We start from the raw sequence: 120,908 nt of genomic DNA, 5'->3' as shown, positions 1-120,908 counted from the left end.
CACGATGTTCTTGAACAAGGAACAATTTTTATAATATATTAAATGATGTGTGGCTTTGCTCAAAGCTAAAGATCTAAAAAACAATAAACAAGGAATGTGCACATTACTGAATCAGGAATTCTGTATGGATGTTGGACATATAATTGGCCCCTCTGTGTAAATCGAGGCCCCTAAATGGCCCCAGATTTAGAAAATTCCTAGATCTGTTACTGAGATATTCTAATGTGTTGTTAATGTAGCCTGGATGGCCTTTAGCCAGATGAGGGAACTAAAGAGGTCTGGTAAATGCTCATTGTTAAATTATTGTTACTGTTAATGCTTTCAGGACTCATCCTCAGGGGACCATGAATACCCAGTTACATTAATGTCCCATCATATCTCAGCCGAAGGAAAGGTACTCCAGACTAAATGAGGAAATAGATTGTCATTGCATTCCACAAATGACAATTAAAAAAGTATTTGTATGACTGTGAAAGATTGATCCTGGAGTAAAGCAACACTGTGGCCATGGATGGTAAAAAAAAAAACAATGGTGTCCTTGCTCTTGGAAAGAATGTCTTTACGCGCTTGTGGTTTACATGCATTTCATTAGAGCGAAGCAGACGCTTGAACAGCCCAGAATGCACAGTAGACTAACACAGTGCATTTAGCCCCAGGAGCTTGATGAAGTGGACTATGGAGAGCATGTCACATCCTAGAAAACATCTGCTGGTTGAGCAATTAATATGGTTCACTTGCTGAATTTACAGCATCCACAATATACTTCTGTAAACAGCTACTCCCTGATCATTTTGTTTTCAACTTCCTCCAGGACTCAGTGGGAGGTTTTTGATGGAGTCATGAAGGGCGGTAATGATGTTCTAATCCCTCAGAGGCTGGCTCCAAACATGTGAGCAGGCAGCGATAATGCCGTGTTTCTGTACAAGTCTCATCAGTTGCAGCAGTCGTTTTTCAAATTGCACCTACAGACTTTTTTGTGTGTCTGGTCAAGATACAACTGTGTATCGATTTTTGTGAAGATCGGTCAATGTGAACATGTTCCGGGGGTCTCGTGGGGCACCGTTGAGCCATTTTGCCGTGCCCCTTGAAAATTCCTCCAGAATACGTACATTTTCACCACTTTTTAATTTTCTGCAAATTTTGGTAAGAATGTTATCATGTTAAAGCCCTCAAAAAGCCAATTCATTTGCCAGAGAAATAATTATAATAATAATAATAACTACTTTGACGAACTTTTCCCAGGGCTTTCATCAGATCAACTTCAAATTGAGGTGAGTGTCATCACAACAGGATGGAGATAAAAACGACCTCGAAGGTTCATCCTTCGCCAAAGGACACGATGTTGTAATAACCTCACTCAGGGGCTGTTCTGGCTAATTGGAGGCCCTGGGCAAAGAACAATTTTGAGCCCCCCCCCAAAAATCCCACCCAACCCCACACCCATACAGACACACACACACTTTATGAGCCATGTTATGTGAAACTGACATTTATTGTTAATAGAAACAACTAAACAATTATTTACTTCATAATGATTAACTTTACAGCAAAACGGCTGACTTTAACATCTATTTTGACTAGGGATGCACCGATCGGTATCGGAAATTCTTGGCCGATACCGATATTTAAAATAACAATCTGGCCGATAGCCGATACCGATACCGATATTTGTTTATCTTCTTTTTGTTGTTATTCATTCACCCTTTTGTGCCAGAAAAATAATTAAATCATTATTTAGAAAGCACTATTTAAAAAAATTTCAGCCCTTCATCACTCTTATCTTTTAATGAGCACAGATTGAATCAGATTTATGAAACAATCTTTGATTTAACTAAACTTTATTTAACAGAGACATATTATGCCCATTTTGCCGCAAGTTGAAATGGTTCCTTGGGATCTTAATGAAATGTCTGTAACATATTTTGGTCAAAATACCACAAGGATAATTTAAAACAGTACCTTTTTACCCTGTCTAAAACAGCCCTGTTAAAGTATCATTATAGAGAGTTTATTAGATGTGTTACGGCTTCTGTGTGTATGACGTATGTTGTCAATTCCCTTGTTACCTGTGCATGAGACGGATGAATAGAGCCGGTGCACATGAGAATAAAGTACTTAAACAGACGCTACGCTCATACTTTTTACACCAAGTTACACTGCGTGAGTCAAGATAACTTAACAAGCCCTCCTCAGATTTACCTGTTTTGAGTGTCGGGCAGAAATCACATCGCGTCAACACCCACCGTGGCCCTTCGCGATGCTTGTTTTAATTAAACAGTCGGATTCCCCTGGTCCGCACCAGTTCTCAGTCAGCTGCTAGGCGCCAGCCGGAGGGTTCCCCCAGCAGTCGCCGTAGCTGAGGTGATCCGCGAGAAGGGCCCGACACGCGTCCAGAGTGGCCGCCGCTGACCGCGTACCCGGTCCCCTCCAACCGCCTGCCGCGCCGGCGATGGACACCGCCCCGGGGTACAAGAGAAAGAAAGCCCCCCCACCAGTGACGCCGTGAGGCCCCACCGGATGAGGACCTCCCGGTGCCGCACACTGAGCCTCCGGCGGCGCGGAGAGGAGGGCGACGGAGCGACTGCTCCACCAGCCGCGGCACGTGCCCAGCGGTTTTACAACAAATATGAACATCGGCCAATGATATTGGTGAAAGTCAAGTTTATTACCGATAAGCCGATATCAGTAAACGAGGCGAATATCGGCCGCTACCGATGTTCGGCCGATAAATCGGTGCATCCCTAATTTTGACTATGTGTGTGTGTGTGTGTGAGAGAGAGAGAGAGAGAGAGAGAGAGAGAGAGAGAGAGAGAGAGAGAGAGAGAGAGAGAGAGAGAGAGAGAGAGAAAGTGAGTAAATTAGTGTTTCCCATTCAAATACACTCCACCGAACGACAAATTCAGACCCGGCGCTATGGGCAGGCCCAACCGAGTCCCAGGGCGGGCCCGGCACCCCAAGGCCCGCCCTTGACGAACGAGCCCGTCGTACATAATGCACGTAAAAAAAAAAAAATTCAAATAATCGCAGATTATCACAATTGACCGTTCGTGAAACTCCTCCCTAGAACGGCCCTCGTCCAATCCTACCTTAGCAACTGCTACTAAGAGAAAAGGGTCCAACAACTTTGAGGTCTGAGCAGCATGGTGAAACAGTGTTTCTACGGGCAGTGGCGGTTTTGGGCACGGGCGAATCGGGCAGCGGCACTTCGTGGGGGGCGGCACGAGCACTTAAAAAAATTAAAAAACATCTGGCCCACGAAGCGGTTTTCTATTATCTATCATATCACTGTGTGGTGAATTGGCAACTGCAGGCGCCCCTGCTTGATGAACCCGCGGCTCTGCAGCGGCTCTCTGTAGAGTGTTGTAAGGGCGAGTGTGTGTGTGTGTGTCCCCAGACAGCACACACACACAGGCCCCGGGGCTCCGCCCTCCCTCATTCGCTCAGAGACACACAGTGAGATCAGAGCTCGTTCCTGTGAAGCAGCCAGTGTCGTCGCCAGGCACTAAACTTGACCTCGCCTCCAGCGATTGGACAAACGTGTTTGTTGATCCAGGATTTGAGAAGGAATAATTAGACACTTATACATGAAGCCGGACACGTCACCAGGTTCACTGGATCATGTCGAGAAGAAGCGCACACTCATCCTAATCAGTGTTGCCAACTCCTCAGTAAGGAAAGTAGCTATTGGCTGTCATAAAAGTCGCTAGATGTCGCTAAATGACGTCATCGCATAATTTTCATAATGTAATGGATGTACAGAAAGTGAGAAAAAAAAAACTAAATATGTTAAGAACTTAAAATAAGCTTTCTTGTACAGAAGCGTATTACATTCACTTCACAGAAAAATTATTATGTTTTTCTTGGATGATTGAAATTCCGAGACAAATGCCCCAAAAAATAAAAAATAAAAATGAATGCAATACGCTTCCGTATTCTACTGTTGATTTTTTTTTATCTTGCCATTGAAATAGGCCATCACTGTATCTAGACCCACATACATAAATCGATTTTGTCCTGTATTGTTAAATGTTAGAATATCAAATTTAATCAAAAGGCTGTTATGTGGGGTGGAACTTCTAGCTCTAGGTCCAACCCTCCTCCTTTGATGTGCGCCGCAGGATGATGTGCGCCGCTGGATGAAGTGCGCTGCAGGATGATGTGAGGTTATGATGTGCGCCGCAGGATGATGTGCGCCGCACGATGATGTCCGCCGCAGGATGATGTGCGCCGCAAGACGATGTGCGCTGCAGGACGATGTGCCCCGCATGATGCTGTGCGTTGATGATGTGCGGCGCAGGATGATGTGCGCCGCACGATGATGTGTGCCGCAGGATGATGTGCGCCGCAAGACGATGTGCGCTGCAGGACGATGTGCGCTGCAGGACGATGTGCCCCGCATGATGCTGTGCGTTGATGATGTGCGCCGCAGGACGATGTGCACCGCACGTTGATGTGCTCTGCAGGACTATGTGCGCCGCAGGACGATGTGCGCCGCAGGATGATGGGCGCTGATGTGCACTGCAGGATGATGTGCGCCGCAGGACGATGTGCGCAGCAGGATGATGTGCGCAGCCGGATGAAGTGCGCTGCAGGATGAAGTGCGCCGCAGGATGATGTGCACGCAGGATGTGCCGATGTGCACTGAAGGATGCACATCGGTGTGCGGTGATGATGTGCGCCGCAGGATGATGTGCGCTGCAGGATGATATGCACCGCAGGATGATGTGCGCTGCAGGATGATGTGCGACGCAGGATGATGTGCGCCGCAGGACGATGTGCACCGAAGGACGATGTGCGCCGATGTGCGCCCCAGGATGATGTGAGCCACAGGATGATGTGCGCCACAGGACGATGTGCACCAATGTGCGCTGCAGGATGAGGTGCGCCACAGGATGATGTGAGCCGTAGGATGATGTGCGCCGCAGGACGATGTGCGCCGCAAGACGATGTGCACTGATGTGCGCCCCAGGATGATGTGCGCCGCAGGATGATATGAGCCACAGGACGATGTGCACCAATGTGCGCTGCAGGATGATGTGCGCCGCAGGACGAAGGGCGCCGCAGGATGAAGTGCGGTGATATGATGTGCGCCGCAGGATGATGTGCACCGCAGGATGATGTGCGCCGCAGGATTTTGTGCGCAGGATGATGTGGGCTGCAGGATAATGTGCACCACACAATGATGTGTACATCATTGTGTGGTGCACAAACCGCCATAGTTTGGACACCCCTGTTGTAGACTCACTAGTTTTCATCTCTAGTGTCACAAATAAAAACTAACTTGTCATGCTATTGTAAAATCTCTATTTACAGTCCACATGGTTCCATGTGTACAGCTGAGTGCAGGGGTGGCTCCGACTTGTATTTACAACTTTGAATCTCGCATGCCACACGTTTGGGCCCAATGTGGGCCCTCTTTATGGATACCATGAGGTGGTCTAGGCAAGTGTAGCGCCGTCAGACCCAGAAAGGGGTGGAGGATGCTATCTGGGACTGAAAACTGGAAAAAAAAATAGATGAAAGTAGATGAAAAAAAATTACTTTTATCAACAAAAAGGTTCTACAACAGAAAGACAAAAATGTCTCTGGGAAATGCAGAAAAAATCTCAATCATACTAGAGAAAGAAAAAGAGCACAAAACTAGAAAACTGCAGCCTCATCTCAAGCTGACCCCATGCACATATCTGGAAAAACATCAAACAGAGCAACATCTCAAACATCACAGAATGAACTGTCAACACATACGGGAAGTAAAATAACACAACCAACAACTCTAAACCAGAGTATCTACAGAATCTAATTGATCATCTACATTTAATAATAATCAAATGACCAAATGTTTTACTATAGGGAGACAGGTCCGAGTGGAAAAGGGGGAGAAAGCACCTTTTCACAGCAAGGGTTAATATCTACACAAGTCGGAGGCTGATCAACGTGGATCGCCTGTCTGAGATTGTCTGATGTCGAAAGACCCAAAACACCCAATGACCCCAGGTAACATCAAAGTTCTGTGTGGAGTTTTCATGTTCTCCTTGTGCCTGCGTGGGTGTTCTCCAGGTCTTCTTTTGAAGTGACATATGTGACATTACTGTCGACTTATGAGATCATAAGTTATTATAATATATATATTACAATATAATTTGCTCTCTTCCCCTGTGGTCCCAGAGGGACAGAGGATTCATTCTCAGCTCTGTTCCTCTGCCGGTGACATTTGCTTCTCATTTCCATAACAATATGCAGCTCTTGCAGAGAGACGGCCAGAACTGCACACTCAGCTGTTTCAGTTTGAGCTGAAGTACCCGAGTAGCCTTCTCTCCTCTCTCTGCTGTGTGCGAGCTATTGCTGTAGTAGCAGAGAGAGAAGTGTTCCTCTTGATGTTTTGTTTTCCTACCCAGCTGTGCAGATCAGACTGAAATCCAAATGCAGAGCGCCGCTGCAGAATTATGGCAGCGCTTCAAATTACTCATTACCTCGCCTCAATGGGGGATAATTCGTCAGCCTGTCTCGCCAAGCACAACACACACAGCAGTCACACACACCACGCCAACATTTAGCCACACAAATAAAAGCGCTGCGTGAGCATACTCGTTCCTTTATAGATAATTAATTTTACATACGTTGAATTTTGTGTTTATACGACAGGAATCTGAGTGATCGTGAAAAGAATGAGAATTTGATAAACCTTTTTTTCTGACGAGGGTAAGAGCTGGTTTCTCTCGAAATGCAATGATGAAATCATGAGAGCTTTGTGTTGGGAGTGTTTAACAACATTCAAAATCCCAAAATGTAACATTTAAATAGTTAAAGAGGGCATTTTTCTTTACTTAAAAAGTATCTGTTTTATGGTGAGACATCTTTCTGTGTCTATTTGGTTATATTGAGAGTATTTAGATGAGAAGGTGCAGGGTAATCTGTTTGGATTTGTGTGAATGTGTAAACGTGAATGTGTGTGCAAATGTGCTATAGCAAATGTGCTATAGAAACCTGCCATGCTGTGGGAGTGATTTCGAGAGTGCCTGAAATAACAGGGTAGCAAAAGAAAGAAGACAGAACGTAAGGAACGAAGAAAGAAAACTAATGATAAGACCTCTTTTATATAATTATCTTTCTCAAGAAAAGGAAAAGACCTTGACCTTGAGAGATTCAGCTGCTCCCAGAGCCTGTGGAGGACGAGGGAGAGTGAACAGCGCCTGGGTGCAGCATAATCTACAAAAATGTCCTTTCTAGGGGACAGCGCTTGGGAACCTTTGGGGTGGGGCTTGCCACAATGAACATTTTGTCCGATTCGTCAAATTCTGCAGCATTTTATTTCACCCATCTTTTTTTTTATTTCTCTTATTCCAGGCTGGTGAAAAACTAAAAATGTGCAAAATCCCCCTGATATTGCTAATAATACAACAACAACAACAACAACAATAATAATAATATTTATATAGAAGCTTTCAAGACAAAGTTACAAAGTGGTTTACAAGTGACAAATTGAAGGCAAACAATAGGAAGCAATTCAAAATCAATTTATAGATTACAAAGCCATAAAGATGAAACAGAAATACAAAATATTCAGAAGAGTAAAAAACAAGATAAAAGAAAACATAGCAAGGTTAATATATAAGTATATATACTATGAGAAAGCACACCTATTCAAATGTGTCTCTAAGAGAGATTTGAAAGAGAATAAGGAGTTTGACAGACAAATCTCCTCCGGGAGATGCTTCCAAAGAGCTGGAGCCCTGACAGAAAAGACCCTGTCACCATTGGTCCTCGGCCAGGACAGTGGAATGTGAGAAGGGCCCTTGCTGAGGACCTAATTTTTTAATCGGGAACATACAGTGTAGCTTGGGTATAAAAGACACAATAAAATCTTAACATTAATACTAAAATGTACTGGAAGCTAATGAAGAGAAGCTAAAATCATATGTTACTTTTTAGCGGATTTGGTGAAGAGGCTGGCCTGCTGCATTTTAGCTGAAGTAGATTTTGTGGGCTGTTGAGGTGAAGAGAGAATTGCAATAATCCAAACGAGAGGGAATGAAGGCATGGACAACAAACTGCAGGTTTCTACAGGAATAGAAACATTTTTTAAAGTGTCCTGAGCTGCAGAAAACACAACTGGACCACTGTGCTGACAAGCTTACATAGTGTCAGAGGGTGACACCAAGATGACGACACAAATGGTCAACAACCTCTGGACAGAGCTGCATCTGCCATAAAGAACTCAAGTAAACCTAATAGAGCTTGAACACCCAGCAGAATCAGCAGCAGCTCCTGGAGATGTTGGGAGTCACTACTACCGAACTTCAAACATTAGTGAAGCTTTCCTGTGTCGTACATTTGAACTAAGAACAGTACATCAAAATTGTACTTGAGTATAAAGCTGATTTCAGACATAATCTGTTGAGGCTTTCCAGAGAATTTGGGTCCAGACCTTTCTCTGCAGTTTTCCTTTCACACATGCAAAACACAGCGGAAGGTTTTCTGCTCAGACGCGTTCACAGGAGCAACAAATCCTCCGCAGGACTCAGGTGAGGTGTGGAGCAGCAGACAGAGGCAGGATGAATGGCTTCAGCTCTTATCACCACAAACTCTCTCGACATCTTTATCGGTGTCTTCTACGTGTTTGGCACCGCTATTTAACCAGGAGATAATTGTTTTCTTTTTGTTTTTCATATTTTCATTTAGTTGACATTAATACGCACATTGTGCTTCTATCAGTCATGCATCTCAGTCACATGCAAGGAATCAAACCACTAACGCTCTTATTAGTGGACGACCCACTCTTCATACTAGACCACAACCCTGTGTCAAACACTCAATAAGCGTGTTGTTTCCAGTGATGCCGGTAACGCGCTACTTAGTAACGCGTTACTCTAATCTGACCGCTTTTTTCAGTAACGAGTAATCTAACGCGTTACTATTTCCAAACCAGTAATCAGATTAAAGTTACTTGTCCAAGTCACCTTGCGTTACTATTTCGGTATTTGTGGTTAGCCCGCTGGGCACGTCCTGCGGCTGGGGGAGCAGTCGCCCCGTCGCCCTCCTCACCACGCCGCCGGAGGCTCGGTGTGCGGCACTCCTCGACGTTTTTTTAGGGGGGGAGGTGCTGGTCCGCGGTGCGGGGGCTTTCCTTATAGTATGCAGCGGGGCGGTGTCCGTCGGCGCTGCGGAAGGCGGGGACCGGTTGGAGGGGACCGGGTACGACGGTCGGCGACAGCGACTCTGGACGTGTGTCGGGCTCTTCTCTCGGATCACCTCAGCTACAGCGCCCGTTAGGGGAACCCTCCGTTCGCGCGGGGGGGGGGGACCTCCGGCGGTGTCTAATAAAGTTAGTGTTGGCCAAACCGGTTGTCATTTTTATGTTGAGACGGCGGGGGTGTTGTCGGCAGCTGCTGAATGTAACTAATAAAGTAACTTGTAATCTAACTTAGTTACTTTTAAAATCAAGTAACTTGTAATCTAACTTAGTTACTTTTAAAATCAAGTAACTTGTAAAGTAACTAAGTTACTTTTTCAAAGTAACTATGGCAACACTGGTTGTTTCCACTCATTAGAAGTGTTGAGAATTCTACTTATTATACACGGTGTTCACAGGGCTGTGGCTGTTTACAGCTGAGTAAGCTGTTTGCATGAAAAGAAAACGATTCATTAATAGCTTCCCACCCTCTGCTTCCCTTTCCCCTGCAAGCCCCACCTTGTCTACAACCGCTGCCATCAAAGCAACACACAGATTATCACTATGGCAACTAGTCGCGTAGGGCGGCTGTGGCTGAAGGGTACAGTGGTCGTCCTCCAACCTGAATGTCAGCAGTTCGATCCCCAGTCTGACCCATCTGAATGCCGAAGTGTCTTTGGGCAAGATGCTGAACCCTGAATGGTGTGTGTGAATAGGTAAATGTAAAACTGTACTGTAAAGCGCTTTGAGTGGACTAGAAAAGCGCTATATAAATACGAGGGGATAACCTGCCTTATTCCTACACTGCTGTCTCCGTCTCTCTCTCTCTCTCTCTCTCTCACACACACACACACACACACACACACACACACACACACACACACACACACACACACACACACACACACACACACACACACACACACACACACACACACACACACACACACACACACACACACACACACACACACACACACACACACACACACACACACACACAGGAATTAATCAGAGAGAAAAGTGGGTTGCCTGCTAAACTGCCCAGTATGACAGTGACCTCTGGCCTGTGGTCCCTCTCCAGGCCAGTACATTTTCTCACATGTAATTTTTTCACATGTCATGTGAGAGCTTTGTAGTGGGGTGAACTGAGCAGGTTTGTGGACTCTCCCCTTTAACATTACCTCTCAGTGTTTGAGGTCAGGGGCTCTCCAGGAGTCCCCAGGGGTCCTGCAGGGCCTCACAGCATATCTGTTATTTTAGATAAAAGTGTTAAACGTGTTTCGCCATTTCCAACAAATCCCAGAACAAGATCAGATCAAAGACCACGCCCATTTTTTCCTACCTAAGATGTAACTCTTTTAAAATGGCTCACAAGTATCTCCATTGTAATTTTACTGCATGTAGTTCATAGTGTCCTAAATCAGCTGTTTCCTGTAGTAATTAGCAAATGTTAAGTGTGTTTGGGGCGTTTTTAGCTGTGGGTTAAAACAAGTTTTTCAACAACAGCACTACAGGACCTAAATCTATAGGAATTTATCAAGTTTAGGATTAGGGCTGTGAGTCACACTTACATTATTTCATTCAGGCTAATGGTGACGCCCTTCTAGTATAGACAATATACGTTACAATATACTTACAACATATAATACAATGTAGACAATACACATTCCAATATATTGATAAGATATGGTATAATGTAAAGACAATATATAATAGAATAGAATAATAATATAATAGAATATATAGAAAATCCACATTACACTGTATTGACAATACAGTATTTTAAAACATATAATGCAATAAAGACAACATACACTATAATATATTGACAATATACTATACAATATGTTTACAAGATACAATACAATATATAGAAAATATTAAATACAATATATAAACTGTAATGAATGCAATACATTGACAATAACCATAACACAGTACAGGCAATATTCAGACAACGTACACATTACCTACAGGACACACAACAATGTGCAGAATGCAATGTGTTTTATGTGTATATGTGAATTATGTGAAGCTTGGCGTTTACCTTAATGGTTTGTTCCTTTCCTGATGGGGATGGTTCCAACTCTCTAATCTTCTTATTGAATATCACCTCCTCCCTTTGAGTCCAGGTAATGCATTCTAATCAATTCATTTAAAGTAGCTGAATGACTTGACTGCTTGTCATTCAAAAACACACTGGGCCCACTGAAGTAGAAGTAATGTAATGGCATCCTACATCCTTTTATACTTATTGATTTTTAAAAACGAAATTACAAACTGATACATCCAACTCGATCACTCTAGTTTTTTATGCATAATATGATTTGACATATTTAAAACAAGCAAAAGACAAAAGATTTTCATCCATTTTGCCTTTTTTCTAGCACTCCTTTGATTGACAATGCATTCAGGTGTTTCCATTGCACCAGTGTGAGTAAAACACGTTGCATGATATAAAAGTCTCTGAGACAACTGTAATCTGTCGATGACCTCTGTTGGTGACAAGTGAGAAATGCAGCACCACTGATGGAGCGCACTTCTGTCTCCAAGACTCATCACTGATAATGAGTCTCTGGAAAGAGAAGGAAACATCTTATATATTGTACAGAAAATATCAGGAGGAGCTGTTGTTCTCAAAAGACCTTGAAATGAAGGCTACTGACTACTGCTGCTGGTTTGTAATCACATCCATTCACATTGGAAGAGCTGCTGCCAAGAGGGAGCATTCACAGAGAGAGAGGGGGGGAGAGAGAGAGAGAGAGAGAGAGAGAGAGAGAGAGAGAGAGAGAGAGAGAGAGAGAGAGAGCGAGCTTGTGTGGGATGTGCATTTTTGGTTGCAGCAGAACAGGGGGTCGTGGACCGCCATTGACATGCTGACTCATCATTTTCCATTCTGCCCAAAACTGCGGTTTTCTCCACAGAGTGAATTATATGTCTACATGTATTCTTCCCCAAAAATATTACCCTGATAATTAGAGCAAACCACAGGATACTGGGCTGGACCACATTTGACCACAGTGAACTACACTCTACCACACTGGACCACACAGGACCACAAGGGACCACACAGGACCACAGTAGACCACACACAGGACCAAATGGACCACAGTGGAATACACAGGACCAGAGTGGACCTGAGTAGACCACACAGGACCACAGTAGAACACACGGGACCACAAAGGACCACAGTGGAACACACACGACTGGAGTGGACTACACCAGGGCCGGGTCTAGGCAGGGGCAAGAGGGGGCCTGGCCCCTTCAAATAAATGTTGTGCCCCCTCAAACTAAATCCCCCAAAATATATTAAATTTCATATATTTTTTATTATCTCATGCTTCTCTCCTCCGCTCCACTTCTTAATGTCTTAATGTCTTGCTTGCCCCCTCAAATATAAAATATATCAAGTTGTTTCTCATGTCATGTTTCTCACCTCCGCTCCATCTCCCCTTTTCGCTCTGCTCAGTGTATCGGCCTGCTGCCGGTTCACTGTGAGGGATAGCTGTCTGCCCAACTTCCAATCACCCTTTAGTATGCAAATGAGCTAGTGTCAGGTTTCTAATAGCAGCTTGCAGCAGTAAACTGCGAAGCAAAGGAGCTCTGTTAAATTCGGTCATAGTGTTTTGTGTAGTGACATACTTAATTGCTAATAACATAATAAAAACAAGAGTTAATATTTTTCTTGAAAATCTTTATTTGCTCAGTCAACAACAACAACCAAAACCACATAACCAAATTCTTGTAGTAGCTAAGCTGTAGCCTATTCTCCTAGATCAGGGTGTGTGGGCCCACAGTCCCTGTCATGTGTCACAGCACGGGGAGAGAGCACTGTCCGCTCCCTGCCACAGACTGAGCACAAATGATCTGTGCGTGCAGACCCCTAAAGAAAGCCCCGCCCCCACCCAACTTCTGCAATCTGGCTGCTATTTTACAATCCCATCTTCACTTTTCCACTCCTGTAAAACTTTCAGCAGACTTGTCCCAACCTTGTGTATCTCATTCTCCTCAGGGACTCAGCCTTGTAAACAAGTGACATACAACACTAGTGTAGAGATTGCTTGCATTCCATTCTGCTGATCATTCTGAGGTTACATATACAATGCATCAGTTTTTCAGAGCTTTTAAAAAACATACTCTTCCTGCCCCTACCAATGGAGATCATGGTGGCAATGCTCTAGCTAGCACCTCAGCAGCTAGCGCTGCACCTACCCCTACAAGTGTTGTAGCTAGCAGCGCATCAGCTAATGTTAGTAGTGGTTCTGCTGCCTGCATCACTCCAGCAGTAGCTAGCATAACACCAGCAAGCACTACTTCTACTCTACCTCCTCCTTTCCCAGCTGTTCTTACAGTTAACCCCAAACTTCCCATTTTACCCAGTGACTTAACCACCATTGCACCATCTCAGCTATTATTAAGTAGCTACCCAAAACGTGCATTTAGCAAAAAACTGAGGTCGTTCAATCCTGCCTGGTACCGCACACGACCATGGCTTGAATACTCTGCTGAACGGGATGCATGTTTCTGCTTTCCCTGTCGCAAATACAGTACTGTGAATGAGAGGGATGTTGTGTTCACTCTGACTGGTTTCAACAACTGGAAAGTTGCACTGGAAAGTGACAAAGGGCTGCAGAGGCATGTGTCCTCCCACAACCATGTGCATGCTTCTACTCTCTGGGCTGAGCACCAGAAGAGAGAGGCTACTGGGGGAAATGTTGACACATTATTGGTTGGCAAGACACAGGTAGAGAAAAACCGGTACTATGTTAAGAGTGTGGGCAACGCTGTGAAGTTCCTCTGTGTCAATGAGTTGAGTCTACGTGGAACAACGGAACACAGGCGTGATGCTGCTGGTCATGATGATGATGATATTGCTTCTGGGCTTTTTCTTCAGTTAATGGAATATACCCTTGAGAAAGATGAAAAACTAGCCAGCATCGCCAAGGGTATCCCAAGGAATGCATCATATACATCAAATCACATACAAAATGAAATTATTGACACACTGGCAAACATGGTGCTCGGAGAGATAAAAAAAAAAAAAATGAAAATGCTGATGCTGTGGGTTTTTGCCTCAAGAGTGATGGGAGCAGGGACAGGTGTAATGTCGAAAACCTGTCAGTTATGATTAGGTTTGTCAGTGCTTCCCTACCCGAGGAGCATCTCATTGGGTTGCTTGACCTCGACCAACTAGATGCACAGTACATAACCTCTGAGATCCTGAAGTGCCTCTCTGATGCTGGTTACAGTGCTGACAACATTCTGAGCCAGTGTTATGATGGAGCTTCAGTGATGAGTGGGGTGAGAGGAGGGGTTCAAGCTCTGCTCCAACAGAAGCTGGGAAAGTATATACCCTACATTCACTGCTACAACCACCAACTGCACCTGGTAGTTGTGCATGCCATGCAGAGCGAACAATGTACTAAAAGATTTTTTGATCTGTCTTCTTCCTTGTACAACTTTTTTCAGCACCACTACATCACTAGAAAATATGATGCTCCTAATCTTAGGAGGCTAATTCAAATCCGATGGACTAGCCACTATGAGGTGACACGTTGCATTACTGAGAATGAAGATCAAATAATCACTGTTCTGTCTGAGGTGGCAACGGATGATGATGCTGCAGTGGATCTGTGCACTGAAGCATCAGGCCTGCTCTGCCAGATTAAGAGGCAGCACTTCTTTAAAATTGGCAAGTTTCTGGTGCAAGTGCTTGGTCTACTGAAACCAGCAAATGCCATACTACAGTCTCAGTCTGTGGATATGTGCAGAGCCTCAAACGAGGTTGGTACAGCACTGGATTCTTTGAGGGCCATGAGGGATCACAGCGATGAGTGGGGATAGGGAGATCACACAGCAGCTGGGGATGACATTCCAGCAAAGAGAAGGAGAACAATGAATAGGCACCTCAGTGACAGTGTTGTAATTACAACAGTGGGCCACACAGACACAGATGACAGTGTTCCCCCCCATAAGACACTTAAAAGACCTCTACTAAACATTCTGGACCGGGCAATTACCGAGTTGGAGACAAGATTCTGCCAGAAGAATTTGGAGCTGATGAAGGCCACGTCCAGCCTTGTGCCTACATCTGGCACATTCCTCCATGGAGCTCTGTTGCATCCTTTGGTTGAGCTGGCTGGCACTGATGCAGGATGTCTGAATAATGAAATCCTGGTGGCAAAGCCCATGTTGCTTAAGGAATGCCCCAATGAACCAGATCTGTCTACAGTGTGCAAAACCCTACAGCACTACAAGGCAGCATTTCCCTTGTTGTACAAGTTATACATTACAGCACTGGTCATTGGGGTTTCTTCAGCTGCATGTGAGAGCTCTTTCTCCACACTCTCCCGTGTCTTAACCCCCTTTCGCAGAACTATGCTGCATCACAGAAAGAGGAACCTGGTTATCTTGGCCCATGAAAAGTCAATTACATACAAGCTGGACATGGACGAATTTGTGAGGGAGTTTGCCAAGGGAAACAGGAGGCTGACGTTGACCTAGAGACCTAGGAGAACTTACTAAAATTAGTGACCAGCAAAAATGCTGTAGTTAGCCAACGTTGTTTGTTTTTTCTAGGCTAATAGCCTTTGTTTTATTTCTTTAATTTTTATTTAAAAAACTAAACAAAAACATCCTCCTAAGGGTGTTATAAAAATAAAAAAATACAAAAAAATACAAAAACATCCTCCTGAGGGTATTATAAAAATAAAAAAATACAAAAAAATACAAAAAAAATACAAAAACATCCTCCTGAGGGATTGCCACCTTATCGTGGTCAGGAGGTTTGAGTGCCTCAGTGACCCTAAGAGCTATACCAACAGAAGCTAATCTTCATAGGGACACCCAAGTTGGGCAGGTCTTAGGGTAGAGGCCTGACAAAGTGCAGTCAGTTTAGGTTGAGGGTAGGACATACAACTAACAACCCAAGTTCATATATGGTTAGTCTAACAACAATAACTACAATGAAATAAGTGTGCCAAGCATTTGAGACCACAGTACTTTACAAGGCACTTGTTCAGTGTACCCACATCCTAGTGAGTGAATTTGTCAATTAGACATGGTAAAAGGTGCTGGAGCACAATGCCCCCTCAAGATTTGTGGCTGCCCCCTCATACATGCCTGTCTAGACCCGGCCCTGGACTACACTGGACCAGAGTGGACCTGAGTTGACCACACATGACCACAGTAGACCGCACAGGACTACAAAGGACCACATTGGGACAAACAGGACCAGAGTGGACCACACAGGACCACAGTGGACCGGAGTGGACCACACAGTACTACAGAGGACAACAGTGAACTACACTCTACCACAGTAGACCGCACAGGACTACAAAGGACCACAGTGGGACAAACAGGACCACAGTGGACCAAACCCGACCGCACTGGACCGCATAGAACCCCAGTTGACCACACAGGACCACAGTGGACCGGAGTGGACCACACAGGACTACAGTGGACAACAGTGAACTACACTCTACCACACTGGACCACATGGAACTTCACTCTACTAAACTGGACCAAACAGGACCACAGTTGACCACATGGGACCAGAGTGGACATAGTAGCACAGAAAAAAATTATGGAAATTGATACAAATAAGACATGAACAATGACAGTAAAAAAATATATATATATATATTTATTTAAAAGGTAAGTGAGAAAAATATTGATTCAGCTACAAATACAATGGATGATACTCGTGGATCATAAAATGAAATGTTTCCTTCAGTTACATCAGATATTATTGTTTGTTCCCCATACACCAGAGCAGCTCGAAGATACGTTTGATAGGCCTGTTACAGGAGAGTATGATTCAATGGTAAACTATGAAGTCCTATTGAATGGATTCCTTTTGTTGCTTTTAAATTTTGAACAAGCTTCAAGTCCTTCACTCAGCATATAAATAATAATTAAAAAGACAAAACAAAAGGGGCTCCACCACTCGGCTCTGTTCAAATGACAAAGAACAGAACCCCTTTTCATGAATTGAGACTTCAGGACTGACTAACTGATTAATTGTAATTCTATTTTAGAGTTGAGTGTTTTTTACAGACACAAAGCTGTGGTCTATATGAATTCTCACTGATGACACTGTTGTATGCTCATCTTTACAGTGTGGCATTACTGATGTGAGGGACAGAAGCACACCCTCCAGTGGCGACTTTTTCTAACTGCAACAAACCCACTGTTAACCAAGTGATCCCAGCAGGTCCCACATAGGCAGACTGACACGACAAGATGGGGGAATTAACTGTAATAATATATCTGCAGTTGTATATTATGTACTTATTATTTATTCTGACTGTATGCTGCTGTAACAAGTGAATTTCCCTAGTGTGATATCAATATAGTCGTATCTTATCTGTTTCTTATGCAGTCCAGTCTGAGGTTTCCAACCTCCAGACACGGCCATAAGGAAATTGGCAAGAATGAATAAATAATTGAAGCTGAATGACAATTATAGAGCTCGATTGCTCCATATTATTAATTGATGAGACAGACCCATCACAGCCTGTAACATGACAAATGGTTTTGTATTTATATAGCGTTTTTCTAGTCTTGATGACCACTCAAAGCGCTTTACAGTACAGTTCTACATTCACCCATTCACACACACATTCATACAGTGCATCTATTCGCAGCACTTTGTTATTCTATGGGGGGCCATTCGGGGTTCAGCATCTTGCCCAAGGAAACTTCGGCATGCAGATGGGTCAGACTAGGGATCGAACTGCCGACCTTCAGGTTGGAGGACGACCACTCTACCCCTCAGCCACAGCCGCCACAGTGTTTTGGAACAATGCAATCATTTGAAGTCTGGTGATGTAGAAATGTATTAAATACAGGGATAACACGTATCCAATTCCAAATACACTACATCGATGCATCTATTGTTGTTAAGTATTTAAATAGTTTGTTGTGGTCCATGTGTGAGAGCTGGACACTTAGAGTACACTGTTCAGACCCTTTAATGAATAAACCAAACACAAGGCACAAAAGTTAGATGTTAAGAGTTAAGATGCTCCATCACTTTGATGTTAACTGCTGTGAATGTTAAATTGTGGCTTTGAGGTAATGCTGTGCAAACAGGTGCTTCTCTCGAACTGAGTTTTCATAGAGTGACAGAGTTGAATGAATGAATAAAACTAATACTGTCTGAGATGTATTACACAACAGAAGGATTACAGTTCGCTTATTGATTTACATTCTGTCCCGAAATGTTTTTAACTGCATTGATAGCTTATCCAAACAATGAAAAATGATAAGGTAGAGAGTGCATCTAAATATGATAAGCAAAACATGTAAAGTGCAGATGGGGCATAATCACAGCTTTACATCTGCTTCTATTTTGACAGCACACGACTCGTGAAACAATCCATCATTTAAAAAATAATATGAATTTAATGTGTGTTAATGTATTATCTTCAGCTTACTTTACGGTAATGTTGCAGAGAGACTTCCGGCCTGCTCTCCTCAGCTTGCGGACAGATGTTGCAACAGCAGCAGGAGTAGCATGCCAACATCCATACATCAACGTCAATCTCAAGGAGCCGGGCAAGCTATTCTTAGACTGAGGAGGAAAATAAAGTACAGCTCCGTGCTTCACAGGCGACTTACCTAAGACCATATCCCCTCCCTCCCGCAGATAAAGTGTTGCAGTGAAGTGCAGATGGAATAGAAGCTTCATCAGAGGAGAAGTGGAGAAGCAATGGAGCTGCAGGAGGAGGATTCCAAGTGTCAGAGTGCTTATCAGACATTTGTCAATGATTTATGGCCGCTGCTGCAGCCTGCGCCCTATGAGGAGAACTGGGAATGGTTAGCATTACTGAAGGGTAATGAAGAGGGGGAATGCCAAAATCACACGATAATATTTCCCACAAATACATACGTACATGTGCTTGGACACAGAGGTGTGCTGCTACATGTTTTTTACCAATACACAGAGCGCTTGTGAAGACACCTGCTGCACCAGTTTTTCCTCTCCCCTGGGAAATCTTTCCAGTCTCTGACAACACCCTGCCCAGATGATTTGACTCCACTTGGAACCCCCCTCAGGACGTCCTGTAGTAGAGGCATTCTTAGTCTATATCCTAACAAGTGCTGCTTCTGCAGTCCAGAGCTTAATGGCTCCGAGATTGCACATGGCACCACAGCACTGCAGTGTGTGGGGGTGCTGCAGCCACAGCTCGCTTAATGATTCATTGCATCGATTTCCCCATTTTGCTGTTGACCTCTCGTTCCCGCTGCTTGCTCCGGGCCTCGACTGTGAAACAGCGAGGAGAGGAGGGAAGACAAGTGTTTTAAGCTTTAAATGGAGAGGAAGAGGAGGAGAAGATCTGCTGATGCACTCTGATCCTGCTGCCCTGCTGCTTTTTAAGATTTAGTACAGATAAGACAATAACTACTGAAATAAGACAACAATGTAAGTAGCAGCATTGATTCTGGGAATATAAAAAGTCAGAGGTTTTGAGTTTAGAGCAGCACTTATTTGATTTGAAGTAAGTAAAGAGGATCATGCAATAATAGCATCACATCTTCACCTTGAAATTAACTAGTTTCTTTTACCCTTTAATCAGAATTTTCAACTGTAAAAAAAAAAATCTTTATAAACTATATTTTTCATTAACTTTAAAGGAATCCTGTCAGTCACAAGAATCAACGACACTGGGAATCATTTATTACTGCACTGGAATTCCACCCTGAGTTCTACTGAATGTTCAATTATGGATATAAATATGAATGATCTGTTGCCTGGTCCATTGAGAAACTTGATTCCACACAGCATATTTACATTCCATGCACTTTCCTCATGTCAGCCAACCCTCAGACTGGCCTGTGTCCACTTGCCAGTCTATCTCTCACTACTTGCTCTGTCTTTGGCTCTCAGCCCATCGCTTCCTACTCAAAGATGTAAATCTTTAAAAACAACTCCAAAATATAAGGTTTTTTTTTTTAAAAAAGGCTCAGGCATTTTCTGAAACAGATGCTTCTGTATTGTTTTTCAAACACTGCTCTGAGGGAACAGTGCATATTTTCAGCAGCAGATTAATACACATCTGAAGGCTAGAGAGATAAAAATACACCTTCTCATCAAACACTGTGACTATTGTCACCCCTTAGCATTCCAAAGAGGTATGTTTTACCAGTGCTCTTTTTGTCTTTACATTTTGATTTGTTCACCCTTGTTTCCAAATGGACGTTTTTTAATTTGTGACTTTTTGTGATTTTTATATGAGCCACAATTTAATGTGTTCCCTCAAAATGCCAGCTTAATGAATTTGTGAAAATCTAAATTCTTTGAAATGAAAAGTTAACTCAAGTCAAAGAAGATCCTGGATATGTCGATTTGTCTCACCCCAACCTTTAGTTGGCTCATGTTCCATCCCCTCACCAAGTTCCATGGAAATGCTGTAGTTTTTGCATAATCCCTATAAGGACCTAGGATGGAACCCAGGGACACACCATTGGAGAGTGCAACACATTCATACATGAAGGGGCCAATGAGTCACAGTGTTGCTCATGAGAGTGTATATGTACTGCTCCATACACACTGGGGCCATTTCATGTGATTAATTCACACGGAAATACATTTTGTCAAAGTGTTGTTTTTGCCATAACAACTTTCAAAGGTGAAAATTAGGCTGCACAACATCTAACCTTATAGTCAGACTTCCAGAAGCTGCTGTGGGTCAGTAAAACCATAGGATAAAATTCTAACTTTACGGATAAAGAACCAACATCCCCAGCACGTCTTCAACTACCCCAATGACACCCTGCATTAGGCAGAGCAGCTCTCCTTAAATTCGTCTACATTGTAAAATGGAATTTACCCTAAACCTAATCCTTTTGTCAAGTGAGGAGGATAAGATCCTAAGCCCAGGATGATGTTGAATCCCTTCTTTTCCCTGAAGAATGTGCTGATGCAAATCTATTAAAAACCTTTTAATCAGTGTTGGACCTGTCACGGATTCACACTCTGCTGGTGTGAATAGTTTTGATGTGAAATACTCACAAGGGAACATTTATCATTTATGTAGTTTGATAGTCACTCTGTAAGATTACCGAGTACTTTCTCTTTTACCAGTGCAGGGTTGAAAACACAGGGTCATTCGCCTTTAGATGTCAGTTCACAGTTATAAAAACACATGTCCTCACTTAACTCCTACGAGGTATCAAGTTTTACATTACATTATCTTGTTAGTCAAGGATTTCAGATGCCTGTTTTAGATTTCCGTCAACCACTTTAAACACATCATTAGTCATTGTAGTATAAAAGTATAAAAATGCTTTAAACACAAGGGAGTGTTAAATTAATGGGTATTATTAAGCTGGAGGCCTGGAATGTTGCCAATTAGGAATTAAAACGCAATATTAAAAGACACAGACTGTATAAAGAAATATATATAAGAAATTATGACTTAAAACACGACGCCACCCAGACGAGGGAACAGCACACGAGAAGCAAGTGTGAGTAATACACTGGTAAAACAAAACTATCATGGAAAACTATTGGATCAGTTTCTAACACTAATAACCTGGTCCAGTCACAGGGAAGATAGTGTGAAGTTCACAAACATCTCAAACATTACAAACTCAAAACCAGCTAACTAGATTAGATGTTGAGGAGTTAAGACACGAGAGGCATGTCGAGCGAGCCGAGGGCAGCCGCCAGGATTGGCAAGTTGTCCCGGCTTATTATATTTTTCGTGTTCCTGGCGCCTCAAAGATTGGTGGAGCCGGCACACAGACAGGTGTCTGTTGAATTAGTCGGTCGATAATAATTTGATAAAGTAGATTTTTAAATGAATGGGACCCCTGATGGGCGGCACCTAGTCAACGGTAAAACTGCACAATGTCGAGGTCCAGTGGAAGCAGAGGATGTACAGGCGGCGCAGGAGTGTCGAATGAAAGAGAAATAAGGTCAGATTAGTGGGTTTGATACTTAACAAAACAATAAGGTGCATTTCGATTGCACTCTAGGTGATGAGAGAAAAAAAGAGAAAGGAAGATGTACAGGAATAGCAACAGAGAGTTAAAAAAAACGAGTAAAAATAGAGCAAGAGAAAAGACGAGGATAAAACTACAAGCGGTTTGAGTGTGTTCTTTTCAAAAGATGGACGTAATGTGTGCGTGTGTCACTTGCACTCCCTCGTTTGGTAGCTTGTCTTCTGGCTGCACTTCAATCACACGCATCAGTACAATCAGTGGAGGTGATGGATCAAAATGAGCCTGGATGATGCTCCACACGCTCAGTCATCATCAGAGAAGCCTGCAGTCGATTCCTCTTACAAATGAGGTACCGGCCTCAGGTCGGTCAGAGTCAAAGGAATCAATACTGGGATTAAGTTCCAGTTCTAAAGCATCCTTATCATAATAAACATGCCCAGGCTGGGATGTCTCATCAGGTGAATGTGTGGCAACTTCTCCACTGCGGTGGCAGAGATATGAGCATGTCGGTGGATTCACTCACTGATCACTCCCTGTGCTCCCGTCTGCTGCTCAACTGGTGTCCATAAGCTTTACATTTTAATATGAAAGTTCTCTGAGAGAAATGAGACAAAGCCTGTAACACATCCAACTGCTGTGCTCTTTCACAGGGAGATTCATCCTCCTCATCAAAACCTGTCCCTGACAGATCTCCTTACACGTGTTCATCGGCTGCGGCGGAGGACTCCTGTCACTCCATTGGCTGCATGGGTGCACGTTTCTCTGTTCATCCCCCACTAGCAGGCTCCTTCCCTACATTACAAATAGGGGGATTTGTATTGATTACTCTCACCGCTCCCATCTGCTGCTCAGCACGCTACACAGGGAGTGACACTGAAGTGGGTCAATACAGTGGATTTACCTGTTTTCAATAAAAAATAGATACTGTATCTTGCAAGAGCTGCTTTCAGACATGCACTGAACTCCAGAGATCTTCCGCAGTTTGATGTTTGATGCCGCCTCTAACACGTGACTATAAAAAAAATTTAAAAAGGATACAAATATGGCGGAGAGAGTTTTTGGTGATAAGAGCAGACACCGTGTTAATGTGATGTAAACAAAATCACATGATCTCTGCAGAAGAATGATGACGGTACGTCCAACCTCTGCCGCGTGTTCCAGCCATTCCCCGAATTCTACGGAAAATAGGTGGCTACTGTCAAAGCGCCTGCAGCTGTGTTGTTCATGTGTGGAAGGAAAATCCAGGAGAAAGTCCAGACCCAATTCTCCAGGTTTCCTCCTCAGGTCATGTTTGAAAATGACATAAATGTATATGTGGTTTGCACCGTTTCAAATGTCATGTATTGTGGTGTTTTAAAACCATAACTGTGGATGTCAGTCAAATTGCGAAGAAATTACAAGGTATGTACTGTATTTAATGTAGACAAAGAGTCTTCTAACGAATCTCGTCTTACTCTATTGTATGGCTTGGTATGAAAATGTAAACTTGAAGGACAAAAAACTGCTGAACCATATATATTTTTGTACTGTTATGTTTTGTTGGGATATTATACGAATGCCTGATGTAGCTGATGAACGCTCCTAGAATCTAAACTATAGGAGCCAAAGCTGAGAAGAGATGCAGAGTTGAATGAGATGTATACCTAACACCAACAAATCATACTCAAATAATAATGGGATCATGTTAGGAAATAAAAATAAAATACATGTCACCCCTGTCAAAAGACATGCAGATTGGGGTTAGGTTGATTGGAGACTCTAAAGGGACTATGGGTGTGTATGTGATTGTGAATGGTTGTTAGTGGCCTGGGGAGTTGTTTGCTAGCGGTGCCAAGGGTCAAATCGAAACATGGAGAAGCAGCTTTTAGTCACTATTCAGTACAGCGCTGGAAGCAACCGCCTGATCCATTGCAATTATAAAACTCTGTTTGAGAACTTTTTTTCATTCAGAAGTGCCTTCAACTGAGCTGTTTTACAAGGTGATATGGTATTTTCAATATCATCCGACAGTTTGGTCTATTTCATTTCTATAATTCTTCCCTTTCACCTTATTTCTACATTTTGATACAGATTTTATACTTCTCTTCTTAATCCTTTATTTTGCTCAAAATTTTGCTTTCAATTTTTCCTTGTATGTCAGTACAGCACTTTGAATCTACCTCTGAGTATGAAGGGTGCTTACAAACTAAGGGTAAGAATGATCTGGATTATGGTACATGGCTAACATAATTTCAGTCTGGATTAGTTAAACCATGTTTGAAGATCAGAGTCTCAATAATACAGAGATCCAGTTCCATGATTTCTGTTCTGTGAAGGATTCATCATGAGGTTTGTTGCTGAACCAATAAATGAGGACAAAACTTGTAGTGAAACTTTGTTTCTTTATTCACACCATTTTCTATTCCAGCTATGTTAGAAGTTAACATAAGTGTCAATCCTCTAGTTCCTATGCTGATCTCTCATTCATCTGTACATACTATATAAAAAAAGTCAAGATTATAATATGTTTAGAAATCCAAGAGGATTGTGGGGCGAGGAGTGTGACCGTTGTCGAGGGGTATACAGTCCTTCCCCTAACTTCCAGCCTCCACCACCTCAACTGACTCCACTGACTCTTCTATTTCATTTTTTTTTTTTTTCCGTTAAACAAAAGAATATATTGAACAAGGCATTTTTTTTTTTTAAACCAGAGCTCAGAAGGGGGCTTGGACATTTGTAAAGCGCTTTGACTGTACAGCTCACGCAGAACACAACCAACAGGTCATATACAGAGCATGGTAAAAGAGGAATAGTATACTGCTTGGGCACAACACAAACACAATACAATGCCATTTGACAAAAAAGTACAATTGAAAAGAAACAAATGTTCTTCTTCAACTTTTTTAAGCATTTCATAGAAACAAAAGAGAAAGATAAATTGCAAACTTGGAGTAAACAAATCAAGAATATATATTTACAGTGAGGTAAAACACATTGGTCTTTAAAAGGAGGTATTTTCTTTTCAATTAAGTGACCTTTTCAAAATGTTAATTATGCTTTTTTAAGATCTCAGTTTTTGGATGATATCTATAAAGCAGATAATGCAGACATCAATGCAGACACTATCACATGCAGTCTTGTCATTCAAAGTGGAAGGTAAAAAATAAGTCTTGTCAAACTTAGGCACCAAATAAAACATGATAAAGCTTTCTGCCAACCTTGTTGCCACAAAGGCCTCACAGCAGCATCGAAATGGAGAAGCAAACTTTGTGACTGAGCAGAGCCTGAGCCCTTTAGTGACCCAAACCCCTCTTCACATCGACCTATAACATTTCCCTGGCTTTTGAGCACTGCACTGAGGTGTTCAGACCTTCGCCGAGACGATAGAGGGAAACCACGAAAGGTGAGCGGTTCCATCTTTTGACCCTAACACGGACCTCTTCACAGTGTGTGGATCATACGAGCATAGTTAGGTCATTCATCCTGGTGACCCAGGGGGACTGAGTGGGCAAACATGTTTTGCCCAGACTTTGCATAACGAGAGGCAGAGACGTAGAAACAGACCCGTGCGTGTGGCGGATATTTGCAATGCTCACTACGTTGCTGCCACGACCTTTGGGTTGAGCTATGCAGGTTGTGCTCAGATCGGTTGTTTGCTCTGAGAGGTCTGATACATTCACAGCTGTGGGAATTTCTCAGTGCGTGGTTTGAAGCGGTAGAGCTGCTGGCATAGTTCATGATAACCTCTTCGTCATGGTCCCTCCATCCATGTTCACAGAGCGGAAGAATACTCTTTGTTTTCTACCTTTCTCAGTCACAAAGTGATGCACGAGCAGGCTGCATATTTGTCTGGGTTTGAGTCACTAAACTGCTCAGCCATGGCACTTCTCCCCCTCATGACCTTTGCTTGTGTTGTTCAGGGAACTGAGGTTTGAAATTATATGGACACTGCATATCAGCAGTGTACAGTGACCCCCCCCCCCCCTTAATCTGAGCTACAGAAAGATGGGGTGAGATTCACAAACAGGAGGTACAGTGGGTTTTCTTTGTAAATTTTCTAACGGTTCAGTGATTGAAATAAACAAGCAAAACGGTAAAATCCAAATAACCTAATTGTGGACCGTTTGAACTGTTTTACAGTTTTAACCCAAATGACAAAAGGACCCCGAAGGTCAATGCATGCTCGAAACAAGCTTGAAAAAACTGATCAGCCATGTCTACACAAGTTTCCAGACATTTCCTGCAGCATTTAAACTCTGCTTTCACATATAAATTAAGAAGCACACTTAAGAAAAACTCTTCTGGAAGACATTCATGTTGTTGGTCAAACTGACGTGATCAGAAACCTACAAACTACATTGTGTTGGATGCAGCCCTTCTTCGATCAACCTGAAAGATAATTGAGTTTACCAGACCTCCTTACTTCCTCGTCATCCCTGCTTGAAGCTAAATGATAGATTATCTGCTTCTAGGACGACACGCTCAAATTTCTGATCAAACTGTTCCTGGTTGAGTTGCATTGTGGTCAATGTAGGCACCAGATTTTGTAGAAAAAGTAGAAAATTGTGTGGGATTAAAAAGATAATACCTTTGGTTCTTTAGCATCAATTATGTATTCACCTTGTTTTTTCCTCCTAACAATCTCATAATGCTAACGCCATATTGATTTACTACTAAAAGCAGGATGGTAATCTGGGCTGTGTCTGTGGGTTTCTGAACTTTCGAAACATAACAAGCTGAGGAATATGCAGCCTGGAGGTGAGACGGTTTCAGGTGACTCCTCTGTCTCTTGTCTTGTGTAGAACTGAGGGCAACACCATGAATGCCTTAAAGGAGAAATTGCCTGGAAATCTGTGCAGTTCATTGAGTCATATAAACTGGTTAGTTTCAAGCACGCCCCGAGTTCAGAGGGACAAGGGAGTCAAATTTGGTAGGGATGGATGCGAGTTGCTTCAGCCATCGTGGAGCTGTGAGGCAAGAGAAGTGACTGCAATCAAGTGTGTCCCTTGTAGCAATGAGACATCTGTCTGTAAGACAACACGGAATGACAAGAGAGAAAGGCAAGATAGAATCAAGGAGAGAACGACTGCTGTAGAAAGACCACAAGAGGAACAACAATTGGCTGCAAACATCTTTTTACAGTTAAGTCATCTTGGGTTTTGAAAAAGAAAAAGTACAAGGCTGCTGGTGACTTTAAGACAGAATGAAGGTTGTCCGAGTAGAGGCATACCAGAGGTGCTGTTGAGTTGAGCTATTGTTGTTTCTAACGTCCCAGAGAATGACATTGAAATGGAATACGCATAATGTACAGGTTCAATCTCACACAGAGGCCCAGTAGGACAAGCCAGGGCTTTCTTAAAGGGAAGGTAGAGATTTCAAATGTAGGGTTTCCTGTACCACCACCAATCCCTCCCCCTGCCACCCGCACGGATTAGAAAGAAGAATTGGCCCTGGTTTCGCCTGGCAAGGCCCAGTTGACCCACTAGTTTACACATTGAACATTTATTTCAGCATAGTTTGTCACCCTTTTTGTATTTAATATAGCAGCAATATCCACTTTACTTTCTTCAAATATTAGGATAGCTTTCTTCTGTTGTCTACTCCACAAGGTATTTACAAGGATTTCTAAGTCCCTTCTGCCACTGCTGAACTTTTTTAGATATTTAGGAATTCACAGCGACTCAAAGCAGTGGTACACAGGTGGGTATGTCGCACCTGCACTGCTATTTGTCAAACTGAGTTTTCACCGATTTTTTCAAGGATAACAAAGGAGTTACTGAATAAAACCTGTAGCAACTGAAGACGTAATTTTTACAACAGCTATTGGATATTTTAGTCAATTTTAGTTTTTTCTTTAGAAATGACTAGCAATATAAACCTTCACTAAAAAACTACTTTTTCACTTCTACTACACAGTCTTCCTTAGCAGATAAAGCTCACTGAATTTTGGCAACTTCAAAACTGAGAAGAACTCTGAATCCACGGTCATTAAGTTAATTATCTATTATAGTTCCAAATTCATAGATTTTATGAAACTGGATCAGTAAATCGGCCACATTTTGCATATCTTTGAATGGTGGTGCCCCGGGGGGACTTTATTATCAATTCAATTTATTATTTAACATTAAATATTTTCTGATGGCCAAATTTATTGTGAACATATGGTTGCCCAAAGGCACATGACAAATTATTTAGGGTATCAGAACACTTCCTTTTTTATGTTATATTTCTACCACATTCCTTTCCTTGGGGGAGGTATGTGTTGGATTGAGAGTCATACTAGTTGTTTTCATTGGACTTGGAGTTGCAGTAACCGGTTTAAAAACTAAGTCTACTTAGACTGGAGCTGTCCATTTGAGATTTTTATTAAAACTATTTCTAAATTTAGACAAATTCTTGTATTATGTTTGTTATTACATGATCAGTTGCTACAAAAGCCACTAATATGGGTTTTAAAAAGTAAAAGTACTTGATTCTGAAAAAAAGGTTTTCTTGCTTTTGCATGGGATCGTACAAACTTAGACTTAGGAAAACTGTCTCTAGATCTTTTTTCAACTGTTCGGGCCTCAAAGTGTAGAGAAAAAGCTCCTGTGAACCCCATTGAAAGATTGGCACGGTGGTTTTCAGCCATGGTCAATGGAGGCTGCAGCGTTTCGCCATACAGCAGCTGATTGAACTGATGTGCACTTTGAGAGAGCTCATCAGTGGAATGAGCTGCTGCAGTGAGAGGTGGACTCTCCGCTATTCCAGAAATCGCGACAGCAAACACTGCGTCGACACACATCGGCAAATCTTTAAGAGGACTGCCTAACAAATGACAAATGTGCTGGATGTGCGTCCGAGCAACATGGCACAGAATGAGCAGATTTAGGCAATCTGAGGATATTTACATCCAACGGCAGCTCTCACCTCGACTTGGAAAAAGCGAGGTGGACAACTTATTAGCAGCACATCAATAGGTTATGTATCCATACTGTCAGAAAAACAATGAAGACAAGACAAACTTACCAACATCCAAACTGCCACACAGGTAAACCCCCAAGTGGTTCAGAAGTGCACTTATTGCTGAACAATCAAGGGACTGTGGGATTTCTTTGAAAATGGCAGGTCTCATGCACTGGATGTATTCATTTTTGACCTTTTAATACTTTATGTATCTAAACTGTAATGATGATAACAAAGTATGCTTCAGATGTAACACAAGTTAATCTGTAAATTAAGAGAATGGGTTTAGATGTATGGCAATTTTGGCAACAGGACAAAACAAACTAAACTATGAAATCAGATGCTACATTATATTTTTTTTATCCTTTAGATAGAATCATGACACTATCTTTATCATAGGGAGCAATGATCATGTATCATTGCTCCCTATGATTGGTATTTATCTCAAAAGAGAAAACAAAACAAAAACAAGGAGAAAAGAATAAGAGCAGATCCTGAATCCTCTGCGTTGGTCCCTTAAGGCTTGCTAAACTGAAATGACATAATTGTCCAGTTTTTTTTCATCTTTTGTTTTTCGTAAATGTACATTCTAGTAGAAAAACAACTTGCCACAAAAAAAAAAAACATACACCTGGAAAACCTATGGCTTAGTAATTATCCATTTGCTATATTTAAATGAATGTACCTCACTGATTTTTTTTGTTGTGGATTATCCTACAGACAAGAAACCACTTAAAAGGTTGATTCGTGCTACTGCGCGGTCAGCGGCGCACACACGTGAAAACAAATCTGAAATCCAAGAGTTTACATTTATAGGGCGACAACAGTAATGCTTACAAGTCTTTGTGTCTCTTTTTGAAAATCGCCGTGAGCTTTTTGTGGCGAAGTTTTCCCAACTTAATACAGTTTGAGGTGCTGGAGCTTAGTTTCCAGACTCAGTCCGCTGAGAAGAGAAGCTGTAAAATGAGTTGTTGCTGAGGTGTTCAGGTGTCAGAGGGTGGGGGAGATGTGGGTTTGACGAAATGGCACCAGGGTGTCGGCTGGGCCGTGGGAGCGTGCAGCGTTTCCCTTCTTGCTGTTCCATCCCTATTCTTCGGTGTGCATAGTACGAGCTTGCAGTGCTCGGCAGGTCTTCTCTGACACACACTCGCAAAGAGCTGCATACACTCCAGCACACCGACTCCACGGCAGCCGACATGAGAGGAGTTGGGTTTTTAAAGCACTGCAGTTTCCGGTAACAGCTGGCTTGGCAGGCATGGTGGCAGCTGATTATTGTTGTTGGTGTGTGTGGTTTAGCAGAGTATAGAAAATAGACTGATTTATCTACTGTAAATTGCATATGTTGCAGCATGTTCGCCAAAAATGAATGAGGTCATCATGTCCTGTTAAGTTTTGCAAAAGATCCCCTGCCACCAAAAAGAAAATAAAAAAGAAATACAATAAATTAAACTGACCTATCCGAATCCCTGACAACATGATGGGAGACGGGGAAACACAATAACAGAAGTAAAAACAGGTGAAAATTCTTGCAGAGATGAGAGATTCTGCTTTTACAACTCAACTAGAAGAAGGCGACGCGTGTTTGTGTGGACCCCACAGAGCAGCGCACACACAGTACCATGATTCCTTGCTTCAGTCCCCAGTGCTACTGTAACATGACTCAAGAGTAGGGCTGCAAACAACTTCACATGACAAACTGCCGAATCTTGATGATCTACATTGATCATGGCCGAGGCACTGTTTGCAGCGAGAGGAATCCTGATCAACCTCTGTTTATTTTAATAGCATAAAAATGAGTAGTATAACTCATTAAATTGGGAAATGTTTCTCCAAAGTAGAGTCTTTAGCTTAAATGTCAAGACACTATTATAAAAAGATTAAGCTGTAGTCACTATTGACGTAGATCTGATATTGGTCATAACTACACCTGATTAGACAGAGTCCCAGTTGATGCCATCCCTGCTGTTTTTTAAAGTTCAGAAGTTAAAACTGAGATTTACATTCGACGATCTGTCAAATTAAAATTAATTAAACTGTCTATTAAGATTGTTGTTTCCCATTGTTAAAATGTTCACCACTTTAATTCAGGGGTATTATAATTTAAACAATAATTATTTAGCGCTGGCTTAACTACTGAATATGGTTTTCGGTTGCTTACATTTAAAAAAAATTTTTAGAATTTGTTTGAATTGAAATGTGTTGATTAAATAGATATTCACTGATTTTCTTTTGTTAAATCACTACACTCAGGATATTTGAATATTTCATCATTATCCAAAGATGTAAATGAGTTACCTGCAGCCCCACTGAAGAGTAGCTTAATGTCGAAGTAAAGAGTTTAATGCAAAAGTACAAATTGGGAGACAGAAATGGAGATATGAGGAGATGAAAGTGGAGCCCCGGCAGCTAAGAGGCCTCTCCGGCTGATATCCAGCTCCCTGTCTGGGCTTGAGCTTAGCTGAGGAGGTGTGAGCTCTAATTGGCTGGGGGTGTATGAGCGGTGGAGGCTGGAGTTGAGCGGGACACCAGTTGCCTTTATGGGGTCTTTGAAAGACTTCTTGTGATGAATGTAGTGAATTAACATGGAGGAGAATGAGTTGAGGGTTCCTTTGACTCCTTTATCCGCTTCAGAAACAACCCTCTGATCTGTCCATCATCCATCCATCCATCCATTCGTGTGTGCATGTCAGCCCAGTGCAGCACAGACACACACAAATGGTTCCTGAGTTTCAGATGCAGGATCTATCGGGTTATCAATGAATGAAATGGGTTTTCGAAAAATAAAAGCACAAGCTGGAAAATATTCTTCACTTCCCTTCAAACAAAAGTAGAGGAAGAATCGATGAATAATATTAAAGATAATAATGCTGTTGCGCTAAAGATATGAATGCCAGTCAGTGACGTGTATGTATATGTATGTTTGGTGGCTGCGTCTACATCTTGATCCCCTCCTGTTGGCTGAGCTGGGACAGGGTTTTCTTGATCCGGAGCGCGGTGAGTCGGGCTGCACCGTTGGCATACCAACACTCCCTCATTATCTTTGCCATCACCCGCAGGGCCTGTAGAGGAGAGAGAGGACAAACGTTAATATGAGACATAATTACAGCATCATTCTGGAGCGTTCTGATGTCTTGGGAAAGGCACTAATCTCTTGCAGTATAAATAGAGACAGATTTGATGATGATGAAAGGTCTTTAGAGTGAGATGATGAAGAGAAACACAGAATGTGTTGGACAGTTCTTTAAGAAACAAGAAATATGCAGCCAACTGTGGCACAGCTGTCATAATGTAAGTTAGTGTGAAAATGAGCCGTCGCCATGACAACATCCACGTAACCTCCAACCACTGATGAAGAATGAGAGGCTGTTGAAAGCTCTTAAGGTAAATGGCCTGGTTTGAAGAAAATAATATTTTCCAGTTCGAGACTAAACTTCCACAGTCTACATTTTAACTGTTCTCACATCTGCAGCTATACGCAATGATCCTGTTTGAGGAGATGAACATTCAAAGTTAGTTTCAGTTGTTTAGAAAAACTTCACCGCGTATTCACAATTTGATGTAGTTTGTCCCTGCTCTTACATAAACCATTTTCTTGCTAAATCTTTATTGGTTCGATCTTGCCTATTCTGGAAAAAACGACTCAAGTGAAGACTTTGTAAATAGACTGGACCGATAGAGGGCCGGAGCCTGCGAAGTTTACACTAATGTCTTCACATCTCTGTTGGTTGGGGCTGGAAACAGCATCTGGTACGTATGAGTCAATGTTTGTTTGTGTCTCACTCTCTGTCAGTGTCTCACTGTGTCCGTCTGTTGAGACGCTTGTGCATCATCTGTGAAACTTTCATCAAGGCGCCGGACACATTCCAGTCCTGCCCTCAACAGGTGGACCAATGCCAAGTCCCCGCACGCACGCACGCACGCACGCACGCACGCACGCACGCACGCACGCACGCACGCACGCACGCACGCACGCACTGCTAGCTGAAGCTCAATTCTTCAGGTTAAAATGCTTTTCAACACAACTACATTTATTTTAATCTGCAGTTCTGATTTGCAGCTTTATGGAGATAAGGCAAACTGAGTGAGCCCCCACTGTTCAAATAAACATCTTCAGCAGCAACACAGAGGTAAAACTGTACAAGACTTGACTCTGACCAAGCACTTCATACACTTGGGGATTTTGATAGGGTTGAGTGATATGCAAACATTTTCAAATAGGCGACTGTCAACACAACAACCTCTGATTGACGATATGTTGTTGCGAAGCTGTATCCTCTTGTGGTCGGATCTCATTTCACAGCTGTGTGCAAATAAACAATATTTATGTTCATGAAGACAAAATGGTGTTTTTACTCAGTCCGATGTGTCTGATGACACTGCGTTTATGTGTGTGTCGGTGTGAGAGAAAGGAGAAAAGTGAGAAAGACAGAGTCAGGAAGGACTGGATCAAAGTATTTAAGTTAAGGACATATAAAAAGTGCCAGTTCTTAGGCAGCTTTCTACAGTTGAATTCATTTCAGAGGCGGACCATTATACAGCAAAATAAAAATACAAAAAAAGATAAATGGCTAAGCCAAATGCTGTCACACAATATATCCGTTCAATTGTCTCTCGTAGATCCCCGCTTATTGTCTGTTGGGAAAAAAATCATCATCAAAATCAGGTTTCGTATTTCGGCATTCTATATGAATGATCATTTGACTGTTTTCAGCAACTGACACCCTGAGGGTTAGCTCAGTCCAAGCCATCCCTCGATCGATCAGAGCGTCTGCAAAAGCTTGAATTTACAATTTCCCCAAAGTCAAATTTACGAAAAAGTAATGTTCAGCAGTGGAAGGTAGTTAGTCATTGGCTGCACACATGAAGAAACAATAGCAGAGGGTGAAATATACATTTATCCAGGGCATGTAACCAGCCTTCGATCATGTTCTCCAATTGTGCTCATTTTTCTTGTATACATGCTTTCTGTAAAAAATGTATCACTGGATTCATTAGAAACTAGAATATCATTCAGTCGAACTCAAGCTCCACAAAGGCACAACTGTTTTATATTAATCTATCAATATATGTCTGTCTCAGTGTCTAGCGTCTCCTCATGTAGTCTCAGAGCGACTGGATGTTGAGATCAGTGCTCTATGGGAGCCACACCATCTGTTGCACTTGTTAATAGTCACTGAAGCTAATTGCTTACATCTCTGGCTGTGTCTGGGCTCGTTGTCATGACTGAATTTGGGACCTATCAGATGGTCTCTGATGGTATTCTGTGGTGGATAAGAAACTAAACATCTTAAGTGCACACTACAGTATACGCTATTTATTGGCAGTAATGTGCCGCTCATGATTATAATAAAATAAGAAAGTCTAATTAGCCAATAAACTCAAACCCTGCAGTGCAGTGTTACCTGAAAGTAATCTGCACATATTATGTGGCGTTGGTGTAATTGGACCTTTGCACAATTCTTTCTTGTTAAAAGGCATCAGAATGAAGTGCATGCTATTCTTAGAATCCCATTAGTCAACATGACATGCCCTGGTGATTGGTGGCTTATCGTTATAAATTTGCCCTTCCTTTTTTTAGCAACAAAAAATAAACTAAACTGCAACTGATACATTCCAGGTTCTCCTACATATTAAGTAGGAGGTAGATTCCAAGCCCAGAAATGTAAATCACAAATCATTGCTACTAATGTGTTAAAATCAGTCTCTGCGTCTGAATGTGCAGTTTGATTTACTGAACCGGTTTGTCAGTCTAGATGTGTGGGAGTCATTATTATAGTCTGTGGATCATTGTGACTCATTGTTGTGTAAAATGAGTGTTTGGTTGTGTGCGTGCAGCGTGTGTGTGTGTGTGTACGCGCGAGTTGATCTCAGTTATGTCCGTGTCTGGGTATAGACAAAACACTGAACATGGCCCTAATTGTAAAAAGTGAATAAACAGTTTTATTGGACACATATAATGAAAGTTGTGTTACAATTAAAGTGGTATTTAATGGTGGGAAAATGGAAAATCAGAATTGCAATGGGTCGCATTTGACTTGACTTATATAATTGAAGGAAGTCCAGTTGGTTGGTATGAAGTACCCTGGCACTAAGATGAGCAAGATACATCCAGGAATCATTTTTAGGAAATAAATTAAAATGTTGAAAAATAGGGCATACTCACAAAGTTTAGGAATGTGAAATATATATACAAACAATATATCCATCTCAAAGAAAAGGTCTACCAAATCTGCAGAGAAGCAAAGGAAAGGCTGTTTACTCCGAATCACACAAAAGCTTAAGGTGTTTTCAGGTTGATGGTAAAGAGTCTTGACCTGTGTAACGTCTACACAGGCTTGTTCTGAAATTGGAACCTGTCTGTGAGCTTCCTTTTCATTGAGAATAATAGAGCAACAGACCATTTCCTCTGTGTCACAGTGTTTGTCTTCAAACCCTGAATAATGTCCCTTGGAAATACCCACACTGAATGAATATACATTGGACTGTAACTGTTTTATTCTGATGATCTCAACTCAGCACATTTTAATACAAAAGGGTCTGTAGACCCACTGCAAAACTTACAATCATGTGTGAGCCGCCAAACAGTAATGTCGCTTACATGTAGCACCATCAACTCAAATTAAATCATAATGACCCTCAACAAAGTCAACAAATCAATAATGAAAATGTGTGTGCCTATAGTACAGTGTATTAATCCGAAACTCGTGTGTGTGTGTGTATGTGTGTGTGTGTGTGTGTGTGTGTGTGTGTGTGTGTGTGTGCCATATAAATGAGTGATGGTATTGAGAAGGATTCTTGGGCTTATAGCCAAATACAACTTTCGAACATGTTGAACACAACATCTTAAATGACACCTTGGCAACATTTTTATATCTCAGTTTTCAACGTTAGACATGGAACTGCATTTTTTTAACTGTACATAAAAATCCAGCAGAGAGGTTCACTCTTACATTTAGTTCGGTCCGGGTTTTAAAAGTCTGATGTTGTCGATCTGCAAACAGGCAGATACAAAACAACTGCCCACTCTAATCCCCCTTCTTCAATATGGGGAATAATCGTGCTCCACATTTTGCAGATCAAGTTCACATACTATGATTTTTTGGGGAATGTAAAACAATAAAAAAAAGGATCAGTGATTTGAACTGTGGGTGACTTGAGCTTAACTTTTTTTAAAGTCTGTATTTGTTAAGATTTTGTAAAAAAAAAATGGTACAAATAGAAGTATGGTGAATTAGTAACTCAGCGTTCCAGTTTGCTGTGCATGGATGTAAGGAAAACTATCACTGGACTGCTGAAAAAGACCTGGTATTAACAGAGACAACCAATCACAGGAGGACAGCCTTAGGTTTGTCTGTTCACACCTTGTATTCAAATCCATACTGAATGTGTCTCCTGTCACCACATGGGATTGGATTTCACTTTCCCGCTCTACACCCAATTTAAAACATCTCATCTCTGTTCACAATGAGAAAATTATGGTATTTTAGCCGAGTTTACAAATGTGTCTGATGACAAAGTTTGTGCCTCCAACAACTTCTGCTACAACCTGTTCGTTGCGAGAGAAATCAATTCAATGGACAAGTCTACAAAACCTTCTTCGTATTGTCTTCAGAACACCAGCATGGATCTGTCCCTTTCACCTGACCTCAACTCTATCTCCAAGACCCCCTTCTTCTCTCCCAGGCCACTCTGTGATGTATAATATATATATATATATATATATATATGCAGATGCAAAACTGGAATGTCTCATACATTCCATTATGGAAATAAAAAAATGAGGAAAAAATTGAACTCTTCCCTAAAACCCTACAAATTAAAGGCTCATCCAGTGACACAAGTCGTACCTCACAGCTCTGCCAGCGGTTAGGAATGTTGGGCCGAAGCTTCTGCTCACAAACCACCTTCCTCATCTCCTCCACTGATGGATCTGACTGAACCAGGTCGTAGTAGGGCAGTTGGTAGTCCTCATGGATGCCTGCAAGAAAAACAAAAACTGTGTTTAATATTCTGGTTTAACATTCTGGTGGTTCCATGATAGCGTTTTCAGACGAGCTCATCCCTACAACTAGGCTGATAATGGTGCATCAATATTTCCATAATTAACTCTGTTCCACTCTTGCTCCATTAATCTGTCAACCGCCCATTCATTCACTCAATGATTCACCCTCCCCTCTCTCCTCCCCCTCTCATTTGATCCTCACCTCCCATGGAGCAGCGGCTGGCGATCTCCCAGAAGACCAGTCCCATGGCGTAGATGTCGGCCCGCTTGAAAGACTCAAAGTGTTTCATGTTTATTGAGTCGTCCAGGACCTCTGGAGCCATATACCTGAGCAGAGAGATAATGGACTGTTACCCGTCTATTCAGACATTTAAGCACCCATTGCTAAAAGGATGAACTGAGACACACTTGGAGATTATTGGAGAAACAGTACGGAGCTGGAGAGTAACATTGGTTGCAACAACAGCCAAAACCGTTTATTTATATTAAGACACATTTCATACAAAAATAATTCAAAGTATAAAATATTTCTGTGCTGATGAACCCATTAATGCTCTATTTTAATTTCTTAACTACGAGGAAAAGTGATAATGGAAAAATAGAAAGTTGTGTGTGGAGAAGTACTGTATTTTCAGAAGAGCATAGTCTCTTCTGTGTTCTCTCGTTTATTGTTGGGTTACTTTCTGTTGCTTCAGCTCAACAGGGAAACATGTCCGGGTACACAAACAGAGCAAAGTCCTTCAGAAAAACACCCAGAGACCGACTTTGGAAAATATTCACTCGATTTGTCTCAAACAGACCACAGATGCAACATAATAGCTTCATATAAAGTTCACAAGAAGACTTAAAGCAGATGATGGGTATAAGAATAAAGGAGAAGGAATGATAACTGCAGACAAAAACTACTTTAGTGTATAAATGAGAGCCTGACTTATGAACCAATCTCTTAATTCTTCCAAAAACACGAAAGCAAATTTTTGGCAATTGAGCAGGACTTGTGGAATAACGCTGATTGGTGCAAATTTAAAACACGATTAACCAGTAGACACGTTTAAATTGGGGACATTAAAATACTAGATATCAATCTATAAATTAGTGTGTCATTTTTAGATGTATCTGTCAGAATTAAAGTCTTCAGTTCATTAAATCAATGCAGCCATGTGAAGGAAGCAGAGCAGATGTGAGTGAAGATACAGCTTCCTATTTGAAAAGTGCCACATCGTGGTTAAGAGCCATTATATCCACCGTGCTGCCATTATTTAATTAGCGCAGTGGAGGGATGAGGAAAAACATTGAATAACTGACCATATCATGGTGTCTGAGGGCGTCAGTCTCTGTACAGACTTAAATCTGATTAATCAGTTAGAGCTAAACCTGCGAGAATGGATGTGCACAGTGCTGATGATCTCTAATGAGAGGGATTCAGCGGTGTAATCAAATAACTTTTACTCTGGGCATAAGAGACCGAGTCAAAATCTAATTCTTTAACTGATTCGTGTACAAATGATGAATGGGTGGCCTCCCTCAGCAACTGCTGCTGCTTCAGATAAATAAGGAAAACATCAAACTGTGAACATTAGACCTTAATCTATAGTTTTGTAGAAAGTAAGAAGAGCTTAGAGAAGGCTTAATTATGCGGATGACATTGCAATAAGGTAAATTGAAGACATTAACATTTACATATATATATGCATAGAAATGACATGCTATGTAGCTACAGAAGAAAACTCAGCCCTCAGGAAATGGCTGTATGTAGCTTTAAAGACACCGATCAGCACAACACGTCATTGAGATATTCTTCAGTCAGATAACTGTAGGACCCAAGCAGCCAAAAGCTGGACAGAAAAAAAATGTGATGCTGAGAACAGATTCCTGCACCTATTTGAATAAAAGCAATATGCATTTACTTTTCACACAAAACTATTGTTTTTTTTAAGCAAATCTGATACTTTGCTCAAAGCTTGGCACCGCCGAAGACACGTTTAAAAGAAAAGAATAGGAACTGTGGAGATCAGATCATCAGTATGTAACATGGATTTCATCCAAAGCCAGAGCTTCTGTCTCCAATGACCCAAGGCTTCCTGAATCATTTAGTGGCAATGAAATACACCCGCAGCATCATACCAGCACACAGAGGAGGAGGATGGGGCAAGACATACACAAGACCACCAAAACAAGAGGGGGTGTGTGGTGAAAATCATTCCAAGACAAAAGCTATGCTGCTATCACTGCTGGAGGGAGAAGAGTGTAGGAAACAGTGCTCTGCTGCCTTTCCAACCCTGCATTATACAAAGGAGATGTATGGATGCAGAGAGACGAAAAACTGGAGAAGCTGAGTGGAAATGGAAATAGCAAGGGGACGTATTTGAGTGGGTGTTTTGATTGTAACATTTAATAAGCTTGGACAATTTTTAAAGTCAGTCATTTGACTTGTATTTAAAAAAATCCGTCGGATTTATGTAGGGCTGCGCCAGACAATTAGTGTTAAATTACAGTTTGGCATAAAAAAAAAACGGGTACTTAAACTATATTAATCGAACTTTGTTGGAGCTGCAAAAAAGAAAAAGAAAAAAGGATTGGATTAAAAGGGAACAGGGTTGGTTGTTCATGACATGTGATGAGTAGTAACACATGTATATAATGTAACACAACTGTCAAAGTGTTACATTATATACATGTCATTGACTTTAAGATTTTTTTTTTTTTTTTTTATTTAAATAGCCCTAGTCTCTCACCACTATATGATAAAACGTGTATGCCCGCACATTCCTGGTTTCTTCTGCATCACAGACTGATCCTTTCACATATTCCTTATAAATCTCTGTGTTGGTCCTGATGGCTTCTATACTTTTTTCATAGCGTCCTTGAGCTTCACATTTCGAAGGAAAGACTCAAGGCTACATGGTGGTGGCCCTTGTGACTTAGCAGGGGATTCATTTCAAGGTCTGTGATGTCCAGGGGTTCCAAGTGCCTGTTTCAACCCTCTGGAATAGTATGCAAGCAAAAAATGACATAATGATTCATATGAACCACAGATAAAATCCGTAGAACCTTGAGAGTTGAAATAGAGTTGCCTGTTGAAGATTGTATATTTGGTGGCAGTAATGGGATGACTTCTTTACTTACTCTCGCCATTCCCTGCATTGACTTGTTTTGAAGGTCAGACCTGCTGTGAAACACCGCAACCCTAACACCTGCCCACACGGCGAACTAAAGGTGAGTTTGTCCACAAAGGATTATCATGTCACCACGAAAGATAGAGCACAGCTTTATGACCAATAACCTCCTGGTACAGTGTGCGCAGAACAAGATGGGGAGAAGTCTTTTCAAACATAAGTCCACTGCTCTAATAAACCTGATAACAACCTGTTTACATCAGGAAATGGGGTCAGGTTACCTTTTGGTTCCCACTCTGTGGTTTGGAGCAATGTCAATGGTGTCAGTGGCTGAGTCATGGCGGACAGCGAGACCCAGGTCAGCGATGCAGCAGGTACCATTCTTCTTCACTAGAATGTTCTTTGACTTCAGGTCTCTGTGGGCTATCGCTGGTTTACCTGAACAGAGACAAAGATTCACAAGTTCAACAAAGATCCTGCGCTGACACCAAATATTTCAGACTGGAGATTCTATTTATCAAAATAAGGCTTATTTGAAATAAGGCTGGGCCAAGAGTGTCACTGATATTGCAACAAAGCTTTTCTTTAATGGGTGACAAAAACAAAATAGGTAAGTGTAAATCTGTGTACATGTTAATCTTTACATTAAGAAATTACAAAGTAATTCAATAAAAACTGGATTAAAAAAATTATGTAAAAATGTAATATTAATGCATCATCAAATCGTTTAAATCAAAGAACAGCCAAAAATATTAATCATTTAAAAATACTTTGCTAAAACAATGCAGTTAATTATTTATCTTTCAAGCTGGATTTTCAATTAGATTTTTGGATATAAATGCATTTAATTTTGAATTAATTGATGTATTTTTAATTATCAATTGGTCCTTTTAGGATTTGTCTTTTTATTGCCCATTAAAACAATACATTATGATTCATATTGGAATACTAAATATCAATAGTGTTAAAAGGTGTATAAATGGATTCTGTGACTAATTGATTAATGCATATTGATATTGCATATTGAATGTTTTTTACTTATTCCCTTGACACTGATTCCATTGGACGTGTCCTCAAATGTCTCCCACCACATACGTTTGTTCAGTAAGAGCGGGTATCAATGAGGAGAGAAGCTCTTTCCAAAGGACTTTTTCAGACATAGTTACACTTGGGTGAAGAAAAGATTACATATGCATCTAAGGGGAAAGAAGGCTTGTGCACCATTTCAATATATGACAGGAATGTGTTTGGAATTTCAATTCTTCGCCAATGGTTATTGGCTGCAATCACACTTGGTTTTTGTACAACAGACAACTTTTACTGTCTGGACTATTGCAATGCACTTTATACATGCCACAGTCAAACCATATTAACTTCTTTGGAACTTGCTTAAAATGCTGCTGGTCGTAATTTAACTAAAACAACTGTAGGTCTCACATATAACGTCAATGCTTCACTGGTTCCCAGTTAAATTCATGATGGATTATTTTAATAACGTTCAAAGCTCAACGCAAGCAGGCCCCTAATCACATTTCGGAGCTCTTGACTCCCTACATTCCCAGTCGCAACCTGAGATTGGCCCGTCTGTCCTTGTTAGCTGTACCTAGGACAATGCTGGCTACTCAGGGTGACCAGGCTTTCTCCATCAGGGCTCCCAGGCTCTAGAACTCCCTTTCTGGCAGATTAGGCTCACTCACTACCTGTGTCAGTATCACTGCTCAAAACCTGCGTTTATAGACAGGCATTTTTAACGTGATTTGTAACAGTGGTGCTACTGAGTTGTTTTAATTATTTCTATCTCCTTTATCTTACTTTGCTGCTGTCTCTAATCGATGTTGTATTTTGTTGATGTGTTCAGCTAAACACGACAACTATTGCAATTCTGTCCGTCCTGGGAGAGGGATCCCTCACATGTGCCTCCCTCTGAGGTTTTTTTTTTTTTTTTTTGCTAAAAGTTGTTTTTTGGTAGTTACATATTCTTGTTTAGGATTAAGGGCAGAGGATGTCACACCTTCGTAAGCCATAGGAGACAAACTGTGATGTGTGAATATGGGTGAAACAGATCAAATTTGATTGATTGATCTAATGACCAGGCCACATGGCTCTCGTAGGACTGCCACACAAGCAAGTAGCCAGTCAGATCTACCTTTAGCCTCCACTTACCCCAGGTATTGGGATTAAAAGGTTAAACAACCTAATGACACCAAGGTACAACTGAAGATTATTATAAGCTTTGAATTGCTATGGGTGAATGGAGTCTTTACTGCTTGTGGCCAAAACCCAATCATAAAAACCTCTAAGAAATCAAAGGGTGAGCACTCAGACTGACATTATTTTTAATGTGACAGCGAACACTGCCTGTGTGCATCAGCTCATACTCAAGCCTACCCTTGAGGAACCCTTTATTTTCCTCCAGACGTTATCCTTTCTGTACATTCATACAAAACTGAAAAACACAATGTCACTCAAGCTGATAGATTTCCAACTACAACTACAGAGGACCTTTTTTCATCTCATATTTGCAGAAAACAGACCATAAAATGGAAATACAAATGAACAGCAAATCGTCTTTAGAAAATAAGTGAGTCACATCAGGCAGTTTATTTTGATAAATTTAATTAAATTCTGGTATTTCTTTCCTTAATCCTACTGAACATTGATAAGGCCTTTTCACACCTGAGAGTCCAGACCATGGTCCGAGCCAAGGTCCATGTCTTTGTTAGATTGTTCACACATTGATATTTAAAAAGCAAACTAAAGATTTTTGTATGACTTAAGACAGGCGTGTGTCGGGTGTCAGTGTATCGTCGATTTGGTTATTGTACCCCAATTTCTTTTAAGAAAGGGCATAGAACAAAAGTAGCATATACTCTTTTATTCTCTAGTTTAGCTTTATGGAGGTCTGTTTGTTAAACAATGTGATTCACATATTAAAAAATAATCCATGATTCAAATCCAATCCATGAAACTAGTAGATGTCAAAATACAAACATAGTTTTGCACATGTATATTGGTATCCACAGGATGAAACACGTGAGCCTGGGACAAAGAGTGCGTGTCTCACCTTGTGTTCCCACGATCTCCATGTGGAGATGAGCGAGGCCGCTGGCTGTGGACAGAGAGAGTTTGATCATGCCCTCCACAGTGACGGTGTAGCGGTTCAGGTAGTCAAACAGGGAGCCGTGTTCATGGTAGTCCGACACCAGCCACAGCTGAGTCCAAGTCCCGTTATCTGCACATTACCAGGAAGACAAGCAGGGAGATAAAGGAAATTAATGTAGTTATGTCCTTGAGCTTTTCCAGAAAGAAGTTATCTCCGCTACAGTCTGACTGATCTAATCATATTGTGCAGTCACTACATGTCCTTCTGTGTGAGTGAATACTTAGGTTTTAAAACGGTCTCTGTGCCAATATAAAAGTTCAGAACATTTTAAACACGTCTTTTAACTGCTTTCCACAAGTTTAAACACAGATGGGAGATACAAGAACCATGATAATGGGTTTTCTATGGTTTACCACTAACAAATAATGGATTCAGGGCATAAAGAAATCATTAAAATCAACTAACATGTATATTGATATTTTAATGAACATTGTTGCTCTTTTTGTTGGGAGATATATTTTGAGATTGTCCAGGTCCCATTGTTGTTTGTGATATATAAGAAAGAAACATGAATACAAATCCTGAGCTGTTTTTCTTTAAAACACCCATACCTTGTCTGTGCGAGTGTGTTTGAACATTTTGGGAGCTGTTAAACTCTGTGAACTGCTACCCCTCAATGCTGTCTACCGACCTGTAAGGTCAGTGAACAGTTGCCTGCACCTCCTTCGCCTTTAGCAGATCTGCTTTTCTTCTCTGACGGCTCAAGTTCACATAAGCCCACACTTTAATTTGCAGATGATAAACTCAGAATGATGAGGGCCTAATTTGCAGGGTTTAGAACCGACATTCATTTTATTTAGCCTCACAACTGTGTGATCTGCTTTCTCAAATCTCAGTCAGTTATTTGAGTCAAATCATTTTTTACTTTTGGCAGGCTCAAGTCTGATTTATATTTCCAATCTTCCTTAGTGTGTGCTAACCCCAACTCTTCCCCTATGGCCTCTCAGGGTTCTCCCTCACCTTTGTTGTCAGCAGCAATGAAGCCCAGAATGTTCTCATGTCTTAGCATCACGGTCTGGTAGATCTCAGCCTCACGGAACCAGGAGCGCTCCTCCCGGGAGGAGAAAATCTTCACGGCCACCTCCTCGCCACGCCACTTGCCCCTCCACACCTCTCCAAAACGCCCTTTACCAATGCTCTCCTGCAGGATAATGGTTCTGGCGATGGTCCTCTGGACCAGCAGTGGCAGACCTGGAAAGGAAAAGTTACTAAATGAAAACAGTCACAGTGGAAAACATGTGGAAAAATATAAAAGCATTTAGAAGGACGATGTCCATGGACAGTTTCCAAGGCTTGAGCTCATGGACAACACGTTCTTTCTGGCCTGATAAAGATACTACAGGGGAGAACTGAAGACGGAGCAACAGAGCATTGTCTGTCCCTTGTCACTCGCTCAGCTAGTATGGTTACAGGGATGGTCTGAGACCTTCTCATGCTTCACAATAAGATGTTTTTTGGTTGATACAGTTTCAAAATAACGAAATGTTTTTGTGATGACAACATCCTTTTATTACATTACAGCCAACATACACAATGATACCATGTATTTGAAATAAGCCAATATTGGCCGATCTATTAGTCTGGCTGATTTATCAGTCTCTAGCAGATCCTGTAACTGATCAATACTGTATACTTTGTTACTCATACTACTAATAATTAATCACACACATAATTTACAAATTACCACTCAAAAGTTGAGATTGGCCTCATAAAGTGACTGTACATTGTGTCATGTCATATACTCGCCAAGAAAATCAGAGAGACTTACATTAGTTTGGTGGAGACTTTCAGCTTAAATATAACTACTACCTTCCTAAGCCTAAAACTCATCCTACACTTAAAACATGCCTTCACCTAATAATCTAATGATTTATGTAATGGGAACCTGCTTTTTATCCATGCAACTTAAGGAACACAAGCCCCCCTTAATGTGACTGTATGAAGAGTTAAGTTCCCGAGCACGAGTAATACCTGGACCACACACAAACACACCCACATCCACACAAATGGTGCAATATGGTGTGAACTGGTAGGAAGACTGAATCCAAGCCGTTCCTTGGCAGTGTGTTGAGGTGCCAGTCCCCACAAAGAGGTGCTAGTCTTCAGCTCACAAAAACTTCTGCCAGTTAGTGCAGCCAAAATATGCGTATGTGTGTGTGTTTGAAGACACACATTAACAGAAACAGAATCACACAAGCTTTTAGTATTTTACTTGTAAAGGGCACCTCTGCAAACCCAGAGTTACAACTATTGTGAAAATACTAGAGGGGCACTCAATAGAGCGCATACCTCTGACGGCAGAACAAGCCTACAAATTATCATCTAATTCCTCTAGTTCAAGTATAAAGTATATGGAAAGTGGTCTCATAACCTAGATGATTTGCCATAAAACATGGTAAAACAAAGAGAAAAAAAAACTTATTTTGCATCTGCACCAAAAATGTGTTGCTCTTTCCAGGTCCAGTACCCATCTCTTCAACACGTTTAGTGAAAATTGGATTGGTTGTTTTTACGCTATGTTGTAATGCGCTTATCTGTTCAGGCCTCCCTGGATCTAAACAGATATTAGACATACAAACAGACAGACCTAAGGCTGGTAGAACTGTGAACACAAATAGTCCAGCAAATAACTGACTGTAAAACAAACCAGTATACTTTGGTTCTCTGTCTCGATTATACAAATGAGAATTATAACAAACTAACTATTCAACTATTCAGAGGAGATTTACCAGTGGACTCTGTTAATTCTAGAAAAAAACGTGCCAATTGTTTCCACAGCGACCTATTTATCAAAGAGAGGAAGAAGTTTTGTCACTAAACTCTCAGAGAAAGCCGTTTAGCATAGTTCCCAAAACATTTGCAGTCTCACACTCAGATATGCACCCCGGCAACAAACATTGTACAAAAGTACTATCTGCAATTAACAGGTGCATCAAATAATCTGCTGCTGTCTTTTAGATTAGAAAAGACGTGGTATCAGTACAAAAATGTGAGATTTAAAGCCAAAATATGAGCTCATGGCTGCACTTGGACATGACTACAGATTTATGTTGATGTTCGCGTCTATTAAATCTAGTGTTCCTTTTTTCACCCTCTGAATCAACTGAAGGTTTTTGTTTTTTCTTTTAACAGTTTCAGGTCAACGGAACTGCTCTCTGAGAACAGTTCAGAATGAGTCACAGGTGAAACACTTTCGGACAAACTTTTCACTTTATTAAACCTGTTTGGTCATCATTGATTTTCAAAGTTATGAGTACGGACATAAACCTCAAAGCTTCCTTACATGTGCTGAGATACATCATCAGCCCTCGCCATATTGTTAGCTTCACTGTAACACACAAACACCCCAAAGTACCCATCTGTGCCCACCTGATCCAGATCCAGAGGTGGTCATGTCGTAGATGAGGTCCTTCAGTGTCGTTCCAACAGTGATGAAGGGATGATCCATGGAGGGATCTTCTTCATTAGGGACACGGTGGTGGTGGTGATGGTGGGCCGCGCCCCCGGCTCCCAGTCCCCTGTGGCTGTGGCAAACATAAAATGCCACAACAAGCAGCAGGCAGAGAACACACACTGGGCCTGCGATCACCGCTGCAAGGGCCACAGGGCCCAGGGGAGGAGGCGATTCTGTAGGGACTGCAGGACAGAGAGGAGACAGACACAAAGATCAGATAAGAAAACACAGTACAACAGCTCAAATGTTTCTATGTGACCTGTGAATGCGTATTTGAGAAACTGAGTTAAACATGCCAGTTAAACCATTTTCAAAACATGAGATACCAAATGAGGCCACACACTGTTGGAAAGGAGCATACGGAGGGCTGGCAACTGGCAAGTGGCAGATCTTAAGTGGTAGCCATGGGCCAGGAAGCTGACAGGCCAAGTGGCGCGGGGCACATTCTATCTCCTGGGATAATGGCAGGTTTGGCCGAAGTGTGACACACACACACACACACACACACACAATTGATTTTCTATAGTTGTGAAGAGATTGATCTTCATAATGAATCAAATTAGCTGCTTATCCTAACGTCACCCATCACAACGGTGGTTTCAAACTAGATATTTGTCCACATGTGTGTGAGATGAGATCACCATTTTAATACGATTAATTGTGTAGCCTTTGTCCACAAAACAAAGAAAGACACATGGAAGGTGGGCTTCTCACTCTTAGCCATTGGCTTACTTCTCCATGTACAGGCTGAATGTTACAGGGAGAGAATGGAGAAATGTGTCAGTGCTGATAATGTGACCGCTTCATGTGCACTAAACTATCTCCAAGATCAAGTGTCCTTGTCCCCATACAACTTCTAATTATAATAATGTAAATGCATGGTGACTTCTTCTGGAATTTGTATACTAATCCTTAGATATAATAATATTACAATTATTTATTTTTTTAGACACACAAATAGCATTTGAATACTAATTTGGTGCTTTGTGCCAATTCACAACCGTTATAACTCACTGATTGCCCTTTGGATATAGATCTTTGTAACTGTGTGTACTGCTGTACCTTGCATGCTGAAGATGGTCACAATTTAATCTTATGTTAAATTGACATAAGAACTTTATTTTCAATTTCTCTTATTAAAAAAGCTAATGCATGTGGTCTTAAGACGCATTAGAAGAGAAGTCAGTGTCAGGAAGGTGTTGACTGGCGGTGGTAGTGTGGGCAACAATGGCTTAGGAGATAAAGCTGCTCTTCTGGTGGTTCAAACTCAAGATCCTTTGTATCGTGTGCCAAACAGTTCTTGGAAGAAACAAAACAGATTGCCCCTGAAGGTTGTGCTGACAGTGTGTGAATGAGGCTTGATAAGTGTTGCACATAGATTTACTGGATGAATGTGTGCGAATGGCAAAACTGTACTGTGAAGTAGTCATCACAAATAGAAAATAGCTTTATATAAATAGACTTTTCCCATATAGTTCTGCAGCCTGCATTTCTGTATTACATAACAATTAAACGTATTTGCATCAGTATTTTTAGACAGTAGTATTTTTCTACGGAGTATGTTATGTATAGTACCATTAATATTGTGTTGCACCATTACCTTCAGCTTCAAGGCTCTGATACACATAGGATAATCAGTGATTTTTATGGGAGAGTAATGAACACACCCAGACTGCTATATATTATGCTGAATTATGCTGATTTGAGAAGTTTTATTAGTGTTCTTTTTTCTATGGCTCATTGGACATTAAAAGCCGCTGGAACTGCTGTGAATTCATGAAGAAACAGCTTCTACTATCCTCTGGCACTCTCTGAAATCTTTAAATTGATAAAGCAGCATTAAAAGTGTGCAGCAGTTTAAAACTATTGTTGTAGCACCACAAATCTCACTCCTAATTCAAGAAAGCGACTGATGCAAACTGTTAAATTACCTGCAGAGACAGACAGTAAAGAGCAGGGCCCCTACTATTTTGCAGAACATTTCCCAGGAATTGTCGCAGACAATGAGGACAGCAATTGCTGGAAATCAACCATATCATTTCAGGTAGACCTAGTATTGAAACATTTAATGCAATATTAAGTCTCCTTTCTAAATGATGCAAGGTTCAAATAATGGCTACATCCATCACTAACAACTGTCCAATAAGGTCATCTGACCTCTTTTATGAGTTGTAAACAGGTTTTTCTTACTTGAATAACTTGAACATTTCATTAAATTGTGGCAGTCACTCCAAACATATCTAATGCAGCTCTAATGAACTTCAGTTTTCAGGTTGGCCTCTGATGCTTCTCTGAGGGGGATATCAGAGGACATTTAGGCTAAAAACATGTGCAAATGATGGTATCGAGTTGAATTTGAATGTTGGGGCTTGTGGACACTTGGTTGACACCACAGCAGCAGTATGGAGGCGTGCAATGTTATTTTTATACTTCTGAAGAATTGGGTGCAACAGTGTTTACCCCTGAAACTCCAAAAGTATTTTGTGGACTCAAACATTTCACCCACCCCTCGATTGGCATAGTGGCGAGTAGAAAATGAGGACATCCTTTTCAGTTAACTATTCCCTTAAAGTTGTACAGTGCACCAGTGCACATAAAGCTTTGTAAAATACATGACGATGGATGACTGTTACACACAGACAGAAGTAAACAATATCCAGTTGGCATCATTTTACTGAACAAAACAAAGCATTCAAGGACACACAACAGGCTTCTATAGTGCAGAAAAAGGAATCAGTGTTGAAAGTTACATCCAGATAAACCCCTACAAAGATCTCTGAGATGTCTCTGAGCTACACAGAAGGTTACAAAAATGAAATGGAAAAACTACACTGTGTGTAAAGCCTGAAATGGGAACTAGAATCAAACCTTTAACAGACGAAGATGGATTTGTAAGACAAGTGTAGAGTGAAACAAACCTCTACTAGCTTCACAAGAGGGTCGGAATACGGATGACAGCATTTAATCAGCTTTTTTTATTCCACCACACACAAAAAATAAACAATTGGGTGAAGAGCAGCAGTACTTGAGACAATGTGAGCAGAAACCCAATCGCTCACATATTGTCTGGTCATGTATAAACTACACTCTGTGACGGGGTTATGCCCCCAGATTGTGTAACCGGGATTTGATGCCCCGGGGACATCATTTAAAGGAATCTCTTCTATATCCCGATGCCCGCATTTAAAAAGGCCAGAACATGGAGTTGGTTAAAACTAGACCCTCCCCACCAGCAACTGGCAGGTCATTGTATAGTAAATATATTCCATGGAAAAACTGACCTGTTACCTCAGGACTACAGCAGATTAATAGCTGTAGCGAATAGATTGAATACAAGAGAATGGATGGGATTTGTTCTCTTCTAGTCTAAAAAGAATGGATAAGACATTGTGGAAAAAATGTCCATGTTATGTTTCTCATATATATATATATATATATATATATATATATATATATATATATATATATATATATATATATCTATCTTGATATTCAATATTTTTTTTATCTTCGTAATAAATGCCATTCTGGATTTTTTCTCCCAAGTAATGAGTTATGAAAGAAGAAAAATTAAAAAAAAAATTGTTGTATGTCATTATATTTGGATTACAGTGCATTATATTTGATATTAATTTTAATCCGATCTGTACTGGATCATGAATAATGGACAACTGTCTGAGAGTATGTCAGGCCCCACCTAAAAGAATCCTGTTATATCAATAAAATATTTTTTGTATAGCGCTGAATCATAACGTTCATTATCTCAAGACACTTAACATAGTAAGGTCGAGACCATATGATATTGTAGAGAAACCCAACGTTGCCCACAATGACCAGCACTGACAACTATGGAGAGGACAAAACTCTTTAAAAAGAAAGAAATGCTTCTTATAAATAAATAGTGCACAATCCAAGCTTTAAGGAAACTACTTACTACAATATTAAAGATCTCTACATTTGTGTTGGATGCTTTTACATGCCGTTACATCCAGAATGTTTTTACTGTCCTTCTAACCTGCAATTGTCTGCTCTGTGCAGCAGTAGTCACATTATAGATCAGTGGATGCTTCTCCCATAATGAGGGGAGAGTTTAAAGATGAGTGTTTATAACTGTAGGTCGTGATAACTAGTATTTTACAGGTGAGCTTGAGATGATATTAGATGTTATATTTGATGAATGTGGGGACTACCACTGATAAACAAAAATGTATACATTTTATATTGAAAATATGAAAGAGGCGGTGTGGCCGATGAGTCAGTTTTGTGTCTGAACAACATGTTACCCCACTAACACCAACAACTGCAGTGACCCTACTGTGTGCGTTTTTTCTTACCAGGGAACAATTTAAAGTTAGGGTCTTTGTTGCAGTAGTCCGTGGTACAGCATATTGGGTAAATACCCGTGTCATGTTTAACGGACGGGGCACAGATGAAGGGCCGGTCTCGCGGGAACAGTTCATTTTCTTGTACACACTGGCGCTGCTCAGTGGTAAATCGGCTGCCGGACTGGCGCATGGCGGCGAAGCAGACGCCATCTGTCGTGCAGCTGGAATTTGCGCTGCAGCGGTCACAGTAACACCGGAGGACTGGAGGAGGAAGAAAGCAGAGAAGAAAGAGTTACTACAACATGATCCAATACAAGGTCAACAACTTTTAAAACATGCATCTCTCCAGCACTTCTGCATTTCTTCACCAAAAATATCTTAGTTTTCAAAGCTGCAGCTAGACCCAAGTTGACAGTTGATCAAAAGAGGGTTAGGGTTAGGGTTGACTCCCAAGAGTCATGTCAATCATTTAAAATATTACAAAATTACTTAACATTAAGGCCATGACTGCGCTGTACACACAGTAACACTCTTCTCATACATGCATGGTAACATTTCTTGGATAAATAAGATTCAACACTCATTTTTCATTTCTGTTACGTGTCTCAAGTCAAAGCATTCCCTCTATTATGGCATGTTCTCTCCTTTTTTCAATCCACTGTATAACATCCCATGGGGAAATTAATTTCTCCATGTCTGAGCCAGGAAACTGCTTTCCTGCTATTTTACACCTCAGTTGATCTGCTGTGTTGTCTAAATCTATTTTTTCATAAAATGTCCCTATTAAAAAAAGTTTTTGAAAAAGTGCACTTTTTCACAATGTGTGTCATTGTCTGTGCGTGTCTCAGTGTCTGTTATGTTTGTGATTGGGAAGAAACTCTCATGGAGGCAATGTGAGAGGTTAAATCTCTCCAGTCAAACACACTTAATGATTTAATTTCCTATAAACGTTTGCTCTTACTGCAACTCTCTGTGAAAGAGGAAGAAGAAAATGCAGGGGCGCACAAACACACATTCACAGCTGCAGTGCAGCTGGAGAGCACATGACTGACGTCACAAAAAGGCGAAGAATCTGATTGTCTTAAAGCGTGTTTGGTTTCCAGTCCTCCACATCTGACAGGAACTGAAACTCAGAGCCGTGTGATCCTTTCCAGTAGAATGCTGTGACACAAACGTCACAGCTTAATATATATTTACTTGCTAGTAACAAGCAGACAAAAATATACAAGTACTGTGGGCTCCAAATGGCGGAGACTATTTTGGGGAAGTTGTGTAAGGCATTCGGAAGCAATGGGGGTTTTAAAAGTGCATTTAGTCAAGCGTTACTACCTTACACCAACAGTAAAATAGCCGGAGTGGCGATGTAAATAAACAGTCGACGAAGAAGAAGAAGACGTCTCTTCTTTGTGTGTTTTGTCTTTGACAAAAAACTTTACTCCGTCTAGTGTTCTTGCGGTGAATTGCGTTGCAACACGCGCAACACGTTAGTGAAGCATAAACCAAAACGAGTCCGTCAATGCAACTGCGTGGCCTTCCGCGGTTGCAGTCGCAGGACTATAATTCGGCCTTTACATGGCTGAATATTAGCTACTACTACTAGCTATATTATGACATACGGACTTTTGGGAATTACAAGTTCTTAACTTCCTTTCATAAACTTATGATGTGGAAAAGTTGTCTGAGAGGAAATTCTAGGTCATACTTGAATCTAATAAGCAGTGTCAGGCCCCAGGCTATTGATTAAATGCACTGCTGTATATTTTGTATTGCTAATTAGAGCTAATCATTAATTAGAGTCCAAGTGCTGCTAACAAAAAAAACAGATGCATGATGTAGATATGTTATGTTTTGACAGGCTTTCAGTTGTTTCAGGGAGTTCAAAGGTAAAATGTTTCAACTGAGCTGATTTTTTTTTTTTTTTATTAAAGATGCTGGAACCACAGCCAGGGGCATCTTTAATCACCTCTAAACACTGGGAAATCACAAGCCAGACAACAACAGAGTAAGGAAGTCTGTTTAGCATGACATTAGCAGTGGTGTTCTAGAGTTATATGAATAAACCAGGTCACTCTCTCTCTCTCTCTGTGTCCTTGCCTTCAGCACAGAGTAGACAGGGAGCTCATAGCCTGGTATCATTATGCAGCTCAGAAACACTTCATGCATGCCTGGCCACCCAAAGGCAACACAACACACCTTCTAAGAGGAGACCTTTGAATAATTAACAGGTCAGGCACATAGCGTGTTAGGTAAAACCGTTTGACATCAGCAGACACAGAAGGTTTTAAAAATGTGAAGGGTGGTAAAACAGCTTCACAGTGATGGTGTTAATAATTAGATTAAAATCGTTAGATTAAAATTACATAACCGAAAAGGGTTTTTTATATTACTTGAAAGATCATCAGTCTGAGAATGATGCAAATTTATCAAAGTTTCACTGTAACAGGATTTCCTAGTCCTGGAATTCGTGGAATTGTCTGGAGGTAAATTCCAGACAGGAAAAGTGAGGGAGGTGAGGAAATCGAAACAGCAATGCTCTGTGTGTGTGTGTGTGTGTGTGTGTGTGTGTGTGTGTGTGTGTGTGTGTGTGTGTGTGTGTGTGTGTGAGGTTTCTCAAGAAGAGAAAGAAGGGACGGCAGATCATACTGTGGACCCCAGAAAACTAAATAAGAGCCAGCTGACACTGGTCTCCTCTGACTCAATAATTATTCACATAACTGAAGTTTAATTTGTGAATGTTTGATTCGCTCTAGAGTTTGAGGCACGCATGTAAACACTTTGAGAAAAAAAAGTCCATAATTTCTTCGTACTCAGTTCATGTGCCACACAACATTAGACGCCAACGGCCAGGACATCAGTGTTACGCTGACCGGAAGGATCCAGATGTTCACAACAATGTGTGCTGCACTTAAATGTGTTCTTGATGAGATTTTTATTAAAAAACAAAATGTTTAGGAAATGTTTGTGTTCATCAAAATTCTATGAAATTTTAATAAAATCTGGTTTAGGTCAAATGTTTGTATGGGATTTATTGTTTATTGATATTTTTAAACTATAGGAGGTTTTCATATCATTTGGAGCATCCACTCAACATGTGGTGAGACCAATAATACCGAGACCGGTATTAAATTTAAAGTAAAATATAAAATGTCTATGGCTGGAATATGTATGCTGAAAGAGTATGCTTAAAGAAATGGTATTTTTTTTTTGCATTTTTATCAAATTTATGCACTTTACTGGAAAAATAAGTCTGTTAACTACATTTAATAGGGGGACACCTTCTAAGAGGAGACAATTATATTGAATAATTGAGATATTGAGAAATTGTACAAAACAATATAAGCATATTAAGGAAATTAATTCATTTTTTTCAAATGACTTGAAATCTGTATATGATTTGTGTGTACACAACATACCTAATGTTTGAATAATTATAAAAGATACTTTTTTTTGTATTTTAAAATTGGCCTGTTGAAAATCCTTATACGTCATTGACCCATATATTAGACTCGAGTGTGGTTCTTAATCCAAATCATGAATCAGTCAGCATGTAAATCAAGAGAAAGCGCTAACCAGGTCTCTTGATGTGAACAGCGGTTGTTGTTTTTTTAAGTCAACAACACTGATGAGTCAGAAAGATGTGGTGAGGAAATCAAAACCAAAACGTACACACCCATTTCTTCTGTTATTAAAGAGGGCAACAGTGTCTGAGCCAGTTAATACAGCTTTAAACTTTTATCATGTGTTTTTGTTCCAACATTAAGTTAGCAGGAGAGTTGTAGGAAGATTTTATTAAAAAGCAGTCACCTGCAGAGATTCACATTTCAGTGCACAGCTGTAGTCTCCAGACAAACAACTGAATGCTTTTATGAAACAAAATAATCCAAATAACACGCCTTCTATGCGGCTCCCCGCGGCTCTTCCTTCTTACCAGGATCAATCCTCCCTTTCTCTCATTGGCACAGCTCATCTCTGAGTGAACAACAACTTGAAGCATCTACCGACAACAACTCAGAGATCCTCCTAACTACAAAGAAAGCGGGTGATATAATAGCTGACGTAAATTGAACAAATGGTTTACAATCAACGCTCAGGGAAAAAATGTATTGAATACACTGCAGATATAGATGTAAGATTGATGAGAATGTTAATAGATGGTCAGATTAAGCTGAGAAATGCTTAGATCACAGAGGGGGGAAAAGGGTTTAGTTAATTTTTTTTGCACTAGCGCCTGAAGCAACATGCAGCTTACAGTGGCTCCCTGATGTGAGGATTGGTTTCAGATATTTGTCTCTGAGACTTTTGTCATTTTGTTGGTGTTGCTCACATCATTGAAAAGGCATAGAAGCAAAGAAACAAAATGACACCATCAACAGTTTTCCTGGAAAGAGATGAAGCTAATGAAATAGTATTATAGAACTCCTAATGTTAAGCACAAACAGGGGCTGGTACGGTCTTTTAAAATCAAAATTCTAAATTCAGTTTGAGATTTGCCAACATAAACGTAATGCTTTTTTGTCATGTTGTAGCATAGAATATATTGTCAATATATTTTATAACCAAAATGTCAAGTTTTCTGTAAGTTTAAACTTAATACATTTCCGTTGCGGACACATCTGATTATGATGAAAACTCCACAAGATTTTGACATTTCTAATCAGATTTAGAAGAGAAAGTTCAAATATGATATCTTTGGAGGGGAAGACTTTGCTATCTTGCGAGCATCTTCCTCTTCTCCTATTTTTTAACAATGTCTAAACTTCCTGCAATTTAAAGACTGAATTATCCAACAAATTTCAAATTTTCATTTCAAACTATCTGAACCATGTATTTCATTCAAAGAAACTCCAAAGACAATCCTGTGTTACGCAGCACACCCTCAGTCTTGAGGACACTGAGCTAAATAAATCGTAAAATCCATAAGTCGTTTACACTTGTGTGGGCTGTAGTGTGAAGTGTGGGACTGGTAATGAAGACAACTGGGACGGACATTCACACAGTGTGTCTGATGTGATAGAGGAAGTATGAGAGAGGAAGACAAACACAAGGCCAGTCTCTTACAATGTGGTCAGACAGAATGTGGCTGACTAATCTGAGATTCTGCTTAGAATGACGCCAGGCCGACAGTCAGACTAAACACACACACACGACACGGACCAAAAGCCTGTCTCGCTGTTCCCAAGACGGTTCGGGCATATTTTAATATGAGTAAGTGTGTGTGTGTCTGTCTGTGTACAGTGAGGTATATGTGGTTGCATGGAATTTGAACTGCTGTCTTGTCATTGGTCCGTGTTCTTATTCTGGATGTTTGATTCTCGATCTGTCCATTCTCACCCACTTATATCTTATAAATTATTTTCCAAAAGCAACACATATTTAACAAACACACAAACAGACTTTGTTATGGTATAAAACAGAGTAAATCCTGCTTCATACTACAACCAGAGAATGTTTAGACAATTTCATCCTTTCAAGTAGGTAACTATTAATTGATTCTCAACATTTGTATAAAAATTTATTTTACAAACTAAATGTTTCTGGACTAATCCCCAATACCAGACCTTGTGTTTGAATTGTCAGGTTTTTGTTTGTGGCCCACATTTTCTTTGTATTCTCGTTTTGGACTCGACATTGAAGAAAATGCAAATGAACGGCAGTGCCATCTGGAGGTTCAGCATGTCATTCCCTTCACACTGATCCCTGAAATGACTTTTTTATATCTACGTAACATATTGTGTATTGTTCGCTGTGTAACAGCCAGGCAACAAAGGAACAATAAATTACAACGCTGCCTGTCGGGCATTTAGAGGCTGAACATGCATCTCTGCATCCACCCCTCCTCTCTCTTCCTTGCCTATAGTGCGCTCACCGTAATTAAACCCCCGTCAAATTCGCCCTCCCTCATCCCCCTTTTCTTTTCACATAATCCCCTCCCCTCTTCTGACCCTTTCCCTCCCACCCTTTTAGTCTTACAACAATAAAGGGGGGAACGCTGAGATGAGTGTGAAGAACAGATCAAATAAAGGAATCAGACAAAGTCAATATGTCGGGATACAAGCATGAAATAAATTCTGTGTAATCTGCCTTGCGTTGGATTGGTTTGCATGTGAGCCTGGTGTGTGATTGAAAAAGTGTTTGAATACAGTGAAAGGGAAAATACATTATTCTGTAGGCTGTGTCAGCACCTCCAAAGTTCATGCAAATCACTGGGGTGAATAAAGCTTTGGCTAAGTGTTGTAGAGTAGTAGACAGATGGGATATTATGTTTTCTTTACACTGGTGACACTAATGAACTGTGGGGATATAACAGCATTGGTAAGTTCTGCAAAATTGTATTCTAGTGTGTGTCTGTTAAAACTGCATTTGTGTGAAAATGCTCTCTAGTAAACATGCTCTTGAATAAGATATATAAAATTGCAATGTACGCTTTATAACTGCTTTATTTAATCTTGTATAAATCTTAATGTCTTAGAAATAATTGTTTACAAATTTCTCTGTAATGAAGCATTATGTTTTCCTGATTAGTGCAATTGTTGATTTAGTCAATACTCTTTTGTCCATTAGAAGAGTAATGCTTCATGCTGGTGCAGATGGTCAGGTACCAAATGAGACAAATATACCTGTCACAAAAACTACCATATGGTTGGGCAAACACTTATTGCCGACTTGAGTCGTGGCAGTCTTGTATACAAAGGTGTCTCAATGTACATAATGCTGAAATGAATGTAACTGAAGACAGCTCATCCCTGAAGTCAGTGTGCTAATGTCCACTAGGTGTGTGAACAGAGCTCAGAGAAGGTATTTTCTGTCCTATCTATACCACTCAGTGCCATCTAAAAATAACTTGTGTTGGGTTATTGACAACCTATTTACAAAACGATTTAGAAGAATTTATGACATCTTGACTATGACGAGTTCGAATTCAAGTGTAGACATCTGAAACTGGAATATAGTCATATTTAAATTGCAGATGTGTGTAATACATATAGAAACAGCGTTGTATTAAAGGACTAAGTTAATTTCAAATAAATAGTTGGACAGGGTCAGAATTTTACTATTGTGTTTTTTTAATCGAGTTGCAGCCCTACTCTCCAGAATTTGCTGTGTGGGAAATATGAGATGCATATAAAAGCTTACGTCAGAGCTTCTTGACACTGAGTTGTGTGTTGTCACACCCCAACTAGTGATGTCACAGCAGGTATTTCGTCTGCCACAGCTGATGGGAATTACTTGCTGTGACATTAGTGCACCATGGCTGAATGCAGCTCAGACAGCTGTGCAGTATCAAAGCTCTGCTCTGTGGGATTTAGCTTGAAGCCAAAGAAAGACTGCAAACTGTTAAATTAACCAGTGTTTCCCCTTAATTACCAAGACTGTGGCAGTGTGCCATAGTGTGATTTGTCTCACCATAGTTTCATAATTACCGTAAATTTTGACATGAGACAACACATGAGATCTCTAACAGTGTTTTGTACCCTTGCTTCATTGTAGAGCTCATGCCCTGATTTCTCTCTCTCATACACAAACACATTGACCTTTCTTTCATATCTGACTGACCATTAGCAATAACAAGAGAGATCAAGCCACGTCAGCGGGCCATCAAAGCAGCTTTTAATAGTCCTTGCAGGGAGCCAGCACTCATCCTCACTGAATAAGCTGATAACTGTTAACTTTTCTGTTGGCATTTTAATAGTGGTTACAATTGCTTTGTAACGCAGTGCCTGAGGGGACCAGGGCACACTTTGTTGATCTGTACCAAGGTAAGGTATGAAATGCTCACACTAATCAAACAATCATGATGCTGGGGTCAAGTGACCTCAAATCTACCAGCGGCTGGCTGTTGCAGAAATCCTGTGATCCCACATTTTATGGCCACTTTTCCCAAACAGGTTCAACGCTTTGCCTCAATCACGTTAATAGGCTCTCCAATCTCATCTCTGGTTAACTGTCGGTTTCTCTCTGTGTAAGTGTGGGAGGGGCCAGCCAAGGACCTCCGTGGCCCTTGAACATGCATCGTTGTGTTTTCTGTGATCTGAACATAAGTGGACAACTATGATTGCAGGCAGGCACCCACACCTGGCAATAAAATGTAGCCCCACATGCGTCTCATGATCACATCTCAGATCAGATCTCTCCTCCCTGCTTTAGAAAAAACAAACACTTCAGTACAGTAGTTTTTACCCAGTCTGAGTACACATGTGTGTCCAATGTCACATGTATGTCCGTGTGTCGGCACGAGCGAGTAAAATAGAGAGATGAGGCGTGATCAAATCTTTAGCCGATATGAATGCGTTCACACCTGCAAACGCATGTCAAATTGGCAATTTATCATGGTCAGCACATTCTTCCCGGAAAGTTAACAGAGAACTCTTTTTTTAAAACCTTGGTCCTTGACTGCAGCGAACAAAACTGTTTGATATTACAGACCTTATGGACTGAGCTTGTTAGAAAATCTATCAATATATGTTGCATAATACTGATTAAATGATTATGTGGACAATAACCTTCCCATTCATTCAAGTGGAAGCAATGGTAAGGCCATTTTAAAATGCAGGCTGCTAGTTTTCTTTGCAAGGTCACCATGTAAAGATAAATACATGACACAAGCCGACGATGTACCCAATGTGCCTATGTTTGTTTACTTGCCTTGGTGCTTGTCATTCAATGTTCAAATTGCATTTAGAGGCAACGAGGCAGGAGCTAAAGACCTTAAAAGCCTTCATGAAAAGACATATTTAATAAAATTCTCAGTCTGTCTGTGTGCTCCGTATGAAAAAGCAGCCAATCAAAAAGATGCTCTAAGATTAATGACATATCTACTGAAACTTGTGATGTTGGAACTTTGAACTGTTAAATTACACCGTTGAAACCTTGAGTTTCTCAGCACGTAATGTGTTTTGAGGGTGTGAATACTGCATTTCAGGTGGTGTAAGGAGAATTTAGGGTTGGAGTTTGTAAGCTTAGGCTTTAGACAGGGAATAGAAGCAATTTTTTAAGTAGATGACACATGTTTGGATGCACTTCCTTTGTAAAACTATAGCAGTTAAATCTATATTTTATTTGATGAACATTGATTATTACAGCATTGCGGTGTAACATTTATTTGCCAATATTTTGGGGGAAACTATTTCAACTGCAACATCCAAATAGGGCTGGGCGATTTTTCGATCTCGATTCGGGATCGCGATAAAATGTTGATCGATTTCGATTATCTCCTTGTGACATGTATTCGATCTCACGTGGCAAAAGTAAGCGCAACAACAGTGTCGGAGTCTGCCGGCTGCCGTCTGCAGGTAGGACACGACACGCCCACTTCCCAGCGTGAAAGTAGCTGCAGTTGCGAGAGAGAGAAAAAGAGAGAACGAAGTTGGAAAAATGAGAAAAAAGGAGTGAAACTTAAGTCGGGGACAGCGAAAATAATGCCGAATGTGAAAGCGACATCACTACATCACCCGAAACCGAAGACATTGTCGAAAAAAAGGGTAACGCGACGTCAGGTGTGTGTACGTGGTTTGGATACGGCAAAAATGACGAGGAGCAGACGAAGCCGGTCTGCAAAATATGCCGGCGGTCGGTACCAGCCAGGACGGGAAACGCCACAAACCTTTTCAATCACCTGAGACGGCACCATCCTAGTGATTACACAGAGAGTTTGACTCTGCGGGCTCAAGTTTTCACGACACCAAACAAAGAGACAGGCAAGACCACTACGTCTCCCGTTAGCATCGCTAACGGGAGCGATTCTGTTCTGTTAGCAACACAACAGTCCATCCAGTCGTGTTTTGCAGCCATTGCCCCATATTAAAAACAATCGAAGCGGGGCAAAAATATAACGAGCGCTAATACTTATTGCTTAGCTAAAGATATGATGCCCCTGAGCACAGTGGAGAGGGACGGCTTCAGGAAACTGATCAAAGTGTTAGACCCCAGGTACGAGCTCACAGTTTAGCACTTGAATGTGTCAGAGGGTCTAACCCACATGTTTACTTGTTTTTTAAAAGTTGTTTACAAAATCAAAAAATGCTAAATATAGTGAAAAGGGACCAGTCACTTAGTTTGCACTAAGCATATACGACTGTATGAGCTAAGAGCGCTGCTCTGAATTTTCTTTTGCTAGTTATGGTCCCTGATGCTCTCTTGATCAATGGAAGCATGAAGACCTTCACAAAAACATTTTGTGCTCATTATTGGAAGGCATTCATTTTTTTTTATGTTAATAAACTTTGTTGTAAAGTTTCAGTGAATCTCTTGTTTCTTCAAGCTTCAGGATGCCCCTCACACTGGCAGCATCTGCAAAAACTACATATCGTGATAAGGATCGAGATCGATCAATATGGAAAAACATATCGTGATAACATTTTTTTCCATATCGCCCAGCCCTACATCCAAAGATCGCAAATGTTTTTTTCTTTATCGGTTATTTTTGCAGCAGCTTAAAAGAATAATTCACCCAAAAAATGATAATTCACTCATTTTCAAGGGTAAACAGTGTGGCAGCCAGGGAAGCGGCCAAATCCAATAGAGCTGAGGAAATTAGGGGCTTATCTTCAGACATAAAACAAAACTGCAGCCCTGTTTGTGCTACTGAAAACCTATAGTATTGTTTGACGTTCTTACTAATCCCTATTGCTAGTTTGCCATGCTTTGGGTCATTAATCCACTGATTGAAAAATTAAGCAGTCTGCAGTGAAGCAGCAGTGGGCCACAGCTTTGTTCTGCTGCTTAAAGAATTTAAAGCAATTCTCATTAATGATGGATAATTTCATTACCCACTACACATCCGTTATTAATCATATTTAATTTTTATGACCAAATCAACCCAATCTGCAGATAAATTGTGGTTCCCCAAGAACAAGCGGTTTGGTAAATGTTAGGCTGAGGTGATAGGAATAAGGACCACAATGATAGATGTAATCATCTAAACCCAGCCAGGGTAGTGCCGGAAATTTTAGCAAAAAAGTCATGATAGCAAGTAGGGCTGCTCGATTAATCAAAATTTAATCGTGATTACGATTATGGGGTCAAACCATCTCCAAACTACTATGATCGAGTTGAAACAATTATTTGGCATTTCTTTCGAAAGAGACGCGCATGCGCAATTCATTCCTTCCCCAAAAGCATTCAGCGGCCCAGCTGACTGGCTCTCACTCTCAAGCAGCTGTAAAGTGAAGGAGCGAGTTGTGTGTGTGTGTGGTGATCGGCGGTGAAAAAAACAGCGCGAGTCGAAAAGCAGGGAGGGCAGCAGCACACCATGTAGCGGCTGCGCCGCGCACCGCTATTCTCAAGCGCACTCCTGCCTGGCTGTTCAGACCGGTCAGACCGGTCAGACCGGACCCGCATTTCTCCGCGCCGGTCAGTCGGTCAGAGAGTGTTAGGGTTGCCATCATTAAGGGTTTGAATAACCGGGCACCGATATCCTGGTTTCACGGAGGAATAAGACACGCAGCCGTCATCGGTGTTTACTGGAACCGGAAGTGGTTAAAAAAATAAAGCATAGACTTCAGAATAAGGGCACATATTAATAATCGTTTAAATAATCGTGATTTTGATATTGTGCAAAGTAATCGTGATTATGATTTTTTCCATAATCGAGCAGCCCTAATAGCAAGTAGGGATGGGCATAATCAATCGACGACCGATGAATTGATCATTAAGAATTTCGTCAGTGACATAATTTTTTCATTGATGAAAACTATTGCATGTTCGCTATGTGGCAGGAGGTCGAGATATCCGAGTTGCCCTGAACGCAGCACAGCGATGATGTTAGCAGCTGAACGAAGCAGCCCGAAGCTAAGCCTCCGCTGCTCGCTCAGCTTCATGTCCGCACACGGACCGTCAGCCCACGCAGAGGGGACCCCGGACAGACCCGGGTCTGGGTGAGGGGTACTGGGAGTGAGGGCGTGACAACAACCGGACTGAGACGTCGAGAACCGTCAAATCGAGCTAGCTCTCAGCGGCTAGATGTTTTTTCTAATTTCACTGCATTTTAATATAGCCTATAAATAGTTTAATATATTAAACTGGAAACCTGAATGCACAAGTAGGGCTGGGTAGTAAAACGAAATCGATAATTATTGCGATTTAACTTTTCACGACAGAAATTTAAGCCTGTAACGTCGATAGAATTCATCCAGAGCGGAGGAGGAGCAGCACGTGTTAATGTTTGCACTCCTGTTGAGAGGACGACTCTGCATCGATGCAGTGACTGAACATCATCGTGTTTTCCACTACGTTCATTAATTGTCCGGTCGTCTTGTGTCAGCGTTTCTATTGGAGCTTCCTCCTCACTCCTCTGACCTGCAATCTCTATTACATTTTAATACTAAACACCAGCACTGATCACAAGTTATTGGGACACGTACAGGACTGACATTTTCTTTGTGTTTGTTTGATCGCTCTAGAGTTTAAACGACACATGTTTAAATCTGCTTCACACAGAGTCAGGACATCAGGGTTAAGTGACAGGAACGATCCAGAGTCATGAGCCGACAACATCGATTAATAACAATTTTAAAATATAGGACTAGATGGTGAATATCCCATGTGATTATCAGTGTGTGTATGAAGAGGGACACTCTCACACACTCCTAACACCTCCCGTCACCTCCAGTGCACATGGTGCGCTTGATGGCTCATTGTCATGTTCTGACAATGAATTGGATCAATAATCTGGCTTCAGTTCACCACTTTGCGTCTGCATGGTCATTTTCCCGTCTCCAAAACGTCTGTACGCATGGGTCAGAAAAAGCGTACAAGTGCGCACATTCTCCCGTCAAGTTTGTTTTTATAGATCCCAAATGTTTGCATTTGTGTATGCAATGGTTATAAATGAGGCCCCAGTGGTCACTCTGTTTTCTTTATCCAGATAGTGTGAAGCGACCGCAGATTTCTGCAACAGAATATTTCAAGTTCTGTGCTGACTGCTGATAGTAACTATAGTAAGAGCAGGAGAAGATTCACTACATGGTAGTCAGGAAGCCAGCACTTTGTTCAGTTTGCCATTTCCTAAGTGGTAGTTAAAATAAATTCTAAATTGTTTGCAAACAAGGGAAGAATGCATCTCAACACAGAATTTCTATTGTCCCCAAGGCGACAGGACAGTAATTATTCTGCAGCCCTGCACAGGCAACACGGTCTGTGGACTAAGTGAGTGCACCCCCTGTTAGATCACGCTGCAGCAGACCAGGGGGTAAAAGAAGGATTGCAAAAAGCAGATGACACATAAGCTCCATTGAACATGATGACATTAATGATAAAACATCAGTGGTTTGAGTTATTAACGTCAGGATCCACTGAACACACAAGAGCTTTACTGTAGAGCAAATCAATGCAGCAAAAAGAGCCTGTACATTATGTACACACACAAAGTTAGGGTTGCATTGACCGGTAGAGACATCACAAGAAACGTTGATGCCTGGATGAGAGAGGTCTCGTTACAATGAAGCAAAAGCTGTACATTTTTAAGCACTCGGAAAAACACATCTCCCTGGAGCAAGGTGAGATGTCTGTGCCAGCTTGGAACAAAGACTTGCTTTCAGGCTCCACAAACATGAAAGTTTCCAAGTCTGATTCAAAATGTTCAACACTTTTGCTATCCCTAGGCTCTAAAAAGAGATGCCGTTAGACATTTCAAACACCCGTCCTGAATTAAACATTAGTCTCAGATAAGCCTGCACCCAGCTGACATCACAGCCTCACTTCATCCACAAACTGGAGGCCTCTGAACTTGACAACTCTTTGAGAGCACATCTCCCCTGTAGATGAAGCTCCTGTCAAGTATGCGTTTGCCAATTTGGGCAAATACCACAAACACAAAATCATAAAATACAGGCAGGTAAGAGAAACTTTAAACCAAACACAGATATAAATCAGAGGGGTAAATTATCTTGAATGAATGGGAAGGTTATGGTCAACATAATCATTTAATCAGGTTTATACAACATATATTGATAGATTTTCTAACAAGCTCAGTCTCATACTGTCTGTTATATTAAACCGTTTTGTTCGCTGCAGTCAAGGACCAAGGTTTTTAAAAAAAGAGGCCTCTGGAGTTTTTGACCACTAGTCCTTAATATTTAAGTGCATCCCTCTTTTGTAAGATCTTTTGCAAGCAGAAAAGCAGGACAATCAACACAGACAAGCAAGAGAGGGACACAATACACATTCTCGCTAAAGGTTTCACTGTATTCCACTGATCTACACAAGCGGCAGTAATGTGCCAAGAAATTTTGCCTGTTGGAACAAATGTCAGTGACTGTCTGAGTGACATTACTGTACTATTCTCATTCAATATATTTGTAGCAAACTGTTATTATTCAGTTATCAGGGATTGTAAATTGTTTGCGTTGTCCAATTCAATGACCGGTGTTTGCAGAGTTCTGCCTGAGACCAGACCATTTGATTGATAATGTTTTGTGTTCTAATGCCAATTATAAGGAGATGATAAGTATCAGTCCCCCACCAGTAGTGCTTGGGCAACTCGTCGACGTAATCCACGTCATCGATTACGTAAATGTGTTGACTCACAGAACTTGCGCCAACATGTCATAAGGAAGGTGGCTGCGCACAGTCAAGGCACCTAGTCATCTGAGGAGCAAGTTGCAGCAGGAAAACAAAAACGGACACATGCTGTTATTAGATCGTAACGGAGCGTTTCTATTTAAACCTGCACACTTTTTCTAGCACTTACAGCAGTCTTAGTTTAACCAGCGCAGATTTTTCAGTCTTTACGGTAGAGTTTACTTCACTAAACCAGAGAAGTTTGGAACAAAGAGGAAAGTTAAAGCTGTTCAGTTGTTAATGTTTGTTAAGATTGTTTATGTGAAATGTAGTTATATATGAAGGAAGAGAAGAAATGGGCAAACCCAAAACCTATAAATTTTTTCTAAAGTTAAGCAATCAATTTTAAGATGCCTTTTTCAAAAGACAGTTATGTATTTTTTCAAAGCAAACTATATAAATTGAAATGAGAAATGAATATTTGTTGTATTATTACAGTACACTTCAGCTCTTTCTGAAAATGTATAATAAACAGTGTGGAAATAATATTGAATTATACTGTATTCATCTTCAGAATGTTTATGTAATATGTATAGTCAGATTTTAACTTCATGCAGACATTGATACAACAAGTAGGATAGTTCAAGATTTTTTTTTTACTTTTGAACTTGAATTTACACAGTGTTGATATTCCTCCAGAAAGTTACTTGAGTTTTACTTTGGTTTTCATTTATTTTTCTGTTGGACGGCTTAATGCAGATGATATATTTAGTTTATTTTAATGGACCAAGCTCTTTCAGAAATTAATATTTGGAGGGATATAGGACTTTAAAAAGCAGATTAGCAGTTCAGACTGGGCTATTTTTTATTGTGGAAAAATACCTTGCAGTGCATACTTAGTTATTGGCAGATACGTTTGTATTTAAGAGAAGAATGTTAAATAAATAAAAATGACAAGTTTTTCAATCAATATTTGAATAATTTATTATTTTACTATTCAAGTAATCGTTAAATGAATCTATCGCAAAGATGCTGTCACACATGTTGCCCTGCCCCCACTCTCTTCATTAGATCATTCTGTGTCGGTTCCCCATTTTCAGTGGGGCCTTTCAGCTTGGAGAGTCATTTCCATAGGTCACGGCCCCAACCACCCTACCCCCAGCCAGAGGGCCAGATTCATTATGGCCAGTCCTTTGTCCACACCAGATGTGCCCTCTGAATGTGTGTGTTGAGCAAGAGGGCCCACTGCCCTGACTCAGATTAACCTCCCCCCTCACAAAAACACAGAGCACACCAGAAAGGCTGCTATCTTCCCTGCTGAATGGTTTGACCTTGCAGGTTGGGACGGGAGCTAAAGCTCAGCAACATACCTGAAACCAAACAGTGGCTGATACTATAACAGAAACAACACACTGTCCTTGACACTGAAGAAACAGGGGATCGATTATCAGTTTTGCACAAATAGCTAAGAGATTTCAGAGGTGGCCAGGAAAAAAACCCTAACAGGGAAGTAAAATGGCATGTTACGCAGTCAATCCTCATTCACTTGAGAATTTCAGGAAGACAGGAGAGAATAGCAGTACCACTCATCTGTAGAGCTTTATATTGGTGTGTCCCAAAACATAAGTGTAGTGTTCTTTGACACCCTGATTATGATCAGGGGATTATGAGCTGCCAATGATGGAAACATCTTTACACTGACAATGAAGACATTACTTGAAGCTCAGTTGGTCAAAGCCGTTTCTCTCATGTTGCATTTGCAGAGCATTTGGGCCTAAGCACCCTTCGCTCACAGCTATCATAACCACAAGACAAATACCACGACAACCCTGATAACAACCCAACAGCATGTCTCCTGTGATGCAACCTGCCTGTTTCTTCACTGAAGAACACATAATGCTGAGGAAGCTTTCTGTTCCTACACAACAAAGAGGATGGATGTATAGCTAAACATATTGAGAATGGTGAGGGGGTGGGGTGGGTACATCTGTCTACGCTGCTAGTATTATAAATATGCAGGACCTCGATCTAAAGGTTAGACAGCCAGTGCCTTGGCAGCTGCTCAAACCCAGTCACAGCACCCCCCAACACACACACACACAAGATCTATTATAACAAACACATCTGAAGTTGAAGCCCCTAACCAAGGAGTCCAATAAAATAATCACCATCATTATCATCTGTCCTTCTCACTGTTTCCTAACCGAGACACCTTCACTAAACAGCATTTCTCAAGTAAATATCCTGCAAGCCCAACAGGCTGCATAGCAAGGCCGTCTCTTGTTGATGCAGCAAGGACCTGTTTCAATGCCAGCCAAGTCTAGTTTGAAGAGAGGATTCTAAAACACCCAAAAGAGATGGTTTCTACTTATACCTGTATGGCGATAAATTGATATAGGCTTGCAAAACTAAAAGTGCAATAACTCAATTTGTGTCGAAAAGCGGTTGTTATAAGACAATTTGAAGGCTTCTTCCTCCCTGCCAACTTCCTTTTCCTGTTTTCAGTTTGTTTCACAACACCAACCAAAACAAAGCTTACAGCCACACACTTTTCAGGTTTCAGGTTCAAAAAGGCCTAAGTGATTCCAGTGAAAACCCAATGTGAGAAATGTGGTTAATTGATATAAAATGGAAGTCATTTTGGTTCATTAAATATTATTTATATTAACCCCAAAAAAAAACTTTTTACCTCAACTTAATGAGCCAGTATTCACACTTCCTTTTACACAATATTGGCTATGCTGGGCAGTCCAACAGCAGATAAAGCCACAGATAAATGACTACGTCACTTCCAAAATAGACATGTGGACATACAAACACAGGGAGGCTGGGATAGTGGAAGAGGCAGAGTGGGACGCACCAGTGGAAGTTAATGGAGGCCAGAGAGGGTGCTGTTTAAAGCAGCTGACTCACAGCTCAGACTGAACTGGCTAACTGTCTGATTGGCTGCTGCCGAGACTGGCGCCCCTCTCATTTGTGATATACCACAAGCTCTGAATCTGCAACTCGAGGGAGAACAGTACCGCAATTATTGTTCAGTTTTTGTTTCCTATAGTCTTTCTCACAGTCCATCGATGCACTTAGATTAGGGCTGCAACAACTAATCGAATTAACGATTGAAATAATCAGGGTTCATAAACATTTTGACCAATGGATTTCCATGACTTTTCAATAACTTTAAACCAAATTTCCATGACCCAACATTTTGTGAAATCTCGGTGTATACTCGAAAAAGTGAAGGAATTTTTTTAATTCAAACTAACGATGAGAATTCCAAGGCATTTTGGGCGTATTTCTTTAAAAGCATATGAATTATTTAAAACTCAGCGTAAATGAACTAGGGATGGGCATTCGATTAAATTCTTTTAATCGATCGTCGGGAGAATTAACGATCGACTTTCGATTAATCATTAATATTTTTATATTAAAATTCACTATTTATAGGCTATATTAAAAAGCAGTGAAAATAGAAAAACACACCGTGTTTCTTCATTGAGGTCTTTATTACAAGATGAACAACTCTTGTGGCAGTTAAACGGGATCAGTTCAATGATTACACTTGAAAATATGCGCTGCTGTACTCTTAAGCCCCGATGAGAGAGCAGCAGCTAGCTACTGAGAGCTAGCTCGTTTTGACGGTTCTCGACCTCTCAGTCCGGTTGTTGTCACGTCCTCACTCCCGGAACCCCTCACCCAGACCCGGGTCTGTCCGGGTTACCCTCCGCTTGGACTGAGGGTCCGTGTGCGGACATGAACCCGAGCAGCGGAGCTAGCTCCGCGCTGCTTCCTCCAGCTGCTAACATCTTCGCTGTGCTGCGTTCAGGGCAACTCTGATATTCCGAACTCCTCCAACCAACATGCAATAGTTTTCATGATGAAAAAATTATGTCAGACGAAATTCTTAATGATCAATTAATCGATCGTCGATTGATTATGCACATTCCTAAAATGAACGACATGAAAATATGAATATAACTAATTTCCATGACTTTTCCAAAACCTGTGGGAGATAAATTTTTCCATGACTTTTCCTGGCTTGGAAAAACAAATTTTAAAATTTCATGACTTTTCCAGGTTTTCCATGACCGTACGAACCCTGAATAATAAGTTTGCAATTAATTTGGTCAACGATTAGTCTAAATTTCAGTTAACCTGCTCCAAGGCGAGTTACAAGTTGCTGTGACAACACCACTACAATTTTCATATTTAATAAAAACACAGACAACAGCAGTCCAAGCAGGTTTTTTTGCATGGACGTCGACATTTTGTTTTAATATGGAGCTGATCTAAGGCACATGTGTAGAATGTGTACTGTAAACAGAGACAATACAAACATGACTCTGGTGTCCACAGCCATCCATGTATCAGAGTATAACTGGGGCCTAACTTGCTCCTCACACAAACACAGAATCAGGAGTATAGCTTGTGATTCCCTAACCTCCACATGAGGGGAGAGAGCGCGCGGGGGCATTGGTGCCTTTGAATCCAATGGGCACTGGCACGGCTACAACCTCTCAAATTAGTCGTGGTTCCTTGGTCCAGGACAAGGGGCGTCCAGGGTCACCCACATGCCTGGCATTCCTCCATTGCTAGTACTGACAGCACGGCACACAGCACCCAGAAAAACAACGCTCCACAGGCGTTTCATTGAAACACTCAAAACACACGCACACACACACCTGACAAAAAGGCCTCAGCAGCTAGAGAGGGGGGCTTAGAATGTGGTGAAGATTAAAGTTAGTCGAAAATACTCTCCAGTCTACAGGGAATATTTACACTTACACAAGATGAAAAACGCAAAATATCTAGCAAACCCTATGGACAGCTGGAAGCAGAGCTCCAACTATCGTTATTAGGAAATATATAATGACTATTGTTGTTTTTGTAAACGGGCCGATAACTCATACAGCCAAATGCATTACTCTCTCAAGTCTCCCTTTAGAAGGGCTCCTTATTAAGAATCGTGGATTTTTTTTGCTGGGTAAGCTAAAAAGTGTTTTCACAGTATAGGTCATTGAGGTCTGGAATAGGGATGCACGATATTAGGAAAACATGCGATATGCAATAACATTGTTGAATTTTGCAACGACAATAAGAATTTCGATAAAGAAACAAATGCTTAAGTATGCTGAGGACAGCCTGGCCACAGCGCCACCAAGTCCGGGGCAGACACCCAGAGAGCCATGCACAGCTCCACCAAGTCTGCGCACAGTGTTAATTTGGGATCTTTCATACATGTTTGGAGCGTTTAAAGTCGGGTTTTGCCCTTTTTACCGGCTCAGTCAGTAATGAACTGATAAACCTTTATCTCTATCACAGAGAGGAGCTGTGCACTAACAACCGAATCGAGGCCAAACAGCGTTGATATTTGGGCATCATTTCAAACTAATTGTAGAGACGTCAGATGAGTCTTCGAGAGTTAGTGAGAGAGAGAGAAGCGGAGTCAGTGTGTGTGCACGACGTTATCTTTCCCTAAGGTTCTGGGGACTTGGTTTTTCCCCCCCAAGTTTTACTTAGGGACATATTTTAATTCCATTACCTCTTGCACAACGAAGAATACAGATTTGTTTATCCAATCACTAGCGTCATTGTTTGAGTGTTCAAGTGGGTTGAGTGAATGAACCTGTCACCAGTGTTTCCCCTAGGTTTACAGCTTTTGGGGGGGCGGATATTTGTATCTGCTTTTCAGGTGGTTGATGCGACATGTCTTCCGATGGATACTCTCAAAAACATGTAATGGTAGGGGAAACACTGTCACCATTGTAAAATCTTTACATAACACTATGGTTCCGTGATTATGTCAATGAAACTGGAACAGCTGAATCTGCCGAAACATGACACAGGTAGTGGTAACTCAGGAACTAATGGACTGCTTGTAGTTCAAAGTCTTTCATCCCAGGACATCATCTGACCATACCATCTGTGTACTCGCACTACTTTCAAAAGAGGTTGTCCATCATGCTGCCGGATTGTTTTAGAATAAACCAACTAGCTATCTAACAAAAATGCCATCCACCCAATATCCGTCTGGTAAACTTTCAACAAGATATAATGCTTTTTTCCATTTAATGTAGCGGAATAAGATGTACGTTAAAAAACGTCAATCCTCATATTTTCACTACAAGATCATCCTAACCTGCGTAGTCGGATGACTAAGCCGTTGCTTTTGAATGTTTCATATATAAACATCTTCAAAAAACAGATTATAATAGCACGGGAGTGTAACATTAGCATATCAACTGACCCTGCATTTACACTCACCAGGAAACAGACAAAAATCTAAAAACTGGCTCAGAGTGAAGAGATCAAGACTGAAATTTAAAGAAAGGGTGATGAAGACGAGAAAGGAAGAACCACTACACTGCAAAAAGGATAAGGTACGGAAGATTTAATGTCCCAAATAGGGATGGCATTCGATTAAATTGTCCTAATCGATCGTCTGGAGATTTAACATTCGATTTTCGATTAATCCTTAATATTTTTATATTAAAATTCACTATTTATAGGCTATATTAAAATGCAGTGAAAATAGAAAAAAAAAGCGTGTTTCTTCATTGAGGTCTTTATTACAAGATGAACAACTCTTGTGGCAGTTAAACGGGATCTGTTCAATGGTTACACTTGAAAATATGAGCTGCTGTACTCTTAAGCCCCGCTGAGAGAGCAGCAGCTAGCCGCTGAGAGCTAGCTCGATTTGACAGTTCTCGACCTCTCAGTCCGGTTGTTGTCACGCCCTCAGTCCCGGAAACTCTCACCCAGACCCGGGTCTGTCTGGGTTCCCCTCCGCGTGGTCTGAGGGTCCGTGTTCGGACATGAAGCCAATCAGCGCAGGCTAGCTCCGGGCTGCTTCCTCTAGCTGCTAACATCCTTGCTGTGCTGCGTTCAGGGCAACTCGGATATTCTGACCTCCTGCCACATAGCGAACATGCAATAGTTTTATCGACGAAAAAATTATGTCAGACGAAATTCTTAATTATCAATTAATCGATGGTCGATTTATTATGCCCACCCATAGTCCCAAATCAAAGCAGTATATGCTATTTTCCTGACAACATATTTCTTGTTTCTTTATATGTCAGAAAATGTCCCTTGTTTCGAGCATTCCCGAGCATTGCCCTCCCCCCCTCCCACATGTTTTAAGTAATTTAAGTAGTAGAAGTAAGAAGTAATTTGAGTTTCGGCTGTAGCCAGGGTAGGATCAGCGTTATGTTTGTGTGCTGTCAAACACACACAAAAAAACGTCATTATTCTATTCAGAAAATGAAGGTCTGATTACCACAGATAATTATGTTCCCTGGTTATTACATCGGAACTGATAGGCTCATTTAAACGCCAACACAAACCGAACAAAATGATAGTGTCTACATTTTGCTTTAGGGACACTTTTCATAATAGCATTAAACAGTGTTTTGTGCCATTTCTTCATTGTAGAGCGCTGTGCAGAACTCGATTACCCAATGCTCTCTCTCACATACAAACACAGTGACTCATCTTTCATAGTCAGAATGGCCATCAACAGGACCAAGAAATTTGCTCCTTCGCTGGACTTACAATAAATATTTTTTTACCATCCTTGGCGAAATTTGTTTATGCCTACGCTGTACAAGTTCCCACATTATTAAATGCAGTTCTGAGCATGCTGCCTGTGTGTATATCGCATATGCTTTGCAATATGTTGTATGAAAGTGGGACACAGGTTTTGTAAATTGTATCTCTCTAAATCACCAGATGCTTCATTACTAGCAATAACCCTGGAGCAAAAACTGTGATGACATGCTAAACTAATCACATCCTTTGTGTTCTGGGACCAACAGGATTGATTTGGAGTCTCTCTTGGCTGTCGACTGCATTTGAGTCAGAGTGCTGACACAGCACTTGATTGTACCAGCCACTCCAGCTAAATGTGGCCCGTTTACTTACTATGCCTAAAGGGGGGCACATAGGGGGAGAAACACAAGACTCAGAGCAGTCAACTGAAATTGGAGGGTGGGAGGGCTGGAGCAAAGGAGAGGGAGAAACAAGTGACAGAGCGTGAGCACAGAGCCGATTAGGCGGGAGGATGACTGAGGCTGGTAGGATGAGGTGAGTAGTAGTGACACCACCTAATTTAGACTGCTGCCGGGACTCGGATGTGTGTGGATGCTTTTGTGTGTGCACTACACGGTTGTACATAAGACAAGTGCACGTGAGCTGCAGGGGTGTGGTGCTTAACACACCACAGCGGCTCATAGTAAAAGGTGTCATTTAAGGTGTTCTCTGGCAAACTGATATTGATTCCTTTGTGGAGACACATATATACATACATGCATGCATGCTGTAGACGCTGGATATTCAGGTTAGTCACATTACTGCTGAAATGAGCATTGGAAGACTGATTATCTGCATCTACAATATTGGATTCTATTCTGATGTAAATGACGCAGCCCTGAGCGTGGACTCCAGCCATGACAATCCTATTGCTGGACAAAGACGCGGAATGCTCTCTCGTCTCGCGTGTCCCTGAGCCAGCATATCAATTTGATAACCAGCCTGCAACTGAAGCAGTGGCGGGGGGCACATGCGAACACGACCATGCGTTTCGGCACGAGGAGGCTCCGATGAGATCTTAATGCACGCTGCCCGAAAAGCATGCCCCTCCATTCATTATGAGGCTGGTGCTCTCTCTCCCTCTCCGTCAACACAAAGGAATGTGACACAAAGGAAACTCTGCGAGTCAATAGGAAAGCACACACGCTACCAGCTATTTTCACATATGAGGAAAATAGCCCTCACCTTTTGCAGTCGCATGCTGGCTAATGCAAACAAAGGAGATGGCCAGTTTTGCGGCAATAACAACAACGCATGAATGGAAGCATCGGTGCTTGCTGGTGGACCAGAGCCATTCCCTAATGAGCAGCGACAAACGCTTCAGCCCAATTCACAAATCAGCACGCCGATTCCCCCGAGTGTGTTTAAGAGACGTGCATCTCTTGGCATGCAGAAAGGATGTCAGGTAGCACAAAGCAGCAGGGTTCCCTTCACCGCTTCAGCCGCAGTCTGCTTCCGCCGCGTTCACATGAGGTGAACTCAAACTATCCTTGCAGAGCGGTGTGCAAAGGGGATTCGAAAAAAATGATGTGCACATTAGAAATGCATCAGAAGGCTCCCAGGAGGGGTCAAAGACATTAAATCGGCATTTTCTGAACAGAGACTGTCGCACACGAATTCGTTATGCTGTTAGATTTAGATAAGTATGCAAGATATCGACAGCCTTGTGTCTTCACAGTAAGCTGCATACATGTGGTGCACGTGAGGACAGCGACCCGCGCTAAGAGAAACTGTTAAACTTGCAGCTAAAACACGGGCACATGTCAGAGTCTGTGTTTTAGTGAATCACTGCGGCTAAATGCTAACGGGCTAACTACCGCGGGGGAGAGTAGATGTGGACGGGAAGTCAAACTAGCAGCTAACAGTTTATAAACTAAATAGTCAAGAGGACATACAAGGTAGAGACAAACCTACCGATGGAATAGACGCAAAAACAACTGCGAGGAAAAAATCTAGAAATATAGCTTAAGGGCTTAACTCGCATTTAATAGCTTAACCCTCAAGAGCGACGACTTGACACGGGGACAGTTCAGTGAGGTGTCAACAATCGCACGCAGATAAGTAACGGGGATCCGGACACTCCGCCCAGAGGCACCGTGAACTTCTGCTGTTCAACTGTGTGCTCAGGAGGAAAAAAAACCTCGGGATGGGACAACCAGCAGGTAAATGAACAACCACTGTCCGACTCAAAACGGCAAACATCCACCCAGGGATGCTGCCAACTTTGTGTTTGTGAAACTGGCTGTTCCGTCCGCCGGACGACACTCCGGAGCCCTTTGTTGGCGCTAAATCCGCAAAAAGCCGGGTAAACACCCTCTCCGGTTCCGGGCGGTGGCCGTGGGCTCTCCTCTACATCCAGCGTGACTTTTAGCTCCGCTGCTCCATTTTTTCCCCCCCAGACAATAAACATTCCTCAGGCAGGCAGCGGCAGGCTGGCCGCCGACCCTGCGCCATCTTAGTTAGACACACTCCGCTTCTTCATGCCTCTTGAACAAAGAGCTTTTCTAACGGAGCCCGCCTGAGCCGCGGGAGAAACTTCGCAGAAAAACGCCAATTGAACGTTGTCCGTTAAAAGCCACTTACCGCTGTTTACTTCAATCCCTGTCCCGAGCAGGAGGACGAGCAAGAGGCATGGTGTTGCATCCATCGTGGCTACGGACCAGACTGGCAGCCCAGTGCTAACTTCTCCCAGTGCTCAGGAAGGTAGCCTATGATTGGCTGACAGCACCGTAAGTCCTGCCTCTCCAGCGTTTGTTGGGGGGAAGAGCGGCCCTGATTGGCGGTGGGACCTGCCCCACCCCGCCCCACTGGAGCAACTCTCCCACTGCTGTAAACAAACACTGTTGCCATTCACTGTAATGACAAAGTGTACATTAACAGGCTTCATTCATTTTTATTCACATTAACCAATGTTTTACAAAATAACAGTTTCGAAAAAACAAACATCTTATAATATAGCAATTATTCCTGTATACCCAATAACTCTTAAAACTTAGTATTATAACATGTAATCTTGTTATTTCAAATTTTCTCTGAGGCATACTGCATTCTAGCCTCCAAAAAAATCCAGTTTAGTCAAAGATTAAAACATGTATGACTTCTCTAAACATGTCTCACACAACCTGGCTTTAAATAGAACAGAAAAGTGTGTCTTGGTGATGGAAAAATCTATTTAGTCCTGGAGGAAGACAGACAGGAAGGTGACACTCATGTGATTTTTGCCAGACATAAAGATTTTGTCTCCGTGACTCTGACTGAAGGAACTTATCATGGCCACAGCACCATATGCCCAAAGACAGCCCTCGCACATTGTCCTAAAGCTGATGGTCCTTCCTTTGTCTCTGCCACGTTAACTTCATCACTTGAGTAGACACACACACACACACACACACACACACAGTTGTCCGGGCCTCCATTCCCTCCCCCTCCCTCTGGTGTGTGCACGCAGTAACACACCCTCCCTAGTCCCTGGAGAGTGTGACAGAGATTGATGATGGCCTATTATTTGATGTCCAACTGAGCCCTGCATGGTCCTGCATACACACACACAGGTACACTCTCGCTCATGCATATTTATCATAATGATCCCAGCAAGGGGGAGAATAAGAATCATGCTGCTGGTCCAATGAGTAGAGCAACAGACAGTGTTTACTGTAAACTGAAGATGAGTCAGAAACACAATATATGTAGGATTTTTTATAAAGTTCTAAATGTGATGTTTACTCAAACAGATGTTGTTTAATGGAGAGGCCCTCTGACAACTCATGCCCACCCCCCACACACACACAAAGGCACCACCTGCTCTTACCTCATGCTGGTCAGACTTGTACTTTTCTCTTTTGCATTTATAATTTTGGCATTTACCTGACACATTCATTCAGAATGACATACAGTGTGTATAGAGTGCTCAGAATGCTCCGACCTTTAATCAGAAAATTACACGCGACCAATAGTAAGTAGTATTAAGGTCGGTGAGGTTGTTGCTGTGGAAAATGAATGACGTTGAATAAGAAGGAAATGCCTGTTTTTTTTTCAGGAAAAAATCAATAATTGGTGATTGATGTGTTAGTGGTAAATATGCCTCTAGTTAATATATATTTTCATCCCTTCTCTCGTTGTGTTTGGAGCAAGAAGGTCAAAGAGCAACTGGGAGGGACAAGCGATAGCACAGACAAACAAAGCTTTATGTCATTAGTCATTTGTTTGTCCTTCTGTCCCTTCCCCTCGGCATTTCCACTCAGATGAATCTCTGCTGCCTTCTTGAAAACAATTCCATTACTTTGATAACTCCACTTGACTTTCTGACACCCAGCCTTCCGAGTGTGTGAGTCAATCCAATGTCGCTGTGAGCCATGAAACCTGCCCAGAATGTATTCACACACCACTCATCCAAATGTTCTATATATATAACTATTTTTTGTGGAACAAATTTAAGTGTCTGTCTGAGATGGAAGAGAAGTTAAATGAGTTATGACCCAGGTCTTACTGTGATTAGAAAATGATAGACATGCAGAAAAGATGGAGACAACAGTTGAATACTGAGACTGAAGTGAGGGTATTTACAGCTGCAGTTCTTCTAGATGCTGGCTCCAAGAAAACTGTGATTGTTCTCCAACAAATTATACATTCTCAGATATTCACAGCATGTACTGTCTCTATTGACGTTCAAATATTTAATCGTGTATCATACATGTTTAAAGATGTATTACATGTCAATAACAATGAATAGAACAACAAAAGATAGTAAAATGCTTAATTAACGGCGCCGTAGCAGAGAAGGCATGTGACCCTCTGCACTAACCTCACAAACATCACCAACCAAAAACATTGGATTGGAATTTTTCAAGACAATATGATATTTGGGGATTAAAAATACAGTTAATAGTATTGTGTATTATTATGTTTATTTAATGCACGTTAATCAACATGTGTACTTAAGTCCAGCATGTAAATGTGCCAGATTTATCCAGGCAACTGTTTTTTTCATCTGCAATCCCTTGCAGGTTGTTGGCAAAAAACATATAACATAAAGTAACTTGAAAGAACTCAGAAGTACTTACAAAGTCACTTTGCATAAATTACTAAAGCAATGACATAACTCTATGACATATGAAAACACGAACAAAGGCACATAGCAGATGGAAGGCACTACAGATAAGAAGTAAAACCATTTAAAGACTCAACCAAAAGCATATACAGGCTACAATAAGACACACTTACACACAAACAATTGGGGAGGGACATTATATGTTCCATAGTTCCGTGGGTATGATGTTTCAGGTAGGAAAAGGCTGAATGGTACTATTAATATGATAAGACATTTCAACATCTGGCAGCACTGATGTGTTGTCTTGTATTCAGCAGGTGATTGTTGAGGAGGCAACAAAGCTGTGTTTTGATCAGAAAAATGACGATATCTTTCACACATCTAAATTTAAAAATGGGTCTGTTTTGATCCCAACAGGATATGAGGGTAAAGTAATGCACCTGACCTCTGTCTGAATCCTCGAGATTTCTATACTTGATGAGATGTCGCTGCTCATTCAGTCAAGCCCCTCTCCTTTCCCTTTTGTATTTTAGGCACTGTTCCTGTTACACATGTAGTGCAATATTTAATTCACTATGTTCTTAGGCTGGAAACATGGACATAACCAGTGAAAAACCAATACATACAAACAATACTTACATGTTTAATGGATGAAGAGAGCTGGTGAAAATCTTTAAAAAGAAGGCAGATGATTTGATTCATTTATGCATGAGGTCCATCAAATCTTAAAACCAATGCTGCTTCAGCTGTGGCAAACAAATAACCATTACGTGACCTATGTAGTTTATTTCAATAATTTAAAGTCAATATTGGGCTTAAAAACGGTACTCATTTATAATGCTTTATATTATTTACAAAAAGGAGTTTCAATTCATATTTGCAACACAATGATGTGAAATCAAAAAGTTCCAAACATAAGTGCTAAATAATTTATATGAATTGGATTTGGAAAGCAAACTGTGCACCACATATTGCTGTGATAAATTTAATGTTGGCTGATTTATGTTGATGGAGAAAGCTTCCATGCAGCTGGATTTAATAAATGCTATTTTATCTAATTAAAAAGAAAAATTTGAACAGGAGAAATAAACATCACCTTTGCGGAATGTAAATCTGTCTTAGGAGGTGGTCTTATAAATGGCTTTAGGTTGTTCCAACTCCAGAGCACATGATAAATAGTAATGAAAATACATTTCAATTATCATGACGCAGTCAGATGAAAAGATCATTCTTGGTAACAAATATTTAAGAATATTCTCGGAAAACTCATAAATATTTTGCCCTGGCATAATTATGTTCCAGGAACTGCACACACACACTCACACACACCCACACACACAATGTGGTTGTCATGTTTAATTAAAGGGAACGGACCGTGCCCTGTCTGGGACTCTAGGTCTCCACCCTGATATCTGGTGCTGTGGATGGAGCTCTGCCACTCACAAAGGACCTAATCGCTGCTAGAACTCAATGTTCTTTTACTGACAAAGAATTTCAGCATCCATCCATCCATCAATCCATCAGTCCATCCATCTTTCCATTTTCTGTTGCCTAACCGGGGCTGGGATGGCAGTAGGTCAAGCAAAGTATCGCCCAGACGTCCATCTTCCCAGGCGTTTTCCAGCTCCTCCTGGAGGATCTCAAGGCAGTCCTAGACAAGACAAGATGTAGGATTTCTCCAGTGTGTTCTGGGCTTCTTAAAAGCTGGACGCACAGAGAAGACTTTCATTGGAATTAACTCGCAACACATCCAACTCAGATGCCCGAACGACCTCAATTGACTCCTTTTGGTGACAGAGGGTAGCGGCTCTTCTCTGAGCTCTCCCTCAGATATCAGAGCTCTTTGCTCTATCTCTAAGGCTGAGTTCAGCCACACTGCAGAGGAAATCTATTCAGCTCTCTCTGTCTTGTATCCATTGTCTTGTTCCTTCAGTCTCTACCCAAAGCTTAGGAACGTATATATAGGGGAGAGTCAGACGGGAGAGCTTTGCCTTCTGCATCAGCTGCCTCTTCACTACGACAGTCTGGTACAGCGTGTGCTTTACTGCAGACGCTGCCTCAGTCTGCATGTCAGTCTCCTGCACCATCCTACACTCACTCATGATACTTACACTCATTCACTCGGCACATAGACCCATAAATCCTTTCCTGGAGTATGAAACCTCCGCCACAGGTAAGGAGGGGAAGCTTGACTCATATTTTGCTAACGTCGGTCTCGCTGTAGATAACAGCAGGATAGTTTCTGTTTTTCCTTTGTCCTGAGAAGAGCATGATGCCTTTTCTTAACATGTCTCCTGTTTTTGTAGGTTTGGACTCTAAATTGTTTTCACTCAAACACCTGACTGTTGATAAAGAGATCATTAGACTATCAATTCATATCTTTGTTCCTTCACAAGTACTTCATGTAATAAAGCAAAGGCACAAAATAAATATTTTTTAGGCAGGAATGCAATATATGTTTATACATATACAACATATATGTATACAGTACATGCATGAATTGGTCAAATATAACATGACTGGAGGGGATTTGCTGTAGGATTTGAGACGTACAATCATTTAAAATGACATTTTGAGTTTTACTGTGCTGTCTCTGTGAATATTTTCTTGTCATGTCTCCTTCTCACAGTGTTGTTACTGAAGCCCTGTCTGTCTAAGATATGGCATATAGAAATGTAATCACTAGCTGACACAAAAAGCTGAAAGCCAACATTTTTCTTATCCAAAAAATTGGGTTTATCCCTACACAGTACCTATGAGGAGGTGATGCATTAATTTGTTGTGGCTCACACCAAATTGCTAAGCTTCCGCTATAGATGTTTTCAGGAAACCCTTCCCATTTATTCCAATTAATTTGAAGGTATTGAAGAGTCTTTACGGTGTACTACATCTCTTTGTCTCATCAGTCTTCATTCGTGCCACATTGCGCGCACACTCACCAGCTCACTCCGTACAGCCCTTTGTCATCATGGCAGTAAAGCTGTGTTTCAATTCATCATCAGCCTTCTGAGGCTGCATTTGAAGACCGTTGGTGCTTCCTTTCACCTAAAACATTTATTGTCTTACATTTATTTCACTCTTATTCATAATAAAGTAAAGGGCATCACAAAAACTTTATTTCTCTTTAATCTTGGGGCGGATCTGCAGTTCTCCTCTCTCCATTTATTCTTATTTCTTGTTTTCTCATGCTGTTTCTGTCAAACCCCCAAGAAGAATGTGAGAGAACAGCAGCAGATCCTCCGCAGGAATCTGTGCAAGTGAGTGGCCGTGTTGATGACGTTTCTGACACGCAACAGAGGCAAAGATGATTTGTCAAGATGAAAATAGTGGGACCATATAAGACACTAACTAATCTGAAGGAAGGTTTTGGTGATAAAGATCGACACCGGTATGAAGACAAACACGATATTCTCAGTGGCATTAATACATTCAACCCAGTCTCATCAGAAAACGTTCAGTGGCAACGTTGGTCCACTTGGAACGACGTTACCATCTCACAATCTGAGAGGCGAGATTGTGAGATGGTAACATTTTGTCAGCCCATTGTTTTGCATTGGCGTGTTCTCACGTCACGTGACTCTCAAGCTCCCGTCTGCGGAGAGGAAAACATGGCGGATATTCCTTGTTTTTTCAGATAAAAATATAATTTTGTAACTTAGTTTGGGCATAAAAATACATTCTGACACCATTTCTAGCGAGAAATGTGCTCTTTGCTTCCACAGTCTTCAGCCAGTTCGTGCTTATGATCAATATTTTAATAGTTATCACGAATGTTTTTATCGTTGCTATGAGGGTTGCTATGACGCTGCCATGCGGAAGACCAGGCCACAGCGTGCTGTTAAAATCACCGTCCCTGCGTGGCGTCGTTCAGTGATCGTGAATGTTATTCACGGTATATAATATTAATATTTGAGGCTAGATTACACCTCTAATGCTAAGGACCCATCGAGACCGGTCATCCCGAAGGGGGACCGACTGCGCCACGGACGGACTGGGCGAGCGGAACTGACTTGTGGCTTTTAGTAAACATCCGGTCCTTTAACTCGGGGCTGCGTAATAACCACCGAGCGCTTGGAAGACAAACGATGTCATCTTCCTTCTGTCAGGTGAGTAGTTTATTGTTTTTAAAGATCGTTACGATCTAGGTTTACAGTCCGAGTGCGGAGACAGCGGATGCGAAGTCCGTTGATACACACAATGGATGCTATTCTTCAGCTAATACGCCATTGTTAGCCACATGCTACAGCCCACATTAGCCTGTGCTACCTGGGAGGTGAATACATGGTTGTTGAAACCAGTTCAAGACGCTTAGCTCATCATTGAGGGACGCTACAATATAAATATAAACATGAATTTGATTTATGAATGCTTTAGATTAATAAGGAGTGTATTTCTCTACCATTACTCCACAATATCAGGTCAATTTGGTTTAATGTATAGTATGCACCATGACAATAATGTTTTCATGTTATGGAGTTGCGATTCATTTTATAAAACAATTGCTATGTTCTGTTTTTTAATCAAGGAGGATCCAAGTGAAGCTACAGGAGTTTCATTAACGTCAACAACTTGGACCGAACACTTTGTTTTGCTTGATGAAGAGCAGGAAGGGCAGCCTGGAGAGAAAGAGAAGCCGGGTTGAGCCCACTACCATCATCCACGTACCACGAGGAAGATGAGGGAGAGAAATTATCCTACCATTAAAGAGGTACTTTTAAGTTACATACCAGAAACACCATTTTATATAATGTGCCAAATATACATTTTTTAAGTACTTGCACTTCTTGAAAAGCTCTATATAAATAAGATGTATTATTGTTTATACATTGCTTTATACATGTTTTCCTAAAAGTCACTGTAGATACAGAAACAACAGTATGGTTCAGGTGACAGTGAGTGGAATGTGAAGGTAATTTCAATGAGCTCAAGAGAAACCTAATGTGACGATATAGTTGATTTCTGATAGATAACCCCTGCCTCATTCATTGTAGTATTAATGTGTTTGAATAAGTCAGGCTGCTCCTTGTAGCAAGAGAGTGTAGCTAATCACAGCCCTCACAGTTCTTCATCAGTGGAGAAGTACCTCGCCATCTTTTCCTCTTCAGAGGAGTCATCCAAAGACTGTGCTGCTGTTCCGGAATATGTCAGGCCCGCTGCAGCCTGCTGGGCTTGAACTCTGAGCACGCAGAGTAGGCCCTCACGTCCCGTCTCAGTAAATGCATCAGTACTGCCTGAGAATATATGATAAAAAACAAAACGTCTCAATAGTGCGTTTGTACGTGTGTACATATGTATACATACACACATTTTTCTACAGAAATATTTTTCCTGAGTTGATGTCTCTGCTTATGCCATCTAGAATGTGAAACCAAATATATTTTGGCATAACTGTATATTTTCGGATTGTCTAACTGTGTATTTGTGTTAAAGTCAAAAGGTCAAGGCCACACTGACCTCATCTTATGGTTTCAGTTGTCAAGAGACACAGTGTCATTTATACGAGAGAAAATATGTAGAAATATGTAGACGGACACTGCACTGGTTAGCGGAGTCATACAACGCAGTGCGGTAATTCTAGTGGTCTTTTTTTAATAAATGGGTTATCTATTTTTACAATCTACAAAAAGTTATCTATACATTTGGTCACAGAATGTTACACAAATAAATTGGCATTAAAGTTGGCATCTTGCTGTCTCGCCAGTCTGACAATGCTCCTGAAGCGTCCATCAAGGGATTTCTGCAGGTAATTTGGATTGTTTGTTTCTTGTGAAGAGGAGAATAACATGAATTCATACCAATATCAGTTTACAATCAAACCTTTTTGTGTTAACCTTGTGTAAACAGAGTCAAAGGACATTGTACAACAATGACACACATTTTTCCACAGTACCCGTCGTTCACTACTGAACTTCTGACACCCATTACTGGACTGTGTCTTCCTGTAGAGTGGTGATGTTCTCAACGTTCTTTTCACAGTCTGTCAAAACAAAATTAGAGTTTCAAATGTTAATGCCCCACAACCCATTGCCGATACGGTTTTATTTGCACACCACATCGGATCAAAACAAAACTGCAGTCTGTGAAACAAGCAGTTTTGGTAGATATAAGGGAAATGCTAATATTTCTACATGAAACATATTCAGTCCCTTAAGCAAAATAACAATGATGGCAGGCCGCAACCTCGATGCCTTCGTCTACTTTGCTTACAGACTAGTTTGCGGAGTCTCGTGCTGCCGCCCACTGACCGATACATCATCGCTCTTTTCTGAAACTAATGAATGCAAATTCACACATGTAGACAGAAATAATCAGTATAAATTAAAAGGAATCTGATGGGGGTCATCATTATACATAACAGAGGAAAACTTTGCAAATGTATTCCTTAAATTTACTTGCCTTCCTGTGGAAAAAGTTGTTTTCCCAGTTAAACAATCACAGCAGGGAAGCATGATTGATCAAAATTCTTTCAGTGTGATATTAACTTGTATGTCAGCAAGCGTACTTTGGGGATTTAATAAAAATGTATATTTGGCACATTATATAAAATGGTGTTTCTGGTATGTAACTTAAAAGTACCTCTTTAATGGTAGGATAATTTCTCTCCCTCATCTTCCTCGTGGTACATGGATGATGGTAGTGGGCTCAACCCGGCTTCTCTTTCTCTCCAGGCTGCCCTTCCTGCTCTTCATCAAGCAAAACAAAGTGTTCGGTCCAAGTTGTTGACGTTAATGAAACTCCTGTAGCTTCACTTGGATCCTCCTTGATTAAAAAACAGAACATAGCAATTGTTTTATAAAATGAATCGCAACTCCATAACATGAAAACATTATTGTCATGGTGCATACTATACATTAAACCAAATTGACCTGATATTGTGGAGTAATGGTAGAGAAATACACTCCTTATTAATCTAAAGCATTCATAAATCAAATTCATGTTTATATTTATATTGTAGTGTCCCTCAATGATGAGCTAAGCGTCTTGAACTGGTTTCAACAACCATGTATTCACCTCCCAGGTAGCACAGGCTAATGTGGGCTGTAGCATGTGGCTAACAATGGCGTATTAGCTGAAGAATAGCATCCATTGTGTGTATCAACGGACTTCGCATCCGCTGTCTCCGCACTCGGACTGTAAACCTAGATCGTAACGATCTTTAAAAACAATAAACTACTCACCTGACAGAAGGAAGATGACATCGTTTGTCTTCCAAGCGCTCGGTGGTTATTACGCAGCCCCGAGTTAAAGAACCGGATGTTTACTAAAAGCCACACGTCAGTTCCGCTCGCCCAGTCCGTCCGTGGCGCAGTCGGTCCCCCTTCGGGATGACCGGTCTCGATGGGTCCTTAGCATTAGAGGTGTAATCTAGCCTCAAATATTAATATTATATACCGTGAATAACATTCACGATCACTGAACGACGCCACGCAGGGACGGTGATTTTAACAGCACGCTGTGGCCTGGTCTTCCGCATGGCAGCGTCATAGCAACCCTCATAGCAACGATAAAAACATTCATGATAACTATTAAAATATTGATCATAAGCACGAACTGGCTGAAGACTGTGGAAGCAAAGAGCACATTTCTCGCTAGAAATGGTGTCAGAATGTATTTTTATGCCCAAACTAAGTTACAAAATTATATTTTTATCTGAAAAAACAAGGAATATCCGCCATGTTTTCCTCTCCGCAGACGGGAGCTTGAGAGTCACGTGACGTGAGAACACGCCAATGCAAAACAATGGGCTGACAAAATGTTACCATCTCACAATCTGAGAGGCCAGATTGTGAGTTGGTAACGTCGTTCCAAGTGGACCAACGTTGCCACTGAACGTTTTCTGATGAGACTGGGTTGAATACATTACATCCTCTGCCTGCTGCACAGCTGCTCTCCTGAACGCTCCACAGATTTCTATGTTGTTGAGAACCCATCTGAGCAGATAATCTCCTGCTGCATTGTTCATGTGTGACAGGCAAACTCCGGGGAAAGTCCAGACCCAATTCTCCGCACTTTCTCCAGAGTTCATGTCTGAAAACGGCTACTGTAAGTTTGCATACAGGGTGTGGCACGCAGATCTGCTACATCGTGCATCCTCCTTACCTGATCACACCCTCTGCAAATTATGATGCTAACACCATATTTAAGCCCTGGCTCTATACACCCAGTATTCATCGAATCCTCCTTTTAACCTTGTGGTAACTCTGAGACTCCTGCTACTGCCTTCTCCCTTCGTGATGGTGTTCTTGCCTGCTCGTCTGCTGTCCTGACTTCTGCCTGTTTCTTGTGTCTCAGGTTCACACCATCCATCTCATCACCTGCCTGTCCACTCATCTGGATTCTTCTGTTGCACATTTTTATATTGATTAAATCTCTGTTAAACTTTAGTTATTCTGTAACACTTAACCAATCATCTAATCTTTCACGGTAGATTTTAAGGTATGTTAAGGATAATAAACCCCAATTAATGCATCTGGGTCGAAGCTGCACCTTAGCGATGCAGACAGCAAGAGCTGTTGGTCCAGTCGGTAGCATCGCATTTCTGGCAGACTCGCCCCCCTTCTTGAATTGAATTGAAGGAAAGAGCATTAACGACGTCTTTCTTTTCTTCGTGGCAATTCTTCAAGAAAAAGTAATTTCGCCTTCAACATCTTTCGGCTCCAACTCCAACGCGATTTTTTTTTAGTAACTTGCCATTGCTCTGAAGTAAACAGAGGATTGGAGGATTTGTAAAGAAGCTGGAAGACACTCAACACCAGCATAGAAACTGGTAGTATAATTGCGGCACGACTCACACAAATATGGATGCTCAGCCTCATACGCAGGATACATGCATACCTACAGCGTAGCTTCGAAGCAGAAGAATGAATTGAGCTTACGTCCCTCTCTCATGGAAAGTACATCCATTGTAAATTTATTTATCTCCAACTGTATCATTGTTTATAATGATAATAAACAATAAATGAGAAATCATTACTCAATTTTGGAGATGTTGTCTCCACTCTGACACTCTCTGAACAGTCTTCACTGAGTCAGACTTAATACAACCCACAATTTACAGTGTAATCTCACTGGTTTACTATTGGTACTTGTAGGTGCAATGTAGGTACAGTGGAAGAAAACAAGGCTTTGGGGAACGAGAGAGAGTAAAGGAGAAATACATAAATCATGTATTTCTCTGTACTTTTGTAAATATTGAGTAACAATGGAGTGCAGTTCTAGAAAACAAAATGGTGTTTCCAACCTTTTTTCATACTGTGTAATAATTATACAGCCCACATACCACATTATCACTGTGTGTGTAAAGAAGAAGTACACATCGTAGTTTCACTCATGTTCAAAGATAATTGCAATGTGTAAGACAAAATATTATAGTAAAGATTGGAGCTCTGTGGCGGCTCTGGCTTAGGGGTAGAGTGGTCGGCAGTTTGATCCCCAGTCTGACCCATCCTCATGCCGAAGGGTCCTTGGGCAAGATGCTGAACCCCGGATGGCCCCCCATAGAATAACTAAGTGCTGCGAATAGATGCACTGTATATATGTGTGTGTGAATGGGTGAATGTAAAACTGTACTGTAAAGCGCTTTGAGTGGTCATCAAGACTAGAAAAACGCTATATAAATACAAAGCCATTTACCAAATAGTTGATAGCTACATCCACACTACATTCACTTTAATTTAATGCCCAACATTCCCTTTATGGAAATATGTTTAAATTCCCAAGATATGGTTTTCTGTTTGGATCTGCATCTAATTACACACCCTCATAGATAACGGTCATCCAAAACTTGAATGGCTTCTTCCCTGACCAATACTGAATTATTTCACTGAGTTTCATAATAACCTGTCCAGTAGATTTCTGTGAAATCCTGCTGACTAACAAACAAACTCAGATGAAAGCATCACCCCCTTGGCAGAGGCAATGAGGACATGTATTGAATGGGTGTATACTTCTGAAAGTTTGATCCCTTTAGGCTTGTTTGTCCAGCCTGACAGAAGTTCATAACAGATACACAAGCAGAAAACAAATGTCCCACACAACTCAGAGTGTGTTCAGTGCAGGTGTGTTCATCCAGCAGACCTTTAAAATAATTTGCATCTCAGATTGCTACTCTATGTAACTTGGATATCAGATTCCATGTCCTGCAGTTCCCATAGAAATAAAGCCTGTCAGTTTCAATTTGTCAAGCTGGACTCCAGAAAGAATACAAGTTTATTCTGCAGACCTGATACCAAATGTCACATTTCCAACCAGTGGTGGGATGAAACAAAGTACATTTACTTGTTACTGTACTACTGTATGTTTATATATATACAGTGCCTTGCATAAGTATTCACCCCCCTTGGACTTTTTCCCATTATGTACTGTTACTAACTGGAATTCAAATAGACTTAAATAAACTTTTTCCCGTTTGATCAACAAAACATGCATAGTACTTTGGAGGTGCAAAATAAATTTTATTGTGACACAAACAATAATGAGAACAAAAAAGTTGACATCTGTTGGGTGCATAAGTATTCACCCCCGTGTCAATACTTGGTAGAACCCCCTTTCGCTGCAATTACAGCTGCAAGTCTTTTGGGGTATGTCTCTACCAGCTTTGCACATCTAGAGATGGAAAGGTTTGTCCATTCTTCTTGGCAAAAAAGATGAAGCTCAGTCAGATTGGATGGAGACCGTCTGTGAACCGCAATCTTCAAGTCTTGCCATAGATTCTCTATTGGATTGAGGTCTGGGCTTTGACTGGGCCATTTTAAGACATTAACATTCTTTAATCCAAACCATTCCTTTGTAGCTCTGGCTGTATGTTTAGGGTCATTGTCTTGCTGGAAGATGAACCTCCGCCCCAGTCTCAAGTCTTTTGCAGACTGCATCAGATATTCTTCAAGGATTTCCCTGTATTTGACTCCATCCATCTTTCCCTCTATTCTGACCAGTTTCCCTGTATCTGCTGAAGAGAAGCATCCCCACAGCATGATGCTACCACCACCATGTTTCACTGTTGGGATGGTGTTCTCAGGGTGATGGGCAGTGTTGGGTTTTCGCCACACATAGCGTTTTGCATTGAGGCCAAAAAGTTCAATTTTGGTCTCATCTGACCAGAGCACCTTCTTCCACATGTTTGCTGTGTCTCCCACATGGCTTCTGTCAAACTCCAAACGGGATTTTTTATGGATCCCTTTTAACAATGGCTTTCTTCTTGCCACTCTTCCATAAAGGCCAGATTTGTGGAGTAGACGACTAATAGTTGTCCTGTGGACAGATTCTCCCCCCTCAGCTGTGGATCTCTGCAACTCCTCCAGAGTAACCATGGGCCTCCTGGTTGCTTCTCTGATTAATTTTCATGTCCACCCAAACTCTTCAGTTTGGGTGGACGGCCTCCTCTTGGTAGGTTTGCGGTTGTGCCATATTCTTTCCATTTTCTTATGATGAATTTTATGGTGCTCAGAGATGTTCAAAGCTCTGGATATTTTTTTATAACCTAACCCTGCTTCATATTTCTCCACAACTTTATCCCTGACCTGTTTGGTGAGCTCCTTGGTCTTCATGATGCTGTTTGTTCAGTAATGATCTCCAACAAACTCTGAGTCCGTCACAGAACAGGTGTATTTATACTGAGAATAAATTGCAGTCAGGTGGACCCTATTTACTAATTATGTGACTTGCAAATGTGACTTGTGAATGCAATTGGTCGCACCAGATCTTTGTTAGGGGTTTCACAGTAAAGGGGGTGAATACATATGCACTCAACACTTTTCAGATTTTTATTTGTAAATAATTGTGAAATCCATGTAATATTTCCCCCCACTTCCAAATGATGCACTATTTTGTGTTGGTCCATTACATAAACTCACGATGAAATAAATTTTAATCTGTGGTTATACCATGACAAAATGTAGAAAAGTCCAAAGGGGGTGAATACTTATGCAAGGCACTGTATCTCTGTACTGATCCAATCAGAGAGGGCAGGTACGATTACACCCCGCATCCTGCAACAGCATCATCACACTGTCAACGAGGAAACGTCCAGAAGAGACAATTAATATGATAACAAAAATATTTTCACCTGCAGTATTCAGAATCTGTATCATTCTTGTATTAAGCAGAATACACAATACCCGCAGGAAATGATGTCGATAACCATGAGGCAATATGATACGCTCAGCAACTACTTTTGCTTTTAGTACTTCAAGTATATTTAAATGCAAGTGCTTACTTTACTTACTCAAGTAGAAAAGAGGTATTTTTACTTTGACTTGAGTATATTTAAATGTATTTATTTGTACTTTTGCTTGAGTAAAATGTTTGAGTACCTCCTCTGCTTTTCAAATACAGTATCTGACGTGTACTTTTTTCGAACTTCATTCCTGTCACTCTTGAAAAACGTTTAATTTTTCATACATCAGTGTTTGGAGATAGTAATGAGAAACGTACACCATCAACAAAACAAGCCACTCCAATAGATTAATAGCTGTGAAGATTCAGGCTACATCACAGTAGATATTCTTGAGGACCAGCTGTGGTTATATCTCCCTTTGTTTCCAGAGCTGCCCATGATGCTTTCCATTCTGATGCCACTTGAGGACACTGAGCCACACACGCAGAAGACACAGTGGAAGATGTCAGGAGAGTTTTTGATGGTAAGAGCCGACGCTGGGGTTGATGTGTTGTCAACAAAATCCTGTGATCTCCGTAAGAGAGGTAATATGTTACGTCTTGCCCCCGCCTGCTGCTCCACCCCTCACCTGAATGCTCCGGAGGATTTGTTGCTGTTTCGAACACTGAGCAGAGAATCTCCTGCTGCGTTTTGCAAAGGGCAAACCACCCAGCTCCCCAGAGTTCCTCCGGTGGTCATGTCTGAAAACGGCTCCAGGCCTCCCAGTCTGCTTCACCTCATGCCAGTAACACTGTCCCCCTCCCTCCACACTCACACCCAGCCCTTCGTTGCCCCTGCCTCCACTGGATTTCTAGACCAGCAAAGAGTTTCTTCTCAGTATTTGTGTCACTGATATCACAGATTGTTCTCCATCCAGAATGGTTGCCTTTTCATAATGAATACCCGAGGCACAACTCAATGCTCTGCTGTAGTGGAAAAAATACATAGTTTCCCTCATCAGTACCTATGAAATGACATACGCTGATTGTGTTGACCGTCTCAGCTTTTCTCTGTTGCCAACACTAGCCCGAAGTAACCAACAATTTATAGGGAGTGCAGAAAAGTAGTGTGAAGCAGAATTCAGTCTCACAATAATAACCATTATAAGCTGCTACAGGGATATATTTGTAGACTTGTTTCTGTAACCGCAGCTCAGATTTGATACAGTAGCTCCTGCAGTAAAAAGGTCCTGTACCAAAGTAGCCTTCAGGCAGAGCATTTCACATCTTTTTATGGCACAGCAGTCATTCTCTGGCACGGCCCTTACCCATCAGGTCATGTTCCCTGGACTCTGCCTCTGCAGTTGCGAAGCACTGCACCTGATAAATGGATTCTTCTTCCGCACTTCTTCTTATGACTTGCAACCTCGCTGGGAGCTAGGATCTTTGAAAAGCAATGAAGCCTACAGGCTAAGGACAACTCGGCACTAAGTCACACGCTGAAGAATCACTGTGCTGAGTGGACAGCGGGGGGGAGCTCATAGCACCTTAATACTCTCTCTATGTCATTTCCCTATAAGCTTAAAAGTGGAATACCTTGCTAACACCTCTTTAGGCAAATACTACTACAGTGGGGGTAATCATTCTGCCAGTGGAGGATACAACCATTTACATTATGCAAGATGGCCTTCAGATATTGTTATAAAAAGGTATTAGTTAGTTATATTGTTGAATGAAGGAAATAGTCAGGCAGAGATATGCAAAAGATATGCCAACCTTCTGCTTAGAGGAGGAATGCTTCACCTGGCTCTACCCACAGCCCCCAAAAATATTGTTTTCTTTTTCAAATGCTTAAGTGTGATTGACATTTTTCAATCAACAAATCAATCAATCATATATTATTTGTATAGCCAATATCTACATATCACAGGGTTTAACAAAGTGCGTCCATCATGGATGATGATCCACAATCATCATCCATGCTCATGATCTACAACGATCCATGGAGCGGCCACAGCAGCAGTCCTGGATCTGCAAACCATGAAGCACAAGGAGTTGGGGGAAAATTTCGATTTTTGAGTTTAAAGCTAAACTCACACTTCAAGTCTTCATGCTCAATTCGGATTGTTGCTCAGATCTGGATTTTTGGTTTGGCATAACTTCGTCATTGTGGCCAGAATGTAACCAGCATCAGATTCCAATGTGAACTGGTCCTGAATTGACCTGCATGTGGAAAAAAATGACAAAATATGTTGCGCAAAATGCTGTTGTACAGAAGAAACAACTAGTTTAGCATGTGAGCCTGCGTGTGAAAATGTGTGTGCAGCAAAAGTCAACAAATTAACGAGCACTTGATAACAAAAATAGTCTATGTGGGGCAGTGGCTGGTTCCTCTGTATGGAGGTCAGTCTCTATAAAGGACTCTTATTAGTGTTGTGGTCATGTTCTCTATTGATTTTAGCTTTGAAATTCTTCTACCAAAAGTTGTATTCCTTTTATATTGCTGTTTAGGTTGTCAGTTTTAATCCATTGTCTTGATTTATGAGTTACACATAGACCGAAAACCAGCTATGATAATGACTGTGAGCTCCAAAAACTTGTAAGTTACCGAGACAATGCCTATTTACACCAAAAGTTCAACATCTACGCTGCCATTAATAAACTGGCGGTAGATGTCCTTTCCATGCACTCCCACTTTGAGATAGAGTCCCAATTGATCTCATTCAAAACTGCTCACGGTCTACACAATCAGAAGAGATGTAAAACTGGGATGGCTTTTGTTATGTAAAGTGGAGATTCATCTTCCTATAGATATCAAAACATAAAATAAAGAAATGTGCTCTGTCCTGATCCAGCTGATCCACTGTCTGATCCTGAGCCAATGTCCTGACTGATCCCGAACCTAAAAAACCCAGAGCAGTCTTCAGGGCCTTGGCTGCGTCTGTCCCTTGAAGAAGGGGGTTACCAGTTGCCCCTCTGTGTGTGTCCCACCTGTACTTCTTGTGTTACATTTCATGTTATCTTTTCAGTTCCTGCCTTTGTGATTCCCTCCAACCCTGCACCTCATTACCTACCTGCACCTGGTGCTCCCTATAGTAGAAGCCTTCCCTGTTCCCCCAGTCTTTGTTCCCTTGTGTGTTAATTGCTCTCAACATTTGTTCTTTGTGTTAGCGCATGTGGATGTGTCTGTGTTAGCCCTTCTTGATTATCAGTAAAGACTTGGCCTTAAGATCTCTAATCTGTTTCCTGTGAGTGTCCCTATCTTTGTACTGGTACTGTACAGGTAACTGGCTTCAACTGCTGAATCTCAAGATACTAAAATGCTAAGGAAATATTTATACATCGAAATCAAAATGGAAAATGGAAAGAAACTGAGCTCCAAAACGCTGACTGCGTCACAAAATGAAAGTACAGCAGCCTGCAGTCTAACTCAATGATCTGAGTGAGAAATGAGCTTAGAGCAAAGCTTGTTTGTTTACTTTAACGGCATCTTGAAGATGAAGGACACCTTTAAATTCAATCTGTCGGAAACTATTTTATTTAAGCCGACGATGAAAACATAGGCTTTCCTGCTAGAAGAGATCTACACACATTCTGTCTGCATATTATACAAAACAATAATGGATTAATAACATTATTATTATTATTTAGTTTGGAACATGAGCATATGCATCAACTGCAGTCCCCCTAACATCAATAAATTGATACGGGTGAAATTTAATTGTGGGAAATAACAAGGTAGAAGATAATCTCATATCAAGCGGGTGTGTACTGTATTTCCATTTCTAAAATTATATAAAAGGTCAAATTAAAACAGAAATTATAATAAATGAAACATCAGATTTATAAAAAAGAAATCAGATTTAATATAATAGATTTAAATGATCCAACCATAATAATAAACAATCAAATAAAAAAAACAATTGGCCATTTTGGTGAGTCTTCAGCAGTGATTTATAAACTGCAGTGGATTATGTGGATTTCACACTGAGTAGGAGGCTGTGCATAGAGATTTAGAGCTGTAACTGAAAACCAATGTCATTTGTTTTTCAGTTTTCAGCTAGAAGTTTTTGATCAGTTGTTTTTAAGGACCTTGTTGGGCTATAAGAAGAATTTAAATATATGCTAGACCCAGAACGTTGATGGCCTTGTGATTTATTAATAGAACCTTAAGTATTCTAAATTTAATAGGCAGCAAGCACAGTGATGCTAAAACTGGGGTGATATGACAAGACTTCCTGAATGTAGGAGTTTGTGTTGAGTTCTGGACAAATTGCAACTGTGAGACTGAGGAGGAGTTCAAGCAGGTAAAAACAGAGATGCAGGAGGATATTTCTTAATTGATAATAAAAGGCTTCCATGATGTTTCTGCTGGCTGTCAAATGTCAATGAACCAAAGATTTACACTTGTGCCAAGTGAACAAAGGGAGGACTGAATCTGTGATTACTCTGCTATTTACAGTTTCCATTTAAATAAAATAAGCTGGCATCCAGTCCAATAAAAGCACATAAAGGCCTTTGCACATCCATGGAAATGTGAATAAATGGCAAGAAATAGTGAATAATTCAGAGGCGAATTTCAAAGTGCATGACTACTCACACTAAACAAATAAATTACAAGGATTTTAAAAATTGCACCTCAGATAAAGAGAGATGCATGAGATGATGATGATCTGGTTCTTGTTGTATTTTATGAAAATAACCAAACTAAATACCTGGGTACATCCAATGTCATTACTTGGTTAACAAGCTCAAACTGTACCACAGCTGTGTGAGGATGTATCAGGACGTCTATCAGACAGTTTGAAGAACTGCTCCAACAGTTGACACCAAGCTAAATGTGTTTTCGTGAATATTTAATTTGAGGAAGGTCCCATGTGTTGCTGTTGTCCCAGCTGCGCATATTTGGTTCAATACATTTCATAGCCCTCTAAAGACATAAAATAACTGAGAGCATAGCCAAGGACAAATACATTTAACAAACTAGCAAATATACTTCATATCAGATTGAGTAGAGGAGGAAGCTGGTCTTCATCTACTTCTACTACTTAAAATAGTGGAGTTGTCAACAACACTCATTCAAATTAGTTAGATGTGCACACATCGGAAGCGAAACCTTAGAAAAATCGTCTTTTGTCTTTCAAATCATCAGTGCGGAAAGGGTTACACAGCCATATAAGTGACACAGCTCCTCTGTGCCCCTCAGTTTCTCTCCCCTCCGCAGGTGTGTGCCATCTTCCCGTGAAGACTCGGCGGAGGCACAGCTTATCCGCTGATCAGCAACAGGATACCTACTGTGGTCGTGTTCCCAGTCATCGCCAGTTCGTCCTCGTCACCAGCTGTGGTAGTTTTTCATCCTTGGCCCCTCTGTTTAGATTAATCAGAATACCTCCTCGTGTTGTTATACACCGCTCTCACTGTGTTGTCTCCTCATCTCCTCCAGGATTCACCTGTCGATCCATCTGCCTTCCCTCCTCGCTGACTACTTCCCAGAGATATATTCTCTCTCAGCTACCACATCTGAGATCCAGCGTTTTGGAAAATAAACACCCTTGAACTCTCCATTTTGAATCGTGCTCACTGTTCCGTCTCTGAGGTTCTAAAACACATCCCGAGCGTAACAGCTAAGGCTGTAGGAGCCTTAAGTGGAGCCTTTACCACAGTGAGAGAAATTACCTGAGAAAAAATGGAACAGTGGTGAACCATATTTCCTCTGAGAGGGATTTGACAGCTCATCCAGGAGGTCACAAAAGAACCAATGCAAACATCTGAAGAACTCCAGGCCTCCTTGCTTCAATGGCCATGATTCTGCAATAAGGAAGACACATTTGCCAAAAAAAAATCGTGATGACTTAAGGCATTTGGGGAAATATTCTGTGGAATGATCAGTCAAAAGTAGAACTTTTTGAAAGACATGTGTCCGGTTACACCTGCTGTAAACCATCACAGCCTTTCACGTAAAGAGCGTCATACCAGCATTCAAACATGGTGGTGCTAGTGTGATGGTCTGGGGTGCTTTGTTGCTTCAGGACCTGAACGATTCTCCATCTTTGATGGAACCAGAAAATCCTCCCATTAGTTTTTGACCCACAGCTGAAGAGCAGTTGGGCTATGCAGCAGGGCAATGATCTGAAGCACACAAACAAGTCTACATCGGCTAAAAATAAGTCAAATTTAGGTTTTGGAGTCCTGCCTTGAATCAAGGTGGGATGCTGTGTTCTTCGAAAAAATCCTCCAATGTGTCTGAATTAAACTACTTTTATGTCCTGAAATTACGTAAAACTTAACTTGAGTTCGGGTCATTGGACAGTTTGACTTTGTCTGATTTCAATGGGCAACATGCTGATCGGCTGGTCAGCCCAAGAGACAAGAGTAAAGAAAGGGTTACAATACAGAGATTGGAAATTTCGAGAGTCAGTCTCCCAGACTTCGTTGAAACTGTTCCAGCACAGTCAGGTCTACAGTCCAAAGCCCTGATGTATGTTGGTGCCATGTTAATGGTCGTGACGTGTTCATGATGACTACTCTCTCCAGTCCTGTGGGGAGTACTGCAGTTTTTTTTGTTTTTTTTCTTGCTCAGAGTTTGGAAGTTGTTTAAATGGAGACCTTGTCTTTTAATGTACACATTTTTTTGTCTGGTAAAACTCTGTCACTCAGAGAAACGTCCGTACAAATATACAGACATATGATCGTGATCCCTGAGGACTATGAATATTTATGTTCCTTATGTTTCACGTTATACAGTATGTCAAATATTAACTTGAACAAGACTCACAAGGAAACCAGGCTGCAAACGAATGTTCATACTGACAACTGAAGGAAATTGTATAGAAATAAATCACTGCATCCTTTATTGTATAACTTTTGCAATTTTCAAGCGATGAGTCATTTTGCCCTGAATTAAAGCCTGTTTTAAATTCCCGGCTGCTTATGTACACGGTAGAGAGTTTATTGACATGACACTAAATTATTTACCATCTGTTTGTTTTTCTTGCTTCGAGCATCAAGAGCACAATTACCCAAGTAAACAAGATAAAACCATATTTGTGTTGCACTTTTCAAAGATGAGGGTTAAAATATATCTTCATGTCCTGCAGTGTTCAAAGACACAGTCTGCATCAAGGAAAATGTAAGATGTTTCAGTTACTTTGAATATATTCCCCACATACTGTTCTGTGGTTTCATCAAAACACTTCTTTGCTGTCACTCTGTGTCTGAATGTGTTTGAGTTGCAAAGGAAGTGAATGATGGTAGTGTGACTGTATAGCTGCTTTCAGACATGCACTGAACTCTGCAGATCCTCCGGACATTCCCTGCAGGGGCTGTATGTGTGAATGCAAATGCACAAGTAAGAGCCTCCAGACTTTCTGCAGACGTTCTGCAGACGTTCTCCGGCCAGTCCCCCGTATAAAGTCTGCAGAGAGTCCGGAGGAGCCGATGTGAGAATAGAGCAAGGGTGGGTGTGTTAATTAAATTTTTCAGCACACAACATACACAAAAATGAAAAAACAAACACAAAAAAATATCAGCACATGAATAGATAGTTGAGCCACAGAGTGAAGAGTCTCCTGCTGTGATGCCCATGTGTGAAAGGCAAAGTCCGTAGAAAGTTCCGTACCGTATTCTCAAGACGGAGGTCATATCTGAAAATGGCTTATGTTCGTCCACCTAACATCTGTTTGGTGGACGACTCGCTTTTCTCCTGAGCCACAACCCCAAAGTTTTTGCAAACCAATCCTCTATTGGACAAAGAGCTGCTGCTGCTTTCATTAGTGCAGGTTCAGAAACTACCAAATCTCTAAAACCGATTGCCACTGTGTAATTATTAAAGCACATCAACCAATCCAATCAGTGGACAGTTATCCAGGGAAGCAGCAGGAGGTGTTAAGGAATTGCTTAAGCACAATTGTTAATTATCTGAATCATGTGGCACAACAGGGACAAGCCTGAAAAGCCCATACAAAATAAAGTGATAATCTCAGAATCAGAATCAGAATCAGAATCAGGTTTATTGGCCAAGTAAGTTTGCACAAACAGGGAATTTGACTCGTTAAGTGGCTCTCAGTTGCTTACAAAGAATATCACAAAACAAACATAACAAAACAAAACAAAGCAAAACAAAACAATACAAACTTAGAAAAGAACCCTTCTTTTCTAACCCTAAGAAAAGAAGTGCAGGTGTGCATATTACAATTATCCAGTGAGGGTGAAATAAGTAAACATAATTAAATATAATTATAATATATATTATATATAATATAATATAACTTCAGGAGTATTTGTACATTGGTTATTATAAAGAACCAGGGTTATTGCACAGTGCCACGGTGGATTGGCTGTTCAGGAGTGAGACGGCGTGGGGGAAGAAACTGTTTTTGTGTCTGGAGGTTTTAGTGAACAGAGATCTGTAGCGCCTCCCATAGGGGAGGAGATGGAATAGATTGTGTCCAGGGGGTGAGGGGTCTGCAGTGATCTTTCCTGCCCGTTTCCTGACTCTGGAGGTGTACAGGTCCTGGATGGTGGGCAGGTTGGCACCGATGATCTTTCCCGCAGACCTGGCTGTTCGTTGGAGTCTGTTCTTATCTAGTTCGGTGGCCGATCCAAACCAGACAGTTATCGATGTGCACAGAACAGACTTGATGACTGCAGTGTAAAACAGGATCAGCAGCTCCTGAGGCAGGTTGTGCTTCCTAAGCTGGCGCAGGAAGTTAAACCTCTGCTGGGCCTTCTTGATGATTGTGTTGATGTTGGGTTCCCACTTCAGGTTCCTGGAGATTGTGGATCCCAGAAACCTGAATGATTCCACAGCTAACACAGTATTGTTGAGTATGGTGAGGGGGTGCAGTGCTGGGGGGCTCCTCCTGAAGTCCACTGTCATCTCCACGGTTTTAAGCGTGTTCAGCTCTTGAAAGTTAAGGCTGATTCATGCTTCTGGATCAAAGATAGGCCATTGGTAGGGGAGAGCGGGGTAATGTGAGACATCGGGTAATGTGAGACACCCCCTGTATCTAGGCAACGGAACACATTTGTGGTCATGTGACCATTATGTTTTCAAGCACCTCCCATTCCCTCCTTGCAATGAAGGAGAAGTTGGTGCTGGTGCTGTGGTTATTATGTTTTCTCACAAAAATTTGTTTTTTGCATGTAAACGTATTTTATTTTGCTTTGAACTTAATCAACTGTTGTGTCGAAACGAATTGATTCAGGTAGAACAACTTATATCATACATGTTGATGAACTTCCAACATATAAAACCATGTGATTGATGCTAGCTGAAGATTAGCCTGAATTGCTAAGAGATGTGTTTTTTTCTAAAATGGTGGCTGTGGGGTAACGTGAGATATGTAGCAAGTTAAGTTTAGTCCTAAACATATTTTAGTGTAATATTACATTACATATGTTTAATTTTTAATGTCATGAACATTGTAGAAAGCCATCATGCCAAGAAACTACACCAGGAAGACAACCTGGGGCCAAACACCCCTTCAGGCTGTACTCCGGACCTGGAGCACCTCATAATCAGATGCCGACCTTATTACATCCCGACGGAGTTTACATCGGTCGTTATAACAGCGGTGTACATTCCGCCACACGCCGACACTAACCAGGCACTGGACGAGCTGCATGCGGTGATCGACAGGACAGAGACATCGCGGCCCGAGGCTGCGTTTATCGTGGCTGGGGATTTTAACAACGCCAAGATGAGGAAAGTCCTGCCAAGATACTACCAGCACATCAGCTGTCCGACGCGCGGCGCGAACACGCTGGATCATGTTTACACTCCCTTCCGAGGTGCGTATAAGGCCCTCCCCCGCCCCCCATTCGGCAAATCAGATCACGTTTCCGTTCTGCTGCTGCCTTCCTATAGGCAGAAACTCAAGCTTGACAGACCGGTGACTCGGACCATTCAGCGGTGGACCGATCAATCAGACTCGGCTCTACAGGACTGTTTCAGCACAGCGGAGTTGTGCGTGTTCCAGGATGATGACATCAACACGTACACAGACGCGGTCATTTGCTACATCAGCAAATGCATCGATGACGTCGAACCCAGGATTACTGTGCGAACAATTCCAAACCAGAAGCCCTGGATTAGTGGTGACGTCCAAGCTAAACTCAAAGCACGGACTGCTGCCTACATTTCAGGGGATCTGGAGTAATACAGGAAATCCAGGTACGCGCTCTGGAGTGCTATTAGCAGTGCTAAGAGACTCTACAGGGACAAAGTGGAGTCCCATTTCAAGGGCTCCAATACAAGGAACATGTGGGCTGGACTGAGAACCATCACAGACTACAAAGCTAAAACCAGTAGTGCTGATGTAGTATCTGCATCTCTCCCAGAGGATCTGAACACTTTTTATGCACGCTTTGAGAGTAAATCCCTGGCTGCGGAGAACGAAGAGGCCCAGGAGGACCGCTGCCCCCCGTCATATCCAGGGAAGACCTGTGGAAATCTCTCAAGCGGATCAACACGCAAAAGGCACCTGGTCCTGATGGGATCCCTGGCCGAGCTCTCAAGGTGTTTACAGATCAGCTGGCATATGTGTTCACAGACACCTTCAACCTGTCACTGCTCCAGTCTGTTGTTCCCGAATGTTTCAAGAAGACCATCATTGTCCCTGTTCCCAAGAAAACAAAAATCCTCTGCCTGAACAACTACCGCCCAGTAGCACTCACTTCCATCATCATGAAGTGCTTTGAGCGGCTGGTCCAACCATTCATCACCTCCTCCCTCCCTGACTCTCTGGACCCTCTTCAGTTTGCCTACAGGTCAAATAGGTTGACTGCAGATGCCATCTCCCTCACCCTCCACACTGCCCTCTCCCACCTGATCAGAGGGACACATATGTGAGAATGTTGTTCTTCGACTACAGTTCAGCATTCAACACCATCGTGCCCCTGAAGCTCGTCACCAAGCTCAGAGACCTTGGGCTCAACATCGCCCTCCGTGAGTGGATCCTGAACTTCCTGACGGGCAGACCACAGGCGGTGCGGATCGGCAGCAGCACATCCTCCACCCTGACTCTCAACACCGGTGCCCCCCAGGGCTGCGTGCTCAGTCCTCTCCTGTACTCCCTGTTCACGCATGACTGTGTGGCCACCCACAGCTCCAACACCATCGTTAAGTTTGCTGATGACACCGCTGTCATAGGCCTGATCACCGGCGACGATTAGAAGGCCTACAGAGAGGAGGTCAGAGCCCTGACATCTTGGTGTCAGGACAACAACCTCCATCTCAACGTCAGCAAAACGAAGGAGCTGATCGTAGACTACAGGAAGAGACAAGGAGTGGAACACGCCCCCCTCTCCATCAACGGGACCACAGTGGAGCGAGTCAGCAGCTTCAAGTTCCTCGGGGTCCACATCACTGATGACCTGTCCTGGACCCATCACACAGACTCCATCAGGAAGACGGCCAGGCAGCGGCTCTTCTTCCTCCGCAGGCTGCGGAAGCTCCACATGGATGACAGGATTCTCTGCAACTTCCTCAGGTGCACCATAGAGAGCATCCTGACTGGCTGCATCACCGCCCGGTATGGCAGCTGCACCGCCCTGAGCCGTAAGGCTTTACAGAGGGTGGTGAACTCTGCCCAGCACATCACCAGGACGGTGCTACCATCCATAGAGGACCTCTACACCAAGCGGTGCAGGAAGAAGAGCAGCCAGATTATTAAAGACCCCTTTCACCCCAGCCATAAACATTTTTTCCTGCTGCCGTCTAGCCGACGGTACCGCAGCATCCCGGCCCGCACCACCAGGCTCAGAGACAGTTTCATCCCCCAGGCCATAAGACTTTTAAACTCCTCTGAACTGCAATAACTCCACCAAACTAGCACCGTGAAATATTTGCATATATATATATATATATTTGCACTATTGTTGTTTTATTTTCTCTTCAGCTGTTTTTATATATATTTAGATATATATACTTTATTTTCTATTTTAAATTTTTATATTCTATTTTATACTATTTCTATTTTATTTTTTAGGTTGTAATTACTTGAGCATAGCTAGAAGAGAGCCTGTGACTCAAGCATTTCACTGCCAGCGACTGCTTAATGTTATTGTTGTGCATTTGATAATAAAAAAATCTTGAATCTTGAATCTTGAGAGTGCAGCCGCTGAGGTCATGCAAGGAAAGAAATCCTTAAGAAAAGCTGGCAGGGATAGAAATATTGACAAGACAACTTTCAAAAGACTGCCGGGGAACTGTTGAGTTTCTCTATCATTTTTAAGTTCTATGTAAAGTGCCTTGAGCAAATGTATATTATGATTTGGCGCCATACCAATTAAATTTAATTGAATGGAATTGATGAGGCAACCAGATTATTGACGATCAAGAACCCCCTGTAGGAAAGCTGAGGTAGCATTTAACCCCATATAGACACACACCCTCTACACGGCACCTTCCTAATTCTCCCCTGAAACATTTTCGTGCCCTGTTTCCTTTGTATTTTTGTTTTTTTTTCTGCTCACTGTACATCACACAAAGCCTCACTTGATCCACAGTTCACTTTTGCTGAAGATGCCCTTCAATAATATTTAAACTATGACCAGGTAACACTGCTAAATAAACAGAAAGATATCTTAATGTCGTCTCTTAATGTTAAAGGCCGGCCTTTCGCTATATCTGGGATGATTTCCTGCAGGGCAGCGCTGCCTTATCTTTACGATGTTATCATATCAGAAGAGACTGCCCTCTTTTGTCGATCCTTCCAGATGTTAATAATACTGGAAAATACAAACAGATTCTTCAAAAGTTTCATTTAGTTTCATTCAAGCCTAATCTTAATACTCTGTTCGTGTCAGCAGTCATGCTAGAGCATTTTGGATCAACTGAAGGGTTTTAACAGATTTTTTTTTTTTTTTTTAAAGATTATTTTTTGGCATTTTATGCTTTTATTGATAGTTTTAGAGACAGAGTTGAAATGGGGCAGAGAGGGGAGTGACATGCAGAGAACGACCGCGGGCTGGAATCGAACCCGGGTCTGCTGCTGGCCGAGGCCCATGGGGGGGACGCCCTACCAACCGAGCTAAGGGCGCCCCTGGGTTTTCACAGATTTACTGGGACATCCTAATAATATACAATTAAAATAATCCAGTCTTGAGGTAAGAAAAGTATGGATAGAGGCTTATATGTGTGAGTTAAATGACATGCGCTGGACAAACAACATAACTCAAGGTTCCTCACAGTAGAGCTAGGGACCAAGCCAATGCTATCCAAGGTCAGACAATGATTGTCTGAGGGGATAAGGTCGAAGTACGTGGCCGTCATTCAATGAGCATTAGGCATGACAGTCGATTGTTTTATCTCATGTGAAGTGTCATAGTAGTGTGGTGGCTGTGGCTCAGGATGTAGAGCGAGCCGTCTCTCCCATTCCAAATGCTGCAGTGTCCTTGTGCAAGATACTGAACCCCCTGACGGCTGTGTGTGTGTGTGTGTGTGTGTTTGTGACAGTGTGTGAGTGATGTACTACAGAGAAAGTGCTGCATATAGATGAACTGTATCAAAGTATGTGTTTGTGTGTGTGTGTGTGTGTGTGTGTGGAATATTGAAGCTGAAACTGGGACACCAAATTACCCCAACAAGAAAAAATTGCATGTTTGATGTCATTTTAACTGTCCATGATGGGTTTCATCACAAATAGGAGGACAACTGAGAGTGCTTTGCTGCACATAAATGCAAACATGGAAAAGCAAAGGAGGATTGATACCGTTGGTGTCTCAAAGTGAAGCTGTGAAACGGAGCAAAGGTTTTAGGTGTCTCACACAGCACTTCATATACATTTTTTTCCCCTTCCTTTCTTTCCTTCCTTCCTTTCCTTCCTTTCCTTCATGCCTCTTGGCCACGAGACAAGATGAAGTTATGACTCTAAAATCATCTGTGATGCAGTGGTCATCCTCACAGACAGGAATATCTTGTCTGGGCTGCAGGTCAGGTGAGGGCTGGCTCTGACAGCTGACTGTGTATGAATCAGTTCCAACATGTCTCCTAAACCTGGAGCAGTGAACGCTCACTCCCTTTCAGCAGCATCACGGGATGTTTGTAAATGCAGGAGGCTTTGAAAGCTGAAAACTACATTTGTGTTCCCCGCACAGGGACATTTAAAGTGTGGCGATGATAGTTTAGACGAAGTGAAAACAAAAGGGTGCCTCACTAGTGGCAGCCTGTTGCAGCAGCTCTCCCTCATTTTTTATCAATTTCTACTCTGAATCTTTTACTCGCTCTTTTTATACTTTTTTCCGTGTTTTTGTTCTTATTTTTACATCCATATTGTTTGCATTTTTTATATATATGTATCCTTGCAATTATAACTATTATTAAGTATTATGTCAATTGACTGTCCCCTTGCTGATGTAACATGGCAAATTCCCTCTGGGACTAATACAGGATTATCTTATCTTATCTTATTTACAGTTTCCCTCTCTCAACATTCAGTAGCAATAACTCATCCAGATTTGATGTAACATCACATTGCATTGTGGGCGTTTATTTGAGCACAGTCTGCAGAGTTGCAGACTAACAGAAGGTGGAAAGAGAAACTTAGCTGATTTCACAGTGAGGAGTCTGTGAACCGTCACAGACCTTCATGTCCACAGAGTGTGAGGGTTCATGACACTGACATTGGAAGTCAGCCTCGTGCTCTTCTCGGTTGCACTGTGGTGATTTCACCACAGTGCACTGTACTGCAGTGATGATGAACAACTGCAGGCTGTCCAGGTTCATGACCTGATGTTTTTTTTCCTATAAATGGCCAGAGGTGACACTTTATTTGACCTTCAGGACTTTCTCATCTTTCCTGGCCTTTTAATTTCATTGTTGAAACAGATTTTTATTAATCTGTGGGGCTTTTACTTTGTTTTTACTAATATAATTGTTTGTAACAAGATTTCATCGTTTTATTTTATATTTTGTAAAACAATCTTTGTATTAAATATTTGTAAATGATCGTCAGACTCTATGTTAGGTTTAGTTTTTTTGGACCACAAAGTTGAGACTGACAGAGGTAGGTAGAAAAATAAAGAGTTTATTGCTCAACAAAAAGCAAAAAGGAGCAGGCAGTGGAGGCAGAGAGCAGGCTGGCTGGCAGAATCCAAGGGACGGCACAAGGGCTGAGCACATGGAAGAAACTCTGCACTGAAGACACAAAGGCGAGCAGCAAGGCACACAGGATTACCTGAGCAAACAGAGAAAAAACACTAACGGTTCACTGAGGATAGGACTGCAGGGTACTACTGAACGAGACTCAATTATCTGGCAGAGCAGTGGAGTGAAGAGCAGGGTTTTATAGGCAGGTGGATGAATGGAAGCAGGCGCGCCTTGTCTGCTGAAGGAGAAGCCAGCCACGCCCCCTGCCACACACACATGGCTACTTCTGGTTTCACAAATCCAAAGTGGCGCTGGACATAGTGCCAGACTCAACACTTTAAAGACGGCTGTTCACAAACAAAACAAAGTCTGCTTTATCGCATACAGACAGACATTTGTTGAATTAGTACATTAAACAAACAAGGTTTTTAACAAGGTGCAGGATTTCCTTTGGCATGGCAGCCAGGGGGTGGACACCCAAAGCAGGAAAATAACCACTGATGAAAGGCAGAGATAGAATGAAAAGGCAAAGAAAATGATGCAACACGTAATATGCACATCAAGATATAGTAAAATAAATCACCAATACATTGTATTCACATCAACATTTTTTCCTGTATTCAAATATGTGAATATAGGAAACAATCCTTTAAATAATGGTGGAGATCAACTCAGAGGAGTTTATCATCGTGGCACAGAATGGATGATTTTGTCTTGAGTAGGGCTTGACCGATTTGAACGATGACAGAATAGCCAATTCAGAAAAGATGATGGATGAATGGATGGAAGCGTAAAGGTTACGGCCTAGCAACATATTCGCTTTCTGCTTATTTAAGTCCTTCATCAACCGCAGGCGCATATTTATTGCAGATACTGTTTCCAGGCCCAGAGAGTAAATACTTTTTTTTTCTCATAGCTTCGTCAAGGAGGCATTCACCGAAAAGTGAGTTATAATCTGAGGACATATTGTGCTTGTATTAAGTTCCATACTTTCAATTTGGCTATTACTTGAAGAGATTCACCTGCTCTAATATTCAGAAAATACATAATGTTCCTCATACTCCTCTTTTCATCCACTGTCTGAAACACTTGGTTTCGTTCCCTGTCTAAAGGCCCTTCTTATAATGGTCAGTCTGCTCTGATTGGCCAGCTGGTCCACATTGTTGTGATTGGTCCACCCCGTCCAGTGTGTGTAGGACAACATATTGAGGCAAATGGTGCTTCTGCTCCACTCATTGAAGGGCAATTCACTCCCTCACCCAGTCCCCTGGATGGCTGGTGGATGAGTAGAAGGACCCAGACCCATTTGGACCTGCAGAGGTTGCCCTGCTCAAAGCATCTTTTACGAATGGTTCCCTCACCACTCTGCTCCAGTTAACGCACGAGCCAGAACACAGCGGAATGAACAATAAAAAGGTTTAAATGAAGAGTTCAAAACTATGACACCTGTTGGTTCAGGGCAGGATTCTTCTATTTTAGGATTCTAGGCAAGGCATGCTGCGGGGGTTTGCTCGGCACGGTGTGGTCTTGGTGCGCCCCTGGCTCAGCTGGCAACTTGCTAAGACCGAGGACCTGGTTATGAGCTGAGCAGGTTAGCTGAAGAACATATCGTGAGGACAATCGAAGATCAGGCGGGTGACAGGTAGACTAGATAAAAAGAACTTCCCCAAGTGTAAATGCAAATGTCTGTGGATCAGATGTCGTCATCCAGATAAAGTTTGGTTCCATATACTGAAATGTATGATAAGGATATAATGTTAAGGCAACAAAGTCAGTTAATGCAGTGTGTAAGTAAATTACTCTAAACTCATGAGTTCGCTCACAGGCTAGTGATGAAGAGGACCTCTGTGTGATAAAGGACCCTGCAGCTGAAGAAGAGTTAGTTCCATCATTTCTTTCTCTCTTAGTCAGCTGCTCAGCTGTGGAACTTAACTTCTGCATCTGAAGTGTTTGGAGGAACCCATTACTAATCCAATTACTCCTTAAGTTAATTCAATTAATTATTTATGAATGAATTGATTGGCTTATTCACTGTGACGGAGGATATTAAGCCTGTACTGATTATTGTTCTGAACAATATTGTTGAGGTGTCTGGATCCCCTGTGAAATGGTTTAATTTGCTCTGTAGAGATAAAATCAGCAGTCCTTGAATTGGTCTATACAACTTTAAAGAACCCCCTTCATTCAAAACTGTGTTTTTCTTCTATTTACTTCACTGCGATGAATAGATTTGTTTTCCCATTCATCTACTGAATAGATGAATTTCACAATGCTCACCTTTAACATCGTAATACAACAAATGGACATACCAGCAGGGTTTGTGCTATCATAACGAGTCGACAGCCTCTCAAAGTCAGCGGCTTTGACAGATGTGAGGAGCAGTTAAATGTTTGAAATGAATGAATATGAAAAATGTTCACTGACAGAAAAGGAGATGACTTTTGCAGCTGCCTTGTTTGGCGTGGACCTTCAGTATGAAAGGTGTCACGGTCCAGATCAACAGACAGAAATGTGTCGACCAAAAGAGGTGCTGTAGGTCACAATCAAGCAAAGCAAGGTTGGTTTCCAGTGTTCCAATTCTGATCAATTGCACTGATGTTTTTGACCTATGTAGAAGAATAAGACTGAAATTTGTATACACCAGCTAAGGACTATTGAATTTATCTCATCTAAAGTGACCAGCCAACCAGACTCTCCCAACCTGGTGCAGCCCACAGACACGTTCACTACAATACACAGTGATGGACCACATCCCAAAAAGCTCTCAAATCTCATCTTCATCCGTGTATTCGATACGTATGGCTCCTCTTTTTCTTCCTGAGATATTTGTGTTCTTTCTGTTTGTTATTTTTCATTTGTCTGTGTGTTGCGTGCTCATCCGCTTGCGGTGAATCTGCTGGATAATCTCCTGCTGTATCCTCACATTGGCCTAATCCAATGTTATCCAGAGTATTTACTCGGGAGCTGGTTGGAGAACCTCCGGATAATCTCCCACGCAACTAATTCGGGCATTTGTGTTCTCACTGAATCACTTCAGGAGTTCGGTGCCTGTCTGGGAGCTACATGGCCCTGAGAGTTCAACGAACAGCAATTTAAGAAAACACATGCAAGTTAAGAAAAAACATGCAAAGTAAGAAAACATCTTCATCAAGTTCACAACACAACACAACACATTACAGAAACGCTCAGCAAATAGACAAACGCGCTGCAAATAGTGATACGCTGTGCAAATAGAGAAACGCGCTGCAAATAGAGAAGAAACGACAACGGATGTGTTTCCAGAGGACAGCTAAAAGTGATGGACACTGCTGCCACAGAAGACACAAAAACGTCCAATACACCATACAAATTCGGTTCCTCACAGGGGTCTGCCACCCGCGGGTCTGGAGCCGAATGCGGCTCTCCAGCCCCTCTGTGTGTGTGTGTGTGTGTGTGTGTGTGTGTGTGTGTGTGTGTGTGTGTCTGTGTGTGTGTGTGTGTGTGTTTGTGTGTTTGTGTGTGTGTGTGTTTGTGTGTGTGCGTGTGTGTTTGTGTGTGTGTGTGTGTGTGTGTGTGTGTGTGTGAGCGCACCGGCCCCTGGGATCCGACCCCGCCCACTCGCACAGAAGAGGCGGCAAAATGTCTCTTTTGATAGTAAAGGTTTCCTACCCCTGCACACTATGGAAAATACATTGCCTCACAAACACGGGCTTGCTTGTTAGCGCTGTTTATTCAGCTTAACAGGAGAAGACGGCATGTCTCTAGATCGGACCATTTTCCGTGCTCTGGGCTCACTGTGGCTCTCTCTAGTGTTGCCAACTCCTCAGTAAGGAAAGTAGCCTCTGTAGCAATAAATTATTCTGTTTTTCTGGGATAATTATCTCGGAAATTCCGAGAAAAATACCCCCAAAAAAAATAAATTAAAGTGAATACAATACGCTTCCGTATTCTTCTGTTGATCCTTTTTTTTTTTTCTTGCCATTGAAATAGGTCATCACTTCTCAAAATAACCTCCTGACTTTAATGCTGCTTTTAGACCCACTTACATATATCGATTTTGTCCTGTATTGTTAAATGTTAGAATAACAAATTTATCAAAAGGCTGTTATGTGGGGTGGAACTTCTATCTCTAGTTCCAACCCTCCTCCTCTGATGTGCGCCGAAACAGATGTGCGCCGGCACAGATGTGCGCACATCTGCGCTGCAGGAGATGTGCGCAGCAGGAGATGTGCACCACAGGAGATGTGCGCCACAGGAGATGTGCGCCACAGGAGATGTGCGCCGCAGGATGTGCGCCGCAGGAGATGTGCGCCACAGGAGATGTGCGCTGCAGGATGTGCGCCGCAGGAGATGTGCGCCGCAGGAGATGTGCGCCGCAGGATGTGCGCAGCAGGAGATGTGCACCGCAGGATGTGCACCGCAGGATGTGCGCAGCAGGAGATGTGCACCGCAGGATGTGCGCCGCAGGAGATGTGCGCCACAGGAGATGTGCGCTGCAGGATGTGCGCCGCAGGAGATGTGCGCCGCAGGAGATGTGCGCCGCAGGATGTGCGCAGCAGGAGATGTGCACCGCAGGATGTGCACCGCAGGATGTGCGCAGCAGGAGATGTGCACCGCAGGATGTGCACCGCAGGATGTGCGCCGCAGGATGTGCGCCGCAGGATGTGCGCAGCAGGAGATGTGCACCGCAGGATGTGCACCGCAGGATGTGCGCAGCAGGAGATGTGCACCGCAGGATGTGCACCGCAGGATGTGCGCCGCAGGATGTGCGCCGCAGGATGTGTGCACATCTGCGCTGCAGGAGATGTGCGACGCAGGAGATGTGCGCCGCAGGATGTGCGCAGCAGGAGATGTGCACCGCAGGATGTGCACCGCAGGATGTGCGCCGCAGGATGTGTGCACATCTGCGCTGCAGGAGATGTGCGACGCAGGAGATGTGCGCCACAGGATGTGCGCAGCAGGAGATGTGCACCGCAGGATGTGCGCCGCAGGATGTGCGCCGCAGGATGTGCGCCGCAGGATTTGCCGCAGGATATGCGCTTGCAGGATGTGCGCACATCTGCACTGCAGGAGATGTGCGCCGCAGGAGTTGCCGCAGGATATGCGCTGCAGGATGTGCGCCGCAGGATGTGCGCACATCTGCGCTGCAGGATGTGCCGTAGGATATGCGCTTCACAGGATGTGCGCTGCAGGAGATGTGTGCCGCAGGAGATGTGCGCCGCAGGAGATGTGCGCAGCAGGAGATGTGCGCCGCCGGAGATGTCCCCCGCAGGAGATGTGCGCCGCAGGATGTGCCGTAGGATATGCGCTTCAGGATGTGCGCCGCAGGATGTGCGTACATCTGCGCTGCAGGAGATGTGCGCTGCAGGAGATGTGCGCTACAGGAGATGTGCGCCACAGGATGTGCGCCGCAGGAGATGTGCGCTGTAGGAGATGTGCTTCGCAGGAGATGTGCGCCGGCATAGATGTGCGCACATCTGCGCAACAGGAGATGTGCGACGTGCTGCAGGAGATGTGCGCCAGCACAGATGTGCGCACATCTGCACGCAGGAGATGTGCGCCGTGCTGCAAGAGATGTGCGCAGCAGGAGATGTGCGCCGGCAGAGATGTGCGCACATCTGCGCTGCAGGATGTGCGCCGGCACAGATGTGCGCAACTCAGCGCACATCACATCTGCTGTTTTTGGTTATCTGCTGCCAAGGAGTTCCCCAATCTGGCCAACAAAGCTATTTGGACATTGCTCCTATTTTCCACAACATATGTATGAGCTGAGCTTTTCAAGATTGACTGCGATAAAAACTAAAAACAGAGAGACACTGTGAGCTGTTGAGGAAGAGCTTTGTGTGTGTCTTTATTCCGTTCCTGCCAGGATATAAGTTTTGTGTTCATCTAAACAGGCCCAGGTTTCACACTGAGTGTGTGTAAATACATTTAGAAACTATATTACTAACTATATGTATTATATGATAGGGTGAGAAGCTCAGCCATCCGTGAGGAACTCGGATTAGAGCCGCTGCTCCTTTACTTAGAAAGGAGTCAGCTGAGGTGGTTCGGGCATCTGGTAAGGATGCCCACTGGGCGCCTTCCTTGGGAGGTGTTTCAGGCACGTCCAGTGGGGAGGAGACCTCGGGGAAGACCCAGGACTAGGTGGAGAGATTATATCTCAACACTGGCCTGGGAACGCCTCGGGATCCCCCGTCAGAGTTGGTCAATGTGGCCCGGGAAAGGGAAGTCTGGGGCCCCCTGCTTGAGCTGCTCCCCCCGCGACCCGACCCCGGATAAGCGGACGAAAATGAGATGAGATGAGATGAGATGTATTATATGTACTGTGTTAGGTCATATAGAGTGTCATTTTGTGTCATTTTGGTTGGTGGTGTGCCCCGGGATTTTGTAAATTAAATGTGCCGCGGCTCAAAAAAGGTTGAAAATCACTGCTCTATAGAACAGTGAGATTGTTATTTAGGAAAGCATGATGGTGTCTCATCATCGGTTCGTTTAATGTCTTATCCACAGGCTCAGTTTATTTAAATCCACGTGGATCATTGCCGGGTTGTGCTGCCGCTGTGGGCAGAGGGTTGCGTTTGTCTTCACTCTGTGTGAAGAGGATTCCCAGTCTTATGTTCAGATCAAACTAAACAGATTCTGTGAAAATGGCTTTTGAAATATTTAACATTTATTAGCTTTGTCAAACTCGTTAATTTGCACTCGGACGTCCCTGTTGCATCTAAAGCGTTATAAACTATTTGTTAAACGCCTAACTGATCAATATTATTGTGTTATATCCGTATTCTTCTGTTGATTATGTTTTTTTTTTAATCTTGCCATTGAAATAGACCATCACTTCTCATAAATCAATTTTGTCCTGTATTGTTAAATGTTAGAATATCTAATTTAATCAAAAGGCTGCTAAGTGGGGCGACATTGCTAGCTCTACGTCCAACCCTCCTCCTTTATCCGGGCTTGGGACCAGCAAAATGATCCAAAAGACACACTTGTTTTTCTTAAGTTTGGTTTAGTTTTCAGGGTCCTGAAAGGGTTCAGTGTCACGTTGTTCCACACTAGAGGTCTGGAAATGTCTTGATTCTTAGATGCATCACGATGTGGACTCTGCATCGATGAAGAGACTGAACTCAATGACTCATGTTTTCCAGTGACAGTGAAGCCAGGTCAGCGGTGGCTTTGTGCATGCGCGATTCATTTGCAGTCTGGAGGATGCGGAGCGTGGGTCTCCTCTCTGCTCTGACTGCAGTGGCTACTGGGAGACTGACCGCCTGTGAGTGCGTTGGGACGGCGGAGGGGCTCACGGCAGCACCCGCTGCTCGTTGAGGACAGTAACTGCAGAACGAAACGTGCTTTCACGTCAGTCTCCAAAACACCAGAAAGTCTCTAATATTACCAGAAAAAGTCGCTAGATTTGTCGCTAGTAGGTTTTGACAAAAAAAGTCGCCATGAGGGTTTGGAAAGTCGCAAGATTTTTAAGTTGGCAACACTGGCTCTCTCCGAGCGAGTAGGCGGGGTCGGAGCGCTGGGACACACACACACGCACGCACAAACACACACACACACACACACACACACACACACACACACACACACATACACACACACTCGCCCGCTCCTGGTATTTCATGATGGCCTGATACGATGATGATTTAAAAAATGAACATGACGTTCACGTTATTAATATGAAAACTGATTCGTTAAGTTCAGCGTTCGCAAAACATATGCACAACACTGTACTGTACAGCCTCTGATGAGGGGCTGAAGAGCCGCATTCGGCTCCAGAGCCGTGGGTTGCCGACCCCTGTGTGGAACCGAATTTGTATGATGTTGTTGGGCAAGAGTCCCTGCTGAACTGGCCATGTGGTGGGATCCACACAATGAGTCGTAAAAGTAAGGCCTGTGAGCCAAGATGAAACCAGCTCTACAGTTTCCAGCTAAGATCAAGCATGGAGATAGCATCTCCTCTGGTAGTAACTTCATCCCTGGGGTTTCCCCAGAAACCCCTGCTCTGCTCCTGGCCGTTCCCACTCTGATCTGACCTCTGACACTCAATTGGCTTAAAGCCAGCATCATCTCAGAACCACACCTCAAGGAGGCTGGGCCTCCACAGGTTAATAAGAGGGGCTACTCATCAATAATCGCTGCCCATTCCCGATTCCCTGAAGATAGAGCTGACCTTTCCAGTTAGTTGATCCAGAGGTAATTTTAGGGAGCAATTACAGACGTTTGTTTTAATTCCATTTTCTTTTATTTCTTTAATTCAGACGACGTTTTATTTTGATAGGACTTTTTGTTATTTTAACTTGAAGGAGATCGCCAAAGGAAGTCCACTCGCCGGCCGAGATCACAGACTTTATTTTTCACGATCCCCACAACAGCGCCACAGCTGATCATCCCTGCAGAAGAGACGAGGCCGAATTCCGTTCCAAGAGCAAGAGAAGTTCGCTCTATTCGGCCCAGCGCTGACCTCCGTTGCAACCACGAGACCCAGCGGAGCCCCGCTTAAGAGGCCAGGACTTCACTCACCTAATTCCGAGGATTCGCTGACCGCATGTACCCCGAGGAACACCACACGAGATTCACTGGACTTCCCGAAAATCCGCGCGACACGCGCAAGCAACACCGCGAAGGTCACAGTAAGAGGCTTTATTGTCTGGGCAGAGACTAGTTTAAATACTTAGCGTGTCATGTTTATTTGAGTGTTTGTTTGTAGATCGCTGATCTGTTTTTAGCCGTGTAACGCGTGGCGAACTGGAGACGTCACATCCGGTTCCTTTGTTGACTATGTTCGGAGAAGCGCGCGTAATAAGCCGGCACTTCCCTTTTTAAAGTGTTACCGTCAGAGATATTGTGCGGAGATTTACATCTGTTAAAAGATACATCTCACGTAACTGGACTGCCCGCTTCGCTGGAAGTTTGTCTCTGACGATGTTTTGAGAGCTTTCCTGATCTCTCTATCTCTCCCTCTCTCTCTCTCTCTTTTCTCCTAAACCTGTTTTTACACACGTCCCGACCTACACTTACATATTTCATGTGGCATAGAAAATTCTAGATTTAAGGAGCCTTGATACATCTCGACGCCATTCGGCGCCAGAACCAGGAGATAAGAACTCTCTTTGTCTAAAGACCCCCTTTGTTAAGTTCAGTGACCGGCAGCCATTTTGCTTTTCGCAACGTGGCTTCACTAGGTAACCTCCATCTTGAAAGTACGTGAATGTAACATCACCTTGAATTCGGCCAGAGGACGTCACCACGTGACCTCGTCATTACGCCATAGCCACTCCCCTTTCTCTTTCTTACACACACACACACACACGGCGAGACACAGACAGGCAGACACACACGACCACACACACACTCACCAGTAGATGCCCAGTATTACCTGTGTGACCATTGTGATAAGTGCTGCTGCTGCTGTTGCCATCTTTGAAATATTGGTTTTGTTAAATGAAGAATCATTGAAGTAACATTAACTTTATTTCCCCTTTTTAATAAATACTTTTGTAATTAAAGTATTTGTATTTCTGTGATTATTTGTACATGTGTATGTGAATACAGCTGGATTACTATAGCCTGTGCTCGAACTTAAAACCCTTCATTGTTTATTATATAATCATTAATATTAAATATTGAGATTATTGATTTAACTTTTATCACTTGAGACTGATAACTATAGTTTGACTCGTTGGTCCCTGTAACCAGGGTGGTGCCCCGCTACGATAAGCATTAATTACAGATTGTTTCATTCTTAATTGATAATTTTATTGTTTTCATTAATTATTTAACCATTATTAATTGATAACCGTATCATTTCTAATTAATTATTTTACTATTCTTAATTACTAGCTTTATAATTTAATTATTTTTAACAAATAATTTCTACTTTAATAATCATTTCTCATGATTATTAATAATTAGCCAACGTCAAATCTACTACTACTATTGCACAACAATGTATTGGACGTTTTTGTGTCTGCTGTGGCAGCAGTGTCCATCACTTTTAGCTGTCCTCTGGAAACACTTCCGTTGTCGTTTATTCTCTATTTGCAGCGCGTTTATCTATTTGCAGCGCGTTTCTGTAATGTGTTCTGTTGTGTTGTGAACTTGATGAAGATGTTTTCTTACTTGTTGTTTTGTCAACTTGCATGTGTTTTCTTAACTTGCATGTGTTTTCTTAAGTTGCTGTTCGTTGTGCTCTCAGGGCCACCGTAGGGAGCAGCTAATGTCTGTATTTCTTAGGAGTTCAATTCTGATTTCCTCTCATTCTTTGTGCCATCTGTCACACTCCCCCCGATTTCCCGTCTCACATCACCTCCTCTCTCTCATCTCTCTACCTTCCTTTCCATCCCACCTGTCATGGCGAAGAATGTATTGGCAGCAGATGGTGTCAAGGCACAAGTGGCTTCATGATGGGACAGATGGGGGGTGATGGTCCCATTAACACTCGTGGAAGGGCAGAACGCTACCTTGCCCACCCCCTGCATGGATGGTGAGCACACAGGTGGGTAGAGGAGAGAGGAAAGACAGGAATCACAGATGGTGGAAGAAAGCAGGGTGAGGCTGTCGTGACCCCGCAGGGAATTAGATCTGTGGCAACAGAAAACAGTGACACGGCAAAGACGACATATGAGTAATGAGACTGATGATGTCGGGAAGGGAGGGGTACTTAAGATAAATTGAGTCATCATCTTAAAATAATTTAGATTACACGGGTCTGTGGCACAGCTTGTCATAGACTTTAATCGTATTCAGCCAGCATGTAGCATTTTCAGTGTCATATGTAAATGTAGGTGCTGCTTCAGTTCATTACGATTCTGCATTTGTACAGATCATCTCGTTGATACTGTGTTTGATTTACAGCCATGAAGCTTGTAAACCAGACAGGAGGAGATGATATAACCCTGCTTCAAGGTCCAGCTATTAAGTTCAATTTAACTCTCAAAGAAGCTGATTCGCAAATCCAGACAGGCTGGGGATGGTCTGTAACCCCGTAATAGCATTTTCCTCTGCGTATTATGCGACTAATACCAGTTATCTGTTGTTTTGGTGGAATTCAAGGGAATCTTACATCAAGGATGCTTCTGCCTTAGTGGCTGTTAAAAAACACTTCTTGCTGGATGCTCTGTCGGAAGCTGGGACCTCAATAATCTCCTTTTATCGGATAGAGAGATTCTACTTTGAGAGTTCTGCTTCGTTACATTCCAGCATCTAGCAGTTCAGAGTTAAAAGAGACATATGATGATTTTTCTGTTTTTCTTTCCTCTAGCGCTTCACATAGATTTTCTGTATATGTGAAAGGTCTGAGAACGTAGATGACCTAACATGACATCACAACACACAACAAGGCAGTACTGGTTTACTGATGTGTTCTTGGCCTGGGATATTTTTGTGATTTTTCTCATGTGAAAGGAACCGGACTGAAAAACTGACTTGATTTTTATCAACTTTGAGTCATAATTGATTTTTGTGAAAAACCCATTGCTAATGAGCCAAGGTGTCGAAGGATGATGGTAAAAACCGGATCAAGGGCGAAAACCTAAACTTCAGCTTTGCTCTGATTTAATTTCAGACAATCTCAGCTGGACAGCTTTTAAATTTTGAGATGTCACCGCTTTTATAGCAACAATATCATAACATTGATTCAAACACACAACAAAAGACTCATCCTTACTAAGTTAAAGTACCTTAAGAGGATGTTTGTTGAGAGTTGGTGTTATACAATAAATTTAATTGGAATGGATTTCACCTTCAGCCTGATTTGTATTGTATTTCTTTTTGCAACCTGTTCCAATTATGTTGATGTTAGGTCTTACAGGATAATCATATTCAGGGATAACTTTTAACAATCCTCAACTAAAGGAGTCTGAATTATTTAGAAGATGACCAACAAGATTCTGTATGTGGGGATGGAATTATTGGAGTAAGCAGCTATAAGTAAGAATGGAGCAGATGCACAAATGACACGTCAGTACTGAGATGTTAATGAGTTGACATTTTAAAGGTCGCAACTGGGTTAAAAGGGTAGGAGGTTAAGTTGTATTAATCATAATATATTACTGATCAGAGATATAATCATCCAATTTTGTAGAGCTAAGTGTCATACCTGAGTATAAAATGGCAAAACTTCAAAACTCTATCAAAAGCACTTGTTGGGGAATAAATTGCAGCATCTTCATGTGAATTAAAATAATCAACCAAGTCAGACAACTCAGATACACAGTCTTAGAGGAGGGTAAATGACAACACTGCAGCTGAGAGGCAACGATACATCTTTTTCAGTTCAAAACTGGATTTTACTCTGAAACTTCTGATTTTCAAAAAGACAAAAGAAGACACCCACTCACCATAGTGCTATCTTTACTGTTACCATGTTCTGCTCAGGGGGTTTTAATGCTTATGGAGTATTCAATACTCACAGTTTGCTGAATCTAGTGACTGAGATCACATGGGAGGACAGAGATGTAGCTAAGGAGGACCAGCTAATACTATTACACACATTACATAAACATATCCTCTGGAGTATGTTTGTAACAATTGAATTTATTTTGTTATCATTTTTTATTCGACAATCATCCTTTTCAGAGAGAAAAGTCTAGTTTCTTTCCCTGGCTGACTGAACACAGACTGTAGTAATGTCCACATGATTTGACTTTGTACTTTGAACAGATATTTTTAGAGAAACAGTCGGTGCAAGACTGCAGGACTTCATCCTCACTTCGTACTGTAAGTGTGTGGATTATCTCTGCAAACATGGACTATGCTCGACTGGTAAACATTTTACAGTTTCGCTTGGGACATGTTTAAGCCTGGTTCAAATTCACTCTATTTACATTATGTCCAATAAACAAGCTTCTTTAGAGTTCTTGTTAGATTTCCTGTTAGGATTCAGATCAAGAAAACAATCTGCAGTTCACATACACTCAATTTAACATAAATGATCTAAAGGCAACTACACTGTAAATGACAATAATAATTTAAATTTTTTTTTATAGGTGTATAATATGATTAGGTTTAATTGGGGAGGCAGTGGCTGAGGGGTAGAGTGGTTGTCCTCCAACCTGAAGGTCAGCAGTTTGATCCCCAGTCTTCCCCATCTGCATGCCGAAGTGTCCTTGGCCAAGATGCTGAACCCTGAATTGCCCGTCATGGACAAAAAGTGCTGCTAATAAATGCTCTGTATAAATGTGTGTCTGAATTGGTGAATGTAAAACTGTACTGTAAAGCGCTTTGAGTGGTCATCAAGACTAGGAAAGCACTATATAAATAAAAAAACATCTACCATTTAATTGATTGTCGTCAATAGTCAATGACAAACAGTGGAGATAAGATGATTTAAATGAGGTAAAGTTTATCTTTATCACATTAAATATCAGGAATTTCTCTGCTTTAAAGACAATCAATTCCAGTGGTGGCCTCTTACTGTTATGAGACAACTGTAACACATCATTAGAAAAGTTGCTTCCAGCATTTAAAACCTCAAGATGATTCACTGAAGAATCAGTGTCTGCGAGCCGTTTGTCGTAGCTTAGCATCAAGACTTGAATAAAACGAAAAAAAATTGTTTTTGTATCTTGCAGACTAAAGCCAGCAGAGTCCATCAGCAACATGGTCAGACAGTTATATAAACTTCTTTGCTTTACAAAAAAAGATGAAAGATTGTGGGTTTTAATTATTTACACTTGTTGAGTTTTGATTGGGTCTTTTAGGACTCTGCAGACATCCAAACACAACGTCTAGTTTGTCTTAATCACATTGAATGTCAAAGATATCTCTGTTTTAAAGAAAATCAATTTCAGTGGTCGCCTCTTTTATGAGACAACTGCAACACATTAAAAAGCTGTTTCCAGACATACACTGAACTCCAGAGATCATCCAGAGGGTGTATGTGTGAACGGAAATGTCTGAGTGAGAATTTCTGTGGACTTTCTCTGCCATCCCCTGAAAAGTCTGCAGAATGTCCGGTGGAGCCGATGTGAGAACACAGCAGAGGAACCTCCGCAGGATTCTCAGCGGGTGAGTAGTTGTGTTGATGATGTTTCTAGCATGCATCAGATGCAAAAACGAAAAGACAAGAATTACAGCACTGCTATTGTATGCCACTGCCAACCAGTGCAGTTAATATTTCAACATACTTTTTTCAAGATTCATAAAAAGGTCACTCTAACCTTTGACAACTGAAACATAATCACTTTATCTTTGAGTCCAAGAGACGACTGATCAAAAGTTGAAGAAATCCCTCCCTATATCTTGAGATATATTCAAGAGGCCAAAAACACAATGAACTTTGTCTGCTGAAATCGAATCATTTCATCAGTGATTCCAAGATAATTATGCCTGATGTAATGAAATTCTCTAGGGTCAGTCCTAAGATGTCACATTCACAGGAACAGTGGGTCACTTTGACCTCGAACCTTTGACCTCCAATCACCAAAATCTGTTCATTTTTAGTCTTAGTGAAAGTTTCTACCAAATTTTAAAACATTCAAGCTGATCTTAAAATATCATGTACAGTAAAAACACAAACATACTTTAAAAGGCAACGGGAGCTTGAGCTTTGGCTACCACGATCAAATCCAAAGATAAAAATATACTTTGTAACTTCCATGTGACCTTTGACCTTTGGCTTCTAAAATCTGGTGAGTTAATCCTTGACTCAAAGTGAATGTTTGTGCAAAAAGGTCAAATGATTTCTTGATAGCTTTCCAGAGATATCACCCTCACAGGGTAGAAAGTGTCCCTGTGACCTTTGATCTTTGAACACCAAAATCTGATCAGTTCATCCTTAAGTCCAAGTGATTATTTGCACCATTAAAAAGGACAACTAAAATCTTTGCCTTCTGTTGTAGCTTTTAAATGGATACTGAGAGTGACATAGATGAAAGGTTTGTGTGACTGTGCCTCAGTAACCAACACTGCCAGTAATGTTTGGATGGCTGCAGCGCACTGCTTCTTAAAAGACCCATGGAAAACTCAACAAGTGTAAATAATGAAAAAGCACAATCTTTCATCGTTTATATAACCGAACCATGTAGCTGATGGGCTCTGCTGACTTTGGCCTGAGAGACAAAAAACCAAGAGCTTTTGTTTTATTTCAATTAATTGCGAGAGAGCGGCTGCAAAGTTTACGATGAAAAGTATTATTTGAATTCTATAGTAAGGTACTTTTGACAGTCGTAGAATTTTAATAATATTTGATTTCATTGTAGAACATTAAGGGTATTTGCTGCTGAGCATCTGATGCACTCATGTGGAATGTGACACAGTTCACGTTAGGTGTCATGTCTATTATTATAGATTGAATTGGTTAATTCTGGTCATTTGGGACCTTTTTGGCAATTTTGATTTCTGTGACTTATTCAAATATCTTTTTTGCATATTGGAACAACATATTATACCTTTCTGTGATCTTTAGAATTTTCTGTAAACACACCAGAAGAGAGTAAGGAAATATCATACTCATGGCACGCTTTTAGTGTTCTTTGTGCTTGATCATCAATCTGAG

The 120,908-nt window shown here is 41.7% G+C and overlaps 1 protein-coding gene and 3 long non-coding RNA genes across 6 annotated transcripts; 1 reads left to right on the top strand and 3 right to left on the bottom strand.

The window, feature by feature from the left end:
- Positions 1-16,883: 16,883 nt before the first annotated feature.
- Positions 16,884-19,319, bottom strand: LOC128426124 (uncharacterized). The gene is made up of 3 exons (XR_008333228.1): positions 19,072-19,319; positions 18,797-18,893; positions 16,884-17,995 (listed from the first exon to the last, which is right to left on the bottom strand). It is a non-coding gene; the product is annotated as an uncharacterized LOC128426124 (long non-coding RNA).
- A 5,168-nt stretch (positions 19,320-24,487) lies between these two features.
- tgfbr1b (transforming growth factor, beta receptor 1 b) lies at positions 24,488-75,859 on the bottom strand. The gene is made up of 9 exons (XM_053412993.1): positions 75,777-75,859; positions 51,120-51,371; positions 46,701-46,967; positions 44,292-44,522; positions 43,233-43,400; positions 40,450-40,606; positions 37,255-37,379; positions 36,898-37,028; positions 24,488-32,109 (listed from the first exon to the last, which is right to left on the bottom strand). The coding sequence occupies exons 1-9, from the start codon at positions 75,838-75,840 to the stop codon at positions 31,984-31,986; spliced, it is 1,521 nt and encodes a 506-aa protein (XP_053268968.1). The 5' UTR covers positions 75,841-75,859; the 3' UTR covers positions 24,488-31,983.
- A 2,200-nt stretch (positions 75,860-78,059) lies between these two features.
- On the bottom strand, positions 78,060-85,695 carry LOC128426123 (uncharacterized). 2 transcript variants are annotated; one of them, XR_008333226.1, is made up of 5 exons: positions 85,419-85,695; positions 84,817-84,999; positions 84,131-84,217; positions 83,324-83,471; positions 78,060-79,891 (listed from the first exon to the last, which is right to left on the bottom strand). It is a non-coding gene; the product is annotated as an uncharacterized LOC128426123 (long non-coding RNA). The 2 variants fall into 2 exon arrangements; XR_008333227.1 differs by lacking the exons at positions 84,131-84,217; positions 84,817-84,999.
- Positions 82,257-97,254, top strand: LOC128426119 (uncharacterized). Of its 2 annotated transcripts, XR_008333223.1 has the most exons (5): positions 82,257-82,346; positions 82,766-82,948; positions 90,784-90,878; positions 95,540-95,677; positions 95,777-97,254. It is a non-coding gene; the product is annotated as an uncharacterized LOC128426119 (long non-coding RNA). The 2 variants fall into 2 exon arrangements; XR_008333222.1 differs by lacking the exons at positions 90,784-90,878; positions 95,540-95,677; positions 95,777-97,254 and adding an exon at positions 86,533-87,218.
- Positions 97,255-120,908: the final 23,654 nt, after the last annotated feature.

The sequence above is a fragment of the Pleuronectes platessa genome, chromosome 20, assembly GCF_947347685.1.
Source record: "Pleuronectes platessa chromosome 20, fPlePla1.1, whole genome shotgun sequence".
NCBI classification, from domain to species: domain Eukaryota; kingdom Metazoa; phylum Chordata; class Actinopteri; order Pleuronectiformes; family Pleuronectidae; genus Pleuronectes; species Pleuronectes platessa.
The sequence above is the reverse complement of the archived record's forward strand: the minus strand, read 5'-3'. Positions and strand labels throughout refer to the sequence as shown.

Coding starts and splice junctions, on each gene's coding strand:
- tgfbr1b (XM_053412993.1), bottom strand. CDS start 75,840: ATGGATGCAACACCATGCCTCTTGCTCGTCCTCCTGCTCGGGACAGGG. Junction 40,607..43,232: donor GGAGATCGTGGGAACACAAG/GTGAGACACGCA, acceptor GTCTCTGTTCAG/GTAAACCAGCGATAGCCCAC. Junction 32,110..36,897: donor ACCGCTGGCAGAGCTGTGAG/GTACGACTTGTG, acceptor TCTCCTCTACAG/GCCCTGCGGGTGATGGCAAA.